This window comes from Anguilla rostrata, chromosome 5 (assembly GCF_018555375.3).
Source record: "Anguilla rostrata isolate EN2019 chromosome 5, ASM1855537v3, whole genome shotgun sequence".
Classification (NCBI taxonomy): domain Eukaryota; kingdom Metazoa; phylum Chordata; class Actinopteri; order Anguilliformes; family Anguillidae; genus Anguilla; species Anguilla rostrata.
In genome coordinates, this window is record NC_057937.1 from 50,772,421 (window position 1) to 50,877,759 (window position 105,339).

General features: G+C 42.7%; 1 protein-coding gene and 2 long non-coding RNA genes across 6 annotated transcripts; 2 read left to right on the top strand and 1 right to left on the bottom strand.

Moving 5' to 3' along the window:
* Nucleotides 1-19,500: 19,500 nt before the first annotated feature.
* On the top strand, nucleotides 19,501-25,065 carry LOC135255589 (uncharacterized). The gene is made up of 3 exons (XR_010330203.1): nucleotides 19,501-19,621; nucleotides 23,141-23,535; nucleotides 24,944-25,065. It is a non-coding gene; the product is annotated as an uncharacterized LOC135255589 (long non-coding RNA).
* Nucleotides 23,191-56,912, bottom strand: LOC135255587 (homeobox protein aristaless-like 4). The gene is made up of 4 exons (XM_064336947.1): nucleotides 56,156-56,912; nucleotides 35,628-35,944; nucleotides 25,005-25,133; nucleotides 23,191-23,505 (listed from the first exon to the last, which is right to left on the bottom strand). Exons 1-4 carry the CDS (start codon nucleotides 56,499-56,501, stop codon nucleotides 23,191-23,193), a joined length of 1,107 nt encoding a protein of 368 aa, XP_064193017.1. The 5' UTR covers nucleotides 56,502-56,912.
* On the top strand, nucleotides 28,806-92,773 carry LOC135255588 (uncharacterized). Of its 4 annotated transcripts, XR_010330199.1 has the most exons (6): nucleotides 28,806-29,027; nucleotides 43,136-43,324; nucleotides 57,800-57,943; nucleotides 71,934-72,050; nucleotides 78,943-79,091; nucleotides 91,992-92,773. It is a non-coding gene; the product is annotated as an uncharacterized LOC135255588 (long non-coding RNA). The 4 variants fall into 4 exon arrangements; XR_010330202.1 differs by lacking the exon at nucleotides 91,992-92,773 and having other exon boundaries at nucleotides 57,815-57,943; nucleotides 78,943-81,524; XR_010330200.1 differs by lacking the exons at nucleotides 78,943-79,091; nucleotides 91,992-92,773 and adding an exon at nucleotides 86,320-87,126 and having other exon boundaries at nucleotides 28,807-29,027.
* Nucleotides 92,774-105,339: the final 12,566 nt, after the last annotated feature.

Here is a 105,339-nt window from a genome sequence, read left to right on the forward strand (position 1 = left end):
GGTTGAATATAGAACTAGAGCTGTGTACAATGTCTAGCAAGCAGTCACATGCACTGTTGGTGAGTTTATACTGGCAAGAAGGCGCATGTAGAATTTCATCTGAATCTGGACAGGGTTTATACCACTTGAGAGTGAATGAGAGGTGCCTTGAGCGTGTGAGTGTCATTTCAAATAGTTTTCTAAAGGAGCTTTTTCAGGTTCCTCAATTTGTGCATGCTGCAAGCAGCACTGGTGACTCTCTCTTTCATTCTGTGGCCCTCAGCTGCAGCTATGGCCAGCTATAGTCGGTTAATGGTGTGGCCCTTGTCTGAACCTGCAACTGTATTCACCAGCTCATGGTGAGTGCTTTGATTGACAGAACCACCTGGGGAAACCACACTTGTAACTTTACTCTTGAACATATAACTGTAATTTGCTTTTGAATAGGCTGACTTGTCAGTATGCATTAGGTCGCTGTTTGGGAATGGTGTAGTAGCAATTCTCAAACAACAGAGGGCGGTCACTGCACAGGCCTGGTCTTCTATGCCAGGACCGATGCATCCACTGTAATCACACTTCCTGTAGGGGATCATCTCTCTGCGTGCGGCAATCACTCTTAGCATCTAAACAGACTGCTAGACTGCCCATGTGCTAAATTTACCCTACACTTTACATCACAGTTATCTGAACACTAAGACATTGCCCCCCCCCCCCATTTTTAAACATGGGGAACAACTATGGGGTGTTCCACTGGTCATTGACAAACACTGAACTTATCGGCTTAATATAAATGTATCTAAAGGAGAGAACGGGTCTCCATTTTGCTTTTTCTTTTACTCCTCATAACACCCATTGCATTTTCCAGAGCGGCAGCCCGTTGCTCTTTGCTGTGGTGGTTCCGTTGAGAGCATCGTTCACTTTGGCGCTAAACAGCTGCTAAATGTTAACGGTGGTCAACGGCAGTTTCTGAACCTGGTTATAGAGGCCTTGCGTTTAAGGACTCCCCCGAGTGCTGTTTGGTCAGGCCTAAGGAACAGAATACACGAGCGCTTCGTTAGCGCGCTACCTCTCATAATGCTAGGCTAATGTAGCTGTCTGTTCCCAGCCCACGGCCAGTTATCAGACACTGGGAATCTGACAGCCTGCAGAAGAGTTGAAATACATTATTCAGTTTGTTATTGGAGACACAAGCAAGAGTTTGTTTGCCCTTCAGAGCTGACAGCGATCCAAATCGTTCCACGAAATCTGCTTTGGCGGCCGATAAACATACACACAACAGGAGAGAAGTAAAAAATAGGGCTATTGTTCTATCTACTGAACTTCACGTCATTGTGCAAAAGCCTTGTTTGTCCCAAAAACTGATTTCCTGGGAACAGCAAAAGAGGGAAAAAAAAGTATTTCTTCCCTTGCATGAGATTTTGTCACATGACAGTTTAAAATCAACTTTATTTGTTGTGATACAAAACATTTACACCACATACTGTGGAGGAGCTGGATGAGAACTTTCTAAAAAAGGCAAAATGACAAAAAAAAGACATGCGAGGATATGGCACAACACTGAGGGTGTTTAGTAATCGGGTGTGTTTGGGCTGAGTTGGTGCAGTACTATAAGAATACAAGCTTAATAACCCTGAAATATGACTGACAGATGCATTTCACACTCCAGACGAAGGAGGAGACATTTGATGTGACTCATAATAGTCTGTAATTTGATTTTTTGGGAGTATTAATGAATGAAATATGGCAGCATTGGCTACGCGTAGAATTATAAAACTTGGGACGGTGTTGATGTCTCAGCACTGTTCTCTCAGTTTAAAATGTATTTGTATTTAAAACCCAAGCTTCACTGTTCTTGGCTCTTCCTTCCTGATAAAAACTCACAGCAGCTGAGAGGGGGTGCGTGAGTTTTGCAGTTTGCTTTTGGCCCCGCTCTCTCCCTACGCATTGTTGGGCAGGACAGTCATCACTCTCTGATTTATGACAGCTGAAGTCCATCTGAGATCAGAAAGACATTTTTAGTACATTTACCACCCCCCCCCCCCCAAAAAAAATGAAAGATGTTTTTGTGTTATGCTTTTTGCAGAGTTTGGGGTGCACACTGGGCAGGGGTGTGATGGGGGTAGGTAAACACTCCCCTCTGTCATTCCGGCCATTACTATGCCGTCATGCTTGGTCACTCTGGGACAGGGAACAGAGACAGAGCCCCCCATCCTAAACTCTGCACAATTCAGTGCGCACCCTCGCAGCTGAGTTCTGTGAATCCATCCCCTCAGTGGTACGCACTACGTCACTGGCCGCTGTGCAGCTTGGAGTATATTTATTGGTTTTTAATTATTAAGACTGCCTGTACTGTTATGGTTTCTATGCATTATGGACAAAAAAAACTTCTGAATTTGATTATGTACAGACATCTCCTACCAGGATTGAAACACTTTCTGCCAGCACTTTCCATTGGTGTGCATTTACTGGATTAAGTGTTTTATTTATACAGAAATAGCACCACATTATTAGGCATTTTATATAAGTACTTTATTTTTCATACATACTCAGTACTGGCAGCAATTGACCTCAGTCTAAGAAGGACTTTTTGAAGCCCAAACATTTTTATGAGTGACACGTCTGATGTCACTCTGCATGACTATAAATGTGGGACAACATGGTGTTATTGTTTCCATAAATGTACAATTTGTTGTTGTACATGAGGGGTTGGAAACTACGTGCCTGGAGGGCAAATATATATAGAGCACACTAAAAAAGTAAGTGCTCGTGCTCATTGACTAGATATTAATGACATTGTGGGTCCTAGTGGCTAATTGGTTACAGCACAGTCTTCGTTTTCTGGAGGGGACTCAAAAAGGAATTCAGGACGGTCAAAAGAGAGTGGTGTGGCCTTCTGTATCACATGATCAGGGAATAGCATCATGTGACCGTTTCATATATTTGATAAGCATTTCACCACCTTGCCATGCTCATTTATGCATAGTCATACTGGCGATGTCAGCAAAAAATTCCCTTGTGAGCCTCACTGAGTTGTTCAGGATTGGTGGAGGCAAAACGTTTAATTGTGAAATTAATACATACAAAGTCACTCACATGATGGATTCTGCCTGTGGTGGAGTCCACCTGTATAGTATACCTGGTATACCTGGAAGAGAGTGCGCGAGTGATTTAATCTGTGTGCGTTTACCAATGGTGGTGGTGGTGGTGGTGGGGGGTGGGGGGGAGGGGGGGTTCTTCCACGGAATGGCATCCCCCCAAAAAAAACAAATCTTCCATTCGGAATCACATCTCTGGTCCTGCATTTGAAACCTGCTGGGTCGGGTTTCCATTCATCCTGCCTGTCAGGTTGAGAGGTGGAGAGAGAGCACACCATTTAACACTGTCTTTCCTGGAGTCCTCAACTCTGCCGGCTCAGTACTCTCTGTACCCTGAGAGAGAGAAAGAGAGAGAGAGGGGGGGAGGGAGGGAGGGACACAGAGGGGCAGACGAGCTTGAACTTCACCTCCATTAAACAGAGAAGCTCAGCACGGGGTCGGCTGCTCTTAAATCTGAGTGAGGCTCACTGGGGAGGAGAACGTCCCGCATCTGCTAACGTGTAGCGCACGTGCGTTTGATCATTATATTACACTCATTCAACAAGCCCAGGGCAACTTACCATACAGAGCATGTAAGTGTGTAAAACTGAATACTACAGAAAAGAGTGCAGGTTATTGGGCTAACGTGGTTGGAATGGTGTTGGAGGGTAGTTTATTTGAGTTGCCCCATGTTGCCTCTGTCCTCGTCCTCACACGTTGTTCCACACTTCCACTGCATGTTCCTGGTACCTGCTTTACTACTGACTATGGCAGCTTTCCACTTATACTGAATATAAACGGATGTGCTGGGCATTATTACTTGGCCTGGAAGCTGTTCTTCTACTTGCTAGCAAGCTAGCCACTAAAGAAAGAAAATCTAGGCTTATGGTGGTCATTTCATTTTGAGTAAAAAAGAACATCACCTGCTCTGATTTTTAATAATTCATACATGAAAGGGCTAGACACCTTCTTATTGTATCAAGTTCACAGCAATGTGGTGGGGATTTTGCCTGTACAAGACTTGTTTTCATGCCCAGAGTACTGGAGGGATATAACCACTGTAAACACACTTGACCCCCAGCACTTATTTCAAACTGGGGTCACTGGAAGGTTTGTCTGCAGAGCTTCAGAGAGTGAGTTTCAGGACTGATTCGGTAACTGCCTGTCAGAGACCTGTCTGAAGTCATGGTATTTAATGGACTGAGTAGCCTTTGAGAGGCACTTGCGTGCTACATTACGACCAAGGGTCATGTAGGCGGCCTCCTGATGTCTCCCTGCCTGTGCTCGGAGGTTCTACTTAACATTTCCCTTCTCATAGAACTGTACCATCCCTCTCTCTCTCTCTCTCTCTCTCTCACATGCACACTCTCTCTCTCTCCCTCTCTCTCTCTCTCACACACACACACACACACTCTCTCTCTCTCACACACACGCACACACACACATACATACACTCTCGCTTTCTCTCTCTCCATCCATCTTCCCTCAGGCCCTCTGGGTCTGGTTCTAGTTTTGCTCCATGCAGACCACTGGCATGACAACACATCAATAACTGCATCTACCCTCATACTTCCCTCTCTGAAAATTGTATCAACCCGTCCACAGTGGTACATTTTACCAAGTGCGTTTGTGTGCGTCTGTGTTCTCCAGCCTTGGCTCACACTTGAGCCAGCACTGCATCAAGAAGCCAATTTGTGTGCGTGTGTGTGTGTGTGTGTGTGTGAGTTTGTCACCCACACGCCATGCATACACACAAACACACATGCACACGCACACCCACCAGCACACACACACATACTGCACAGGCCAGCACGCCCATATGCGAATTTGAAAACTTTCAACATCTTTAGCGGAAACGTATTGTATGGAATAGGACCACGGCGTAAAGAAAGCACATCGTTTTTTATTTCATTTCATTTTTTGCTATATCCATGGGGGGGTAGTAATTGAAAGCACATTGCTGAGCAGGGGGTTCAGGGGAGAATCACTCCTACCCGTTTTTGCGTGGGTGTGGAGAGAAGGGGGGCCTCCTGCCAAAATGGTGTCCTGCCCTCGCCCGCGCTCCCTGACCCCCGCCCCTTTGAGCAGATCACCCTTCTGGTTTACAGGACACTGTGTTCCCCCACAGTGGCCTGGGCACCCTGGTGGGTGTGGGGGTGGGTGATTGGATTTCCACAGAAAGTTATGACAGACTGTGTTCACAGACAGAGCTTAGGGGGAGTCCAGACCCTGCACTCTGGCTCCATGTTTTCGCCCCCTCCGTGTTTTCGGGCGAGGAAGAGTCCAAACAGGATCGTGCAAGGAAAGCAAAGCTGTTTGCATAGCTGTAATGGAGACGCACAGATGAGAGCACTGCCTGGTTTTCGACGGTCGGACACTCCTTGACTCCCAGACTGCTTCTGGTTCCCCTTGTTGCTGGACTATGACTCTGGCTTTCCACAGGCCCACAGTAGCAGGATCACTTGCAATCTGTCATTGTCAGGAACATTTCTGTGGCTACTTGCATAGATTGACCTCCTTAATTCTTATTTAGAGTGGGTCCATCTACATTGCAATTCAGCCATGGTGCTGATCTACAGCTACTTCCCTTGCGGAACTCGAAACACCTCCCTCCTCTACAGTCTCACTTCAAGGGACACTATTGCAAGCCCTCATAATATTACATGCCTAATATGTTACATGATTTGCAAGTCACTCACCACAATTCCAATGATTATATCTGTATTGGCAAGAGAGAGAGAGAGCAAAAGAGAGGGATCGAGAGAGAGAGAGACAGAGAAAATTATGTTTTTTTTATTTGTGTTTTTTTGTTATTTTGCAAATCCATGAGATTCCAGCAGCTGGCTGCATGCAAATGATATCTAATTCTCTGGGTTTATTAAGACTGCCTCAAAGAGAAGTTTCTGTGCGCAAAGCACAAAAAGTTTGATTAGCGGTGAACGGTGGGTTGTAGAGTGTTGGTCAGGCTCATCTCCATGGTAACAGACCGAAGAAAGGCATGCTGGTCAAGCACTGGGCCATCAGCTGTGCTTGAAAGGCACAGTTGTGCAGGTTTTCACCAGCCCTCTGCTTTCTGTGGGGTTCAGATGCTGTTTGGTTTTTTTTTTACACTGAATCCTGCTCTTATCTGCTGTGATGACAGCATGTGAAAGAAGGGTGATAACTCAACACTTCATGTTAAGTACAGGCAGAGAACATCGTGTCAGTACTGTTGGCTTCAGGCGGAGGGGAGTCCCTGGTGCCACATGAATTGATTTGCTTCACAGCTGCAAGGATTCAGCAACCTTAGACAAATGTCACTGGTGGTTCTGGGGAGCGCTTGAGTAATGGGTGAAGCGTGCAGTCTTGACTGATTACTGCTTAGTCTCTCTAGTCTCTAAATCATGACGTGTCACATGACTGTGTTCCAGAAGATGCCTCCAGGACAAGGTGACCGTGTCCGGACAGGGAGCGCAGGCATGTCTCAGCTTCTGGCACACTCTCTCATGATCACATCTCCAGATGAACAGGCAGCAATCAAGTCACAGGACTCATCATCATACTCACTCACTGGATTTATTCGTCATACGCACTGGGTTTATTTGTCCTTTTCACTCGATTTCTTTCATCATACTCACCGACTTGGTTTATTCGCTGTAGTCACTCATCCGAGTTAATTCGTTGTACTCATTCATTGGATCCATAAACCTCAAAGGGAGTTTTCAGCCTGCTTTAAAACCTGGGAGCCTAACCCCTGACTGCCATGCCAGGAGATGGCCACCGCCCATGGTGCCACCATCCCACTCCCCCCCCCCTCCCCGGCTACTCTGTAACCCACCCGTCCTGCCCCACCTCCAGACCAGGCTCCATCTGTGCAGCGGATGCAGAGTTCGCTGCAGTTTACTGAGACCCCTCCTCAACACAGAACACGCTGTCCCCGCACAGCTGGGAGAGATTGTGCTCATCCACACAAGCGAGCGTGTCACTGGTGTACCTTTCTATTTTATCATCCCTGCCAAAAGCACGATTGTGTCCACCGTCACCAACGTTCGTCAGGGTCAAGGAGTTTTCTTTCTGAAAGCCTTGCCAGAAATACACGTTTTTTGCTAAAAAAAAAAAAAACGTTTATGCTTTTATGTGTAAAAACAAAATTGACAAAGGGCTCAGAAATTGGGACTGCGTAACCCAAAATCTTCTGAAGTCATCTGAAATGAATCTGAATCTTTGTCTGTTTTATTACCCAGCTCCCAGCTCAGCAAACTTTGCAGCCAAAAAGAGGATATTATTGTGATCCCTCTGAAGAAAATTATTTATCTTATGGCTTAGTGCTTAAGAGTTTACAGCAGGAAGATTTGGTGGGTCTTTTAGTGGGGGAGCTGTGTTCGTGGGGTGGGGTGAATGGGGGGTATACAGATCGCTCTTAATGTCTGCACCCCCCTCTACCACCAAAGACAGGCCTTAGATCAACCTCACAGTCACACAATCTTTCTCGCGCCCCCCCCCCCACTTATTCTCGCAGGGATTACAGAGGAGAAATTCTTGGCTTTTATCTGCCCATGCAAAGCTTTCTGTTCAGCTGGGTTAATAGCTCTTTAATGTAAGCTCGGTTGGAGTTGTGGAGGTATTAGGCAAACTCATTGGCAGTCAGAAAGGTCATGGCACACTGCAAGCTGTTTGAGAATGAGGATAGTTTTCCACTCTTTTAAGTAGTTTTTGTTTTCCAACATGGGCCTATGCTCAGTGCACTTGCCATTACGCTTTTGTTTTGTTTTGTTTAAACTCCCTGGAGCGTTGAAACAATCATCTCTGATGTGAAGAGATGATTCCTGTTCACAAACAGGAACATCGCTTGGAGGACAGTACAGTTTTGTTTTCTTTTTAAATGACAGAAATCATTTTCAGTAAAGGGAAAGAGAAGTGTGAAAGATCTGTGGAATGTGTGTATATTTGGCATGTGGAGTTAGAAAGATGAGTCACAAGATTTTGTGGTACATTAATGGTGAGGAGTCCTCTTCCTCACTGCTGAATCCTCCCTGTAAATACAGTGGTCATTGTACTGTATCTTTGTTGAAGTGTTCGTGATTGTGCGGTCCAAATGTGGGCTCTGCTGTTGCTCTATAAATGAGTGTGCCAGTATGTGGTTGAAGTGGTTATGGTTGTGTGGTCATGATGTAGTCAACCTCCCTATAATGGTGATTTATTGCTCATGATGCCGTCTTCTCTACTGGTAGAGGTGACAGATTGGAAATGATGCAGTCTCTATTAGTACAGCTGGTTGAGCATGAACAACTCCCTTCCTGTTCTTTGACCACATCTGGGTCATGACCAAGATTTCCTAGCTGCCCAGCCTGGCCAAACTGGTGGTTCCATGGAATAACCAGGGCAAGACCCCTCATGAATGTTTTCTGGCCTTCAAAGCCCTGCCCTTCCATTTGCCCCACCTCCAGCAAGGTGAGGTTCATGGGAAGACTGACACCTAGCCTCATGCACCAGCAGTCTGATGCATCTTGGGAATGGCTACTAGTTCACTATATACGCATTGAGGTTCAGTTAGCAGTGATTACACCTAATGGGCCATTGCTCCACATACAAATTGTGTTCTGCTGCAGTGACTATGACTTTCACATTAGTATACAATATGTAAAGTGCTTAAGTTGCTAAACACACATTTTCATTTCTTCCACTAATCTAATTTCGTAAGTAAGAATGAAAGTAGGTTTTAGCAGTTTGCTTTAAAAGCTGAGAGCTGTACAAGCCAGTGCAATGAGCAAAAAAAAAAAAAAAAAACACAAGCAAACGTGCTAAGATATAAAGCAAGCAGTCTGCGTGACCAACCACGTTAGACAAAAAAAAACAATAAAACAAGAAAGAAGAAGAAACACAAATGCAAAAGTTAAGAAATATTAAGATAAAGAAATATTTTTCCTCCACAAGTATCAGAAAGAGAGGATGTTGTGAAAGGGGTTCTCGCTCTAGGAGCTGAGCTGACAGCATAGCTGCTTAAATGGAACTAAGACAGAGGTTTCCATAGACCTGGGGCTCTTTGATTGGCATGTTTATGGCCTGAACTGGCGATTGTGCCAATCTAAACAGCCACTATGACTGGGAGTCAGCCCTCACGCACCAGAGTCTTGCAATTTCACTCCAGTTTCTGTAATCTGTATCTGTTTTCATTACCCCCACAGTCCCGCTGATGCACACTGGCCTGATACACTGGCTCTGTTCACCAGGTCCATATCCATATATCTGCTTTATGATTAAGCAGAACTAACTGCCCCCCCCCCCTTTTCCCATCTCTCTTACAACATTAGGGGTAATTTATGACTCGTTTAAGACGTGTCAAGGAAACCTGAACTTGGTGGTTATTTATGGCGCCTCTCTCCCTAATGATGCCTTAACCTTAACAGGGTAATTAAGCCGGCACGGGTTTATGGAGAGCTTTGACTGACAGGCCTGTGAAACGAAAGGAAGAGTGAAGGGAGGCATTAAACGAGTCGTCTCTGCAGAGATTTGTTAGCGGCGTAATAACACGCGGGGGGTGCTTTGAAGTGGCCTAACGGCCTGGCGTCGCCTTTGATTAGAGACGTCAGAGGGGCCCGGCCGGGTCCGTGTGACCCATTAGAGTTAACAAGGGCTGTTTACGGGTCAGAACGGGTTTATGGCAGACATCAGTCACGCGGCTGTGTTGTCGATGAGTGAGATTTCCTCTTCCTCTTACCCTTCCTCCTCCTCCTCCCTGCTGCTGATTGAGCTTGTTCAATTTAGCCACCCCGAGCCAATCACAATCCATGTCTGCATGCGTTTAATGAAAGCCTGAGGATCAGTGAAAACCATTTGGGCTCATTGTTTGGTGTGCAAAGTGAGGATCTTGGATGAACGGGTTGGAAATGAAAGTTGGTTTGAGTTGCTTGCTTGTGATGGTTGTTTGTGCCAAGATTGGTTTAGATTTCAAAGTGAGCATAATTTGCTAGCCCAACAATCTACAGTGGGTATTGGTGCCCAGGGTGAAATGGGTGCGGTTGGTGGGCATGTCATGGATTTGCCCACCATATGAGCGTGGTACTCATTTCTCCACAACAGCAAGACAGACTGAGTCAGATAGCTGAACCGTAGTCACTCCAGAGGTGCATTTAGCTGCCAAAGGGGCTGGGAGGGGAGGAGTCTGGAGCCTTTAACAGCTCAAACTCTGGACGTCACTTCTCTTTATCCTCTCTCTGAGATACTTTGTGATGTTTTGTCTTCTCTTCTGGAACTCCTAGATTCTCTCCTGTCTCAAATTAAAGTTCTCTTGCCCCCTTCCCAGGCCCAATAATGCCGTCCCTCTCCAGCTGCCCACTCAGTCCACACACAACCCCCCCCCCCCCCCTTACCACCACATCAAGTCTGGTTTTCAAAACCTTCCCCTTACCCCCTGGCTGTGGCTCAGTTGTCATGCCCCTGGGTCATAATTACACAGCGTCTCTTGTATCTGGGGACAGTGGAGTTCGGAAAATCTTTTTTTTTTCCTGTGTGAAGTTTCGCAGACTTCTGGGCTGAACAAACCAGAGGGAGAGAGTCTCGCAGCACAATCAGGTTCCAGCTAATAACCGCCTTGCCTGAGCTCTGCTTCTGCAGTGACCCGTCACCTCGCCTTTGGAGAAAGAAAAGAGACGGAGGGGGGAAAAAGAACAAACCAAATGGTATTATTGGTTCTTTATCCAGACAGATCCATCTGGAATATCTCAAACCCCATCAGGAGAGACAGGTCCCTGCAGTGAGTTTATTGGGTGACGAAGCCTCTGCCAGCTGTCCCCTCTGTGCAGCTGCAGAAGGCTTCCAAGCTCTTGCACAACATAAATATGAATATTCCTTAACTTCTCTTTTTGAAAACCCTGGGTTGGAATGCCTGGGGCGTTGTGGTCTCGGTTCTGAGCGGGCCTGGCAGTGGGAATCGGCCCCTGATTTCTGGCTGGCCGCCTGCCCTCTCTTTTCCACAGCGAGTGCCGCCCCTGTGGGCATGCTTATGAAGTCTCCCGTGACCTCGCTGAGGAAAGCACTGCGCTCCAGCGAGGAGAGATGGCAGCATTGTTCCACATGGATAACGAGGCCTGATTAGCATTGCCACGGCCATATCATCCTGCTCTCTCTCTCTCTCTCTCTCTCTCTCTCTCTCTCTTTCTCTCTCTCTCTCTCTCTTACTTTCTGTTATTGCTTTCTGCTTTTGCTCTCCATTTCCCTTCCTCTCTGCCAAAGAGACAGTGGCCCAAGGTCGACAAGTTCAGCAACCACCTCCCACTGTACAATGAGACAGAGACAGAGGTCATGCAGGCCTTAGATGACGACATCATCATTCTGTCCTCCAATGAGATGTTGCTTGGGTACAAGCAGCCAAAGACACAGCCCCAACTCACAGACCCCCTATGCTCACACTCTGCCACACCCACCCCCTCAATAAATGCCCTGGCAAGAAAGAAAAATAACTAAAATAACAAAATATCTAAGGCTTGATCAAAAAAAATCTATGCAGGGCTTTAGTTTTATTCAGACCAGCTGGGCACTGTGTGATGCTATTTTCTTTTGATGGGTTCTGATGCTTAATGGTGTCACGGGCACCTCTTGGTCTTACAAAGAATTCCTCAACTTCTCCTGGAGGTCTCTGGGCCTATCAGAGGGGAGACACACTATCCTTACAGACAGGAGGGTTTACCATGCTGACCTCACAGTCCAGCCTATTGTTCCCTCCCTGCTAAAAAATGTAAAAATGAAAGCGAGAAGCTCAAAACCAGTCTTTCTTCCTCCCCTCCGCCAAAGAGGGTCCAGTCCTCCTGGGAGCTCCAAAGAGCCAGCAGGCACACCCAAACCTCACTTCACCCCACCGTCCCGCCCTTAGCCCAGGCTGGCCTGGACAGCGGAGCGTGTGCAATGACAGGCCAGCCTGACGCTGTCCATGGCAGCGGGATTAGCTGCCTTCACCTGGAGGCGTTTAAGGCCCATTGAGACGATTGGGGGCAATTTGGGGATAATGATCCGAAAGGGGAACTGGCGTGCGGCCGGGCGCCCGTGGGGTGGAGTGGGGTGGGGTGTGCCTGTGCCCTGTGGGGCAGAGATCCGACAGGGGCATGTCATTAAGGGGGTGGAGTTCAGGAATCCTTGCATCAGTGCGCTGCCGTCCGCAGTCTCAGCCCCTCCTTTCTCATCCAGGTCAGGTATGTGGATATCACCCCAATGCATTGTGCTACAGGCAGAGTTGGAGCTCCCAGGTGGAGGTGAATACCCAGTCCATGCATTGTTTTTCTAAGACCTGAAATGGCTCAAACTGCTCTGCTTTGAGAGTGCTATACATCTTGGCCTTGTGCTCAATAAAAGGCCCGGCAAATAACAGCAAGCAGCACGATCTTACTGACTGAAAATGCAATGTAGTATGACAGTTTAATTTTGTATGACAGTAAATTCCTCTTTTGCAAATTCCTGTTCCCTCTATACAGTAACTACCTGTCTCTCCTCTGGATTGCCTTAACTATCTGTACACATACAGTGCATGTTACTGGAAAACATGACGGGTTGGTTGGGCACTTGCAAAGTGTTAAAACATTGCAATGACCTTTGGCAACATCACTGGCAAAGCCCGCATTAAGAGTACAGATCTATCAATGAATGAGAAGTGAATTATTTAATACTGCAGTATTACTGCTTAATAAGGAATTAATAAATGCATTGAATCTGCTCAAAAGTACAGTATCATAGGAAAAATTATCTGATCTCAAGAATGCGTACTGTAGCCTTGAGTGGAGTTTCTCAATAATTATTTCTTGATAGAGGTCATTAAGTACACATTTACCCTCATTTTCTAATATCAACAGTCCAAGAATGTGTTTTTAAGTTGTGTATAATACAGTTTTAATTCATTTTTAAATCACAAGTACTGCAAAATATCATCAGTGAGTCCAGGCTCTTGCATTTAGTACATTCTTCATCTTTGATTTTGGTTATTTGGGGAGCTGCTTAAAAGAGTTTTAGGATGGTTGTTCAACAACAAAATCCAGGCTACCAAACCATCTGTCCAGCCTTGTGCACAGAGGTGCTGATATGTGCTGTCCTCTGTGGGTGATTGGTCTGTTAAAGAATGCGTCCAATCTCCACCCTTCACTCTGACCAATTCCTCCCCTCACAATCCTGCCATAATCACCAGGGCGACCCTGTCAAGGTGTGGACTCTTTGTAATATAAAACAGTACTGATATGTTCTCCTTTACTTGACTTTGATCGATGCCCCACACCGATAAAATGTCTTTACCTAAACCAGCTGGGGAAGGCTATCTCTGCTGTCACCCATACCCTCCCACCCCCACCCATCCGTGGACCCATCTCTTTCTCTCCCACTCTCTCTCACCATCCTCCCCCCCCCTATCTACCACCCCCCCAACCCCCCAACACACACACAAGCCTCCCTCTCTCACCTCCCTGACCCTTTGATCTGACATGGCACTCATGGGTAATGACGCGGGGGAGTGCGGGGCAGTGGTTTGGCAGGCAGGCAGGCGAGCGATAACTCATCCGTTTTATGAGTGCACTGGAGAGCACCACTTGCATGGGCTACACTGGCCTGGCACGCACAATGATGTTAGCAAGCCACAGGGGCCTGTTATCGGACTGTCTCACACTGCTACCATTTTTATTTTTTCCAGTAATATTAGAATTTGACTTCAATTTCAATTTCAACTACCTTTTAAAAGTCAGTAGGCCGCAGGTACCCATTCAGTAGACTCTGTGCAGAGGCACTACACTCTGAGTGTGATCAGTAGAACTTGTGAAGCCATTCATTAGACTGCGTGTAGAGGTGCCTCACTCTACTGTAAGTGTGGCCAGTAGACCAAGCGTAGGAATACAGTAGACTGCGTGTCACTGTCCACTCTGTACTCAGCATGCTTGGTACACGGTGTGGCAGAATTCTTCCAGCACAGCTCTGTTCCAGAGACAGAGAAGGGGAAAGAGAAAGAAGGCCCATCAGTGAGGGAGCAGGCTGTGTCCTGGCCCTGCTACCTGAAAGTGACTCTTTGTTCCCGCAGCTCCATCAGACATACGGGCCAATTTGTTGGAGATTTATTGTTGTCACTGGCATCGCTCTCTCCCCTCAGAACATCCAAGTCTCCCAGGCTAAGTGGTCAAAGCTAGGCCAGAACCCACTGTCGTCCTGCAAAGTTCACATCCTACTCTATGAGCACATCGACCTGCAATCTCACCCACCTGTCTGGGAGAAATAACAGGTTCCCTATTGGTGGGGGGGGGGATGTGGCCGGATATTTGACAGGATGGCAGATTGTCACCTGGCTCACATGGTCCAGCCCTGTGAGAGATTGAGACAGGGTGGGGTCAGGGCGGAGTGGAGTAGATTGATGGTCTGATGGGAGACCCCTGGCGTCTCCCCATTCTCCTGTTTTTTTACTCCTTTCCTGCCATAAAAGTCGGGTGCAGCGCCTCACAGAGAAAAGTTAGGAATTTGGGAGGACCAACCCTCATTCTAGCCCCCCTCCTCCCTGACCTCCAATAGCCTCTGCATGCACCCCCCACCAACGTACTCCGCTTTTATGAGCAGCCACTGATCTGGGACGCACCCCCACCCCCATCTCCTCACCAGGTTTGCTCTCTGAAGAATAAAAGCATTCTTCCCAATCCAATGGCAGATTTTAATAATATGAAGTTAGGCCCGCAAGTCAATGCACTGTATGAACATATTCAGAATGATAGAGGGTGACATGTCAAATGGTACTCGGCGTGTATCCCAGTAGAATACAGTTTTAGGACGAGCGAATGCATATGGCTGCTTTCATTTATAAGTGCATTAATGGTGTTAACTGATGGTACTGTACTAGCCAAAGGATTTATTGTAGATTAGTGTAAGGCATTGAAAGACTGAATTTAAAAGTTGTCAGAGGTAATACATGGCTCTTGATAGAATGGTTGATAGAATTCTACATGCTTGTGTCTGCGTCTCTATATTGTGATATATTTTGGGAGCCTTGCACTGAGCCCATTCCCTCTCAAGGTCAGAGTGCATTAATAAGTTTGCCTCTGTATGCTGGGCCATTTCTGAAGGCTTCTGAAGGTTGGGGAGCACCAGATTGACCCCATTCTCTACAAGGCCAACTTCTGCCGAAAACTCCAGAGATTCCCCATCACGAGCAGTCTGTAAGGAGGGAGGAAACAGCCCTTACCCCCACTGCCCCCACCCTTAGCCTCTCAACACCCTGTTTCAGACTCACCTCTCCAATACTGCTTCAAATTTAGTCCAGGAAACCTGGGATTACTGTCACCTTTGCCTTTCCACAGCGTCTCAATTTCCACAGAGCAGGTGAAGGTGTTGGAAGGAGTTTCATTTTTTTTAAATGACAATTTCTAAGGCACCTGGAAGAAGAAGCGGATCTGTCCGTTTGGTTGAGCAACAGATCTCTGCAAACATGGAGAGGGACGAGAGCTGGACAAAAAAAACAAAAACATTTTTCTAAATTGCAACTACGTCACTTCTGTTTCCATGGTTGGAGCTCCTCATATTATTGAAGGCTCATGTGTCCTTTGGCTGTTCTGGGATCAGCATGTCCTGGAATTATAGTTCTGCATTCCATGGCTGGGGCCAGCACTGCATCATTGTACATTCAAAAAAAGCACTAATACAACTTTTTTTTAATTTCTTTTTTTAAAATATAAAGTTACATTTATTTTGGTGAAAGTGATACATGGCCCTCACTGGTTGAGTTGCCTGACTGGCACATATTAAACGGTGACCTAACTTGGCATCTGTACCGCGCTGCATGTGAAAGTGTCAATCATGTAACTATGGAACTATAATCAGCTGTACTTTATCCCTGCTTGAACTGAGGATCAATACTTCCTGTAGCTGAAGAAGAGCATATTTCAAGCTTGACTGGAAATTAAGATCGCCAGAAGAAACACTTCTTGAAGCAGTTTTGCACTGTCAGGAACTTGAAGTGATCAAGGGACGTTAGTGAGGAAATCAATGGAATAAATATGGGCAAAATAACTTTTCAACATTGTGATGATTCCTCACAGCACGCATAGTATTTCCTTAAATTGGACATGAGCTCTTAACGGGGTAAAATGTATATTTTGTTCATAAAAGACCATAAGATTTGCTTAGCTGGTGAATTCTGAACTTTAGTTGACATAAGCTCAAAAGAATTCTTGCAGAACATTTCACAGTCCTCCTTCACACAAAAACTATTTTCCCGGCGGGCACTTCCCGTTTGTATTCATTTGTTTCGAATTATATCAGCATAGTTTGTGTTTTTGTTCTTTCATACGCAGTATTTCAAGTCATTTAATGAGTGTCAAACTATTTAAAATGTTCTTTTATTTCTTTTTCCGATTTCACTAAAACAAATGATTGCATGACCTTTTCATGTGTTTTTGAAACAAAGTCAACCTGATAAATGCTGTAAACAATTGGTTGAGGGGGAAAAAAAAGTATTTTAGAGGAGTACGAAATCTGAGTAGAAAGCATATTATTACTCCTCTAAATCCAGAAAAATAAATTTGGTCAGATGAAGTCAGCAACAGGTTCCATATTGGGACTGTTTGGTAACCTTGCACAACGTGCCTGCAATTCTAATATCAAGTTACATATATATATACTGTGCCTTGAAAAAGTATCCTGATGGTTTCTGATCTTTTGACAAAATGTAATACTGCTTAGTGGGAACCTGAGTAAATACAAAACACATTTTAAAAATGATAATTTCATTTATTTCACCCTTATCACCCATGTGAAAAAGTAACTGCCCCGTAAATGTAATAACTGGTTGCACCACCTAACTGCAACTAAATGCTTACTATTATTTGGTAGGTCTTTCACATTGCTGTGGAAAATTTTTTGCCCATTCTTCTTTCTAGAACAGCTTCAATTCAGACAAATTGGTAGATTTTCCAGCATGAACTGTTCGTCTCAGGTCCTGCTGCAGCATCTCTATTTGGGTTCAAGTCAGGACTTTGACTCAGCCACTCCAAAAATTAAATTTTTCAGCCATTCAGACTGATATGAAATAGTATTCAGTCACAATTATTGCTGCTTAAGGTGGTATAACCAGTTATTGCATTTAAGTGGGCAATCACTTTTTCACATGGGTGATATTGGTGTTTCATAACTTTTTTCATGCAATGAATGAAATTATAATTTAAAAACTGTTTCATGATTACTCGGTTTCCTTTCTTTAAAAATTACATTTAAATTTAAATTTAATTAAATCACATTTTTAAAATAATAATTTAATGTGCATGCACGTGAGCTCATGTGTGTACCTGCCTGTATGGACATACGTGTGTGTTTATGTTCGACTCTTTCACCCTCTGCTCCAGCCTGAACCCACATCCCTGCCATTCACTGGCTGTTTTCTGCCCCCCTGTTCAGCATTGGCTGTCACCTGTTGTTAATATTCGCTCAGTAATCCACCCTGCACAATGTCAGCGGTTCAAAAGGGCGCTGTAGGTATTTTTGTCGAATTCAATTAGCGTGACATTTTTGGAGGCTCTCCGATCTCGTTTCTGGACCCCACCTCCTCGAAAGCAAATAGAAGCTGAAGCGTTTTCAGTTCTGTCCACAGGGAGAACATGCTTAGCCAATTTAAAAATATATAAAAAAATCAGAAACACTATATTTTACTTTTGTCTCACATTTTTTATTGATGACTGGTACATTTTAACACTTCAAAAAATTTGAACAAAATAAAATATCAGTACAAAGAAAACAACACCCCTTTAGAGAGGATTCTCTCTGAAATCTTCAGTTCTAATCTTGAGCATAGTTGAAGCACAAACCACATTGCAGCAAGATTTTAGAAGGGTTTTGACAAATATTCCTTCAGAATGGTTGTGTAGGGGGGATGAGAATGGGGTTGAATGTGCCTCAACCATTTTGTTACCGAAATTTAAAAAAGCTCCCAAATTTTGATGAACATTCTAGAAAAAAGTTTTTCATTCCCATATAAAACTCAATGTTATTTCTCAACACTGCACATCTATGTAAATTGGCCCATGCATTTTTCACTCTGCCAAGGCTTCAGGGGGAAATACAATGGGAAAGGTTCTGGAAAATGGTACGGGAAGTTGGTCAACTAATTTTGGAAGTTTTTGAGATAAAACAGCACTTTGACTTCACTCCATCCTTGTTTTAATGACCCATAATCTCCTTAATTTAAGAAAGATTTCCATGTCAACCTAGAGAGGGTCAAACCTCCACATGTACCTGACAGATTCTGGAAAGAAATTTTCTGAAATTTACAGAGCTAAGCAATTCAGGCTACTGTTCACTGCCTGAATCAATATTTTTCTCAATGCAATGTCTTTCCATTTTACAGGTATTATATTATGTCATACTTTTCAACTGGAAAAGGGTTTTCTTGCCATAAAAAATAGTAAATTTTGTCTCTTTCACAATAGTTGGGCCACAATGCAAATAAAATGTAATTTTTTAAAAACATTTTGTAAGTGCAATAACTTATTGCAATAACTCATGAGACATATATAAGAATATGAACAAGATTAACCATATTAACAGCATAACATTTTAAAGCAGTACAATGTAGCTTAAAGCCATGAAATATTTTTTTTTTTAATGTACACATTTTAAAACCAAAATTTAAAGCTATTTAAGCCGTGGTAAAATTCAAACAAACAACACTAACACACAACATCCTTACAAATTCTTACAAGGACATAATAATACTTTACAACAAATTAGTTATATTTTCAAGGGTCTTTGTTTAACACTGGGAATCAATGCATTTACACCAAAAGAAGAAATCACACTGGCAAACAAATAAAAACACAAGTATTATATTATTAATTTTGAACTTCTGTTGCCCTGCTTCAGTAGTATAAGAAATTATAAGGGGCAGCAGAGGGGGAGCAAATTGGGGGATTGGGGTCGGGGGGCATTATAGGAACAACCCCTACATGCGGGTTGTTATCACTGAAGCTCGAGACACACAAACCCTGGAGACCATTGTAAGTGAAGTTTTTTTGACTGTCCTATTTCAATTACCCACATTTTTAGCATATTCAATATTAACTCTGGTTGCCTATCGTGCCAGGTCTGTCTTCATCCATGTTTTTTAAAAAAGTGATGTTTGACTGTTGCAGTGTGAACTGCACGTTCACTCTGTGTGTTCATTCAATATATAAATTATACATAACCAGGGCTGCTTCGGGTTCTGCTCTGAATGCCAACTTGAAGAAAAAAGTAAAAAGGCAAGTCTCCAAAGTCCAAAGTACACTAACAGTATACATGAGTGTATACATACAACCAAAATGTCAAACAAAGCTAAAAAGATTCCGTTCAAGCACCGGTGTTGTCTTTTCAATCGGAAGCCCTGTATGCAGGGCAAGCGAGAGCGGCCGGCATTGGGCCAGCGACGGCGCGCAGCACGGGGCTTTGTAAGAGGAGCCCTGACAGCTGAGAATAAGCATGCGCGAGCTTTGTTTGTTTTGCGCTAGCGGTGAGCACAGCTGCGTTACGATGACAGCCTCGCGCTTTTTCAGTAAAAGAGACGTCATTTACAAGCTTCAATAAACGTGCATCGGGAAGAGATAAGACGGCGATATGTGAGTGCAATAATGTAGACCTGCACAAAGCTTGTAGTTTTGGAGATGGTTACTCAAGTTCCAAACCGAGTCCGAAATTACTCTTTTCCTGGAGGACGTGGAATAGGCACCTATCCGTATACCAAGGCCTCCCTTGAAACGCTTGCCATTTGAGAATTACGGTCTGCATTGATATTCCATTGAGTTTTTATATTCAGTGTCAGAATAAATACGAATACCAGTGATGCAGGTTTTAATGAGGCAAACTCAATTTGAATGAGTATTGGTATTAGAGGCATACTTTGATGTTCCGCAGAGCTGTGTGGAACAGGGCATACTACACAGGAAAGAATGATCGTATGTTATTATTAATACGGAAAGCGGAAGCAATTTCTGGTCTGCTGGGAATTGCAGCGATTGCATGAATTACTTTAAGTGAAACAGGAAAAGTTCTGTTGGTTTATGTGACAAAAGGTCAGCATATCCAGAAGCCCTGCAATTTCACCAGATTGGGTTTTTTTTTTATTTTTACTATTTGACTGTCTTTCTAGACCTGAAGCACCCTGGCATGTTTTCTTTTCACCATGTGGTGTATGTGAAGCACTATACCTTCAACAACTTCCTCTACTTTGTTCATTAAGTGCAGAGGGATTTTTTAGGTTCAAATTATGGGCAAATGGGTCGTCAAAACTGGAAAAGTCAAACTGTGTCCATTCTCTGTAGGATGAAAGGAGGAAGCAAAGCGCTTCCCATGACAATCGATTTGAAATGTTTGATTGAATTACAGATTCTCTCTGCTGTTTACCTCACATCCTGAGACCTGGGATTCGAAGGGTATTTCCAGCACACTGGAACGAACATGTTTTTTATTTGGGAGTTTGGAAATGGCTTTTCCAAAAGGGGTAGGGGTATCCGATCCTGCTCCAAATTTAAAACAGCTTTGTTTGGGCTTTATCAAAATCTGACTCCGGAAGAACAGCTCACCCCATGAAAAGGCCCAAAGCACAAATCACAATGAAAACCACTCGCAAAGACTCTGTCACCTTCAGCCATAAAGCAGTGAGTCAAGGCAAAGGTCATGGCACGCTTTGCCTCTGGCAGCTCTCTATCCCAGCCCAACATCGCTGTGGGGAAGAGCCAGAAATAAAGAATGGATCTAGAGCACGTAGGCGTTGGTGCAGTGGTGGGGGGGAACAGCATCCTGAGTCTGGCACGCAGTGCATTTGTCTTGAATTGGCGCCGTAGCGGTCAGTGCCAGAAAAATTAATGAATTGAGGACGAAAATCCAGCCCGCAGGCTGGACACCTGGTAGCAGAGCTGATCTGGGATCAGTCTGAGAAGCTCTGGAGATGCTGAAGGATCAGGTATGCAGCAGGCTGGAGAACTGCTCAGGTGTCTCATGAGTCTGTGTTTGAGAAACCCCACTTCCTTCCCCGTCCCCCGAGGTTTAGGAAATGCTCCCTTCACACAGCAGCGATCCAGGAGCAGATTTCCCTGCCCTGATCCGTGACCTCTTCTCCCTTCCTCTTCAGCTTGGTTTCAGTGGACAGCTGCATTATTTGCATGAAACTGAGGGCCCCATTTGGATTCAGGTTCAGAGTGACCCTTTGAGAAGATAAGTAAGTGCTCCATGATTGCCCCCCCCCGCACCGGGTGGAGAGAACGCCACCTCAAATTAGGGAGAGATGACTACCCCCTCTTAGTTGCACCTTGTCTGCATAGCCGAGTAAGTCAGCGTGCAGAAATGTGTCCCAGCCGGATGCGGTTGGGGTTGGGTTTTTGGCTGCGCATGTTTTGGGAAGACTGTGAAGTGTCCACATGTAGTGAAGGGCCTGAACAGCTCAACTGGGGTACCAGAGAGCGGTTAAAATGAAAAGGAAATGATTTGTATTGACAACCATAGCCAAATGCTTTGTAATCCACACTGTATTGCAGCTTCTCCTGTGCCAGTCACTGAAGATTTGTAAAACGTTGACCAAGGTTGTCAATGTGAATCATGTAAATATATGAATGTTTAATCTTATTACACTGACAACCGTAGTTAATATAATCCATGCTGCATTGTGGCTTGGCTGATGCCGATTCATTGACAGGCAGTGTGTAAAACTTAGCTGGGCATGTATGTGGTGCTGCAGGCATCTATGGTGGGTTGCTGGGACAGCGTTCAGGGCTGCTGTTGTGTGTCATCGCTGTTCGGGCTTCTCAAGAGTGGGCAATGCATTTCTTCTGTAATCTGAGAGCCTGGGGCCCCCTCCTGTCTCCCAAAATCCAACGCGCTAGGGTCCCACAGAGACATTACCTGTGCAACTGGACTAGGAGCAAATGGCATGTCAACTTTAAATTGCTGCCAGTTCACTCCACCCACCCGCCCCCCCAACCCCCCGCCCTATCCTGCCAAACTATACCCCCAAATAATGCACTTTTCTGCATTATCTGCACTTTTTTTCACCACCAAAACCAGCAGGCCCACAGTGCCACTCCGACATGCAAAACAACATGCCAGTTCCCCCTGGGGGGTGGTGAGCCTTAAAATATGCTAAAACCTCCAATACCGCACTGAATCTACATACCTCTAAAGGTAGAAATATTTAATGAGAGAACAAAGCAAATAGTGGCATGTGGGGTTGTTGACCTTCATTTTATAAATTCTTTTTTCTTTCCTTGAATTTGCGGAACAGCATGCTGCTGCTGGCCTTCGGGTGTCCCTGTGCCCTTGACTAATTAATTCTCCTGCTCGGGAGATGCGGGAGAGAGATGAATAAAACCTCAGCCTGGCTTTGCCCAGGCAGGATACCGAGACATGATGTTTTGTAGTGATTATCAGTATGATGTGGGAGGGATGCTGACTCACAGTCCGTGTTAGACTGGGGTCAGGGTCACTCAGTCTCAGTAATAGGGATGGAGGGTAGGGTGGCGTGATTTTGAATATGTATTTCCAATCGAACTAAAGTGGAGCAATTAATGAAAAAATGAATGTTAATAATATAAATACAGTAAAACAGATAGTGAAAATAGATCTCTGGAACAGAGCTGCAATGTTGCCGTCCATCCACCTTGTTAGCTAACCTGGAGCTTTCAGTCCAAGTGCTGAAAACCTGATTTTGATCTCTTCTGAAATGTAAATATTTTTAATTGTCTTCATTTTACTTTGTAAATGGGAAACAACCAGAAAAACTGTCGCACGCAGAATGCTGCAAACATTCCAGATGGGTGCATTCCTCTTTTGTGCCAGCCTGGCCAAACAGTTTGATTGGCTGTTGCTTTTAGATGGCGCGTGCAATCAGCTACTGGCACCCTTTGTGGCTCCACCCTCCCTGATCCCTCGTAGGACAAGAGGAGGTTGGGGGGCATTTCAGTAAGCCTGTGGCACAGATTCGCTGTATAAGATTTTCAAGTCGCTCGAGATGTGTCCATCATTCTTTCTTTCTCCGTGTCGGTTCTCTTCAACTTGTCATTGCTGTCATATATGTATGTGATGCACTTTTCTTCTCGCTGTGGGTGGGCACTGGGGTTTTAAACTCATTTGTCATTCTTCTCAAGGTGTTGGTGTGCGTGGTGGTGAGGGGGCCCCCTGCAGGCCGTACAGGGGATCATGTTGCCCAGGAGATGGCGGCGCTGTGCTCCTTGGCCTTCATGCGAAGCGCAGCGATGCTGGACGACTTGCGGTCGGGGTCCATGTTGAGGTCGTAGCCGTTGATGCCGCCGCCCATCCCCGGACTGCCGAACAGGCCACCCATGTGCGTCTGTCCCATGTGGCCCCCGGGACTCTGTACGCCCAGGAAGTCGGACACCCCGCCGGCGTGCGGGTGGGGGGTCATACAGGGGGTGACGGTGTCGCATGGCATCACGCAGCCTGGCACGGGAGATGCAGCGCTGCTGCCCCCTATCCAAGAAGGACTCTGGATCTGGAACACAGCAGAGCAGGAAGGGGCATGGTGAGTTTAGACCCCTCACAAACCCCTGACCAAGGGGCAAAGTAATTATTAGGGACAGCATTCATGGTGACAAAGGCATTTGACTGAAGCACTTTTGAGTTTTCACAGCCCTGCACCATGCACAATAGTCCAAAATCATAAATTTGGGCTTTTAAATTTAAATGATTTTTGGTGCTTGGGTGTAATGTTGTACAAACAGAATTCACTGTGAGAAAGTTCCAGATTTTTTCGATTCCTGGCAGATGCAGTCTTCTGTTTCGCATATGAGACAGAGCCGCTCTGAGGTCATCTTTTACTGTGGGGTGAAGTCATTCATAAACTCTGATATTTGCAACAACAAGCTGGCTTTTGAAACTGACCTCAAAAAGAAGAACGGCATGTGAGTTGTGTCCCAAACTACCAGTTCCCTGACTCCAGGGGTGATTGGATTGAGTGTCAAAGCAATGAGAATCAGGGAGAAGCCTGCAGACTGGCGCAGCGTTGATCAGAGGAGAAGGATAGTTTTTAAATTTTGAAGAAAGGTAATGATTGGAGTTTGGTGAGGGTTGAGGGTAGTATTGATTGGTTTAGATGGGTGGGGTGTGGGGAACTACTTGGGGTGCTTGATAGTGTTGGACGGGCGTACGTGTGGAGGAGGCGGGTCTCGCCTGTGGGAGGGATGTGTCTGGAAGGTGTGTGTCTGTGGGAGGGGAGGGACTTAGGGAGGGCTGTGCAGCAAGATGAAAGTCTACTCAGGGAGGTGCCCCAGATGTGCCACATTCCACAGCTGTGGCCCCATGACCTCTGACCTCCTAGCAGATTAATAATAAATCGGGGGACCTCCAGCCCTCTGAGCGAGCGTGGCTACTCCTGCTCTCAGCCCTGCCCTGACTGCTCTCTCTGGGCACCCTGCACCCCTGCACCCCCGCACTGCCAATAGCAGAGCCAGGAGTGGAGTGACAAAGGAGTAGAGTAAGAGAGGGAAAGACATCTGCCAATGAGAAAGAAAAGCCTCCCTTCTCCACCCAAGTCCTCCAATCAGGGCTGCATATCACCTCAAACCCCTAACCCTACCACCCAGATTCATACTTCTAGGCCCCATCAGGGCCACTGTCAGTACCATTACGTCGGCATCTTCCGTCTTCACAAATCACATTAAACTCCTAGCATCAAACAAAAAAAGTCACTTGTATCGAGAAGTAACTTAGTTCTTGTCGTGGCGATTAAAGTTCCCCTGATTTGCAAAAGGAGCTGGACAACTGAACACCAAGACCAGGAATGGGAACCATGGATTGCATTCAATTTTTTAAAGTGTCTGTTTTCTGTTTAAGCAGATGTGCAGCCATGTTCTTAGCATGAAAATCATGAAAAGGTATGCAGGATCTGATTTATACTACAGAGATAATCTGTAATTTCCTCTTCCCCCCAGACCCTGCCCCCATGACCCCAGTGTTCCATAACCCCTGATCCTTGACCTATCCTCAGAGTACCTGTGCATAGTTCTCAGCGCGGGTAAGGAGAGGAAGCTCGTAGGCTGTAGAGAAGTGCGTGCGGACCTGCTGCATCTGACCAAACCGCTCCCTCTTCCTCCACTTGGCCCGTCGGTTCTGGAACCACACCTTTTGGGGGAAACAAAGTGGTCAAGACCAAACCACAGCAAATCCATTATTATCATTTTTATTACTGAGCCGTTGCTGTTATTACAAATAGTAAGTACAATTATAATTACATTACAGCCATAACAGTCAGGAAGGACCATAAGGCACCATTGTTGACCACAGTATGATATTAAAATATTAGACACAAGAATATTAAAAATATTAAGAACGAGCAATAACAAGTAGACAACACAAGCATCAATTGAGAGTCAATGGATATCCAGATAGTGGGAAACATTTTAACCTTGTATTGTGTTATTCAGAAAGGATGCTGCCCTTTTATTAATGTGACCGACGCAGCTGCTGAACTTTGGTAATGCCCTACCTTGACAGTAAATTAATTCAGATAGATCTCTGTTTAAATCTGAAACAGAACTGAATCACAGCACAGCGGGCAGACAAAAAGAACAGGAGAGGGCAGGAGAGAGGGATTATGCAGTGAGATCTATAAATTATAAGGTACATGAAAGCCCTGCTGTAGGTTTTGGTTGTCATGAGTTTAATGTGCTGTCCACACAGAGCACATCAAGCACATGCAGAGAGCAGAGAGATCTCTGAAATAAAGTCCACTTTTCACAAATATCCTTGCCCCCTCCATTTACTTTAGCCTTGTAAAAAAGGTACTCACAAAGGTTTGTCACAGTCACTATCAAAACCATGATTGCTGTGCCAGAGAACATAGATAGGGAATCTCTGACCACTGGAGCAGGTTACTCACTCAATACAGATTCCACACTGACCTACATTGCCTCTGGACTAACACAACCCACCTAAAATAAGTCATTATTTGTACTTAGCCGTGCTTGTATGTTGTTTCTTTGTGTGTGCGTGCGTGTGTGCATGCATGTGTGCACACGTGTGTGTGTGTGTGTGTGTGTGTGTGTGTGTGTGTGTGTGTGTGTATGGCAAAAAAGAAAGAAAGAGTGAAACCTGGCTCTGTTTGATGTGTGGGGAGCAGACAGGCTTTCATATCCAAACCATCAGCAGTACTAGGTGGGGAGCATGAGGTGTGCAGGAAATTCTGCACAGGTCCACATGTGCCTCACTCCCACTCTCCTCTCTGGCATGCAAGCTGTACTTAGACTCCTGGTGACCAGACCCAACTCAGTTAAGCCGCGTTTCCACCGCAGGAACTATACCCCGGAACTAGGAACCTTTTGAGGAACTCAGTGCGTTTCCACCGCAGGAACTAGGGTCTAAATTTAGTTCTGGGGGCTGTGTTTTACCCCCCAAAACGTTCCTGCTCGGGGGGTAGTACTTTCCGAAAGTACAGGAACCTTTTGGGTGGAGCTTGCAGCGCTGACCATTTCTGATTGGTCGAGTACTCGTAGCATTTGTGTTGTATTTATTTTCCGCCATTACCCGCCATGTTTGAAAATATGCAGCGGCAAACCAATTTATTTTCATAATAACAAATCAAACTTGTATGTTATGCGGCGCAGTAGCCTACTTTTGGTTATAGCCTGTCAACGTCTTGGAATTATAACGTGTGCTCTTCTGTTCTTTTCTTGCTTTAGTATTCGTTTTATAAAATGCTAAGCATTCGTGCTGGGACAGCATATTACGTAGGCTACCAAAACATTCAAACGGATTAATTCGGTTGCTGAATATTTTCTTCCGGATTTTCTTTGTTAGCCCGTTGTAATTGACTCAAAACGTTTGATACAGTTATGTGAGGTATGCGGTAGTTCTGCATAATTAACATTGGTGATACAGTACAAGCAAACTGGAAATCACCTTCCGCACTTTTATCCGGGTAAAATAACAGGTTAATTCTAGTAATCTTCCCTTTAGCTTTTTCAGACTGCCGTAATTTTACTCAATTTTACTGCCATTTTTCAATTCCACGAAAAGACCAGGAAGACTATGGACTCATTTATGGTGCATGGTTCGCATCTGGAGGGCACACTTCGCTGCTCGGCTAGCAGTAACTTCGAAGGAAAGCAAACGGTGGCTGTACCACTACTAATTTACATTTTCACGCAAGTCCGAGTTTTCGTTCTGTTCTTGTCATTTTGCGATTAGCCTATATGGAATTGACGACAGAGAAGTAATAAAACAGCAAATTGTTTACAACGTGTGCATGTTTTCTGCTGTTAATGAATGTGTTTGAGAGGATATATGAAAATCAATAAATACAAAAGTAACCATATATAGTCATTGTTGGTAACCCGTTGTATATAAGTGGAATAAACCCCTCCGGGCTGTCCCGGTTATTAGAAAATAATGTAGGCTACTTCGGTGGTATTATGGGGTTACAGAAGAAATCATATGACAGATGGACCGACGACAACGTCAGTGGGCTAATTTGCCTAATCTTCGCGGTACTTTAGACCCCGGTGGAAACGCAGACAACCATTGGCTGAAGGAACCTTTTAGTTCCTGGTAAAGTAGTTCCTGGGACTGAAAGTTCCGGGTAATTTTGGTGGAAACGCGGCTTTAGATGCTCTGCCTTGTCAGTTAGACTGGACTGCAGGTCCCAGTTACCACCCCCAGCTTCAAACAGGAGAGAACTGACACAGACACCACTATCTTGGCTACAGGAGAAACATTGTATGTTTACTTACATGTTTACAATAACAACATGCAGTGTGATTTCCATAGTTACCTAGTTGCCCAAGGAAAGCATATTGCTTAGTCTGGAGACAATATTGCATTTCAAAATGTTTTTTGAAAGTGGCTTTTGACCTACCTCAACACAAATAAAGTGATACCAGTGACCTAATAACTATTGTCCTATTTCTAAACTTTCCAGCTTTTAGTTTCTCTGCAGCATGTGCATGGAACAGGTAGCAAAATGATATTCAGCTCTCCACTCTGGTTTCTCTGGGGTAATTTAGAACCCTTATCAAAAACATTTTATCCTTCTCTTGTATACATTTTATTTGAATGACTTGTGTTCTGTTAAACTGTTTTATTTCGTATTTATGGAATTGTTTTATAGTGTAGGCCATGTATGTATCTGCTCGATGGTGTAATCAGGACTCCCTTGTGAAAGAGACCCTGGTCTCAGTGGGATTTCCCTGTATACATAAATGTAATCATCATCATCATTAAATGTCCCAAACACATCTTAGAAGAAATAATATTGGCTGAAGAGCACAGATTCGGCAAACGTGCGCAAAGAGATTGCCAGTGTATCATAAGTATGACTGAGCATGGCTATTTTATAATATTTTTGAGGTAATAATCCTGCACAGTATGCCTTAAAAGTGATCTGTCGCCTAACCGTTTCATTCATCAGTTTCACTTCTGCGAGGGAGCAAAAGTCCTGTTTTTTTGAAGCATTTAGGCCAAAATACATTAAAGTCTGCATAGATTACAGAGAACATGCACACAATCAAAGCCAAGACATGATGAGACTTGTAAGTAGTCCATCTTGTACTTGAGTCCAGTGCAAGGCGAGACAACTTTTCATGGTGACTTCGACCCTTTGTTTACTTGGACTTGACCTGGCAGTATCAATTATAATTTAATTATCAATGTATCTAAAATTGTTAATTGTATATATAAATATGCGATTTAAAACAGTTTAAATCGAATTTATTACATAGCAATCAATCATTTTTGTTATCTTCAACGTTATTTTCCCCGATTAACTTTTTTTTCGGTTAACCTTTTTAAACTACAACGTCATCAACGTTACTGACGTAAAACGTCTGATCAGTTCTCACGGCCTACACGAATTTTTTTAACAAAATGTCTGTGCAAGGGGTCAAGCAATTTGAGTTTTTAAAGTTATAACGCCTTTGATGGAGACGAAACGTCAGCACTGTGTACCGCAAGCGTATTCTTGAGGAGAAACTTTGTACGACGCCAAATTCTGAGATTCACCTTGTCTGAATGTATCCTGAGGTAAGCCAATTTGGATTGAACTAAAGTGACTTAGCCGGGCTAAAGTTAACCAAGCCAGCTAACGTTGCAGTAGCAACTTCATAACCTGCTATCTCTCTCTGGCTTGGTTTTCTCATTTTTGTAATGTAACGTAATTTCCTAATGTTGCTAAAGTTTTACCAGTCAGTTCATCATTTCAATTATAGTAGGCAATGCGACCGAAAAATGTATTTCCGCAAATGAAAATAAATGTTGTAATTTAAAAAATTACGTTAACTCTCAAAAAAACGAGTCATTACGCATTCTGTGAATAATAACAGTAGGAGCCCGTCGGCATCGACATATCTAGACGTATCGGGTTCTGAAACATTGGGAAAAGTTAATCCTTTGAGTTTTCTGACTTTCCTATAAGACCTACGTATTTCTGTCATTCAGTGACTTAACTGCGCCAGGGGTTTCAGTCTTTTATAATTCAGGGACCCCCTCCCTTGTGTACTAGACTGGTGACTTAACACTGGACTTGGACCCGAGGTTAAGTGACTTAACTACTGAGACATAAAAGCAGGTACTTAACAAAGATCATTTCAGACTCTGGAAGTTCATTCCTATTGCTAGCTGCTGCAAACTGGAATGTGTTGTGACCAATGGCTGTACAGATTTTACAAACCTTTAATTCAAATGCCTTTGAAAGGTGTGTGTCGGGGGGAAAGAACGCATCCCTCATGTTTATATTAATGTGTGTCTGTTCAAATTGAGAACACCTGCAGAGCAAGCTCATTGCCCCCCAGCCAACCTTCCTCCACTCAATAGTGAGGTCATCGGTGACAGACAGGGTTAAGCCCTCACTATGATACTGCCTCGGTCAGCTTTCAAATGACTGTAGTGTTATTGCTGTATTTTATCCTTTGCATTGCACAATGCCCTTGGTATGTATAACATAAGAGAAAACACGGTATACATGTTCCTGCATTTAGACAGCAAAATTTAAGAGTCCGTTTAGCATATAACCATCCCTAAGTTTCTCTCTCTCTCCTTATTTGGCAAAACATGTTCATAGGCCTGTCCCTTTGCTGCATCATCCTCTGTCAGTTTGGAAAAGCAGATTGCAAAAGCTCCTGAACTGCATATGCATTCAGCTTCTGGTTCTTTCTACAAAACAGTAAACATTGTCTTGGTCAGGATTCAGTTCCAGTCTCTGGGACACACATCTCTGCCCAGAGAACAACTTCTTTATCTAGACACTCCACACAGCAGCCCGGTTTGCGGTCAGAATAAGGAAGGCAGGGCTCAAAGCTAGAGATTCAATCCTTAAATCACTGGAGCCACAGTTTTCCTGCTGCTTCTGATTCTCATTAACTGTATCAAAGGGAATATAATAGTGTCTCGCTCCTAAGTCCTGCGCATTTATTGATTGTCTTGTTCGTATTTTGGGAAGAAAATGGCCCTCATCAAAAGATGTGGCATTCTCTCTCACTTTCTCTCCCTCCCCCACTCGCTCTCTCTCTCTGTCTCTGTCCCTGTCCCTCTCTCCTCTCTCCCACCCCATTCTCCAATCTCATTTCCTTACAGAATCAGAATGAGAAGTTGATTCTGTAGATGAGTGTTTGCCCAATCAGTTTGCGGTTTTTTGTTAATCATCGATGTTAAAGTTCCCTTTGTATTTTTTCCCTGATTTTTTAAAAACCAGCATGTAGTTGGAATTGGGGTGCAACACTAAAGCTGCTTGTTATATCTGACTCCATGAAAGGAGAAAGCAATCAGAGGGGAGAGGAGGCTGGTGTGCCGGGAAGTGGGTTCAAGAGGGCCCTGGAAAGCAAACGCTAACAGACTGTGAGAGCTCCATTTGCCCGTGTGTCAAGAAGACACCCCCCCCCTGCCTACTGACAGGAATCAAACCATTTTCACACAGGGACAGTGAACCATATTGGCTTTAAACAGTAGTTTTTAGACGTCAATTACATGTCTTTTCATTTTTAAAATGTGATAAACTGATGTAAAAAGAGACGGCAAGTCAGATTGTGTTCAGGCTGGCATCCAATAGTTCACTGATGCCAGAGAGCTCATCTAACCACACATGCAACCTGATACTGGCTTCCTTTGTATTGGCTGAAAATGTGGTAATATTCTTTTTTTTTTTTTGCTCACCTGCAGTTATAACAGTCTTATTTACTTAATTAACCTTAAATTCAAGTGTATATTTCAAAGAGGACAAATCTTAGGCCACCAGTGTTTACTAAGGAGCAAGGTCACTTCCCTGGTGAATAAGCTCATTATACTACATTTTGCGCATAAGGGCTGTAATGGTAGGATTTTCAAGGATGCTCACAGGATGAAGTTCACTTCAGAGAGTGTGAAGCAGCATCATGACTCTGGAGGCATAAGTAGCTCAATTGCCATTTAAATTTGCATGGTGTTTCATATACTCTTCATCTGGGGCTCTACGGCTCAATGAAACGCTCAGCAGAATTGAATTGGGGGTTTAAAGGAAAAATCACCCCCTTCTTATCCCATTCTTCCTCCCTCTCCCCTTCACTCCCTGCTCCCTTCTTCTGTTTCTTATATTCAAATTCAAATTGCCTTTATTGGCATGACAAACACAAGGTATAGTGTATCCCACCAATGCCCCCCCCCCCACCCCCACCCCCCTTTAAACCTGAAAGGGGAAGTTGGGAAATTGGACGGCTAGATGGGGAGAAGTGCTCAAACCAGAGCTTGTTTTCATTTCATGTTTAATTTCCTGACGCCTAAGCCCTCTGGCTCTGTGAGTCTGCCCCCTCCTATCCCGGAGACACCAGACTGGTGCACAGGCTCCTTCTGCTCTCCTCTCTCAAGACTCACAGCTTGGCCGGAGATACGGCCTTTTGAGAGCCGTATCACGCGTTTATCTAAAAAATCCCTCCATCTCTTCCTTCCTCTGTGTCCGTGCGGTTCTCTACAGCACACACACACACACACACAAACGTTCACTTGCCAGCTGAAGAGCTTTGTTTGTTTGCGTCGTTCAGGGCAAACATCTGCAGGGAAGGTGGCTGCGAGCAGAGAAAAATATCTTTTGTGTTCCACACGCGCAGTAGTGACACGGTAATTGGTAAAGATGTTGACAGCTAAAGCAGCTTACGGGCTTATTAGAGAGCTTTTATTTATGTTCCAGCATGGAGAGAGAGAACGCAGGAGCAGGGAAACTCAAGCTGACGGAGCAGAGGGAAAGAGCCACTTTGAAGTTGAGCCACCAAAGATTCGTTCCTCTGGGCTCCAAAGTTCATAATCTGCGTGCCCTGTCACTCAAACTTGGCCTTGCTGCGCCAAGTGGCTAATTCCGCCATGTGTCTCATAGTCCAAATGAATATGTTAATCACATTAGCTATTCACATGTTTACCCAAACGGTGTAGAGATGCATCTTCTGACAAATGCTTTGTGATGTAATACAAACAAGCCTGTGCAATTCCAGGCTATAGTCCAGTAAACAAAAGTAACAAACTAAGTAATTTTAGCTTTACGCTTTCAATTTAAAGATGTAAAAATGTTCTGTCAAACAAAAAACTTTTTTGTTTTGAAACATCAGTAACGTCAAAGGTTGTGGCAATAAACTTTAATTTGTTAATTATTTGGCCTGTGAGCCTTGTAAATGAGATGTCCCCCTTAGTCACAAGCAAAGGATGTGCTTGGCGGAAACCTTTGAAAGCCAACGGACAACAAATAAATCAATGATCTATGGATCCCTTGTGTCTTTTAGCTGTAGGCAGGATCTATGGACCACAGTTGCAAAACAGCATCAGTGTTGTCCTGTCAGAGTTGGCTTTTAATTTAGTTCATGTGGATGACTGGAGGGATCTGTTTGTGCTCAGAATGAATGCAGGTATTTTACTGTAGCTCCTAAAGAAAGCCAGTTGCCCTGTCTCCTGTCTATGTCTTTCTGTAAACTTAGAAATTGAATCTGGCATCTCAAAGTGGTTTTATTCCCAAGCCAAATTATTCTTCCATAAGGGGTTTTTTTTCTTCCCCCCAAACGCTGTGCTCCAAGGCCATCTGAACATAAGAAGGAAGTTTTGAAAAACCCTTGACCTTTGACCTCTCAACTGTGTGTGGAGTGCAAGCAGCAGTGGCAGTGTAGTGTCTCTCCCTCTGAAATTTTCTCGGAATCTGTCCTCCATGGTGGACAGACAGCTCAGGAATGGTAGTCTGGATATTTGCCACTGTGTGTGTAACATGGAAACTTTGCTGTTCGGAAACTGAATTAGGAACAGCTTAAGTAGCAGTGTATGTGCACCCATAAATTAATGTGATAAATCACAATTAAATGGTGTTAGTTTGCAAGTTATTTAAATATCATAATATAATGCTGGAATATAAATGTAAATATTTCGGCCATACAGGAAGAGATAGGTTTGTAGTACTCTCTTTGAAATATCTGAATGCTACAAAAAAATAAATATTTGTGAATAACAAATAGATACTGTGCATATTTTACTCTTTATTATAAACTTTATTTGAGCTCTACTAGCACTAAACATCTTGCTGTATACCCTTCTGGAACAATGAGATGGATGCTCTTCATTGTCACTTATGGGAATGTTAAACATGAACAGTAAACACATTAACAAACATGAACACATGCAATGAAAAACAAAATGCCTCCATGTGACTCTTTAGATGGAGCAGTATTGGTCAGATTATTAATTCCAGAAATTGCTTCCCAGAGCAGAATGGGCTAATGTGGACATGCTGCGGCATTATCAAAGTTTTTATGTAGCATGGGACTCCCCATCAGAAAGAAAAATAAATTTAATGGTTAAAAAAAAGGCAACTCCATCAATGTATGTTCTCAACTTTAACTGCCTCCCACAATGAAATTCCAGAAGTTCTTCTTCACAAACAGTTTAGCAAATTTTGTGATAACTGCAGTGATTGAAAACATATGTGTTGCAGTAAAAAAGAATAACTGTATTTATTTGCAAGTCAGATTTAAGGCCAAACATTGATTGAATCTAATTGAGTTAATTTGTCTGCTCAGGTCCAAATTGAAGTTGTCCTGTAAAATCATTTTCATTAACCTACAAAATGCTGTAAATAAGTGTAAAGCGGAAGGCCCTTTTCATATCACTGCTAAAATGTCTTAAATCTTTTACCAGATCCACAGGGAGTGCTTAGGTAGTAAAAGAACAACTTCAAACAGACACTGGAGCCAGAATGGAGGAGGCCTACTTTCCAAAAATCCAGACTGAATTATAGCCATCGGCTTCCTGCGTTTCATCACAGTGTTCTGTGCCACTGTAACAAACCAAAAAAAGAAATCTAGAGCCATCTTGACCTTTAGAATTTGTCCAGCTTTGTACTGCCTCGGAGTGATACAACACACCAATTATATATTTTTAATGTTTTAATTGAATTCATATCTCAGGACCGACAAGAATGTAATAGAGCTGTACAATTCTTATATTTAACTACATAGAAGTCAGAAGTGTTTTTAAGTGCTAAACAATCCGCAGCATGCGTATCTACATCTTTCAAAAGTTTGGTGGTATTTATGCTTTTTCAAAGATACGGTGGTTCCCCCAAAGTAGCTGCCGGCAAACGGGCATGAGAAATACCGCTCATGTGATGTCACAGGCTGCTTACAGGTGAATTATGTCCAGTGAAACGTGATGCTCTGCCACACTGGACAAATGGCTGCAAATTATGGGGGATAAGAGCAGAGGCAGGGCAGCAAATTCTGCCACCTGCCCTTCAACCCAGGGAGGGGCTCAATCCGTGAGCCCCCCCCCCCCCATTTGTCAATCAGTGCAAGAATGTGCCAATCCCTGAACAAATGGGAACAGGGGGCGGGTGGGAAGGGTCTGTCGGTGGACTGGGTTAAGGGGTTCAGGGGTTCAGGCATGCCCCAGATGAAAGCCTGTCTCTGTGCTATGTTGATGAAACTGTACTCCTCTCGACAGCGCACATGTGAGGACCAGGCCTGGCTCAATCCCCCCCCCCCCACACACACACACACACGGTGCTCACAGATAAATCTCCTCCACCCCCACCAGCGGGGTGATGACATCGGTCCAGAGGTATTTCTATTAGCATGTTGTGAATCTTTCACAGGCCCAGATGTGGGAAGTTAATGTCCAACTCTCCATCTGTCTCTCTTGCAGAGCAGGCAGTGAAACCTCAAAAAATGCATCTACCTAACAGAGTTCACGCACTGCAGTGTCACACGCAAATAGCTAAACACAGGGCCACTCCAAGAAGGAAAATGGTGCGTACAAATTTTAAATGTTGAAATTCAGTTTGATGCAAGGCAGATATCCCTGCTACGAAGTTATATCAATCGACATCACCCTGACAGACATGCCTAATCACCACTGCCCTTCCCTACACACCATCTCATTGGTGCATCCAGTGCTAACACCACGCCAATCAGCTTAGTGTCTTTTAAAGTGGCAGAAACACATTCTGCAACAAAGATCTTCCTAGGAACATCACCGTGCCTGACGGGTGTGACTGCTACGCTTTCCTGCTTTTTAACCAAGCGCATCCCACCGCTGGCCCCACCATGGTAAGCATTAGCCATTATGTCAACCTGTCAGTGCGATGAAAAAAGATGGTCGGCATCCCAAATGGCCGACGGCAGCGCCTACCTGCACGCGGGCCTCGGTCAGGTCGGTGCGCAGGGCTAGCTGCTCGCGGGCGTACACGTCCGGGTAGTGCGTCTTCTGGAACACCTTCTCCAGCTCCTCCAGCTGGTAGCTGGTGAAGGTGGTGCGGTTGCGCCTCTTCTTCCCCTTGTTGCTCTCGCCCTCGCCCTTGTCCAGGGGGCTGGCCAGCTCGGAGCCCGGTTGATCCTGGGGACTCTTCATCCCCCCGGCCTCCTTCACATTGAGGTAGGTGCCATCCATCCCAGCTGGGTCGGTGTTCTGGGGCAACTCTGAGTCTGTCAGCCCAGCACCGTCTTTGGCTGCAGAGAGGAGATATGGAGAGTTTGTCATTATGCTGCCATGGCGCTTCACGCCAAGGGGATTATGGGTAATCATTAGCGTACAAGGGAGTAGGCAAGTGTGTACTTTCATTATTTTTTCCTTATTATTAGTTCAAACCTGCTAGTCTGCACCTCGTTAATTCTGGCCTATGTCCTCCACCCCTTTAGTTTGCAGTGATTAAGGGACAGAATCTTTGCTGACCAGAAAAGCATATTTTTCTTTTTTTTTTGTTGATATGCAACTGTTTGATGTTCAGAGTTGGCAGAAGCAAGCCCATGGTCATTAGTGAACAAAAACTTTGCTGACCAGAAATCCATGTTTTTTGTTTTCTTTTTGGCTATGAGACTATTTGCCAGTGAAAATAAGCAGGAATGAGAGTGTGGTAGCTATAAAACATTCTACCAGACAGCTGTCGGGTTGATTCCCTCTTTTGTGTAAAAAGTGGAAAGGTATTTTCACCTTTTACTCCACTCCAGTGATTTTTTCCCCTACTTTTTCTATATCTGATAATGAGGAAGTAATATTTTCTATAAGAGAGAGAGACTCAGGCCTCTACTTTGCTCTACTCTACTTTTTTGAATCTGGACAAAGACAATGTCATTCCTAGCTCGTATCCGCTGGGTTATGGACTAAAACAAATTAGATCTGAATTAAATAACATTGAAAGATGCCAGTGTGATTAATACCAATCCAGTAAAGGTGCCAGGATTAGCAGATTAGCTGGGTCCTGTGGTTTTCACAGGGAGGGGAGAAGAGAAAAACTGATCTTGGTTACAATGGAGTTATAGCTAACTCCATTGTAAAATACTATGTAAATACATTCAATGATATATAAACCAATACATATCAATGATTTATAAACCAATATATCATCATTATTATTTTAATAATATTATTAGTAATAGTAATAGTGGTAGTAGTACCAGTAGTAGTATTTTTCGCTAAATCATACCGGGAGGGAACCTATTATGATTATTATCTTTGCCCAGGTTGTTCCAGCTGGAACTGCCTGCCACAGAATTATGTGTTTAGGAGGAATAGAGAGATGAGTAGCATTGCACATTAGTATCCAACATGGGTCACTTCCCCCACCTGCTTGCTATGAGGGATAATAAAATAATAAAATCTGGTTTAAACTATACCGGCTATAGTTTCTGATTGACATTTGCAGCATTAGGCTTTTTAAAGAGCTTTTTGTGTTTTGGCTTTTAGCAAGTGCTTTGTAAAATATTCATGGCTATCAATCAAGAGTACAACATGTGAAATTTCAACTCTCAGTTTATTTTCTGGGCCATTTCTCTGCCATGGGGGATCTTGTTGGCACAAAGAATAACTGCAGATTTTCACAATATTGCACAACGTTGAGTTTGTAGTGGAAAAACTTGGTGTGACACTGCTAATAAATTATTTTAAAAATGTGTTATTTAAAAGGCTAATCTGGAATTTGTGTTTTTGGCAAGCTTCAGTCTGTAATATGTTGGTAAACATTGGTAAATTTTCAGTTTTGATGCATTATGGGAACTCTAATATATAAATCATGTTAACTGGTTGTAAACATATTGTTAAATACATTAACTGATTATATATAATTATTTTCAGAAACTAATGGTGGCTTGCATGTAATTCATTTAAGACTTTAAATGGCCATTTAATAAGGGAAGCAACTAGTGTTAGTAACATGCTGTCAGACTTTTGATCCAACTTCAACTCATGATGCAGAACATATTTATGAACAGTTTATTATGAGGATCTGTACTCGCATAAGGCTTGAGCAATAGGCCTTATATTTGCAAGTACTAACATCAATTAATATATACTCAATAAACAATAATAAATATATGAATTAAGGATATATACTTATTTACTAATAGTTTACTAATGGGAGACAAACTATTTATTAAAGGCCCAGTTATAGTTTATAAGTATACCTTAAAATAATGTTACTAAGTTTGGTTGGTGTTACCAAATTTGGGTTTATTTAAATCCACTTTTTCGCAACAAAGGCAGCCATGCTGACAAGACTGACTGTAGATCAGGGGCATTGAGGGCTTCTTATGTGGAGAGTAGAGTACAGGAGGATGTACAATTGGGGTAATACAGCATAGGGGGTTGTGGGGAATGTAGTACCACAATTAAGGAGTTTGAGTACAACAGTTGAGGGGTGTGTGGCACTGTGGCACAAGAGCTGCTCCCCCCCCGTCTCTCTTTCTCTGTATTTAAACAGAGAAGAGAAGATGGAAGTAGAGGCCACCTACTTCTGTAAACAAACAGCCTTAGAAATAAATACACCGGACAGAGAGCCTGGTTCTGGGGACTAACTGCACCCAGTCAAACCTGTGGGTGCCCCGCCCCCCTCTCCCCCGCCTGCATCCCTGTTTGTCTTCACTGCCCGTGGTACGCTCAGGGCCAGTAATGGCTCCCACATTGCCCCCTGGCCTGTGATTGACACATCCTGTTAAACGCGAGGGAACAAACATGAGTGCCCGGGCGTAAATATTTTGAAATCGTTCCTTGCATTCCTACAAAAGAGACACTGTTGAGGGTCAGGTGGGGGCGCAGTGGTCAAAAACACTTGCGTTTACATCCCGTCTCGTTGTTTTTTTTTTTTTGTTTTTTGGTTTTGTTTTTTTTTTGAAGACGTATAAGAAGGGAGGGTGTTTTGACTCCCCTGTGTGTTTATATGCTGTCTGGGAAACTGGGTCTGGCAGTCAGGTTCTGTCTTTCCAGCAGTGTCGCCATGCAGCGAGGCCAGAAACACTGTCAGTCTTCTCTAAGCATCTCAGAGCAACGTATTTCTGTGGGAGTGCTAAAGTGGACAATAGACTTGTGTGTGTATATGGATATCCTAGTACATGGCTGCATTAGTGTTTCCCTGGTTTTGAAAAAACAAAACAAAAACAAAAAAATACAGGCCAGGATTCATACAGTGTCTTGTCCTTAACTTTGACTCATGGTCCTTCAAAAACACAATTTGACCAGTTTGGTATCAGGGGAAAATTTACTTGCCAAACTATGATAGCAAAGACGCAAACATTCAAGAGTTGAGAGAATCAGAAGGGATTCTGGGGGTTTGGGGTTATGATCTGCAGTATTATATCGACAATTATTTTATGCAGACATCTCAGCAGGGAGTAGTCCCATCTGTGAACAGTCAATATTTATCTTACAATATTGAAAACAAATCGCCCTGCCTATTTTAATTTGTTCATTTATTCTTTATGAGTCTCTCGTTCAAAGGGTGAAATAGGTTCTGAGTGGTCTGGATGGATGTGCAATGGTGGCCATGTTGAGCAGACTGACTGTGTGTGGTGCTACGAGTGGAGGGTTCAGCAATGCAGAGGGATGGCCCTGGGCACTGTGGATGAAAGTGAAATGCTTTACCTCCACTGTGGCCAGTATGTTCATTCTGCCAGCAGCCATACCATCCTGTAATGCTATGGTGGGTTTCGTTACTACTGCCTGTGAAAGACTTGCTGCTGGATTTGGTGTTGGTGGGCCAGGAGGGCGGCACTGTTCTTGGAAGAAGTGTAATGTCCAGTACCCCAGAATAGTGATGGGCCATTACACGATAGATGGTGTGACATTAAATCTGAGGTCTTAACTCTCTGTGGACATTAAAGATCCTAATGGTTCTTATCACCGAGTAGATGTATTAAGCCTTACAAGCCACTTTGCAAATGAGCTTTTAGTTCTCTGGTAACGTACCAGGCTGAATAAATCATTCATTTCTGCCATTGGGGTGCTCTTTGTCAAGGTGAAGATTGTTCAGATTGTCCTTACATGAACATGGCCATCTCCCTTCTTTTTTGAGTTTTTGTAGAGGATATGTTTTACAGCGCTTGGAAGTAGATACTAAACTCTTAAATCCCTGCCGTAAAAGTCTTATGATGTCCGTGTGTTTTCATTTAGAGGAATTTCCACTACAACAATATATTGAAACAAAGCCATTGTTCAGTTTTTTTGAACTCCAAAGCCAAGATCCTCTGCATCATCTGCAATTATCGTACTGACAGGGGACCAGGAATCTAGAGTACATTGTCTGTCCTGGGCCTCCTTTACACCTCCAAAAGTCAAACCTATCTGCACTGAAGCAGTTGCTTTGGGACTATAGCTGAATCGCTTGGCTGAAACGCTTGACCCACCCTGACCAAAGCTTGTTAGCCACAGTGCCTCAGTTGTTTGTGATTATGGTCTTGCCCTTATTGCAACATTTCCATCTCCACTGTGAGCGCCTTGAACTTCAGACAGTCTGCCAGTTCGACTGTCCCTGTTTTATCTTTTTTTTTTCTTTCAGATATTCAATCTAATGGCCCATTTTGAGCCAAGTAATATGCTGTTATCAAGAGGTCCCTCAGAATATGGATTCTCTCATAATTTCGAGTTCACCGATAGGTGAGGAGCAGGCTGAGATTAATCCAGAGGACTAATTGGCGGTTTAACCCTAAATGTGTTCACACCTGGCCACAAAGTGAAAGCATGGCTTGTAAAATGGTTTAACTGCATCTATATTTTTTCCCTGGCACCAAATAGAATCTCTTCGAGGGGCTTTCCCTGGATTGCAGATTTATTTTTTGCTGTAAGGGCAGTAAGGGCAGCCACAGTTTCTGGAGCCTGAATGTCTGTCTTGGTCTTTATAATTTTACTGTTGGAAAACTTTGCACTGTGTATATACCGTATATTCGTGCATCATTTTTGCTTCAAATGTGCAAAAAGAACAATCCATGATAAACCATCTGTTTCAGCAGTGATGATAGACTTAAGAGGAACCATGACAATTGTTAAGATTCTGTTGGTTAATGTCAAACCAACAGAATTGAATTGTTGATATTTCTCACAGCAAAACATTTACTGTCAATTCAGCTCTGATATAGAGCACAAATCTGTGAAATTCAAGCACTGACTGGAATTAACACAGTAAAATGTCCAACAACAAGTTAATTAACTTTTGACATTTTTATTGTGCAGTGAACATTTTACAATTAATTCCTCTGAGTATCAAATTTTAACCTTCTTGTTGTCCTTGGGGTCAAAAATGTCTCTTTCTGAACTTAACAGCAGTCAAAAACCCCAAAACTTAATTTTTAAGCATGACATTGGATTGCTTTTCCTGGAGTGACCCTACCAACAGAAAATGTTCATCATTGGCCTTTTTTTATATTTTTGTAAATGTAGCCTATACCATCCGGGTGCAAGAATTGATTTGTTTGTTTGATTCTTTCTTTTTTGACCCTGCATAATCAATGTTAACCACCACACACCTATTACAGCAAAAAAAAAGTGGTGTAGACTGAAGACATGACGTTCCTGGACTGTGAAGTAGGAATAGTTATTCACCAATTTATTGATGAGTGACAGGTTGTTTCTACATGAAAAATATTTATTTAGGGTCGGAAATGGGTCATTTTTGACGCTGTGGACATGGGGTGCTTTTTTTAGAAAGCCGTGAACGATCTGGTGTAAGAACCCGTGTTGTTCCTGGATTGTGAGATGTCAGCACCAGTCTCCTCACGTTAGCGAGGGTCAGATCCTCTCTAGAGGCAGCGGGTTTCATCACCGCCGAAAAGCGAGAAACATCAAAGTGTAATTTAACTGGCTGTTAAGCGGCAGGGCGTCCCCTCTGCTTTTTAACGGAATGTGATCGGAGGGGTCAGGGAGAAGCAACTAAAAGAAACACTATAAATTAGCTACCACAGAGGCCCTGTGAAGGGTCGATAACCAAATACTCCACAAGAGGAAAAAATACTAGGAAACACTGGGCAATTAAAAATACATACATAACATTATATTGCATTGTCTCTTTTTTCCTTTTTTGTTTATTTATACTTGATGCAGGGAACTAAATTTACTTAAAGAGAGTTTGCTTCACCTTGAGGCATTTATTAGCCTTTTACATTGTTGTATGTAAAAATGCTAATAAATGTTCAGCCCATCAGAAGGCTGGCAAAAATGTGTACCTTTTTCACTCTGTCATCACAGTTACGCAGGATTCGACTGGCAGACTGACAGCTGTGCAGACAGGAGACGCGCAGTTCAGTGTAGGAGGTGTGCAGACTCCATGACTGGCAGGCTCAGATACGGACTCTGCCACGGCCAGATTTCACTATGAGACCCTGACACAGTTCGATCATTTTTATTGCAGATTCTGAGCATGATGCTACAAGATGTGTTTTTTTGTGTGTGGAGATTATTAGCAGGCTTTCTCTGACAGGGCATTTTTAAAACCGGAGTGTACGACCGACTCAAAACCAGAGCACATTTTTGGTGAGAAGGCAGATGTACGAGATGAGGTGTTGAAGGCAGCAGAGCTGTTTTCCTGGCTCTGGAGGTTTGGTGTGTGGAGGAGTCTGAACTTGGCTGGGTAGCACAGGCTAAAGGGTACCATTCCTTTCTTCTGCATGAAATGTTCCAGACTATTCCTTTCCAAACATAAGGTACCTGCAGTATAATAATACACCAGTTCTAAAGCAAATTTTAATTGCGCTCATTTTCAGCAGTCACAAACCTTAGTCGTTGTGAAATCAAGTCCACCGCCCTCCCCTCTAAATGAAATGTCATGTCGCCCCTTCATACAAGTGATGCTGGGGCTGGGCCGGTCTGAAAGCAACTGAAACACCTTTCTGAAAAGCACCAGTCCTGCAGGTTTGAGTCCTCTGTGGTGGTCATAGCATGAGGTCTGCCCAAGGTAATGGGATGATGTTCTCTCAATTCTCACACAAACTATTACATTCCAAGTATTCATTTGGCAGGTGCTTTTGGCCAAAGTAATAAACTTAAAATGTAAATGTAATTACAGCAACAAAAAATAGGCTAACCCCAAAAACCAAAGCAGAGAAAATGGCACTATAGATGTTAAGTACAAAGTTGAAAGAACTAATTTGAATCAAGCATAAGTGCAACACACTTGAAACAATGTTCTTAACACTAAGAAATACTGAAATAAAAAAAGGATCTGAAAATATAATACATACACAATTAAAATGAAACTATGGTTGCTGTAAACATTTGTAAGCTTGAGTTCAAGATTAATAAACAGCTGTGAATAGGAATTGGTCTAATATCCAATACCACCTTAAAAATATCAGCATCAGGCAACATTTACGAGGATTGTGAGGTACCTGCGGCAGATAAAACAACACAGCGTTGTCTTTTTTCTTTTCCCCCCTTTTAAGAAGACCGATAGGTGCCTTTGTGGATGCAGAGAGGGCAGACAGCTCGGGGAGCAGAAGATTTACTCCTGCGGCCGGTGGAAGAATGCGAATGCAGTGGGAAACTATGAGAGCATTTCCTCAAAGCCGCGGCTGCTGATAAATCTGCTCCCACGTGACACTTCGGTATTTCTCACAGGTCCTGGAGCCCCGGTGAGTTTTCCATCTACCCAAGAGCAGAGGTTGTGTGTGTGTGTGTCTGTTTGTGTGGGTATGTCTGTGTGTGTGTGTGTGTGTGTGCGTGTGCGTGTGTGTATGTGATTAAAAATATAGAAACCCCTATGTGCAGATAGACACCCAACTGCTTTTCAAATACAAAGTAACAAATGGCCTGTCTGACGCTACACTGGTGATTGTGGGCAGAATGAGTTGAGATCTGGAACATGCAGCACTGTAACCAATCCTGTTAAAACTAAGGCGTTGGCCTCCGTTAACACATTCACAGATACATCGGCGGAGTTAGTAGCACCGCGTGCCTAAGCAGGCGGGGAAAGAGTCAGCTCTGTGATTGCGCAATTACAATCATCTGGAACCGAGGGGGAAGCTTGTTACAACATCCTGTAATCCTGAAACTTAAATCTCAAGTCTTTTTCTTCTTTTTTTTTTTGTTTAGCAATGGGAGTTGAAGCTATCCACTTCCTTCAACAGGTGAAGTCTCAGAGTTTTTTGAAGCTCTAGTCCATTTGAAATTAGTTATATAAGCAGCACTGGGATAATGATGTCTGCGTAGTTCCTAATTGAGGAGTAGAATACTCTTTGAGACTTGCTATCCTTTTTAAATGAACTTTTTTCCCCTCATTTTCCTTTCTTTCCGAATTTTTAACAGTCTTAACTGTAACATGCCCATTACTGTAATGTCAGTGTAACACTCCCATCACAGTTTGCAGGCTTAGCTTCCAAGTTGCTTACAGTAGCACTTGCATATTTGCAATATTTCTGCTGAGTAAAAATTGGCACTATAGCTAATGTACAATGCTCTGTGGGACTACCACCCAAAGTTCACTCTGGCACTGGCATACTCACAATTAAATCTGGCGTGTGGAGCGTTCTTATGAATAAGTGCTTTACACCTTCACCCACACTTTTGCAATGCATTCTCCTTTTGATGAAGGTTTGGCTTTATGTATGAGGCAAGCAGTGGCCATATCACACAGTTGGGCAGATTGACCTAGATGTAAATGGGGGCACCAAATCCTATGCAAATTCGGTAAGACGAGACAGCCCTTGTAAATAACTTGCTAAAATGGCACCTTTGCTCCCCCATCATTGGCCGCAGGGTCAGCCTGTTTTATATTAGCTTCTGCTTGTGTTAAGGTGACTGAAATCAGATTACAGTTAAGATGAAATAACTGTGTTAAGCTAATGATGGGTGAATATAGACAACCAGGACATCCACTCGGGTTGGAAACCAGACACCAAAGAGCCCTCTAAACAACGAGCAGATACTGGAAACCCCTCGTCCTGTGTGTTTGAATGCAGCCCACCTTCAAACTCTGTGAAAAAGGCAAGATATTTGACATGGCATTCCCGCAGCTTGGAGACAAATTCATCATAACCAAAGCAAGGCCAGGCTAAAAGCCAAAGGCATACTATGCAGGATTTTTACCTTGAAAATATTGCAAAATAACCATGGTATGGTATAACCACGGTATATCTATGATGCTCTGACAATATCTGGCTTTATGCACTTTCCCTGAATTTGTGCACCATTACCTGTTGCACTCTTTTTGAAAGAGCCTGTGTTTTGAGATTGGATCTCAGTGGAGTGTTTGTTGCTAGCTAGATAGTCACTGCAATGGCCCAGATACAGCAAAGCAAAAAGACAAGCCATCAGGGCTTGTTCAAGAACTAGAGTTAACCTTGGAATTACTTTTCCTCAGTGGCATCAGCTGAAGTTCACAAAGGGGATGAACATAAACTTTGCTTGACTGTCCCAAGACTGAAGCGGCGGCATGCTTGAGGACCATGTGTGATTCAGACCCAGTCAGGGTCAGTAGCTCACTGCTCAAAGCTAGTGTGTGCTTCTGGTCCAATATGGGCTGATAGCTTGTTGCATGAGGGCCATGTGTGGTTCTGACCTGGTCTGGGCCGTTGGCTTGATGCCCAAGGTCTGTGTGTGGTTCTGACCCAGTCCAGGCCAGTCGATCATTGCTCAAGGTCTGAGTGTGGTTCTGACCGAGTCTGAGCCATTGGCTCATTGAATGAGGCCCAAGTGTGGTTCTTACCTAGTCTGGGCCAGTGGTTCATTGCTCGAGGGCCGTGTGTTGTTCTAACCTGATCTGGGCCATTGGCTTTTTGCTACGGCCCTGTCTGACCCAGAGGCTCATCCCTTTGTTAGTTTTTGGAATGTTTTTGGAATGTTTTTCCTGAGCTGGGCACAGGCAGAAATCCTCCTGTGGTTTCTCAGGCCGGAGTTTGATGCAGAGGTCAAGAACACACACTCACTGCTTGCGTGCTCTGTTTTCAGTGTATAGAAGACTGTCTCAGGGGAAAGTCTTTTCCCAGTCTTTATTCTGTCTTTTTTTCTAATGATTACATGAAATACCATATAAATCAGAAGAATGCCCTTGTGTCCACCTACATTGTATGTCACTCTCGATAGGAGTGTTTGTTTAATAGGTGATGAGATGTTCTTTTGAATGGGTTTGGTTGGGTGGGTTGTCTCAATCAATATATTGTTCTATGGCTTACTTTTGCTGCTCATGCACAAGAAACACAAAAGCTCTCAGGATCATACAGAAAGGCTTTGTCCACACAGCATTTAGACAAACCACTTTGATAAAATAATGGCTCAGATTTGTTCATTGCACGTGAACCAAACAGAGATGCAACAGACACAAACATGCACACACAAACACGTCTCATGTTCAAATTCACATTGCATTCCGAAAAAGAATGTTTCAGTGAAGCAAATCGTTCGACATTCCAATATGGAACAGTGCTTCCAAGTGTACTTTTACTGTTATTAACAGCTTTGGTCTAAGTCCAAAAGGGGAGGAGCCCATGCCTGAACAAGTGACCTCACTGTGTCACATGCTTTGGCACTAAATGTGTAATATTGTGTTGCATGCTGCTGCACAAAGTCTCAATGTGTTGGCCATTGCCTTAGTGTGTCTAGGTGCCCAGCATAGGCTGCCATGTTACAGATACTGAAAGGGCACGGCACTGATATCTGAGATGGCATTTTCCACATCTATGAACTCTGCATGAGTTGACTGACTTCCTCATGGATGAGTGGTGTTGTATTGCTCCAGCAGATCTACAGGTAGACTCTATGGCATACAGGTAGACTAGAGGTATACAGGTAGACTGTCCCATGTGGTGTCTCACCCCCCTATTAAGTGACTTAACATTGGGGTTTCCAATTCTTAAGTGAGTTCAGCGTGTCATTAATAGTTGTATTTATTAATTGAATTACATTAGTATGAACTAGAATCGAGGGCTTCACCACACATCAGTTATGGGATTAGACCATATTTGTCATGTAGGTAAGCATGGATGGAACTGGTCTGTATGCTGAGTATCAACATAAACCAAATCTACTTCCTGAAAGAATTATTAACGTCTGACAGCTGTAAGGTTTGACTGCTGTTGGCTTAGACTATTTGTTGTTTCTTAGCAGTTGGTGTGCTTATGAGATGAATGGCCTTGGTTTTGACATGCTCATTTTTGTTTTAAAAAAATCATGCAGTACATGAGGCAGGCCCATGTAGTGAGGCAGGATTTATGAAAACAGCCACACACACGCAACAAACACCTGCAGTTTGCACCCTGTGCGTCAAGCATCGCGTACGGACCTCCTCAATCATCCAAAACTCAACCTAAACCAAACACCACACCGCTGACTGCTGGTGTATTTGTACGGGACATGCACAGAACAAGGTTACACAAACCAGTCACCTCTTGTTGACTCAGGAACTCCCTGTTGCTTGGCGGGGCACTTCTTTGAAAGCACAAAACGGTGGAATACATCCGACTTGTATTAATGAGGAGGGAGGGTCCTCCAATGAGTTCAATGGCTAATTTAGCTCACTGCTAAAGGACCAGTCAGAATCTGGGGAGTTCACAAAGACCTGTCTGTCATCACAGACTGTCATGGATATGGTACCCAACGTCAGAGTTCATTGGTGATTATTCTCTGGCATTGGCTACCGTATGCATGACCGTTTCTGGTGATGCACTCTGTCCTATTCCGATCAGCTGGGGGCTCTGGAATTCTTATTTTAAGGTAGCTGTCTTTGTTTTCTGTCACGTATGACATTGTGCATAACAAAGTAGTGGTTTGGGAATTTGGGATCTTACCTCAAGTTAATTCAAATCCCAGGTGAGGATTCATTTTAAATTGCTTTATTGAAAATCCATCTGTTGAAATGGATAGCATTTAAAGAGGTATGCTGTGCTAGTAGCATTGGATAAGAGCATCTGCTAAGCAAATTAATAATGCAATGTAAAATTTTGCAAGCCGGTGTGGTTTCCTAGTAACAGTTGCTGACAAGTGTAATGTTGTTCTCAATTCAGCAGTTTAAAATCAGAAGAAACCCTTTCATTTACAATCCTGAACGGCTTCATGTCAGATATAATATATTTTTTTCTTTGTACAGTCATCAGTCATTTACTGATTTACCATGGATGGGATTAATCCATCAACCATGTTTTTTTTTTTTTACCTTTTACTGTTCTTTTAAAAGTTAGCTACTTAAGCCTGCCCCATCATTGCATACTGTTATGTTTCATAAAGCTTTGTAATGCTTCATAATGACTTGCTTTTGGTTTTTGTACCTACCCTTCTGACAACCAGCTTAGAGGTTGCGAGTTTTGCATTGTCAAGGGGAAATAAAAGGGGTTCGTCTGTATTGTATAACTATTTTCCTTCAGTTTGACACTAACAAATAATGTTTATTGCATAATTTACTTTTTACAATGGAAGACTTTATCACTTGTATTACAGCCCGTTTTTGTATCAGTGCTGTTGTTCATCTAACCATGCATGCTGGCTTCTAGATAGTTCAGTGTCACTGAGCGCTTAATTAGGAAGACCTATGCGAGAGAAAAACCACAACTTCCCTTTTCCCTTTCAGAGAGTAATCAGATCAGTCAATAAGGGATATTGTTCTACATTCTTGGCCATTATATTGTTGGTTTGCTTTGGTTTATTTATTTATTTTTTATTTTTTTAAACTAGTAAAGCTTCTTCAACGTGAGTAGACTCTGAGATGTAATACAAGGGTCAGTGGCAAGTTCAAGTCAACACAGAAATCTCCCAAAGCAGCACTGGGCATTATCTTCAAAGGGCTGCAAGGTCTTAGTGGGAAATAAAGCAAAGACTCTGATGACTTCAGGAATTTCAGTGTACCTGCTGGAGGCTGATTGAAGTAATAACTCAGAATGCCCCGATGGAGTTTTTCTGCTAAGGATGTCAGACAAAAATTAGCAGATGAGTAATGTGGCAGTTTATTTAAAATGTAATATTCCTAATAAGTCTAAGTGTTGCTCATTTGAGTGTTGGGGTGTATGGCCTTATGTAGCCACATCTGGCACATCTGGCTGGACACTGCCTACACTGAAATGGTGTGATATCTCATCGAAAATACGCAGCATATGTTTGGTTACCCACTTCCACAAACAGCTGTTGAGGGTTTGTAATGTGTGGCACAAATGGCAAATTCTCTTTGGATTTAAAATAATGCAAATAATATACAACAATATGGTGAGAAAATGCAGGTGGCTAAACTTTAAACACTGGCAAGGCCTTGTTTTTCAAGAAAATAACTGCTTTTCATGTGTTCCAAACAAGGTGTGACCTGGACACCTACCCACTGGCTGAATGTCACATAGTTCTCTTTTGTAGAGAGTATGAAACTGTTTGCTTCATTCATATTTTACAGGTTTTGAATATGGAAATTGTGTTTCCAAATTCAGACAGATTCCTCTCTGCTGCTGAAAAATAAGCTTTCTATTTGAAATATATAATGTAAACTCCTTGAATACCAGTATAACCTTAAGCTTTAATGAAGACAGAGCCCAGGCCATTCTCTGAGACAGTATCCAATGGCATTGGATGCGCCTGCAATGCCATTGGATATTCCATAATGCCTACGCACACGCACGCATGCACATACTGTATACTGTCTGTCACAATGGCGTATGCACACAAACATGCTGATCAGAAACTGTTCCCCCATGTGAAATGTTAGCACTACCCCCTGAACCATGTTCCGAATTTTTGCTCAAATTAATTCATTGCATTTCTTGTTTTGCTGTATTTCAGCTGCTTAAGCTTTGATATTTTGCAAAAAAAAGGTTTTTTTGGTGTGTGTGATTTGGACCTGCTCTTTATACTAGACTCCATCTTGCATTACAAATTGGTGCATTCTCTTATTTAAACATACAGCCGTGGGCCTACTTGCCGTTGGTAAAGTTTTTTTTATTATGACAAACATTTGCTATTATTAGGCTATGCTGTACAAAAATATTTCCAGAAAAAAAAGAGAATGTCATTTGATATTCTGTTAATTGTGGAATGTCAGAGTTAGCAGACTGTGGTCTACCCGGTTTACAGTGCGTGAACGTGTATAAAACGAGAGGAGGGGACAAGGAGGAATGCCGGCATGATACCCTACAGCTGACACAAGTTGGTGCGGCTATGTCGGGGTAGACTGAGTCTACCTGTGGCAATGTGGGCAGATGCAGGGCGATTATGCTGTTCCCATTTTTTTACAGACACATTTTAATTATTTTATTTATTTTAGGCCACTGTCAACTTTTCGGTTTATTATTCCATGATATTTCAAATGGTTTTAAACCTCCTGCCTCTTAAACCCATACAGATAGGTCTATATCGTCAGGTTCATAATAAATACACAATTATTAGCCTGGCCTTGGCTGCAGAAAGTTGAAACAGGCGTCGTTATTCAAACACATTGCTCTTCAGTAATTGAACAGTGCCCCTGGTTGATGAGTTTTTGGTTATAAATACAAAGATATTTCTTGGGCACGGACTTTGCGATATTGTTTTTCGGTCATAGAGAAGAACCGCTTTTGACGTTGTGGTCGACTCAAGCGGGCATGACATTTAAACTTTAAATGTGTCGCTCTGTGAGTCCAAGGGAGGTTACACAGCACAGCAGCACAGAAGATGCGAATCAAGTTGTAGTCCCCTTCCTGCGTAATACAGAGCCACATCAAGTAATATTCACCTTTAGCCGACTCCATTATTTTAGCCGGATAAAGCGAATGTACGGCGTCTGCGGAAAAAGTCAGTTTCCCAGGCCAAGTTCTCACCTCAACCTTAGTTTAATCTAATTTTTGGTCTGACATATTTTTTATGGCCATGCGACCTGTGCTCAGTGGAGCCTAATTGTCTCACGGCTTCCTGTATCAACGTCAGTACACCGGTCTTTGGGAGTGAAGAGCTTGTGCTGCTTGACAACGGAGAAGGGGGGAAATAAAGAAGTACAAGCGCAATATTAAAACAGAATTTTTCAACTCTCTGTTTATAATAAAATTAAAATGCTTATGTGTATAACTTCGGGACACATAGGCCTAACATCGATGTAGGCCTGCAAGCTGTTTGTGCTACTTGGAAGTGTATTCTCTTGCTTTAGACCATCACGAACTATGAATACCCCGATACACATCACTGTAAGTATGGAAGAAATTTCTATTGATCTTTAAAATATCTTAAATTGTGCAGGAATTCTGTCTGGGCTGATCAAACACATACGATAAAACTGAAATAATAGCCGGAAAAACTCCAGAAAACGAACTATCCCTTTAGGGGCCTGAGCAAGTTTGTGGAATTTTACGAAAACTCACCCGTGCAAGGCTGTGTGTTTATTTTAAAATAGTTTCTGTTGTGGTTTGGCCCATCACCATTGTTTCTACCATCATGCAAAGCACTCCTTACTTACAGCGTGCAGCCATGTTTTGTCTTATAGCTGATTAACTAAGAAAAAAGCATATGTTTATATAGTCTCTGAGTCCTTTATATGGAAGAATATAGCACTCTTGTGCTTGTACGGTGTCCTGCTCGTGGGCTCAATGTGATTTGAAACGAGCGGGTTTGCGTACTGTTGTCAAGGGATTACACATTTGTTGAATAAAACTTAAACTGTTCAATAACATCTGTACGACAGACTGTCGTTAAACCTTATTTAAATACTTATGGTTCGTCATGAGTTTCAATAAATTATGCAGCCCAAGAGCGCAGAAAGCCCCGATTCGTTTATGGCCTTGTGTTTTAATTAAAGTTAAAGGAAACCCGATACTGTCTCGTTTAATTTTACATTCCAAGCCCTTCCAAACCACCTTCATAGCTCTGTAAAGAACGTAGACCCAGATTAAATCTAATCGCTTTGCAGTTTGTCCTTTACTTTCAACAAATAAATTAACGTGGAAAAATGTGGTTGCATTGAAGGTTTTCAAGTCGCTCACCTATTCTGAATGAGGGAAAAGACGCACTGATGTCAGATTCATTTTGGCCATAACACTTTTGTTTTCTGTTGTCACAATTCATTCATTTTAATGAGCAAAAATCTCCGGTCAAAATGGTTCCTCATTATCCTCGTATCGTTAATGCAATAAACTGCATAATGTGGTCCACATTTTGCAGTTTATTGAATTAATCGTAAGATTTGTTGTTGTTATTATTATTATTATTATTATTATTATTATTATTATTATTAATATTATTAATAAAGTTGTTTATATATGTATGGTACTGGTGTTAGTGGCAGTTGTAGCTTTATGGAAAATATTTAACGAGTTTGCCCTGTCCTACTATGAATCCGAAATATTTTGTCACTGCTCACTTTTACAGTATAGTTCACTGAACGCACTCTTGTTTAAACATTTATATGTCAAGCTTTTTACGCTGCCTGTCATGTCAATGGCAGAGCTTGCATTTTTCATTATGGGCCTATGATTTTGGAGGTTTACATTTTTAGTTCAGGGTATTTGTATAGTGTATATATGCACTAAAAGCCTAATAAAAAAAAAGTTATGTAGTAGTTCTGGGGTATTCCAATCATGAAGTTTATGCTAACGGACTTTGATGTTGGTGTTGATCTGCGTGGGATACAGGAATTAATTATTTGTGAATCAGCCTACATGAAAAAAATGGCTTCTTAATAGGCGCAACGCATTCCAAGCTTTTTTTGTTGCATATTTACTTGAAATTAGCATGCAGTTGTATCAGAAGCGTGTACATGTATAATAATAATTATTATTATTATTCATATTATTATTATTATTAGAAGAGCATGAGCCCTAACATTTTCGTGTGCATGTAGTGCAGCAAAAGCTTTTTTGGGGGAGAATTCATTTTATTTTGGGGTCCCAGAATGGAAACACATGGAACGTGTTATTTCAGAGCCAGATGCTATGGAGATCAAACTTTCCTTTTTAAAATTCTGTTCCACACGTGGATGACAAATGGTAAAATTCGTTTTCAGTGTTGAAGTAAAAACATGCGACCCCACGAATTTGCACTTTTATTTATGTTTTATTTGTCGACTTTGAAAACGCTGTGATAAATCACCATTTTAAATGTTTCATTTTATCAGATTCGAATGAATTGTTTGGAGCGATGTCAGTGGAGCTGGAATTGCATTATTTGACACTGGTATGTAGTGCGTGGATGTAATTATATCGCCAGTAAATAATATCCTCAGAAATTTGTTTTAACGCCTCAGTTTTAACGCCACTCACAAAATGATAAAAAAAACTCGCTCCTGGCAAAACTGCATGTAGGTGCTTTGATTCCACTGAAAGCAACATTTTATTCGATTTGATATGTTGGTCTGTCCCTTATAGGCATACCAAACACATAGGCCTAATACAGGGAGCGAGACGATATATATATAATCCCCCTAGAAAATGAGAACTTGTCGGTTTCGGCTGCAGTAAGAACAGTTATTTGAACATACACAATTCGTTATATATCATAATTTAAAACAGACGAAAACCTTCTGTTTTTTTTTGCTTGTAGTTTCCTTGTTTGCCCGCGTTGCTTTGCCACACTTTAAAGGTGTTTCCCAGTATCAGGAAAAACGACTAGTGGATGTTGCCTTCTGCTTCGTCTGTTAGCTATCTACAGTTCATCGCAAATACCTGCAAGCTACAGTCAACTGGCACTTACAAAATGTGCGACCAACAATAAATGGTTTTTCAATTTGAGTTTCCGATCTTTATTTATTTATTTTTTGAAAATGCCAGTTACGATAGAAGCCTGTTTTAAAAACCAGTCCTTATCTCGCGCTGCTAAAATGTGAATAGACATTACAGAAGAAAGCAAACATTTGCAGCAGTTTTATATGAACGCTTTGAAACGTTTGATCAAAATCGATGTGGTTAAAAAAACACCACGATCACAACGGGTTATTTTCATGCTTGGTAGTTGACTCACTGCTATTAATAGTCCGTTCCACTGGCAACATGTGCTACAAATACATTGTCATCGATAAATTCATTATAGCCATTGTTAGCCTATTTCTTTTTAGGCCTAGTCTATTTTTAACACTTTCAGAAATCTGATAACCGTCGCCAGTTAATGGGTGTAATACCGTCCTTTTTTGTTCTTGTACCTCTCATGACTTCCCATATTTGATAAATAAATGCGTTTCACTATTTTACTACTCGAGTGTTGCGTTTATCTATATATGGTTCTTTGTGTTTGACCTTGAGCATGCTAGGCTATTGAAGCTAGTAGTATTATTTTTCAGGGGCATCATCATGTACTTGGCGATCAGTGACCCTCACGAAAAACTTTGAATCTAAAAATATTGAAAGTCTAAGAAAACGCCTATTTTTTAACGCGCTATTGTGGTTAGATTGGCTGTCCCACTTGCACCATATATAATACACCATCATGATAAATCACTGTCAGTTGCGCCCTGCCGATCTGCTCTCCGGGACTTGTGGAAAGCATTGATTGATTTTGTGGCAGTTGTATTAGATTTATGGCAGGATCAATGGATTTTCCACAGCTCAAGTTGGCTCAGCCACGTTTTGAAGGCATTTAAAGGTTAATAAAAGAGGAGGTTTCGTATGGACAAATTAGTACAACATATTCTGGTTCAGATTTATGGAGGGAGCAAAATGCAGCCTGAATCCACGTGCTGGTCGTTAAAGTTAACGTGGCCTGTATCTTTGAATGTTGTAGCCTATATTAGGCTACCCGCGCGCCGACACTCCGTACGTTGGCCTCTATATTGACACCCTAGATATTTTAGCTGATCTGAAAATAAATTGTGCTCATTGAATTATCGTTACAAAGCCTATAATGTTGTGAAAATCTTGTGCTTTGATTCCTATGGAGATTTATGGGAATATAGAATTATTATGAAGTACGTCGACAATAGGCCATTTGCCACAGTGCAATGAGGAAACACTTTTATTTGATTCCCACGCAAGTTAAACCATAATTTCTAATTACTTGCACTTGGGCATGTATACTGAAGTTGTCTTACTATTTTTTTTTTTTGGACAAAATTATGTGGGGAAGTGTCAAAATCAGAGATGAAGAAAATGGTTCTACCTTTGTGCAAGTCACCTTTGTATTATTATGGGTCCTGCTTAACATGTATTTCCGTTCTTTAAAAAGATTTTTGGTCCCTGTTTTATTATTATTATGATTATTATTATTATTATTATTGTTGTTGTTGTTGCCATTGTTACTGATGAACATTACTCTTTACAAATATGCATTTAGCTTAACATTGTAATATGGCGGATTTATTTTTTGCGTCAGATTGTCTCGGCCTGCTATTGTGCATGTTAATGATCAATGGTTTGTTAAGTTAACCCCGGACTTGTCCAAGCAGGGGGTTATCCCTTTCCACAAAATTAACTTCAAAAACTAATTTACCACTGTTTACTGCGTCCTTAAAATTCAGCAAAATAAAAGAAATTGAGGAAATGAAGTTGTAATTACATCGGGACATTTATTTTACACTGTTTTGTCGACCTGTGCAATATGGGTAAAATAATCGGTCTACTTTTAAAATGTGTAAGACAAATGGTAAACTGAATATGATGTTTCGATTATACGGGCGTCAGTAAACGTGTTAATTGTCCTCCAACATTAACGATTGTAATGTAGCTTATCACATTAAACATAACTTAATTCAGTCGCTAATAGGAAAATACAAACGTTATACTATTTCGTAATTGTGGCATTATGATGCGTATGGCTGTGATCCTACGGGGTTTAATCTAAATTGTTATGCGCTTTAAAAAATACAAACATAATTCGCCGACCCCTGCTTTGTAGGCTACTCGTTTGGGTCCGTACCAACAAAGGTCACAATTAATAGCAACAATGATCCTGCATCTCATATATGGATGTTTTATGTCCGTAATAAAACTAGAATTACGGTTTAGCTTTGTTGATGCTTAACAGGGAAGGTATCTGCACACATCGAAGTGAGCTCATATTCACTGTAGAGAATGAAATCGCCTTCAGGCGCGCGAGAAGACAATCTGCCTTGAAAGTCAAAACTTTCCAGGTATCTATTTACTCTTAAAATTACTCAAAATCAAAGTTGTTCACACCCATTTATCTTAATCAGTATTGTTTTGTTTTTGTTTTTTTTTACCGTAAACAATAGAATAAAGCCGCGTGCACGTTATTATCAACATTACATGAACATTATAACTTGGAGATAACTACTCAGCGAGTTTGCCTATTATTTGCACTGTCGTACATTGTACATTGGAGTGAATCTTCTTTTAAAAGAAACTGCGAACAGCATGACTGGGTACACGAACAGGGACGCACAGTAAAATCTGAGTTAAATCAACTCTTACAGAGTAAATATGATCCCTATTGGACTCTTGTATACACTGTGAGAGTTGAATTAGGCAAGCAGGACACTTTTACTGGGCTAACACACACACATTTAGAGGCGATTCTGCAACAAAAAAAAAACCGGACCCTGTATTTTTAAAACGCATGAAACTCCGAAACATTTTTGCGGTACATACCATAACAAGAGATGAGCGCTCCGTTGTGCTCGCTTTCTTGGTGGAGTTTGCTTCCTTCGGGGGGAGTTTTGCAAGAGGATCTCTGCATGAAGAGGTGGTATTTGTTAAAGGTGCCTTCCCCAGAAGTGGCATCCAATGACTGGCATTCCTGTTGGAACGGGCTCCGCGACTTTTCCCCATATGCCTGACCTTTGTTGGTGAGGAAAGTAGGGCCGTACTTGGTGTCACTCGCTTGGAATGTCCTAAAGGGGTTTGCTTGGTGGTCCCTACCTTGCGGTGCAGACGGGTTATAATATGTATCCATGGATGTCATGTCGCAGTATGAAATGCACGTCTCAGCGTTCATTCCTAGAAAAAGTAGGGAGAAAAAGACGTCCAAACTTTTTTCTGTCTTCTCTTCCTTTTTTGCAGAGTGAGGAAAACAGACGCGCTCACCCTCCTCTCATCTCCCTCTTCCACACTCACTCGCACGCACGCACACACACGCTCACTCACGCGCGCACACTCTCTCTCGCTCTCTTTCTCTCTCTGTCTCTGTCTCTCTCTATCTCTCTCTCTCACACACACACACACTGGTGCAGCTGCTGGGTTGGTTAAAAAAAGATTCGTATGTTTTGTAGAAACTCCAAGCTGACCAAAAAGCTAAAAAGCCCCCTTAAGGTTCAGAGGAGTAACAAAGAAATACTTCTTTATTCCGAGAGGATTGAAACCAGAAATAAGGCTAGGCTATAGACTTTAAGTAAGGACATCTCTTCTGTCATTATGTCGAAAGTATTAATGGCTGAGGTCAGATCTCTGCCCAGAAGAAGAAATGTGCTTGTAAATATGTGGGAGATACAACACATGACATTAGTATAATTGGGATATGAATGGGCAATGTAACTGATTGGAGCGCGGCGAATTTAATGGTTGGCTAACGATGCTGTCTTATGAGTCTTTGTCCAAGCTAGATATATCAGATCTTTTTTATTGCGCTAAATGTAGGCTACTGGTCTGTCTGAATATCTTTCCGTCTCCATTAACAGTGTTGTATGCTGTGTTTTTCTGGGCCTCTGTTCAGTTCAAATTGAAAATAGCCCTGATGAGACCAATGATCACGTTCTGAAAAATGACAGCTAATGATTATTATGCTACTTCACGTGCGTGGTGACACCTCTTTTTGGCGTGGCGCCCAGTTGCGAGATGCCCGGGCGTCGTAGTTTCAGTTCATATTTGAGGAAAGATAAATACCAAATTAGAACATTTCGTGTCTTGGTAAACCAACTACAGTTCGAGGTAGGCCAGATAATTCAGTCTGATACATAGTATTGTGACATGCTGGAGCATAGTAAATATTTTTAGGATTTTCTGGGTTGGTGGGGTTCAATGAGGGAGCGATTATTATAATTATATTTATTATAATTACTATGTTGACTTATTTTTATTATTGTTATTATTAGGTGTCATAGTATAGATGGTAGCAGTCGTATATACATTTTTAGTGTGGCACTACTGTAGTAGTAGTAGTAGTAGTATTAATGGTAATTGTATTGCTAGCAGTAGGCTAATTACATTGTGATGTTTTTCTCTGGTTGGGCTTTGAAAGGTTCTTTTGTTTTTCAACCTCAAGTTTCTTATTTTTTAAGTGGTATTATTTATTTATAGGTTACAATTCTGTAGGTGTAACCCTTTGCGCGTATGGTTCAACGTTGATCAGCTGAAGATAAATCACCAACTACCTCCAGAGGGCCAGAAACCATGGGATGGGAAGTCAGTTTTCTCTGTTCGAATCAGAAGAATCCAAGACAGGTAACTGAAATAAACAGGGGGAAACATTTCCGTTTGTACATTCATTGACGAGGATAATACTTTTCTTGCCATTATTGTTTGTGAATATCATATAGCCTGTCTGCTGGTGCCACTTAATAAGCCAACCCTCCACTCATTTAACGCCTAATTAAGTCGGTAGTCCGGTGTCGGGACCAAAGCCTTGTCTTTCTCCCTGCGGTATCCGCCCCGCTTGACGGTAAATGGTGCCTTCGGTCAGTCAAATGGTATCAACATTTGGTAACATAAATGTTATTTAATGTGGGGAACGTAATGCAGGCTATAGGAAATATAGCCCAGACCACTTTTCCCATATCGCACTACAATGTGTACAATATTGGGTTGACCGAAGCCACTTAAGTGACGTGTCAAAAAAAAACAAAAACAAAAAAACAATAGCAATTAAGCAGGGTCCGTAAAAATAAACAATTTGTTATATACAATGGGCAGTATTGCAAAAAGCTATAACTTAACCTAAGTCCCGCAGCATCCCCATTCGGTTCTGAAGTGATTTTTTGTTTGACTGCAGTGCAAATAAAACTAATCCCACTGTACTTTGTAACTATACAAAAATTAAAATTTAATCTCGGAAATGAGTGTAAACGCAACATTTAGGTTTGCAAGGTTCCAGAGGCTATATTTGAGGTAACGATTATAGTCTTAGCTGCCAACGTTGGAGATCGTATCAAAGTTGGAATGAAGGATGATGGGACCTAATACCATGATGCTGGTAATTTTAAAAACTTGTCATTGCAACTGGCAACTCTGATTTCATAACACCCTTCCCAATTCTAAAGTTCTCAAGTGTCCCCTGGACGTTGGAAATTATTGTCGTCTATGCTGTCATGGTGGAATTGGAGCGTAATCTTCTGGCGAAGCGAGTGCAATTTGAGCTTGGATGTACATTCCCAGTGAGTAGGCCTACTCCCATCTTCGGATAAGCAGGTGATGGATGGCAGAGCCGGAACGTACAAGTCGCCCTAGAAGCACCATCTGTCAGCTGCTACAAAATAATTCGTTTTTTGTTCTTTACTCTACTGATGCGGATAACCGGCTGGTGTAAAAGGACAGAAGTAGACACCACCAATGACAACCGTTAGGTAAATAGGCCTATTGTGACCTGAAGTATGAGTTCTAATTGGCAATACGCAAATGTCAAGAGAAAAGAACACTGTCCGCACACTGGCCAAAACAGTACAGTAGAAAGGTTCTCTGTTAACTTAAAAGCAGCTTAAATTCTTTCACCATTGAGGACAATTGCAAATTGACTTCGGTCTCTTTTTGAGCGATGTCTGGAAATTTTTATCTTGACTAGTGTCCAGTACCAGCCACCCGCACCTGCACCTAATTTTCAAAGTATATCTACACGTCTTTAGCGCGCCAATCTTCCTCACTTTTCCGATAAAAAGATATTAAAACGTCACTACCTGGTACGACTGCGCCGTATGAAAGGACCAGACCGTTTAATTACAGTTTTGATTTAATATTGTGTTCGTGATGGAAACGTCCAGAGGCCAATTAAATAGTCAGTTATCTATTTGTACTGATAATTGCATTATATAAGGAAAAAGATAACGAAATTCTCTTTGAAATCATAAATATAGGCTAAGTTTATTTGCCGTTCTACATACAAGTCATTAAGTTTAATTTGAATAGTTTGATTCATTTGATTTGATATAATATAATCCTCAGAAATAAAGCCGTTCTGAAAGTTCCAAATACAGCCAATATAATGAAACAAGGAATGTCCCATTTAAAAACTTGACACTAAATAATTGCATGAAAACGTTCACAGTCGTTTTGAATAAATTTTCATTTTCATTTCGTCTGATTTTCAGACTGAAAATATCAGTATGTGCATCGCATAGTCCCACCCTTGGACTGGTGATTTGCAGTGGGGTGCATAGGAGGGTTTGATTTGTGTGTTGACTTTACTCACAGACTTTAGTCTTGTGGCTTTATAACAAGCGCTTATCAAATTCCCCGTAAATCCCTACTACTAGCTAGCTATCGACTTTTTAAATTTTACTTCTCAGTCCTCGGTGTTGACTGTTTGTCCCAGGAAACAGAAAATGTAATCATCAAACTGGATCGTCCTTTTAAAAATGACGCCCGTTGTCTATCTCTCGTCTGTCTTTTAGCCTGCAGCCTGCATGATGCTGTTTCGGAGTATTTTCGGTCAGCACAAAGATAAACTTATCTTCATGTTGGCTACTTGAGCAAATTTCTTGATTTATTTCCCTCTTCGATATAATTTACCCAAAAGTTAGATATCCGTTTCACGGATATCTATTTTATATTTTATTGACACATCACCTGACCTGATAACCTTAAATCAAGTAATAATCGGATTTGTGCTTTTATGAAGATTTATTTATTATGTAGTATTGTCACTACTACTACTGCTGCTTATACTACTAGGCCTACTACTACTACTACTAATAATAATAATAATAATTAATAATAATAATAACAGGCTAATAATAGTAATGATAATAAAAACAATAACGATAATAATCATAATTATTGTTATTATCAGTAGTAGTATGGATGTGATTTGAATGTGTTTTCAGAAAAAAAATGTTGCTGCACCAGCATTTCATTTTTACTTGAAATAAATCCAGATATTTTCAGCCTTGTAGGATGCCAGAGTTCCAGAATGGCTCTGTTTCAAACGGAACCACTAATTTCTTTTATTCAGAAATGAGAGACTACATTTAATAATGTGAAGCGTCCATTAATAATAATAGCTTTCAATGTCTGTCGTCAATAATTAGATACTTATAATTATTTAAACACTTTGCTACTTTTCATTATTATTACCAATAGGATATTATTATTATTATTATTATTATTATTATTATTGCATATTTTAATTATACTAATGCCTGTACATCTTAATAATAAAAATAAAATTTTTATAAAGGTTTTTTTTTTTTTTTTTTTGCAAAATTGAAGTTTTTTATCGTTAATGGCGTACTTCTTTTAGCAGTTTATAATTAGTAATAGTTGCAAATATGATTATTCATCTCTAGTTCTTTTCAGATTTGATAACAGTGTAAATTGGTGTGTTTCATAAAAGCGCCTTTACAAAATGCAAAATGAAACAAATGGAAGGTGTCGAACATATTCTGCATGTGGTGTAAAAACAACACGCCGTCTGAATCAGAAGGGCAGGCCATGGATATACACGCTCGTTTCTGTAAATAGCCTGGTTAATCTCCGACGTTAATAGAAAAATGCAACAGATAATTACCATGCAGCGATAATGATGAACTAGCAGATAGTTTCAGCTTCAAATAAATCTTGTCCTAAATTCGAGACGGGCCAGTCCTGGCATGAACCTACTTAATTTAAGTGGCGATAACATGCGATATGGCCAATGAATTGGAAAAAAAAATAATTAAAAACACGATTTAGCGATCCCGCTGAAAACAAATGGACCCCGCGCTAAAGTTTGGCCCGTGTCACTTAAACTTGTATGACCGAATGATGTTGGCGAACGCAAAGGCTCCCGAGTGCCGATATACACATTAATACGCTTATTGTCATGGTTTCAAGTTAAAGGTGAAAGGCTGGCACGAGGAACAAATAAAATGCTAAAGTAAATCAGATTAGGTTTACCCCCAAGGCAATGTTTTTTGAGTCATGCTTGATATGTTGAATAGATCAGAGGTCACCGAGGTGAAAGGTGCATGTTTCCATCTTTGTATTGATAGGTGTATGCTTGCATTAGTCATACAATTCACTGAACACCCACTGTTGATTGATTTTTGTCTGCTGTTTTCTTGTCATGGTAAGTACAAAATGTGTCGCCAAAGCTTTTAAAAATTTGAATTACCATTTAAATGTCTTGTTTTGTAGAGTCATTTTTTTAGTACAGTGTTAAACTGCACTGGCATTTTGTTAGGGGAAATCAAATCAAATAATTAATTATAATTCAATATGTAGATAATAATAATGGTAATGCTAATCAAAATCATATAGCCTACATTCAACTATTTAGACTAGTGTTAGTAAGGTTCATTAGAAAAACTGTCAATAGCTGATTTGGTAGATTCTGAATGGTAACGATTTGTAATTATTTTATTTGTTACTGTAATTCACTGTGTATTCCGTTTCCTTTGTGCATTGTCTACTTTGAAATTATGCACCTGAAAGGAATTAATCCTGAAATGTTGAATCCACAAGCTCTGTTATTACAGCTCTGATGAGAACATTTATATTTTCCAAATGCCCCACAACAATGCTTCCAATATAGGCCCTATCCAATGATGATGTAACAATGAACTGAATTAAGCTTGTTTCATATACTTTACATTCTGAATATTTAATATCCCTGCCATCCCATTCAAGATCACCTGCTCTAAATAAGCGTGAATACATTCATTTTGGGAAGTATAATTCTGCACTGTTTTTTGTTCAGCTGTTTGCTTCTTGTGCATTATAATCAATTTATACTGGATGGTTGCATTTAAGCCATATAAATAACACCCTCATGAACAGTAGTTTTTTTGGTATCGGCTGTGCCCGCAGTGTTTATTTATTTCCTTTTGGTTTAAGCGTGGTGCAACACAAATTTGCTTCCCTCAAACACATCCTGCCACCAGTCTCTGAGAGAGTTTTAAGGAGAGACACCCGCTTATGTGGTGAAGAGCAAACTCGCCATGCAACAGGATGTTCATTCTTGGCTATGTGTGTCCAAGCAGTAGAATGAAAGAAAGACGATGTGGCACTGTGTACTGAAGATGGGACAAACAGCTAGTCCGCCGGCTACTAGGACATATATTGGCAAATAACCTGTCATTTGCATTATTTTACTGCAGTCAAGGACATGTGTTAATACACGGCACAGCACTGTGGCCTTGTTGTTAGCGTAGTAGCCTATAGGCTAACGCGCGTTGCTTGGCAGGGGATGAATGTATACATTACACACGGGACATGCATGGAGGGCCCACGCTCCAGCAGAACAAATGCGAACCAGCCAGACTGCTCAAACACACATCCTTAGACTCACACCGACACACTTTCCCCCTGATTGCATATGACGGGCCGACTATTGAGCTGAAAAGGTGCCTGTATGTTTATGCGTTGCTGTCTCTGTACGTCTTTGCTAATTACATTCAGCGAAAGCCAGTCCTCCTTTCACAAGCGTAAGGTTTTGTTCCCTAGGGAAACAAGGTTGCTTTTTCATGTTCATATGAGAACATTTTTATTTGATTGACAGACGACCATAGAGGGGTGAGTAAAAATTGTGTACCGTTCGTCACGTGGATATATTGCGCGAACCGGAACCTAAATGGCAGAGGCGAAGTGCTAAATGCAATGCATTTCGACCTATCTCCTTCTATATGACCTTGTCTTCTTTATCTTACCATATGACGAAATCGCAAATATTTGTGATTTTGTTTAGCAAAGACGAAATCAATGATGAACAAACTGCGGCTCACATTCAGCCAAATAATTATAAATATTGTTTTTAAAAATGAAACTGCGTACCCAAATGAAAACGTGCATGCTGTGAAGTGGAGGCTTAAAGCAAGTACGTTTATTGGGCCTCAGGTATCAGACATGAGTCGAACGAATTAGATCATAAATCGTTCGTAAATGCATTTACAAAAAGTATGTAGGATTTACCAAAGTTGTCGTATGTCAGTTTTTGGTAGGATCAGAAAAGATTTCACGAGTGCTCTGAACTGTTCATATTTGTAAATAAAAAACACGGTTGTAAAGCTTGTTTTGCGCATTTGTGCTTTTATTATTCCTCTTTTTTATTAAGAGTATCAAATTTATTTTAATAAATTGTCGTCGTTAGATTATAATTGTTAAAGTTATTGTGTAAAAATCGCAATTGGATTCAACGTTAAAATAGGCGATGCTTCATTTGCGTAATCCTTATTAATCTAATACTTAATTTCAATTGAATATAAATTCCATAAAACACAAACGAAGTTTTCTATAAATGGGGTGCAGAAGTATTAGAAATTGAGATTGTCTTCTTTGCCTCTAGTTTCTGGTCAAACAATTTTCGTTTAGCCAGGGTTTACAGCTATATCTCGCCAGGCTTTAGTCTTTCCCAGCACTGACACTTCTGCTTACACTAAGCTACTGAATGAAATATGTTTTTGGTTTGTACTTCCATTAACAGTACTTCAATCTCCACTTCAAATATTTTTTTAAATTATTCTTTCTCCTTTTCTCTGTCATGCCTACAATGGAATTCCAAACCACTTTTATGATATTTTAGGGCGTCAATTTATGCCAATTGCAGACTTGCTTTTCATTTACGTTTGATTGGTAATGTCAACATACGCACGTGGATACGAAAAATTTGTGTTTTTGAGTGTTTGATAAATCCGGCGGAATATAGGCTATTTGTTAGTTTCTGATTGCACATAAATTTACACACGGTTTTACGGAAATATTGCTAAATTATGTTACAGTGAAAATTAATTAAAATAACGTGGACGCATATTTGGCACATACGGCGATAGGCTCTATGTTAAGTGATAATGTGAACTTTGTATATGTGTATATTTTGAGTCTACCTATTTTTAAATAACCCTTACAGGTGTAAGCACACGTTAGTTTTTCAGCTTCTTCAGCAGTCTTGGCTACCCACCTCTTGTCTAAAAAATATTCTAGCCAAATGTACACTGTCTGGAAAGGTTAGTGAAATTTATGTTTAATTAATGTTCATCCACTTGAGTTCAAGAGGAACATAACATAGCCTACATTAATAATTATTAGCGGAAATATGGGTAATTGTAGAAAGTGTATGCCTGCGAGCATACGTTGTCTATGCTGTTTGAATAATAATTAAAAGCAATTTAAATTTTGCATCTTAATAAAAAATACGATTGTTTTACGTAGATTGCGTTTAAATGATTGATTCCAAATGATTAGTCGTTCTCTATGACACTGTCTATGAAAGGCGCGACCTCGATAGGTAAAGGGCGATCTTCGCAGTCGTCTAGTTGTCTGCTTTCCCCAATTTGTGAACGCAATTGAAACCACGCGGGAAAACACGACCTACATTGCCTGTTGCATTAATTCCTGACATTAATTCCTGACCTCGCTACCGAAAGAGGTACAGTCTCACCTCTGCTCTGTTTCCCCTGGGCGTGCGCCGAAATGCTCTCGAAGGAAAGGCGATAAAGGCCTGAACAGTGAAGGAATTCCACTGCGACTGAATGTAATTATGCCCCTAACATCCATCTAACAGCTTCTCCAGGCAGGAGGCACCGGTTTTTAGCGCGCTCTTGCGTTTTGCACCCCGGAAAGCGTGGATAGTGTGCTGATCCTACGTCTAAATAGAATATAAATAAGGTTAAACCTTAATAGGTCTCATGCTTTTTATGTAAGCTAGACGGCTACGTATAGCAATTTATTGTGTGTGCTGGTCCACTCCTCTTTTGTTCATTCTAGTCTATTTATATATTTATTGGAGTATTGCTATTACATATTCATGTTTTCAGTTAGGTCAATTTAAAGGAGTTCCCTCTCCATGCCAGTGAATCAACAGGTTTTTGACTCCAGGGGGTGTCTTGACAAGGCTAGCTCTACTGTCTCTATAGAGCATATTAGTTACCAGAATGGGATGTCTCTGTTGACTAATCTCATCACGTGCGCCCACTGCGCCGTGCTGGTGGATTGAACAAATGCTGGCCAATCAGGTGCTGTCAGTCACACGACTTTCACTTGTACCACTCTCGATTAATCGTATTAAGTCCCAGAATATCTACAGGAGATGGATGGACCGTGCTCTCTTCACACTGAAACCTTTATTGGGCCGGGGGCTTGTAAAGAGGATTAGATACGCCTTGCGTTGTCCTAAATAACACGTTGTATTAGCTACATTCCCCAGCCGATATATGAAATATATGTTCTGTATTTCCTCTGGTGTATGCCTATTCACAGTGTGGTTCATCCTGACCGCAAGCACCTTTTCAGCTTGTTTTATTCCAGAGAGAAAGCGTGTCTTGGTGTCTCACTCACAGTAATTGTTGTATTATAAAAACCAGAGCCGCCCTCTCACTGTGTGGAGTCGAAGAATAGACATGTTGCATTTGGACAGGAGGGGGTGATTGGGATAAAAGGGAAAAAATAAACATTGAGAAATGATGGGTGGTCAAATGTAGCCTAATACTGAAATTAGGGTAATTCAATAAAGAGGGTATGCTATAGTGAATGAAATTAATGATTTGATAACTTATTTAATTCGAATGCACTGAATTAAAGCCTACTGGAGCTTTAGTGTACAATTTCCATTTTTTTATAAATTCATGGAAATCATAATTTTGTATCATTTGTGGTGTTGATGTAATGTTTCTCTTATGGCTATGCATGTGTTCTTACAGTGATATGGGGTTTTTTTTGATCTGACTCTTTAATTTTTACTTAATTGCATTTAGGTTTATATGTAATGGCCTTTACAATAGGCAAAGCAAAATGGCACAATCGTTTGTAATTTTAAGCATAATAGCCTGCATCACAAACATAATGTGTGTTACCGTATTAATACACTGGTAACTATACATGACTGGACAAAATTTGTTATAACTTTTCATATTTCATTTCAATTAGTTCATAAAGAAAGCCCCCCCCCAAAAAAAAAAATTAATAAAATAATAATAATAATTTAATATAAATAAAAAAACGAAAAATCCTGAAGTTATACAAGAAAATCTTCTGTAATTATCATAAATAGCCCACTAAGTTATTTTGTAATTTTAGACAAATATTTTAGATCAGAATTATTTTTCTTACGCGTACAACTGTTAATTCCAGCTCTTAAAGTTTTCCTGTTTTAATTTTGACCACATGACTTGAAATAAGACAATATTTTTGAGGATTAAAGATCTGAAAGCTTGTGGCTCTTCTGTGGTTTGGCTTTTTTTTAAAAACGTTTCTAATAGCTTCTTTTGTCTTGTTGCAGAGTTGTGTAGGCCTATGCTGTCTGAACAGAAAATAAAGATGGCTCTGCAGAGATTTAAATGTTACGGTGTCTGAATGTTTTTTCTTATACGCAGATGTTCTTTGATTGACTGCATCTGCTTGTGGCATTAGGGTACAATAGAAATGTTCCTCGCGCAGCATTAACCAAGGGGTGGTATCAAGTAAGTAGAAACGTCTGCTTGGTAGAAATGTTGACAAATTTCCTGATTTATTAAATCGTGAAACTTTTAAACTGTGTGCGGCAGCACACAATATGCCGCTTCAACATAGACTATCTCTCTGTGGTCTTCACACACATGAGCATGAAGTTTCGTTCATAATGCGTGATCCGATATTTTCTCAAATTTTAAGAAGGAAGTCCTGTGGAATTGGGGGCAAGGGATGTATGTGGGTGAAGACTGTTAAATGTTTTTGTCTACTGAAAGGCAATAATCTGAGATCATTTATCTGATGTGGTGACGTCATTTTTTTCTCAGAGAATTATTTTAGTAATGTGAAATTGATTAAAAAGGGGGGTCTGTGGGCTACTTATTTTAGGTTGAGGCTCTAGGAGACAGTGAGTGTGAAGAGGAGGTTGCAAATTAATTAATATTTGCACCTTTCTTCTTGTGTGGGCATTTTTAACAAGGCCTTTAAGGGCGTGTTTCTTCATTGTTTTTTGCGGAATCCTCCAGCAAAATGCTCCACCCCCTGCCCCCGCTTTCCCCATCCGCTTTCCAAAAATATAAATGAATTCATTTGGCTACCTAATGCTAGCCTCTGTTTGTTGCATTCGCTGTGAAGTGTGAGTAATGTGGTTGGGTGTAATGCACTGCAGCCATGGCCGCTGAATGCTCTGGGACTCTTCCACATCCTGCTTTCAGAGAAGTTAAGGAAGGAGCTGCTGAAGTCTGTCTGTGGATCTCTGCGTAACACTGATCTGCTCCGTCTCTTTTCCCATCTACATACGTCTTTCTCCTCTTTGTTTGATGCATTTATCCACCTGGTGTCCCTCCCTGTTTTGTACACCTAAGGTCTTCTTTCGAGCAGGTAGTAGCGGAGGCTTTGTCTTAAAGGGGCATTTCACTTTGGTATAATCCAAATTATCCCATTGTGTTTGCATGGCATGAATACTATACTAGCAACATCAGGTGCAAATACAATTGGGTAATCTCCACAAAATTACTTGTGTTATACCAAAGTTTTATACCAATACAAATTCCTTTACTTCCTATTTCAGTCTGTCGGGGACTAGATTGGCTTTACCCTAAAGGGGTCAGTTTGTGGTGTGGAGCAGTGTAGAGGCCAGTATGATGTGCACTGGGATGGATTCGCGTTGAAGTGTCTCATCTTTTGTGGACTGGAGTGGGTCCACTGTGGAGACACCAGTTTGTCGGGGACTGGAACCAGTTCACTGAAGAGTCCAGTCCTTGATTCGCTGACGACTCTAAAGTCTGGTGACTTTCAGGTTCATCACTGAAGACATTCACATGAAGCTTTATGCTTTTTTTCTTCCTGTAGTGTCTGGAAAAAGTCTCTTTTAATAAGCTTTGAGCTCATCTGTTTGTTTTCACTTCTGAATTAATTCATGTTCTTTTTTGTTTTGTTTTCTCAGGCTAATCTCCAAAAATACATTTCCTATAATTCATTGTGATCAATGTCAGAACTGATGACTTAAAATCGAATGACTTTTCATGACTTAAACTGATGACTTTTGACGCCAACCCTAATGAAGCACAACTCATTCAACACCTGAAGATCTGAATTGGGCTGCTAATTAGTAGAGTCAGGTCAGGCGTGCCAAATTAAGGTTGACATGAAAACCTACAGGATGGTATATCTCCGGGAACAGGGTTGGTTACCACTGATTTAGCAGACGGAGCACAGCCGTGTCCCGCCACCACGAACGCCTGGTCACAGCCAACTGATGACATAGCCGAGGAGGGACTCGGTCCTGCGACTGTAACGCCAAGCCTAGCGAGTCCCTTTACTAGCTGAGGCGCTTGGGAGAGACTGCTGCAGTGTACTTTTACAAATAATTATTTACCGCAGAAAAAGATTCCTGTCGATACTGCATATTTGCTATCAACCAGTGAATGTTCATTTATTTTGGGATAATCAAAGATGTCAGCGAGCTGAACACAGCAGAGTCTAAAGGATTCCAGTCGACCAGCTGAAATGCACAGCAGAAGTACATCACTCGTCTGGTTTGTTCTTTGTTTGTCTGGCATTTCCTGGCTATGTTGACTTCAGCCCTTGACAAGTTTTTCATGTGAAAACACAAAGCATCATTTCAGCATACCAGCAACTGCAACCAGCCCTCACTTTCTGCCTGGCTTCTCATTATTATTATCTATTGGGGTGTAGAAAAATCAAAAAGGGTATTAAGTATTTCATTATGTGTTTCACTGTCAGTCTCTCTGGATCAGAGCGTTTGCTAAATGAATGTAATGTAACATATGTAAAGTGTAAAAGAGAGCTTTTGAGTGGGGGTGGGGGAATGGTCTTCCTTGAAATACTGTTTTCTTTGAGGGGTCTAAAAAGACAGAAACAGCCTTTCGTTCTTCTCGCAGGTTTCCTATAGCCCTAGGCTCTGCCCTCCCTGAGAATATCTCCATGGAAACCTTGCCAGTAGCTGGCACTGCCAACGTTCGCCACAGTTTTCACAGCCTCAGGGTTCCTCTTTATAGTTAACCCCCTGCTGTTGCGCCAGTGGGAAGCGGAATGCCCCAAGATAGCAAACAGCTCCAGTTAGCATTTAAGTTAGGTGTTGTTGTGATTTTGTCTGTAACTTAAGTGTGGCGCAGCACAGGTATGGCTGAGGGAGAGTGGTTTCAGTCTCAGTTCATATGAAATCCTGGCTGTCCCAGCGGTAAGTAAGACCGGCAGCCCCGCAGGCCAGTGGGTCATGAGCACGCTGTGCTCAGGGAAGGGTTGGTCCATCACGCAGCTATGAAGAACAGCTTTGCTGATTGATCAGGGAGCGTCGCGGTGTGCCTATGCCAGCTGTGCGTGACTTGGCAATCCCCAATACATTGGCTGTGCAGCTCAGCCAGTGGACTGCACTGTGGACATATGCAGCAGTTGGCAGAGCATTCGTGCCTGCCCTCTCCAAAACTGATCGAGGATGCTGCAACGGCAAGCTACAAATATGATTGGTCATTCAAAAATGGGATATAACAAAAATATTTTTTGGATAAAACTGTGGAAATAGGGAAATACAAGCCTTCCCTGCCTACCATGAGCCCACAGCACCACCAAGGTTTCTCCTGAGTCTTCCGGTGAAGGTCATTTGCACTTCTGCTTCCAAACCATAATTATGAAAACTGCAAACAGGAAAAAACTAGGGCAATAAATGCACAATCTGAACCACACACAGTTTTTGGTATTCATGGCCAGCTAGAGGAGGAGCACTGCCACCAGTGAAATCCTTCAGCGGTGATCTAAACTGCAAATAGTGGATGGTGTTAATGAAGTCAGCCATTTACCAGAAAGCGGAGGTGATCTTTTAATAAATCCTCTAATTCTGAGTGCTTCCTCTCCATTTATAGCTCTGTCATGTATAGAGGCAGTGTAGAGCCAATTAAAAGAGACCTCAGCAAAAAGCGCATGTCTTCGCCCCCTCCACGCACCAATCACTGTACATCTTTTTTAAACCGTTATTTGTTGTAAGGTTTAATTTGAGCGGATGGAAGGGTCGGCTATTTCTGTACTTTGGCATGTTATGGCAAGGATATGGAAGAGACAACCGCCCACCTCATAGCCCAAGAGAGGAAGATTGCCCCGGGCCCTATGGCGTTGTGGCTGAAGCCCATTGGTTCCCCGCACCGACAGCAGTAAGACATAAAGTCATCGTCTATGTGGAAGATGATGTGGCTTCCATTTTCAGACCCTCCCCCCCGTCGCGGAAACGTGGCACTCTGACCGAGACAGTGTGCGCACCGCAGAGTATGGCTTCCGTTCCCATATTTAGTTAGCATGTTGTGACTAAGCAGGTCGGGCAGCGTTGGGGATAGACGTCAAAAGGAATCAAAGCACCGGCCTCTGGGAGAGGAGGGTGCTCCCGTCATTCTGTCAGAACGAAGACGCTGTTTGCTCTCACTTCACTGCCTGGTTTCTGTACGTAGCCTGAGCGGTAAACAGCGCTAATTGCCTTCAAGTAAGTTTCAGAATGGATTAACATGGTGCGGATGAAAAGCAGGCCCAACGTTCAACAGGTCGTGTTTTTTTTTTTTTACATGAATGTCCAAATGCACTGCATGCCATTCATATAGTACACACATGACATGAAACTGGAGCTTCAGGAAAGAATTGGATAGTAGAGAATGTTGGGTAGACGCGTTGGGTCGTAGAGTGTTGGGTAATGGTGTGCAGTAGTTGAGAGTGTTGGGGTAGTTGGCTGTGCTTATCCTTTTTTGGTGCAGCATTCATGCTTGCAATGCGCAACACTGTGTTTCAGGTTTTTATGAGGTGTTTTGTGTTCTGTTGTTCCACATTTATGGTCACTTGACAGGGCAATTAAAGTCCAGGATATATCATGGCATAGTTTGAATGTTTGCTCTGTAATTTTAACTTGGTTTCACAGTTAATGCATCCAATTTGTTAGCAAAGCATTTCCTATACTGAGGTTAAAATGAGCATGATCTCAATTTATTTTATAGCATTTTATTATGCCAGCACTTGGTTCTGATTTTCATAACACGTCTGAAATATGAAAATTGACACACACAGGCTAATTTCCTCATTAAATATTTTACTGCATATTATTAAGAGCCAAAGGAAATAACCCCAAATGACAATTAAAATTAGACACCGGCACCTCATAATAAGTCATCTTTAACGGGAACAGGGGCTAAGGGAAAAGAACTCCAGGTACCTATTGACAAATACTTTTGAAGTTATATTTGATGGGTTTTATTTTTGTTCTTTCAGACCCCTGCCTGAGTCAGCCAGACTGGGTTTATTTTGTTCAGAACAGCACCCTATGAGGTAACACCTCTGTCTCTCTCTCTCTCTCTCTCTCTCTCTCTCACAGACAAACTCTGCTGTCTCTCACTCTGGCATAAGAGAAATGTAGATGATATGGGAAGAACTCTTGAGTACCTACAGAGAAAAGGAACAGTCAGAAATAGCAGTGCTATTAATTTTTATGGTGAGTATTTACTGAGTACAGACAGTCCTCTGTTACGGATTTTTATAGTGACTGTTTAGAGAAGACGGCAGCAGTCAGAAATGGGGTAGTGTTGGGATTTGCCCTTCCTGTGGCCCTGCCAGCCTGTTATTCAGTGTCAATTTAATTTAAATTAAGAGGAATGTTGAAAATCCCTTCGGTGGCAACTGAATTTCAACAAACATGCTTCAGTCTCTCTGCATCATCATAAACCCTCAGGGGTGGGCTCTCTGGAGGCATGTCCAGAGATACAGAGTACACAGTGCAGATACACACACACCCTTGTCCACAGTCCATGACCATCCCAGTGCACACTCCCCCTGGTCAATGCGTACCTAGCAATGATGCCACCTGAGAAAGGAGGGTTTCAGTCTGCAGGGTATTGCCAGTTTCACAGCTCAGCAGCAGCTCTTCTGGTCAGACTGTGGTCGGAAGGCACCAGCTGCTGAAGTGCGTGTAGCTCTGGTCAGCGGACCGAGTGACGAGTAATGACAGCAGTCTGGAGGAGCTTCAGAGGACATGTGTTGATCATCTGCTCCTTCTCAAATGCTAAAGCAACGGGACAGGCCTAAAATTGCTTTGGAATTGCGAAGAGTGGGGAAGCCAGACCAAAATAAGGTTAAAAAATAAATAGCTGGAGCAGATTGCACGGTGATGGTGTCACAGGGAGTTTTGCACATTGGACTGCATATGGAGAAGGCATAGCACATTCCCACAAAAATGGGTATCGAGCCTTTCAGAATGGTTACGCTGAAATCCGTACAAGAACCTAGTGTTTAAAAAAAGCTAACATTTAAAAACTAACTTTATTGCCCTTTATTGCTCTTAGCTGGCAAAGACCCCAGGTAGGTATGGAGAATGCACCATACCATAAGTCATGTTTCTTGACCAGGTGAGAAAGTGGTACATTTGTTAAATGCACCAGAGCCACATGATCATGTGCACTGATGACACTTTTTACAGACGATACACAGACGGGGGAAAAGAAGGGGAAACGGTGCCGCTCTAGATTCACTGCAACAAACAGATGGTGGGTCTGCACCGCATAGCCACAGCGGCTCTGGCTGTGTGAAGCATGACGTATGACTCCACCACAGGCCTGTTTCTTCCCATATGAACACTGCGGGCTGCTTACGGGTGTTTCATTTGTCTCCATTTTGGCTCTGCGCATGACGCAGGCTCCCACTGATGAATCCCGGTCCCACGGGACCCCTGACCCTCTCCCACTCCGTGTACCCCAACTCTCCATCCGCATCGCCTTCTCCCTTAGGGTGAAGATGCACCCTTGTGCTATTTTGAGCTCAGCTCCAGATTTTTAACTCTGGTTGAAATTGGTTTCACATGAGCAGCACACAGTCAGCAGATTTTCTGATCGAATTAAACAGGGAAGGGAGGGGCAGTGGTCGTACTGATCTTTAATTTAATAAACGTTTAAGTAATCTTGGCAAAAGAATAACTAATCTGCACCCACCTTCCCCCGACCCCCTCTTTCATGCGTCGACAACGCCGAACACACAGCTTCATTGGGATCCGTGTTTAATTACCCTTCAGACTGTGAGAGTGTTTACTGTGTGCTTGAAGGGGTGAAGCTGGGTGTCTTCAGTGTAAACTTGGGCGTCTGATTGCACTGGGCATGATGTGAGAGAAATGCAACCTTCCATCCAACTCTCCCTCACCCGTTCACGCTCCACACCCTACCCCATTCTCTCCAAACTAGCCTCCCTGCACTAAGATTTTTTGTGGGGGGTGGGGGTTGGGGGCTCACTCACTCAGGGGGCTGGGTGCCCGGGACCCGACTGATCCACAGATGAAAGTTTATTAGGATTTGTAAAAAATGTGTCCCATATGTGGACTGGCTTTTTTCTGGAGTCTGGTCTTGATCTGAGGATTCCTCCTTTAGCGATATGATCAGTCGGGGGAATTATCCCACCTCATCAAATTCAGAGCACACCCTTCTGTGTGAGCTCCACAGAAGATGGGAGCGGCGGGCTGCACCACACAGTGAAGCTTCTCTGTGGTGTGGAGGGATCTGCCAGCAGAGCCCTGCCAAGATGGCCAAAATGGTGGTTTTTATCATTTTGTGTTATTTAGCCGTCAGGGCTGGTGTGGTCCACTGTAATAAGGCCCATCTCATGTAATCTGGCTTTTCCTGAATATCATATCTGGTTAGCTTAGAGAAAAGAGGATAGCTTACAATGGAGTACTGTAGGCAAAGGCAGGGTATTCAGGACACTATGCTACACTACACAACCCATGTAGCATGTGTAACATTCATAGCTGTGGAAATCCCATCAGGTAGGAGCAGGCAATCCACAGTTACCACCGCAGGAAAAGACGTTGAGCTTAAAAAATGAGTAAAAAGTAGATTGCACAGTTTATTTCCACACCACACCATAAAATGTGTAGACCTCGCAGTCTCCTGGATTACTCTGAATGCCAAGAGGTGGAATAGCAAATGCGATCAATCGCAGTAACTTGGAAACAGCCACTGGTACGTAAATAACTGAAGTCTAACATGTTTCTCTAACCATGTATCCCCCACCCCCACCCCACAGCCAGCCTTTCCCCCATAATTTATATCTTACAGCAGCCATCTTGAGTCAAATGGCTTATGGTGCCAACCCAGAATACAGTTTATGTGGTCCTTAGAAAAATATTCGACACTTTTCTTTTTTTTAACCCACAAATTTACGTGAAGTATTTAGTATGTTATTTCATATAACATAATAGCGTAATAACAGGGTGCCTCCCTGTACCCCGTGTTATGGTCTGTTAGCTATCGTTCAGTGAGGATTACCACCTTCCAAGTGAGACATTGAGCAGTAGTTTTTGTGGCAAAATTTTTTGGGTGACCATCTTTGCACTGAAGTGTGCAGGATTGCTTTTGGAACAAGATGTAAGCTGGAAAAGTTTCTTCTTAAAAGGTCTACTTGTACGTACATTTTTCCAGCAATATTGGCAAATATTACTTGTCATCTTAAATTCAATAAGCAAAGCAAGTTACAAGAATTCCATTGGAATATTACATGGAATATTTTATAGGGGCATTTAATGAATAAATTTTAATAAACATAAATATTTAATGTGTATGTTATATTTGGCGGTGTAAATGGATTATTTCATTAAATACAAGATCCTGAAAATGGATGAAAAAAATTCCTCTTTATGGAGTGTAGCTAAAGCTGGAGGATGGATACGCTCTGAACATATTGTCCCACTACCAGTTTTCATTATGGGATGGATTCACATGCTTAATGCCGATATCTCTGTGAAATGGCTTGCAGACAGCAATTTCGCTGGCAGTTGAATAAATTATGTGAATGCCCTGCAGTTAACTGCCTTTTTAACCGTACTGCTGGAAGAACCCAGATGTGTAAGACTTGGGTAGTGGTCCTATACCACATCATATACTGTAAATCTGCATTTATTTAAGTCCTTATGCCAAACTTGTCACAGAGATTTTCTGTATGACAGATTTTCTGTATGCTGACATGGAAACAAACAGAGGGCGCCAATCCTGACACTAAAATGTCCTTGTGTGTGAGTGGAAAGGACTGGTATGCAGATATAGAACTTTGCTTTGAATCATTGCATTTTTTACACAGAGGTTCAGCTAATTGGGAGCCAAAAGTTCACAATTTCATGGCTGTATACTGGAAACATTTTGTACATGCCCACCCAACATTTGTGGTGAAAATGGTAACTCCCGCTACAATGGTGTCCTTTCATCTCGCCTTGTATTAACTTTCACCTTTTCTCTTCCTCCCTCCCCTGTGCGTGTCTCAGGTAAAACAAACAGGCTACCTGGTAGAACATAACTGTCCCAATAAATTACATGGGTTTACTGTGAAGAAAATTTAATTTTATGATTTGTTATGATGGGCTAAAATATCATGCTGTCAGTCAAAGATGCCACCACCATGAAACATATTTACAGTTGTGATGAGGCATTCCAAATTGGTTGAATGAAAAACTGGTTGAAAGTAAAAACCTACAATTAGATCAAAATTTACATAAACTACTTTTTATGTTGTGTTGTCCAGAAAGAAGCACCTGGGCGTTCATTTAATAAACGACACATGGGATATGTTCCTAAATTAGCAAATTAAATTTAGTAAATTCCCACTGCAGTATATTTTGATTTGGCAGGATTCAGCATTTATTTTTATTCATGTTGAAAAAATGGGTTTTCAAACAAGGTGAACTATTTTTACTTCATGGCAGGGTGAAACTTTCCAGAATTCAATATGTTTACAATTTGACTGAATTGGATCTCTTCAACCATATTTACAAAAAAAAATTCCTTTTGCTTTTTCCTTTTGGGCAGAATCTTTTGTTAGTGTTTGCCGGAGCTTGATTTTCCCTTGTGAGTCTCACTGAAAGTCATACCTGAATTTGCACTGACCTGTCGAAATGTTTTATCATAATTTCTTCTGGTGTTGCCCTTATGAAATTAGCTGCTGGTAGTTACATGGTCATCCATCTTGAAAATAGAATTGAATACTATCTTCATGATAGAAAAGTCTTAAAGGCAGGTGTTGGTGATGAAAATGAAATTTAGAAAATGTTTCATTTTGCCAGTCCTGAATAAATGGGTACATGCCATTAACAAGCTGTGGCCATGGGGTTTATTCACTGGGGTTTAATCAGAACCTGGTGATTTAGCAGAATGAGATATCCCACAGCCCCTGAAGCTGCTTCTCAGGCAGTGGCACAGAAGCTGCGCGAAGGGCAGTTTTGATTCTTCATGTCCGGTTTAAGAATAACAAGAGTGGTGAAGAATGAATAGGTTTGTGTGTAGAAGTCTCATAGCTGCTCCACTGAGAGGAACTGTAAATCAGAATGACTCCTGAGGCCTACCAGAAGTCAGAATCTCATTAGTTATGTGGTTGCTTTGTCTGTGCCACCTGTGAAGTGCTGTGTGTTTGCAAAAGCAAGACTGACTGTTTACCTGTTTCAACAATATGCAGACCAATCCATGTGCAGCTCAAACCATGCGTAGTCCAACCTATGTACAGTCCAAACTATGTGCAGTTCAAGGCATAGCCACAGTCTCCTGCTCATGGCCAAGAACATTTTTTGTAACTTTCAGTTACCACCAAATTTCAGTGAGAATCTAAAAAAGGAGCACTTGCTCCAAATTTAATACAGCTAAGTGAGTTTGTAAAATGAGTCATATCTGCCATCATTGAATACAGAATGCTAAAGAATGATTTATTAGCTTTACTTTAGATGATTCTTGGCAGCCCTTGTCTTCAGCTCCCACAGCGACTGAGAGATTCGTCATGAAAGCAGCCCCCAAGCTCCCCACACTGATGGAAGGGGAGAACTCTCCCTGGATCTAAAATAAACCTTTGCGTCTCTTCCAGCCATCCCGTCTCAGCTGACAGATTTTCTCTTCTTCATTTTCCAAATCGAAGGGAAAATTTCTCTGTGCCACAGGCTGCTATTATGAAAATGCCTTTCAACAACACGAAACCACTAATAAGAAAACATGGGTGTAATGAGAACCAACCACACGCGCACGCAGGCTTTCTCAGCCCAGCATTTGAAATGATATCCTAGAGCTTAGAGGAGTGATGGGGAGTGGAGAGTTGGCTGGGGCGGCGTGTCCAGTCATCACTTCACCTGTACCAATGCTTGGATTTTGCTCAGAATGCTTGGAGGTACTTGATTTTATGTTGGCTTATGTGTTGGCTTGAACAAAAGTCATTTTCCCATAGCTATACATAACCCATACAGTCCAAACTATTGTGACTTTGTTCCAGTGTGCAGTTGCATTCATGAATTGGTTACTCTGTGGGTGAGAAATTCATTGAAAAAATCAAACCTTTTTTCTTTTTTGCTAAATTCAGTTGTAATGATTTTAATTTATAATGAAAACTTACAACCTTTGAAAAATTGTTACTGAAGTACTATTGTACATTTTATCTTCCCATTGGGACAACTGTAATATATAAAATGCCACCTCAACTGATTTTATCTCATTTTGCCAGTTCTTATTGGACCTTGCTGCAAATCAACTTCAAACGGTATGTGTAAAAAGCAATTATGGACAACAGGGCTGTCTAAATAAGTTTTCTTTTTATCCCGAAAATAACATCCAAACAATTTCCACATCCAGATCAAGTGGATTGTTCTTGACTCCCTAATGCCTCTGTAAGCTTTCAGGTCAGTGTTCTGAAACCAGAATGTCCTGTGATCTCCTTATGGGACAGGGGCCAAAGCAATCAGAGAGGATTGAGAAATGGCAGTGATTGCGATTGCCGTGTACAGCGCGGGCAGGCCCCGTTGATCTCAGCTGAAAAGCTGCCATTCTCAGCCTGCGTGATTTGGCAGTGTCACGGCCCATGTCTGTCTAGTCTCAGCACTGGGAGTCTGTGTCACCAGAGACTTTAGTCTGAGCAGAGGAGGACATTGAGGGGACATCTTTGATGACTGAGGTCATGTTCTGTTCAAGCACAGGAGGACGTTATTGGGACATTTCTGATGACTGAGGCCATGGTCTGTTTGAGCACAGGAGGAAGTTAAGGGGACATTTCTGATGATTGAGGCCATGGTCTGTTTGAGCAAAGGAGGACGTTAAGGGGATATCTGTCATGACTGAGGTCATGCTCTCCCTCCAGAGTTCTCTGAGTCTAGCTGGCACACTGTTACATGCCACTTGGCTTGTAGAAATGCGAAGGCATTCTGTCTAAATGGTTCCCTTATGGACTGAGCTGTTTAACGTTTGCTCTCTGGGGTCTTTGTGTAAAGTTCACTTATAGATTTGGCTCTCCATTACACCCTGTGTGTGTTGCTGTCATTCTGTTCTCCTTCCAAAGGCTGTTAAAAATAAGGCATATTAAAGTCACTTATCTTTCATATTTTCCAGTGAAAGCCTTCACCCCAGACTATGCTGCAGCCTTGAGCGCCTCTTTGAATTTTGAGACGACTCGCAGCTACAGGACAACTGCTGGAATGGGAGCAACCGTTTCATATTTTCTGGAACATTGGCACTGGAGCCTCTCAAGGAACGATTCGGTGAGAATGGAACATGATTGGCAAAACCCTGAAGCCAAAAAACCAGGGAGCCAATCTGTTTTGTTGCTTTCACACCTGTTTGTGTTGTAACAGGAGCCATGTATGTGTTTAGGGTGTGGAGTAACAAGGCTGACATGTATCAGAAAGGCATGAGAAGGGTTGTGGGGGTGGGGGGTAGGAAAACAAGTGTGGACAGTGGAACATGCAACTGAAACGGGAGTTTGGCGGTTTGGCATAGGCAAACAGACACGGGTCTTGCTGACAGGAGGAAGCCACATTCCCTGTAAATAAGCTTTTGATGGGATGAAAGAGCCATGTGATCTCATGAGGATGACCCGTGATCCCACCGCTGTTTTTCCAGAGGGGTCTGATCCTCAGCTTTTTATCTGCATGGGTTCTGGCGAGGGGGTGGGGGGCAGGGGTGGCCAGATGAGCTTGCCACCCCCCCCGCTCCTGCCCCCCCTCTCCTCCAATGTTTTGGTTGCGAGGAAAGCCAGGACTCTCGCAGCGAGGCGCGACCTGTCATCACAATGACCTTTGACCCCCCCACCCACCAGTCGCCTGAGCCAAGGGCTCCTGTGGAGAGGGCCGCTGGAGTCCAGTCCTCCCCCAGACAGAAAGGTGGGGGCTCAGAGGCACACCGGAGGTCAAAGGGCAGGGAGTGGCAACGTGTGCACATTTTCAGAAAGTCAACCCTTTTCTTTCCTCCACATCACTTGTTTTACCAAACAGTCCTCTTTTTGGGTTTTCCATTTCAAAACCGCACAAGGCTTGTCCTCTGGAATTGAGTCATTGTAGTCTACTATGATTTCCCACAAAAAAAGGTCTGTCTGAGATTCAGTATAAACACACACTGTGTGTCCAGGCAATGCAGTATTAGCCTGTGCTGAAGGGCAGGGCGAAGGCTTAATGACTGCGCACCACTCGCCAGCTTCAGAAAGGTCAGACGCCTCCCTTCGTCTGCTGCCTGTGCCATGCTGCTCCCTTAATCCTGTTGTCTATCTTAACTCTGTTTCTCCATGTGTTTAGGTGTCTTCCTTATTTCCTATTTATTTCCTACTTTCCTACTTATTTCCTTGGTGTCTGTCAGTGGATTCACTCTATTTCGGTATTGTTTGCTGCTGACAGGCAAGTACTTTCTTTCCTAAGAATAAATACAATTAAAAAGGAGCTTGGACAAAATCTAACTTTGTGCCGAGGAATGGCATCATAGGATGTAGTGCACTTGAAATATCTTCAGTGTCCTGACGTCAGTATGAGAAAAGCTGCCACAGGTGGCACACTGTGATGACCATAAGGCATAATCATTCTGTTCTTCTGTGTACACACTGTCAGCTATAGGTCACTCTGTGATAATATTCATACTCACACAAGCCCTCGCACTCACTAACACATATACGCACACAATCACTTACAGTAATCTTTTCCTACTACCAACTAAGCTGGAATTAGAATAACTGTCATTCTACTTTGTATGAAACACTTCATTTCCCAAAGTATGTGTATGCCTGAATCTCACACCCATGTGTATTTGTTGAACATCTCATTCCAAAACCATGGGCATTAATATGGAGTTGGACCCCCCTTTGCTGCTGTAACAGCCTCCACTCTTCTGGGAAGGCTTTATACTAGATGTTGGAGCATTGCTGCAGGGATTTGTTTCCATTCAGCCCGAAGAGCATTAGTGAGGTCGGGCACTGATTGGGCGATTAGGCCTGGCTTGCAGTTGGAATTTCAATTCGTCCCAAAGGTGTTTGATGGGTATAGGTTAGGGCTATGTGCAGGCCAGTCAAATTCTTCTCCACCAAATCAAAATTTGTCCATCAGACTGCCAGACAGTGATTCATCACTCCAGAGAATGTTGTTTCCACTGCTCCAGAGTCCAGTGGTGGTGTGCTTTACACCACTCTAGTTGACACTTGGCATTCCACATGGTGATCTTAGGCTTGTGTGTGGCTGCTCAGCCATGGAAACCTGTTTCATAAAGCTCTTGACAACCAGTTCCTGTGCTGATGGTGTTTCCAGACCTAGTTTGGAATTCTGTAGTGAGTGTTGCAACCGAGGACAGATGATTTTTACGTGCTACACGATTCAGCACTTGGCGGTCCTGTTCTGTGAGCTTATGTGGCCTACCGCTTTTCCGCAGAGCTGTCGTTGCTTCTACACGTTTCCACTTCGCAGTAACAGTCCTTACAGTTGACCGGGGCAGCTCTAGCAGGGCAGAAATTTGCCATGTTGAAAGTCATTGACCTCCAGTACAACCCATTCTAATGTTTGTCAATGGAGACTGCATGGCTGTATGCTTGATTTTATGCACCTGTTAGCAATGTGGCTGAAATAGCCAAAACAGCTTATTGGAAGGGGTATCCACATACATTTGGAAATGTAGCATATCTGTATCATCTGACACTTACCTTTTCCATGTGTGGTGGCTGCTGGGCTGTACCTTTGCCTATAAAGGAATAAATGCTTTGTTGTGTTTTTTTATTTTTTATATCATGAGTTTTAGTTTCAGCTTCACACACAAATATATATTTGTGAAACCCCCCAAACGAATGGAAGAAGTCAGCGGAATGATTACAATTTTACCTGGCTTTATATTTTCATGACAAAAAAGGACATATTTTCACCAGACAAGGTTTTGAAGTTGTCTGATCCTGCTGTGCTCGGCCACCCCGGAGCTACAGGTCACCCTCCGCCCCTCCCCCAGGCTGGCCGGCAAATCGGGTTTCACTTTCTCTTCCGCCGGCCTTGCTTTGCCCTCGGACCCACCAGAGAAACTAAATCCAACCCTGTCCTCCTCCTTCCTCCCCCACCGCCCCCATGATAACATCCCGCTCCTCTCTCCCTTTCATGATAGGGTAAGCCCCTCTCCCAATCCATGCCGTCAACCCCCAGGCACACAACAGTAATTTAATTAAATATTTTCTTAAAGGAGAGGACGGGTTTGACCTGGTCAGGAAAGGCTGTGTTCAGACATCCCAGTCGCCATCCGTTTGGAGCAGAAATTCCACAGTTGCATCGGGCGCAGGGGGTTTTTGCCTGGGGAATGAACCTTTAAGCACTCTTTCCATGATGACATCTCTGTCAAAATGCATCACAAGCTATTTATAGGTCAGCGCAGTAGCTATTAATGATCAGTGAAGTACAGTGCTGCAGCTGTCAGTTATCTGAACTGCTGGTGGGGACGAAGAAGATGGGCTTTGATATTCTAAACTGGCCTTATTTTTGCTCTTTGGTTATGGGAAAGCGTTTTGGATGCACAGGAGATTCTGTTGTCAAAAGCTCCGAAAAATGTATTCGTTTATTTTTTCCTTTTTTCAAATTTTTGTCTCTCAAGTCAATAGTACGTTTTCCCTGTAACTCTTTGGAGGGTTGGGAAATGAGATATCATGTGGAGAGAAAATGTTTTGTTTGAGCAGGAAGCAGGGCCAGCAGTTTCTCTTGCAGGGATTACGTGGATCCTCAGACTGTTTGAATTTATTCCTTTTTTTATTTCCATCAATGAAAGTTTAAATGGCCCCTTTCAAGCCATGATATTCAGTTGCCCTTTGTGTAACGTGGCTGCCTTCCCTGTTAATGGCAACACAGAAAGCAATTAGATGTTATTCAATATGCTTGTGTTCTCGGCTTGAAAAGGGCATCAGAAATTAAGAGGTCTGTTTTTAATTTAAATCGGAACTGAGGGGAAAAGAAGCAATCTTTCTTGTATGGGAGCCAAAATCGCAACTTTTGATCTGGCTTGGAGTCCAGTGTACTCTCATACAGATTTTCTCCCTGTGAATTGCATGGAAGAAAGAAAGAAGGATTCTCCGCTCTATGTTTTGATTCCTTTGTGCCACAGGAATGTTTACTCCTGTTAGGATCCTGTCTTTCAACTCATACAGTAATTGTGCTTTAAAAGCGTTTCTGTATCCTGTAATGGGGAGGGCTCATCCGATGATGGGCCTCGCTAATGCCTTTTCCACTGAACAGTATAACACACATAGATGCTATATTCCGGTATCTTTTTTCAAAGATGGAGAGCTTCAGACAAATCACTTAGCTGATTTTCTAAATTACCTGCCAGCTCTCATTCCAGTTTAGTAGACAATGTTTCATTCTCATCTGACCTGGTCCTCGATAACGTCTCATTTTGAGTTGTCCTCCAAACTAAATGAGAAGTCCCAAGATTCACCAGTGCATTCTGGAGATTGTTGACAGGGTCTGTCAGACGCCGGTGTGACACCCTTGGGAGAGAGATTCAGCAGTTCCGGGGGTGGACCATCGGTTGTCGCATGGAGAGAGAGAGAGAGAGCGTACCCACACCAACACAACATCAAATAAACAAACATCTTTACTCTTCCCCCTCATGGGTTCCAGGCAAAAACAATAAACTATAATGACAAATTAAAATAATAAAGACAAAAGAAAGTAAAATGGAGCGACAACTTTTCAGCTTGTACTTCCGACTTGGTCAGACGTTCCTACAAACACAATTGGCAGTGTTCACGGGTGGGAAGCCGGTGAGGGTATGAGTCCTGATCGTTGCATTAGCGACTCCTGCTGGTTGGTCGGGGCGCCTGTTCAGCAGGGAGGGGATCTGGGGGAGATAGTGCGAACCTCTGCACACGTTACGGTCTCCCAGTGAAACTCCTCGCTGTGAGGTGAAAAGAAGCGGCTGGCGACTCCACGTGTCAGAGGATGCATGTGGTAGTCTGCACCCTCCCCTGACCGACAGAGGATAGCGCATCGACCAGGACCGTGATACACACGAGGAATTGGTATAACGACTAATTTGGGGAGCAAATGGGAGAAGGTAGCAAAAAAAAAAAAAAAAACTTTTCAGCCTGCCGCTGCTAGATGGCCAGCTTCCTAGCTGACCAGTTCCTCCAGCTTTTCAGCGGTGGTTTACTCTCTCTGTCTTGTATTGCTCTGACAAACTAAACAAAATTAAGTGAAACTTAAAAGCCTCCTCTCTCAGTGTGTGCTCCCGATTTCAGCCCCAAACTGCAGACCGAATGTCACAGGGTTCTGAGTCTGTGTAAGCTTGTTGGGCTTGGTCACCATCCTGCCTGCGTGTTGTTATCGGAAAATAGCAGTGAGCAGCAGAAGAGCTGAGCATGGTTTATTTGGGAAGAAGAGGAAGAGTCGAGGCATTCGTTGGCATTCTCGCCCTGATGATATTTGCCAGGTAAGATGCATTGTGCTTTCAGAACTTTCTGGCATCAAACAATGCAAGTGATCCTCTCTGGGTAACCGCTGCAACCAAACCCCGACATCACTGCTTATATCTAAAGCTCATCCAATAAAACATAAGTTCTCCCGCCCATAGGAGCAGTTGGTAAAGGTGTCCCCACACGCTGCCCCCCCGCACCCCGGTTGGGATGGGAAGGTCACACAGCGATCAGCTCTGTCTCTTGCAGTCCAATAAATGTGCTGGGGAGCCTGTAATTACCCCCTTAAGTGTGGGGTGAAAAGCTGCCACTGAGTGTGCATGGGCCCAGGCAGAGTGTGGAGGACTTATTCTACACTGAGCGCTTTCAAGCTTTAAAGGATTTGCAGCCCAAACTGAAGTATCTGGATTTGAGGGTTTTGGCTTGCCTTGTAAAAACATCTGAATTAGTTGTATTTTATGGCATGGCACTGTGGACTCTGGGATTAAACCCTGATTAAAATCCCCGTCTTCCCAGAAAGCTATGCTCATGACTTCACTCAAAAAGGGAATCTTGTCATTTGTTGTGATGATGTCAGGAATCACAGAAACCAACAAAGCCTCTGGGTGCTTTTTAGATACATCAGCGCAGCATCCATGAAACCATGACATTACTGCATGAAAGCATCATTTGAGCTGTGATGTTTTGGCCGGTGACACCAGGGCTGTCAGCAACCCATCCATTTTTCTCCTGGTGGTGCAGAAGTTCCCCTCATCCGAATACCCAGCTCTGTGGGAGAGTCTAGGTCTGAGTGGGAAACAATCCTGGCACTAGAGAAGCTGGATTCAGGCCCTGGTATTTCGCCTAACCAGCATGCTGACGAATAGCAGCCACGGCTCTGGAGGGGTGGAAGGTGGGGGAGGTCAGAGGGGGAGTCAGGAGCCAGCGCTACCTCACATTTTGAGTGGGGTCTGTCCTCAGTGTAGTCAGTGGCAGCCAGGGTGTGGCAGCCACTGCACCCTGCAGCCTGCTCTGTGTCCCCCCTTACAGTCCCAATAGAGCAATAGAGTGGCCCCGCTCACCCCCAAATACACATCAGCACCACTAACAAGCCCAACCAATGGCAGCAGAGCTGACCAGCCTGTCTTGTTTTCTCCCAATGGATTAACTGCACAGATCAGCTGGTGGGCCGCAGGGTGCAAAGAAAGACATGCATGCTACTTCTAGGGAATTAAAAAAATTTCTTTATAAAATCTCATAAATGGTGAAGACACTGCAACTGCCCTGAAGCAGTGTTAAAATATGTGTATGAAAGTAGGTGCTGCTTAACACATTCTAGTGAATCTGAAAACACTCTGGGAGAAATTTCACCCCAGAGAGAAATCTCGGTGCATTACCTCCAAATGCATTTTAACCTGACCACCCATTAAAAATATAAAATAGGTGCAGTGGTGATAGTTTGATGTTGCTGGGAAGGAATCAGGCTTTTATTTAGAAAGGTTAAGGGTTCAAGTCCCAGAAGAGGCATTGCCTTTGTACTTTTGAGGAGGGCACTTAACCCCATTTGCTTTGGTGAAGTATCCACCTGCATAAATTGATATCACCTGAAGTGAAACACACACACACACACATATGCACACATTCACACACACAGCTCTCAGATCTCCAGTCCTGTTTCGACAGCCTTGTGTTGTCAACTGTTTTTCTGTATAGAGAGGTTGTTGTGCAAGTCCCAGACTCTCTCAACAGCAGCGTCAGGTATTGGAGCAGCTCTGACTTCGGAACCCGAGGTCACCATTGGGCAAAAACAGAAAGGGGCAGTCATCGCGCTGTAATGGCTCGGAATGTCCTAGGAAGGACTAGAAAGGAGCCCTTTCAAAATGCCTCCTTAATCAGAGTCATGTTTCTTATTTAATTTGGGAGGAGCATAGAAGGAAATGCAGCTTCTTCATAGCTCATTCATTCCACTGCAATGTGAAGGAGGGGAGCACAGGACATGAATAACACGCTCAGTAGACTGTACCCCCCCCCCCCCAACTCCCCTTCGTTTGTGCGTCCATGTCTCATCCCCGTGGTAACTTTCTTCCTGGCAGTTTCGGCTAACTGCAGCGCCAAGACGTTAACCACAGCTTGAACTGATAACGATTGCTGTGGACATCGCTGAAACCTCCACAGGAACAACACGAGCCAATGAATCAGATTAGCATGGGGGGGCCTTGCAGAGGAGAGGCGGGGAGAATGGATTAGACGCACCATGTCTTTGCTTCCGCTGGTGGACGGTGAGTGGTGGGCCGTGTGGATCCAGGTCAGAGGAAGAGGAAGGCCCCCAGGGTTTGGGCCTGATGATTAACAATGAAGCTCAACATGGCTGTGTCATCGATACCCTGACAGCACTTAGGCATGGCAGCGCATTAATGTTTCAATGGCTTGGGGGCCTATGGCAGATTCTTTAGAGCACTTTGAATTGCTCAAGTTGTGTAATTTAAACTTCAATGTACACCAGGAAAGCGTTTTTTTCCCCCCCTCAGCAATACGTATTGACCTGTGTGACTGTATGTTTGTTTTTAGTGATGGGAGAGTGAAGTTTCAAGAATTGCGTAATTTATGTTGCTACAGTGTCAATCAGCTGTCAATCATAAACTGGCTTGAGCCAAACAACAAACCAAAAAAATGTGCTTATCAAGTTCCACAACAATGCACAATGATTGGTTCATATCAGTGAGCTCATGATAGCGCCTCGCATTATAGGTTTTTATGAAGCCTCACTCATCTATCACTGCACACCTCATAGTGTATGCCTTGCCTTTACTCAATGAGTCACTCTTCCTATTTTGTGTGCGTGCTTCCTTATGCGTCACTCGTCTTATGATATGAACTTGTGTCATGCCCCCCCCCCCCCCGCCTCCAAAATAAATAAAAAATTAGAAACCCCCTTACATGGCAAATCATTTTAATTATTTAAATATCAGTGTAATGTGCTATCCATGCCAACACAACAATTTATTGTGTCTTTTATGATATTATAACAATAACTTTTGGATTCTCTTTCCCATCTCTAAACCCACATACCAAGATTTATCTGTTTTTTTATTTTCATCAGACAGCTTTGTCTATGAAGACTTATTAATGTATAATGATTAATGTATAAAAGTATATTTCCTACACATACAGCTGTACTGACCCAATTAAGGTCAAATGCCTTTATGGATGCAGAAATGTCTCACCCCTGATTTGAACCTTTTCACTTTTCAGACCACAAGTTTAGGACTCTGATCGGTGCTGAAGACTGGTCTTCCGGAACGTTGTTTTATGAGTTTATTTTCTCTGGTCTCACACACTGTCAGAATTACGTTATAATACAGCTTGTGGATCTTTCTCAGTTTGATTTGCTAAACTGTAGTAACTCAGTATGACAATATAGAATCGGTAGTTTCATACTGAATTTCAAGTAAATTAAATGACTGAAACTGCACTAAAACAAATCCTCGATTGAAAAGTTGCCCTCTTCTGTGTTCTTGAGGACATGTAATGGAAAGGCAGTCTGAGTAGGCCTCACCAGCTGTGTTTTGGTTCAGTGTGTTTGTTTTAGTTGTGGTGCGTTCGTGTTTGGGGCACTCATAGAGTTCACGGCGTTTCTTTTATATGGCACGGCGATGGTTTTTATGTGCTTTGACGTGGCATGCTGTCAGGGAAGTGAATGAAAACTGCGGGCGGTGTCCAGGCGAAGCCGCGCCGTTCGGTTCCAGCTCTTGCCTGCTGCACCGGTAAGCCCCGTTTCCTGCTCGGGAGCCGGTAACTGTGATTGGAAATAAAACTTTAAAACTGGCTAGGAGAATGAAACTCCGGTCTGCTGCCATTCCGAGCTCACCCGGGCCAAACACGCCATTCTCCAAGCACCGCTCCACTCACCCTCCTCCATATACATACTATAATACTCTAATGAGGGTGGCTAACAAAAATAACATGTGATTTCCCCTAGTAAAACCCGACTTGGCCATTTCCCAGTTCAGTAACTTACAATACGGTGCAATAATGATATTGCTGTAATGAGGATCATTATCGAGAAATGTGAGTTTTTGTGTGTGATCGTTAATACCAATAACCCTTACTGAGGTTTCAAAGCTTTAGCGCAGCTGTGCTGGCCACAGGGATATCTGGCCAGTCCTTTTGGTTTTTTCTGTGTAATTACCTCTTTTTGTTGAAAAATGGGAAATGTCACGACCACAGACTGCTTCCTAATATTTTAAAGATTGTCTGCATTGCATAACCGTTCAATCTGCAATATACTGCAAGAGAACGGATTGCGAATTGGAGGAACTGATGTGTTTGTTAACCCAAGGAGCCCTGACTGAGATATGCCCACCCTACCCCTGATTGGTTAAAATCTATTGTGTCCCTCCATCTTACATTCACAGTTGGTCGCTGCCATTGCAGCCAAGACTGAGGTTTGAGCCTGGAACGGTCGAATGTAGCTTACACTTCTAGTGATGGTCATTTTGATGAGATCACATTTCTTGAGCCTTGAGATTACATGAACATACAAGGGACTCAGAAAAGTCAAGGAAGTCTTCTTCTCTTCATGAAGTTATTGTACAGGAATTCCATGTCTGCTTGTACAGTATATTACACCCATCACAGAACCATTCCAGAAAATTCCGACATCCGTGTGAGAGATTTATTAAAACCTCTTTAATGGACTCCAAGTCTCTGGATCAAGTTTTATTCATCTTGAGTGAAATCATGTAGGTGGCCAGCATCATTGATAAATATTAGCCAGGGGCAGTTCTGCCAGCCTCACCCTGTGTGCCACTTTGACTTATAGGGGAGGAGGAGAATTAGTAGACTTTAAAGTCACGTATGGAACCGTTTGACATGTAACTGCGAAAATATGTCATGTGCCGTGTCCCGCTATTACAGTAGTGCCAGAGTGTGCCTTTAAAACTGAATTTTGGGAAAATGAGAATTGACTGTAGGAGACTGACATCACTAAATTGCAGTGTGGGTGTAAGGAGGACGTACTGAGAATGATCCAACTGCCTGTGCCCCCAGTGTGCTGAACCTGGGTGTGTGCTCTGTGTGAGGTTCACAAGTTACTTACACGGAATCCTAATTTGGGGGAAGATTTTGCTCTGCAGTAGACACAATGGTCACTACACAGATTTTCCTAGTCACCTGACCCACCTCATACAAGCTTGATACAAAGTCTTGGCATGGCCGGCCTCTATAAGGCCAGATCAGGTCTTAAAAACTAACTCAAATAATGTAAGATGAAGAATATAACTTCAAATTACTAGGGCAAGAATTGTTGTTTTTTAAAAAAAATAAATGCTCATCTAAATACTGCTCAGAATGGGCCCTCTGGGCCTGTAGGTTGGAAACTTGGGCCATTGTGTGGGTGTGAAATGCTTGATATGCAAGCAGAGGATAGCAGAAAGTGTTCGATGCGGCGTGGACAGACTGAGCACGCTGAATGGAAGTGGACAGGCTTCGCTGAGCACGGCCAGGTGGGGGTAATGGGCGTTGGCCACTCGCCGGTCAGGCCTTGTGACTCGCACTTAAAGGTATCAGCTGTGACTGGGGTCACGGACAAAGACCCCTCACAACAGCGCTCTTTTGCTTTACGCCTCCGATCCACGCACCCCTGTCCCTCTGTCTCTTATTGAATTACAGCTAATCTCTCGATTAAAATCACATGCGGGGTCAGCATGTGACCTTTTCCAAAGCACCAGCCCCGAATAAGGAAAGTAGTGTTATTTTCCTGAAAAGTCTTGTGTATCGAATTCCACAGGGACAACGCACAGAGACCCTGTCCCATATATAGCATCTGTACCCGATGTGCCAACTGGTCACCTTTAAGCAAAGGGCCTGTATTTCTGAGCAGAAGATTAACGCAGCATTTTGCTACTGAACACTTTGAATGAACATTAGAAATATTTGAACATTTCCAGAGTAAAGCAAGACATTCAGCATTTCTTGGCTTGTTTTCTGCCTGTATTTAAACAGTAAAACAAGTTTATTAAGAACACATAAAAAAAGAAAAAGCAAATCAACAGAACAATGGTGAATTTAGCTTTGTGTAAAGCATAACATTTCTATGGATGTGTTAAAATCTACAGCTGGACCTGTGATGTATTTGCAGGAATTCAGCTTTGTTCAGCCTGTAAAAGGGTCTGCCTGCTTCTACTTACAACCACTGGCAACTGAGCGAACCCCATATCACCACCAGCTCCTGCTCCAGCCAATCAGAACACACTTATCATCCTTGGGAACCCAGTCCTGTCCAATGCCAGCTTTCGGTTTTGTTTATTTATGTTGTTATTACTAGTTGTTGTATGTACTGCTGCTACTCCTCCTGGGGTCCTCAGCAGTTATGTATTTATGCTTTTTGACATTAAGCCTGCTTCAGATTGTTTGGTACAACTACAGAATAGAACATAAAGAACATATGTTCTATATTAGTGTATGTATAAAATGTAGGGTATTCAATTTTGCAATATAGTTCATACATGCATATATTGTGAGTGTAGATTAATAATACTGGCCAAGCAAGTGACCAACAAATGAGGCAGACATCAGATGATGTTGAGCCATCTGTGCACATTTGCTGATGCTAGCGTTTCTACACTGAAGGCTGGTTTATAGTCCATCGCAGGACTATAAATCGGGTTTAATACAGATCCTGAATGTTTTGGGTAAATGAGTTTCTGCCTGTCCTCCTAAGGGAATCAGGCCTAGTCTGTAAGTCTTTCACTGTGAAGTCTATATTTTAGAATTTTACAGTCCCTCTTGATCTGTTGAAGACAGAGGATTGGGGAAGATTTGTGGGTTGCCCCACCCCCCCACCCCCCCTCAGTCTTTCCTTTTCTATGCACACTAACCCTAACCATAACCCAACCGCCCCTCCCTTAGCACTCTCACAAAGAAGTTCAGATGAGCCCACCACCAGACCTGGAGGTAGAGTTCATCAGGGGAGAGAAGGGAAAGAGGAGGAAATGGGGTCTCACATGTTGGCTTAGTGAAAAAAAATAGAGAAAACCCTTGGGAGCCCTTCAAAGTGCAGTGATTAAACTTTGAACGGTCTGCCTACCTTTTACAACTGTCCTTTGGACTTCCCTGGGCTGAGAGAGAGCAGTGCTACCCGGAAAGGAAGGTAGCTGTGGAAGGTCCTGTTCAGGACCAGAGTGGCCTTAAAACTCACAGTTGATTTCCGCAGAAGTTCAGTGGATAATAACAACAGGTTATTGAACAGTTGTAGACAGTTGTGGAATTTCGAGGGGAAGTCTTACGACTTTGCCATAGCAAAGGAGGCTCTTAGATCATTAGAATGTCATTGCTGTGTGACCTCCCCACACAGGTTGTGCAAATGTGAACTGTTTTCCCTGATAGTGCCCAGAGCAGGAATTTAGTGCATTGTGTCATGTTTGGTGAAGGGGATCTTGGCCGATTATGAATCGCAGGGTGGTAAAGCAGGGCCACTCTTGTAATGTATGTCCTTTGTGTTTGAAGATGCAGTTGCAGCTGTTAAAGACTTTCTCCAGCAAGGCCCCAGCTCTCTTTTTCTGTTTTGTGTCTGAGCTTTGTTATTGGCCCATTTACATAATGCATTTTGATGGGTGGAAATTTTCCCTCCAATTCCTCTTTCTCTTGATTTTTTTTTTTTTCCAAGGCACAGTCTATTTACAGTGCGGAGTGGGCTACTGAGGGGAGGACTATCAAAGGGAAAGAGACAAGGCTTTCAAGTCAGAACACTTCGATTTTTCTCCAGATTGGTTCCAGGTGAGCCGGCTTTGGGAACCTCAGAGGGAGGAGGAAAATTGGCCTTCCTCGGTGCGTACCCGGCAAAGGGCGCTGAGACTTTACGGTCAGGACGGCACGCGGGGATGGAATTCCGAAACTGCGCACATACGTGGGGATTTCAACGGATGAAGCGCTGGGCCTCAACATATCTTGTTGTGGTTAATCGCAGTCACATTAAAAAGTTAGAGAGTAAATGGACAGGGGACAGGGTGTCCTGCTTTCATGGTAAATTGCTGGCGAGCACAGTGCTGACTTCAAACACCGGCCTTAATGGTCAGAATTATGCTGGGAGTAGCACTTCCTCATGAACCCCCTAAAAAGCTGTTTTTTACTTTAAAGAAAAAATTTCCACCCCTGTTCTTCGGTGCAAATATGGCTTCTTTCAAAGGATGCTGTGTCATCTCCTCTTCATCTTCCTCTGTTCTTTTTCTGAAGGGAACCTCATTTCGAAGGAACCTTCTACTTGCCAAGTCCAAATGCTGTGTTCCAGTGGGAAATACGCGCCATGCACTAAGCAGGCAGTTGCTTGATAGAATATTTTTCATTTCATGGGTTTTAGGTGAATATACAGGAATCAAACCTCTACCTCAGCCAACTGCATTGGCAGGAGCGCAACATAATGGTTTGGTAAATTGACTCATAACTCCCTAGTTATACATTCAGTTCTCAGGAGGGGCGCTGCAGTTGTACCCTTGAGGTAAAAATGGAAAACATTTAAATAAAAATTGAATAAACTCTAAAATTATTAAACATTGAAGGTACTTATCGTGCATTGCTTCAGTAAATATTCAGCTGTATGACCAGGTGGTATGTACAAACATAAGCTATGTAAGTCGCTCTGGATAAGAGAATCTGCAAAATGCCTGAATGTATCTGTGGTCCTGATGGTGCTGATCTACTGGTTATTGTGAACTGGATGGATGAAGATTTTTTTGAGGGGAGAAAGGGTGTCACACTTTCAATATCATGTTAAAGTTAATAAAACCATGGACAGATTATATCGTGAATTTCTGTTTCTAGGGATATGTGAATTTGGTTGAATTTGCAAAAACTTTAGAAACAGCACAAACTGTTTTTAAAAATTACACATAGTATGCGCAGTCACTGTCATAAATGTGCTCATTTCTGTGTTGATTTGTTTAAGCTCTCAGTGTCCTTACCTTTATTGTGATACTGTTTTGATCATATTCTCCAATAGACAGAACTCACTGTGATTGCCTTTTGACACTATAACATAATTCTGACATGAACTGAACAGTATACAATTCAGTTTTGATTGATTGATTGAATGATTCATTTGTTTATGTATTCAGTTGAATGAGTCTCTCATGTGTCCCACCTTTCCTGTACACCAGCCTTTGCCATCTTCTTTCAGTAGATTTGCATCCTCATTGCCAGTTCTTGGGGTCAAGTTCATCCTTTGAGTTGCACACACCATAAACCCAGTTGTTTGGGAAACGCTAAGCAGATCACAGGGAACTGTACATGTGTGCAGAGTGGGGACCGGGGACCTCACTGCGGCCTGGCCCTCTGTGTCAGGGTGATCGGAAGCAGGCTTTGTGCGGGAACGCCAATTAGGATGAAGCCCTTCTGAGCCCGGGCGCTCGCCCGCCAGACCTTGCCACTCTCCATCATTCACCTGCCCTCCCAAATTGCCACAGACATGCCAACATCTGAGAATGTTTTGTACTTTGGGGAGATGGTGGGCGAGAGAGAATTTCCCCCCCCCCCCTCCTCTTTAACCAGGCTTTCCTCTAACAACAGGCATTTTAAAGGAAAGCCAAAAAAAAGATGAAATAGAAAAAAGGAAAGAAAAAATATGACTTTTGTTTTGTTGTTGTTTTGTTGTGGTTTTTTCCTGAGGGCACTGACACAGGATTTTATGTAAAGAGCCCAAAGTGACAAACGTGGAAACAAAGCATTGTGAGCACAAACAGTTAGCTTGTCCTAAGTCACTTCAAGTCCTCTGTACTTTCTCTGCCTTCCTTTGAACATTCATATTCTAGCTAATGTTGCTTAAGGAGCAGAAGTCCAGAAAACAGACCCTTGCGTGTACTGTGCCTGCGGCTCGAACACAGAACACTTTAAGGACACGGAGGTTGTTCCAGGAACTATTTTCATTTTCAAACACCAATGGCCAGTGCTGCTCTGTGCCAGAGACGGTGAGTGGGTTATTGACGTGGGAAAGAAATGAAATCTAGTAATGCCTCACCGGTGTTCGACTGATCAAGTCTGCGCTGGAGGGGACTGTCGTTTCCACCTTTGCCGAGTCCCAAAATGAACGCAAACGAGCGAACGCGAGGGGACTCCAGCGGGATCTCAGCCACAAGCTAACAATCACCGCGCCCTCCGCCAAGACCAAACAAATCAAATAAGCTGTTATTCCAGGGCTGTTTGGACTGGGATTTGCAGAGGGATCGGCCCGGTAATGAAAAGAAAATAAGAGCTGACGTTCCCATGACAGATCGCGTAAACCGAAACGAGACTGGCCGCGCCCGCCCCGGCCTCGGAGTTGACACCTTGGCCCCACCCCCTCCCCCTCTCCCTCTCCCCCTCGCTGACTCGCCCCTGTCCGCTCAGCCCAATCCATGAACTCGTTTGCCCCAGGAAATGTACTTGATGTCCCCCCAAGTCATCATTGCTGGCCTTTGTTTTGTGGGGCCGAGGCAGCAGATAGAGGTACTACTGCGAGTGGATGGATAGAAATTGGTCAGAAAGAGGTCAGAATCCAGAATCCCCGGATGCATCCATGTTATTGTTAAATTTTTCACAATCAAACCATCTGTAAATTGCATACAGATTTACACAAATTACAGTGAATATCAGTTCATTTTTGTGGATAAACTAGCACCTCGGATGTTCATTAACTGTGCCACTGCAGTGCATCTATTTGTTCACCGTATGTCATAATCCCAAGGGTCCACTGCAGGGGTGTGGCTGTACAGGTGTTCTAAAATGATGTTCCATAAGAACAAGGATGTGTCCCATTGGTAGTCCCTCACTGAGCTTTTGGCCTTTTCAAATGGGAAGCGATCCTTGAACAGGAAGAGATCAACCCTGAGTAAACCGCACCTCTGTCTCCCTGCAACTGACCCAAGCTCGGAAGGTTTGGAATGGCGGTCCACCCTGGGGGGGGGGGGTCTGTCATGTATGCCAATGGAGAGCGCCCGAAATGAAGACTATAAAAGGGAGAGGACGTCCCCTGTTTATGCAGCTTACAGCCTCCCCCCCTCCATTTACAAGGGAAACAAAGACTTCAGGTGCATCAGTTGATTCCTGTGGGCACTGCATAGAGCAGGCCTTCACAGTTCTGCTGATTAGTTCTATATTTATACACGCCGGTTTGGTTTCTAGCAACTGTGGCAGCTCCTGCTGTGACCCTGTACTCTCCTGGTGACTTTATTTTGAAAGCAACCATACTTCCTTATAAGGCTGGTCATGTGACTATAACCATTTTTATATTTTTGAGTTTCATTTTTTAAATTTTTTATTCACTTTTCTGATTGCTTTTGCGATGAGGCAGTCACAGAACCAGCCTAACAACCGAACTTTTTTAGGTTTGAATTCCTTGATGGGGATGTGCTGCACTACCATTGATAAAGGTCATTGACTTGAAAGATGAGTAAATATTATCTATGTAATATGAGCTATGCTATGTAAGGCACCCTGGATAAGGTGTCTGGCACACTGAGACTTAGATGGATACTGTGTGAGGAAGGGTAAGACCTCAGTTAAAGGCCCTTGAAGAATTCTTCTCTCCTTCTGCCTCCTCCTTCGGTCACGAAAAATTGTTTTTAAATTGCGAAGGGTAGAGGTTAAGCAGCCCGAGATGCTTTCAGCAAGCCTCTGCCTCTTCTCTCTGCACGGCCCATCTGCAGAGCTGCGCAGTTACTGTCTTTCAGGGCAGCTGGTGCAGCTGGATCACAGGCAACAGATTGGCTTGGAGAGTCACTGCCGTGTGATAAGAAGAGGTTAGTATGACCCAGTGAACCCCCCCACCCCATCTGGGCAATGCCATTGCTAATTGTGCTCACCTTTGGGACTCTTGGTTACAGTGTGCACCAGCTCAGTCAGGATAGTGGGGTTCATCGTTGCACTAACAACAAGTGCCTGAGAGCTGGATATGACACCCAGAATCTCCAAATAAAGACAGTTGGTGTCTCCCAGAAATAAAGACTATTTTGACATTTGTGGCAGCAATATCCATAAAGTATAGCCGGTGATGTCACCTTTCCTGGCTCTGCATGTTTGGTATTACCTGCTACCTTGTAACTCACCACAGAACCACAATATACTGAGATTTCCTGCAAACATTTTATTCATAATTTCATTATATTCTCTCTTTGTCTGTTAGCAGGAGATTGTGAAAGCGTTTTTAAGGCTCTCCTTGGAACGACCTCTGTGTCAGTGGTAACGGCAATGCTAACACATCAGAGCCATGCACATACAGGACAGGACAAGCTGAGGGGTCTCAGTGAGCAAATGCTCACATCCGCAGCCTCCTCTCATGTGAAAGGGGGGATGGGATGTGCTGGGGTGGAGGGAGAGAAATGATGCTCTGAAGAGAAGTGTTTTTTTTCCCTCCAACATAATGAGAACCATTCCTCAGATCAACCAGGGAGGGTCTGAGATGCTGAAGTCTGATTTCCACTCTGGTTCTTCCACACCCTCCCCCCCAACACCACCCAGAACACCTCACACCCCCACAAATCCTCAACTTTGACCCCTAGCCCAGTTTCTTACAGTGTAGACTCCCCACATTCTCATGAACAAGCTGTGCTCAGCCATGCTCGGAGGAATGTTTTGCCGTCTCACATATAACCATTTTGTTTTCAACACAAGGAAGCAAAATAATAATACTGTGGTCATTCAATTACAGAGCACATCCTCTGTGATTATAGTTTTTAGCTATAGTTTGTGGTTACTGGTAACCTGGAGGAAAGAAGAGCAAGGCTATAGTGATACTTATGTTCAATGTATAAGACAATCTGTATATAAATACTGGTTTCTTGTTCACAGAAACAAAAGACCTTTTGAACAGTTCTGTGGGAATCCAAGAACATTATGAATCTCAAAAAGTTTCTAATGCGCGGGAAAGGATCCCTGTTTTCACCGCAACAGATAAACATTTCATTTTCTGACATCACTTTGCACGTCCCTTGTGCATGGGGACAGTAGGAATGTTTGTTTTGTTGTTTGTTGGCTTGAGTGTTGTCATGGTAATTCAAACTGCTTTTTGGCCTCTCTGGACAAATTCATTTTGGCGAAATGCTGCATTTTTCTACAACAAAAAAAACCTCTGCTTTTGTGGTTTGTGCCATCTTGTCATAAATGTCTTGTTTGTATTATCAGGAAGAAGATGGGGGTGGTGGGGGAAATGGGGTAAAAGAGCTGTTATGTATAAGTAAGAAACGCTTTGGTCCCTTGCGCTGTAGGTAGTATTGATTTGCAGCTACAGTTGCATACGTGTATATTATAGTGTAACGGCAAAATTATATGTGCATTGTTTGTTATTGTAGCTTTGGCTGGTAATTTTAATTGTATGACGTGACTTGATCATGGTGGTTCCCGCACTGCGTAAAGACATGGTTTTTGTCTTGTTTACAGTGAAAAGCGTAGAAGTTTATTGTCCTGGAGTATTAATTTGGCAAGGAAACGGCACTAGAAATTTGATTTTCACCTTTTTTGAAGCCGCATTCTAATCAATTGAAAAAGGTAGCATTCACTGTTACAGGCTTTGGGAAGGTACGATAGGGAAGGTAAGCACAGGGCATGGTTGCCTTCACTGTGTCCCTTGACTTATTTTAGGGTGCATAAAATATTAACAAATGCTTATAGCACTGTTAGCACTGTTCATCAATACCACGTGGGTTTGCTGTTTAATCTATTAACAAGCTCAGTTCACACAATATTTCATTTTTGACTTCTGAGCAACGCTTTGTCTTACCAGGGTGAAAATGAAATACTGAAATGCACATATGTGTGTGAAAACTCCTTTCTAGCAAACTTGGAAACATATACTTATGAAGTTTTAAAGATTTCTATGGGACCACATTGCCTTATCATTGAAAACCATATTTTCTTTATCAGATTGGCAGCATTAAATGAAAATATTTTCAAATGTCTGTCAAAATTATTTGGATTCCGCTGATGCATCAATTGGTTTCGCAACCTCCCGGAAAGTTTTTTTCTGCTTCTGCCCTCTCTTTTCCCAGGCAGGCTGGGTAAACACCATGTTTTAAACTTGAAATGCATCACAGAGAGGCTCTCTCAGATACTGAGAGTTAATCAGCAAGCTTGCAGAAAAATGTCATTCATTCTGTGAAGCAAATCTTTTCCCTGGGAAATTCTTGTAAATCCCGGGTTTGAAAACTACCTTGTCTGTTTGAATTACTCTTGTTTTTTAAATAGATGTCCCATGTGGGCCTATTATAAAACTTAAAAATGCAATATGGTATCAAAATGTTTTTGCTGTAGTTGGCTAATTGTGCTTCTGGATCACTGAGCCGATATTAAAGCCAGCAGGTATGAAAGAAATATACCAATGCAAGGCCAAAAAATATGCAAATATCACAATAAATCAGGAAAGTCAACTTTTGGTGTGACTTGCACTGGAAAGAAAGACTCACTGCCCACTTAATGACTTTCCACAGAGGCCAAGCCAGGCCTACAGAATGAGACACAACAAAATATGCATGAAAAATATCCATGTTTGACTGTCCATTCATTTCTCATGCCTCAGCTACATGATGCCATGCCATGATGCCAATTGATATATTTGTTTCACAGGTTAGCCAATCGGCAGCTTCCTACAATGAAAAATGAAATCTGAAGGAAATTTATCATTCATTAAGTTTAGACAGATGGTATTCAAACTTTCTTATAGAACTCTCTACCATCCCTGGTGTTTCCACTGTCACCCAGAGAAGGAGACGTTTGGTCTGTGGGTCTGTCCTCTTCTCATCACACAGCCGAGCGTGCTCTGGCTTGGCTAGCTGTGCTGAACTGCGCAGTAGAATAAGTGGGTGCTGGTAATGGGCGCTTCACTGGAGAGCATGTGCTTGTCCGTGCTCTCCTGAGTTGATGCATACCACATTGGGAGAAATGAAAAAAAAATCATGGGCTTAAACTGGTTAAAAATGGTCTCCTGACACTGAGCAGTCACGGGGACTATGAGCTCTGTTGAGGTTTATACACTTCCTGCAGGGATAGGAGGTTAGCGAGGACACATGCTCTATACAGGCTTTGTGGGTAAAATAAGGAAGGAAAACATGACGCAAAATGAATGGCAAAGCCTTGTTTTCTTCTCTCCACCTGATTTAAAACAGGTGCATGCCCCCCGTCCGCCTCCGCAATGAATGCACAGTCACAGCAGCAGACGCATCTCTGTAAATACACTCTAACTACATAATGACCTGGCAGCATATCTGATGGAGAGCAGTGCTGCTGGCCCGAGTCCCTCTGCACACACATACACACACACACACACACACTACACACTTCACACTACACACCACACATACACACACACACACACTACACACTTCACACTACACACCACACATACACACACACACACACATAATCACACATGCGCACACACTGCACACACATACACACACACACACACACACTGCACACACATACACACACACACACACACACACACATACACACACACACACTACTCACTTCACACTACACACCACACACACACGCTGCACATGCACTACAGACATCACACACTACACACTTAACACACACGCTGCACACACACACATGCACACACATACACACACACTCACACACATGGAGCTGGGCATGAGTCTGTGTGCAGGCCGGTGGTGTGTGATCCTGGAGAGGGCAGTGTGCATTGTGCAGAACAATGTGACGCTTGTAGTTCCACAGTCCAACCCCAAGGGGGCAGCAGAAAGCTCTCGTCTCCCTGGTAGAATCTTAACTCTCCATTTTCCCAGTGGCTCCAGGTCATCCACAGGGCCTCACCTCGGCCCTCAGCCCTATCACTGGCCTGATCTGGACAGTGTGACTGGCCTGACATGGCTGACCACAGCGTCTGTCTCACAGGGGCCGTGGAGCCTTTCGTAAAAATAACAAAACTGAGAGCCGCTGACCTAATTAAGAGCAGCTCTGAAGGCCCCGTCTGAGGGAAAAACAGCAGACGCCAAGGTCACCCAGTCAGGCCACTTACCCAGAATGCACTGTGGAACAGGCACCGTCGGAACGGAGCCACAGCAGGACTCTTTGTCCAAGGACGCCAGTGTAATTCCTCCCTCTGCTCCCGACTTGCACATGCGTGCAGACTGATAATGAACATGACCACACTCACACACGTGATGTTGTGTTTCAGATGCTCAAAGACGACAGAAAAAATATCTGAAATTTCATTTTTGACAAGGGCAGGGTATGTATTTTTATGATGTTGTGTATTATTTTCTCAATTTAATTAAAGTATACAGTAGCCCTTGCATGTGTCGCTGGAGTCCCTCATTTTGACTGTATATAGCAGGCCTTTTTACTGTCTCTGTGAGTTTCTGTGTCTGTTCTAAGCAAAACAAGCAACATACAAGAACATTATGGAGGGATTCTTAGTCTTAATTTTTGCTGAGTATGGCAGTGTCAAAAGTTATGGATTCACTGACACTGGTTTGATCATTATATGCCAAAGGTGAAAATATAATTTGACTCGGTGCTTTACTTATACCGGCGTCTGTGTTACAACAGCAGCTGAAGTTTCAGTTTTGTATTACCTCAGCGCACATTGTGCATTCTTGTTCACATTGCATTATCTGCTCTTTGGTCTGACATTTGTCCAGTGGTTCTCTTCCAGGGATCGCTCTCGTTCTTGAACAGTTTTTGCTTCTTGCGCAACATTGTCGTACGTTCCTTGTCCGATACCATCAGCAGGGAGGGATAAACAGTTGAACATGTTTCTCATTTTACTTGTTTTTGCTAAAAGGTTCCATTTTTCTTATCTGCAGATCAGATTAAAGTTGGGCTTTCAAATCCACCAGCGCTTCACTTTCGGTGACTCTGGGAGCTCGTAGCCTCTGAGATGCTTTAAGCCACACAATTAGTGCTCAGAGTTGATTTCCATCTCAGTGTAATGTAAACAGGTTTGGATTTGCCTTTTGGGTTTGACTGAGACTCGAGAGGGAGTTAGATCCTTCCCTCCATCAAACCCTGTACACCACCCCACCCAGTTCATCTCCAATCTCAGACTTCATTTTTCTTCGTTTTTTTCTTTTCTTCCTGGGAGTAGTGAATCCTCTGTGAGTACAGACATGTAGATGGGAAACCTTTCGAAGCCAGTAAGTAATTGGGCTGTTGAAGCGTTTGTAACTGTGGATTCTGGGCAAGAGATTTCTCACTGAGTGTGTTCTGCTGCTTAGTCAGCTCCTCCACAAATCACATGCAGTCTTAATAAGTCCCCAAACCCAGGGTGTGACCCGGGGCCACTCCCCATGACCTAGGCAGATTGACATGATTGGACAATCTTGTTTCTGGGTGAGGAGGGGTTTGGGCACTCCCACCTTCCCCCAGATTCCCTCCCAAACCACTCTTTGAGATGTTGTGAGGATCAGCAGCCCTTCTCTAGCTGGCCTGCTTCTCTGTATATCAATCATGTTTTAATCTATTTATTATTATTACAGTCAATGCTGAGAACTATCATGTGCTGTTAGTCTCTCAAAATTTTGAATGACATCTGAAAATGTGTTTTTACTGTTGTGAAATTACTGAATAGGGAGAACCTGTACACATATGCATGGAGCTCCAACAACAATAAAAACTATTTGATATAGATTGAGATGGGGCAAAAAAGAGTTACAGCCAACAAAACAGGTACATCTATCATGTGAACATCTGCTGCTGAAGGTGACATCATCCCCCTAGAGCTTGAATAAGAGTGTGATTAGCCTCCTTGGTAACCTTTGGCCTTCACCTCAGCAGGTTAATCGCATTTCTTATTGCACAGTGGTCCGCTGTTTGAAAGACCTGCCACCATTTAACCATCCACTCTGTTACATCCATTCAACCACTGCTTTACACCAGGCCGGCCAGTGGATAATGGGCTCACACTGTAAGTTTTTTTTTCTCTTCACCATTTGAGGGTTTTTCTCCGCAATGGGAGTTTTTTACCTCGTTTATTTACCTCAGGCCTGTTTTGCTCTTTTTGCTCTATTTCTTGCCCTTTTTCTGCTACTCTGTAAGTCTTTGTGACAGTTTTCTGTAAAAACCGCTTTACAAATAAAATAGTTTGGATTTGATTTTATTAGATATTATGGATTGGGCTCTTATGTGACACCCACTTGTGGCTATCACCAGTTTATGTTGTCACTCCTTCTGTGCTGTCGAATACCCACTAAAAACTTAAATACAGTTTTATCATACTGTTTCCTAATATGGAGTTAGACGGTGTCTTAGCTATGTCATGTGCGACTGGCCAGGTTATCACAGTATTTCAGGCTTGTGAGAATATCTTTTGTTTTTGTAACTTCTTTGCAAAAGGGTTCAAGTATGCATTCTCACTGTGCAAAGTATCTCTGGGCAGAGATATATTGATTGTGAATGACAGGAGGGCGATTACCCAACTTTAATATCACATAAAGGCGGAATCCAGCAAGGCTCTCATCTCAGTGTTGAATTCCCACAATGCCCTTGGTGCCTGGTTCCATTTGAGAGGGGCAGCCTAGGCCAGGCTCACGTTTCAGGGGTCCAGATAAGATCGGTGCGCAGGGCCTCTTCTCCAACCAGCCAGTGCTAATCCCTGGAGCTGCAGGGGTAATGCCTGCGGTCTGGGATCCGGGGTACCCACGAGTCCGAAACCACATTCTCACGCAAGGTCTCTCGAAACGGGACCGTGGGCCTGATGTTGTACTTCCTCACGCTGGTGTCAGAGATGTGCCTTAATCTTCTCCCTGCCTTTTAAAACTGAGAGGGGAGGGCATCTCCACTCACAAGAGTCATGTGTTTCTTCTGAGAGGTAACATGGTTTCTTTGTTAGTTTTCTTCATTTGTTTTGGTTGTTCTCATCTGTAGTTTTGTCATTTTTATCTCTGCTGCTACGGAAGCCCAGATGTTGCGGTGGCCAGTATGCGTGGGGGGATGTGGGTGGACAGGACCAGGCTTCAGCTGAGCACGTGTGTTCTGGAGGTGACACGGGACTAGTGAGCCAGTTCTTAAAGGGGCAAGCTCACACAAAAATGAAATCAAGCTATGTGTCAGCCTATTTCGGTAGTTTTCGATAGAACTGTGCACAACAAGGTCTGTGGATGTCTGTGAGTAATCATGGCATTGTATTTAGAAATAGATGTTGCTGTTGAGTTTTTCAAAATTTTTGTGCTTTGACCGCCACAAAAACTTTGTTCCATTATTGTATCTGGGTTAGCTGCAGCAGATATCTAGAAAACTCGTTGAAACTCAGAAAAACTATCTGGATGGATAGATAGCACTCTGGGTAAGTGGAAACATAGCTTAATTTCATTTTTGGGTTAACTGGGCCTTTAAGCCTGTCACCACAATGAAAGAATGACACTCATTAAAGCCTGCAGGAATAGCAGGGTAGCGCATGTGGCTAATTTCAGCCAGCCACTTCCCTGCGGTCTGCAGGAGAAAGGTGTGTGCCTAAGTCCTGCTCCATCTGACACGTGCGTTAGTATGACTGGCTTCTGTTTTCTTGTACAGTAAAGTTCATTTGCTCCTTTTTTGAGGGAAAGGAGGCGTGGCTTGTTACGAGATGACTTTCTCACACGTTAGCAGCCACCACATCTTTAAGCTATTGAGGCTAGACGTCCGCTGACGCCTGACAGGAGAAAGTGTGCGGTGGAGCGTGTGTTCAGGAATGTGTTGACGAGCTGTGTGTCATGGCCGCTCATAAGGAAAGTGTTTGTGTGCGTCAGAGGGGAGGGTCTGTCACGTGCTCTGCACTGGCCCTCCCTCGTGGACTCTCAGGGACTTGAGCTTTTATTTAGTTCCTTCTCCCATATTTTAAGTGAGAAGATTGATGAAATATGGCACAGGGCGTGGCACAGGGCATAGCACAGGGCATGGGACAGGGCGTGGTACATGACATGGCACAGGATGTTGCACAGGGCATGGCCCAAGGCATGACACAGGGTGTGGCGCTGGGTGCCTGCTGATTCTCTGTGACCATGGTTTTCCTCAGAGGTACACACAGACGGTGCTGTGGAAGAGGCCTTGGTAGTTTATTTGTCTGTTGCTCACTGGCTGTATACGTTTAAAAGTAATAATACGTATATAACAATTTATTCATTTGTCTAAGGGTCTTATCTGTTTAGCTTACAGGACCATTATGTGTAAAGTGTACACCATTGTAGATGCAAGAACAAGGGCATTAAGGACACAGAACAGGAAGTAGCATGTGTAATACAGCATCAAGCTGCACAGTGGTAATAGATATACAATAGACTCCCTTGTTAGGCTCAACCTAAAAGTATTATTTTAATACACAGTGACATTTTGACAAATGTAAGAAGCTGATAAATACTTCCCTTTCAACATTTAATTTGTTCTTCAACTAGAAATTAACAACCCAAAACAATAGCATTTTCTTTGCATGGATGAACTTTTTTTGATACCAAATTGGATACCATAGTGCAGGCTTAATGAATCAAACTTTTCCCATCCTGCTTCTCCTGTTAGCTGACAGGCAAGGTGTCTCACTTCATAATGACTGTGGAATATTTCAAACCTGTGAAACAGTAGCCTTAAAAATAATCTTCTGAAATCTCCATGTAAGTGAAGCACAAGGTTATTAGCATCCACTGATGTGGTTGTGCCACGTGGGGAAGATCAGTGTGGAAGTACAGTTCAGGGGGAGGAGTGGGCACAAAGTCTTGGGGTTTGTGGCGAGAAATGGAAATTGACTTATCACAAAAAAGATCAGTGATTCTCACCCGTGTGTGAAATTTTTTGCAGCCACCAAGCATCGCTGTCTCGTTGAACGACAAATTTATAATTGTTACATTATTTCCTAGAGCACAGTCTGCCACCGCGCCACACGGTCCCGCCTCAGTTATCCCAGCATGCACATGGGTGGATGTGTGCCCTGATGGATGTCTGTGGTAATTGTCCTAACTCTGCATGGATGGGCACTATTTCAGCCAGAACCAGAAACCAGGGATTGACACGTGTGGCAAGAGCAGTCCCTTCCTAATAGTAGCAATGATATGAATCATCGATATTCAGAGTGGTCAGTGTGGTTCAGCCATGGCATTTATTTGAGGTTAGTTACATATTCAGGCTTCTTGCAAATGTGTGCAAATGAACTGCCATTA

Coding starts and splice junctions, on each gene's coding strand:
- LOC135255587 (XM_064336947.1), bottom strand. CDS start 56,501: ATGAACGCTGAGACGTGCATTTCATACTGCGACATGACATCCATGGAT. Junction 35,945..56,155: donor AGCGCTCATCTCTTGTTATG/GTATGTACCGCA, acceptor TCCTCTCTGCAG/CCAAAGACGGTGCTGGGCTG. Junction 23,506..25,004: donor GCGCTGAGAACTATGCACAG/GTACTCTGAGGA, acceptor GCTGTGTTCCAG/ATCCAGAGTCCTTCTTGGAT.